This window comes from Podarcis muralis, chromosome 5 (assembly GCF_964188315.1).
Source record: "Podarcis muralis chromosome 5, rPodMur119.hap1.1, whole genome shotgun sequence".
NCBI lineage: Eukaryota > Metazoa > Chordata > Lepidosauria > Squamata > Lacertidae > Podarcis > Podarcis muralis.
Window position 1 is genome coordinate 35,635,277 of NC_135659.1, and position 142,123 is coordinate 35,777,399.

General features: G+C 41.7%; 1 protein-coding gene across 2 annotated transcripts; it reads left to right on the forward strand.

Moving 5' to 3' along the window:
• Positions 1–11,072: 11,072 nt before the first annotated feature.
• On the forward strand, positions 11,073–99,072 carry ADGRL4 (adhesion G protein-coupled receptor L4). 2 transcript variants are annotated; one of them, XM_077928551.1, is made up of 17 exons: positions 11,073–11,265; positions 11,587–11,778; positions 13,385–13,549; positions 55,056–55,208; positions 61,010–61,165; positions 62,808–62,881; positions 63,704–63,883; positions 63,992–64,175; positions 66,069–66,185; positions 67,327–67,520; positions 71,444–71,620; positions 74,146–74,349; positions 75,056–75,276; positions 76,817–76,883; positions 94,966–95,057; positions 97,523–97,691; positions 98,518–99,072. In XM_077928551.1, the coding sequence occupies exons 2-17, from the start codon at positions 11,652–11,654 to the stop codon at positions 98,578–98,580; spliced, it is 2,343 nt and encodes a 780-aa protein (XP_077784677.1). In that variant the 5' UTR covers positions 11,073–11,265; positions 11,587–11,651; the 3' UTR covers positions 98,581–99,072. The 2 variants fall into 2 exon arrangements, with proteins under 2 accessions (XP_077784677.1, XP_028588834.2); XM_028733001.2 differs by having other exon boundaries at positions 11,073–11,778; positions 62,811–62,881.
• The last annotated feature ends 43,051 nt before the right edge of the window (positions 99,073–142,123 follow it).

Sequence of the window (142,123 nt, forward strand, 5' to 3'; positions counted from 1 at the left end):
CTGATAAGAATGGATTAGTTGTGTGCCATTTTTAGCTCTTATTACATTTTTGTCACTAGCCTAAGGCTGCAGATTGCGTATAAAGTATATTGGGCTTTAAATTCAATGATAAGTCATTCTTAGGAGAAAGAATTTTGTGATAACACAGGCACAAGATTAATCCACTCTGATGACAGCCTTACAAGTCTATCAGAAACAGAATAAGGTGTGAGATTTATCCATCCTATTGACAAGGACAGGGAAGGGAAGGGGAAATGGAACAAAATTAGTCTATTTGCATGACAACCTAAGACTATAATCATATGGTTCCACTCAAATCCTACAGTAATGGCCCACAAGGAAGCAGCATAAACAAGGCACATCACTTAAATCTGCAACGTACCCATCAACCTTTCCAGTCTTTCTACAGAAAGTTATCACCAGTGAATAAAAATTAATTGCAACTTTCCCAAATACATGATAAACACAGATGAATGTGTCCTACAGCAACATTCTGTCTAGACTTCTTTTTACAAGTTTCAGAAAGGGAAGATCCTTGCAATGTCAGGAGGGGAAAGATGGCACCCTCTTTTCAACAGGCACAAATCAGCTCAACTTAGGAGAGCTTTATCACTCTAACCAGCTTTTGGGCATAGCCCTAAATCTCCAGTAAGAGAAGCTTGAGCTACATGGAAATAAAACAAAGAACTGAGTTTATGAGGATTATGAGAGAATCTTTCAAATATGAACTAAACAGATCACAGAAATGCAAACAATTTGAGAAAGTGAGTCTGACAATATGCTCTCCAAATCCCACCAAGCTATCAAGAAGGCTCTTAAATAAGGATAGAAGGGAAATTTGATTTTGTTGTTGTTTAGTCATTTAGTCGTGTCCGACTCTTCGTGACCCCATGGACTAGAGCACGCCAGGCCCTCCTGTCTTCCACTGCCTCCTGCAGGTTGGTCAGACTCATATTTGTAGCTTCGAGAACACTGTCCAACCATCTTGTCCTCTGTCGTCCCCTTCTTCTTGTGCCCTCAATCTTTCCCAACATCAGGGTCTTTTCCAGGGAGTCTTCTCTTCTCATGAGGTGGCCAAAGTATTGGAGCCTCAGCTTCACGATCTGTCCTTCCAGTGAGCACTCAGGGCTAATTTCCTTAAGAATGGATACGTTTGATCTTCTTGCAGTCCATGGGACTCTCAAGAGTCTCCTCCAGCACCATAATTCAAAAGCATCAATTCTTCGGCGATCAGCCTTCTTTATGGTCCAGCTCTCACTTCCATGGAGCTCTCACCCCTTCATGGATCACTGCCTTGCCGTGGCGAAGGGGCTTGAATAACTCAGAGAAGCTATGAGCTATGCCGTGCAGGGCCACCCAAGATGGACAGGTCATAGTGGTTTTGACCAAACGTGATCCACCTGCAGCAGGAACCGGCAAGCCACTCCAGTATCCCTGCCAAGAAAACTCTATGGACAAAGACAACAGGCATATAATTTTTTTTTTATTTGGTTCATGTTTAAAGACAAACCTATCGAAGTCACACTTTCTGAAACAGATGAACCGAAGTACAGCAGGCCTTCGAAATCTGCACTTCTCCGAATTTTGCAATGTGGTTCTCCATCAAAGTAATGTTTACAGAAATGCATAAACAAGGGTAAAGTAGCAAACGTTCATGAAAATAACATAAGAAAATGCATTCCATTAGGGGGAAATTGCTTTACAAAAATGTTTATATTAGGAAAAATTGCATAAAGTCACTGATGAATTTTCATTAAGCTTTTTGCTTTTTGTAAAATAAATAAGTAAAATAAGTTACAAACTGACATGGAAGTGTGGAGATCTGAATTTAAGATTGGAAAAATGAGAAGCTGAGGGAAATGAAAACTGACAGATTGCTCATCCCAAATCTTAAACACTTGGATAGTCCAGCTAATAATAATATAATTACTACTAAAATATGATATAATTGCATTTATAATGCCTTCCTTGCAAGTTAGCATTTGTGATACTTTAAAGAATATGGGAACTTGACACTTGGTCCTCACTGGAGTTACTTGATATCACAAAGAGGCCTCTTAAATGGCTGAAACAGGAAGAGGCAGGAATAAATTAAAGCAGCATGAACAGTGCTCAGTACTAAATTCAGAAATGGAAAACTCAACTCTTATCAGCCAGGACAAATCTAGATGAACATAATTTTGGAGGCAGTGGTGCAGTTAGGTAATAACAGTCTCTGGACTTAATGGTCTCATGGGGGTGGAGATGTTCTCAGATAATTACTTGCATTACTTCACGTACTTCAAAATGTGGAAATCCAGCCCAGCTGCATTTGACAGCCCTCCTGCTAATTCTCGTGTGCGGTGCTCCATACCTCTGCCCTGAAAGTCCTGCCACAATGCACACCTGCATGTTTGGGCAGCAGTTTTCCATCCTTGGCTACGGTTGGACTGGGACCATCTTGTTTTCCCTTAAAGCAAAGGGAAGGAAATTGGAGTATCTGGAGAAAGCGCATTCCACATAAAATTGTTTGCCACACCATTTTAAAGTGTGATGGCTGATGAAGAATTTTGTACGCTATACAAATAAGAGTCGTTGTCACTGTTAATAAATACCAATGGCAACAACATATTCAGATGTAATATCACAGTGCAAATAGCTATCAGGGCAAGACTTCAGGAACTGTAAAATCAAAATATGTATTCATCAGGATCTTTATAAACAGCAGTGCAAGATTGAATCCAGTCAATAACACACTATCCCTTGAGTGACTATAGGCTTTAAGTTACAATCCTATGCAGTGCTACTTGGGAGTAAGCTTTTGCTGCATATTCTTCAGGTCTGTCTCTCGAGAGGATACATTATTTAATAAGTAAAATTTAATAGCACCTAACACTATTTCTACATGGTTCTGTACGTCTGTTTGACATTTCCTGTGTTCTTTTGTTGGGAGCTATAGCAACAGGCATGAAAAAGAAATTATTAAAATCACAACTTTTTTTCATAAATAGATGCTTATTTAATTTAAAACAGATCTTCTAGCTGAATGTCTACAAGATTTTACAACTTGAATTATAACCTTCTGAAACCTGGAGTTTCTTCTGGAAATGATGGCAGGCGCAACAATGCCAAAATTGTGGGTAATTGTTGTGCGGTTTGAGAGGTCAGAATGGCACAGTTAATAGGGGTAAAGGTAAATATTCCTGACACCTATTCACCTAATCAGTGAGGGGAAAATAGTGAGGTAAATGATGCTTTAAATATAAAAGTAGTATGTTTGTTGAGAGGCTCTTTATGTGGGCAAGGAACAATAAAACACAAAAGGGACTTTTAAGAAGCGCAAAAAAATACTGAGGCCTCTTGGATAGTTCACAGAAAACATCAGCTCAATAAGCTGTAGAAGTCGATATGGCAAATGGAATATGACAAACTATTAGAAAAGAAAAGAAATACAAAAGGTATAGCATCACTGTACAAATTTGCAGCTGTGCAAACTGCAAATCCAGTACCAAGTTTGATTGTGGTTGTCTAAATTTAAAGGTATGTGACCCAAGCAAGCTGACTTGCATGTCAGTGGCGTAGCGTGGGTTGTCAGCACCCGGGGCAAGGCAAGTAATTTGCGCCCCCTAACCCGTGGATTTGCGCCCCCTAACCCGTGGATTTGCGCCCCCTAACCTGTGGATTTGCCCTAACCCCAGATGTTGCGCCCGGTGCGGCCGGCCCCCCCTGCACCCCCCCACGCTACGCCACTGTTGCATGTGTATAGTCTCAACACGACTGGATATACTGGGGGGGGGGGCTCTTGTCAAAAATCAGTCCCCTGCCAACATCTTGTACACAAAAAAGCTAATACATCAAATAGTAGAAACTTATTGCTAATAACTAAGTACCACCACTTTTATGCTACATCCTTATGTACACTTGCTTCAAGACTAAGCCCATCAAAACAACTTATATTTACTTCTGAGCAAACATATGTAGGATTATGCTACTAAAGTACTATGAAAGATACAAGAGTCATCTTTCTCTGGTAAAAATGCCAAATAGGATATGTTTGTAGATGTAAACGAGTTATAATTATGGATCACAGAAATCCATTATGAGTGGTGTCCAATTGGCTTCGCCCTGTCAATAGAAGGCAACAGTCAATGGGAAAGTATGGCAGGCAATTTTCAACAATTCCCCTTCACCCCTGCAACCCTCTATTTAAAAATGATTTCATCAAAGGTTCTTCTCAGAGGCAAGTGACATTAAATCCAGTACAGTCTTTAAACTAAGATCTCTTATACTGCTTTGTCCAAAATAAACACAGACACTGCACATATAATTTCCTGGTTGTTCTTCTATAGATGTATATCCATGAAAAATGTTATCTAGCCTACAGTTTCAATTTCTATAATTTAGCAGTACTAACTGTGCCTTATCCAATAAATACTTATTTCTCTTATTTTTGGTATGAGTCCCTTTGCTCAGTAACGTGTTGTTGAAATTTGGTTCATTTCATATGCAGTTTCCTACATTGCAAAGCTAACGACAACAGCTACCAATGTTCATTCCTGTGTGAACAAAATTATGGATGTACAAATGTCATTGCAAATTCATGTTTAATTGGTATTTAACAGTACCTGCTGTAAAAGTGATGTGTAATTCCCCCTTTAATAAAATCAATCAGTAGGGACTAACTTTATTCAAATGTCCAGGCACTCATTAAGAATTTGCTGTACAGTTTTCAGTAGTAAGCCTCTTTGTGATTAATAGGGCTTGCTCCCAGATAAGTAGGTACAGGATAGAAGCTTATTCTTCTTTTTAGGATTGGTATTAGGGAAAACAAGGCTTTTGTGCCTTTAAAAGCTATATTTCCAAAATCAGGACCACCAGGACATAGCTAACCTACCATGGTAAATATAAAGTTGTTTGGGGGCAGCGGGTGACAAATTGGCAATAACTATATCTGAAACTTTAAGTTATGTCATTATCCCTGGCAGCCATTTTGTTATGCCATGCTGGGGTTGCCATATGTCAGGGAAATCCTGGACATGGCCTGTTTTGGGAGGGCAACTTGGCTACTCAAGGGATTTTTTTCATTTTTAACCAAAAGGGGTTTGTTTTTAAAAAAATGTGTGCAGGCAGCTTGGGCTTGACAACAGTGGCTGGGCTTTGGTGCAATTGGCTCTGTTTTTTTGGTTTTTTACTTTTTTGGGCACCGGCGTCTCGGGTTTAGGCTTGGGCTCTATATTGGGTTCTGGTGGCTCCAGTTGGTGGGGGGGGGCATTGTGGGAGGGCAACCTGGGTTCAGGCTCTGGCTCCATATTGTGGTCTGACGTGGGCGGGTGATCACGCAAAAAAAATTCAACAAGTTAGGGGCTCAACAACTGTCTGGATTTTTGCATGTTCAGACCCAGAGACCTGCCCCCTAAATAAATTGACACTTGACTCAAATTCTAGTTTGGTTTTTGGCAGAATTTAGGCCACAACTTTATTGATTACAGAAAGTGAGTGGTTGCATAGGCTCTGGTTCGACTAGCTCCCTGCACCCTTGCAGGTAGCGCAGAGCCAAAGCTCTATCATAGGTCAGCCAAGGGTGAACACCCGGATAGGCAGAAAGCCGGGAACAGACTATGTCCGCCACCCCCATGTCCCCCTGGACTCAGGCACAGGCACAACCTCCTCTCAGGGGTTGACCAAACCATTTGAGTCCTGGATTCCTTTAATGGAATACCCTTCACATAGGGATGGCGAGACCATTCTCCCATCCTGTCACCTGAAACAGAGCCTATCCACAACCTTACAAGTTGTGACGATTTGCTACGTGGCAGGCGAAACCCAAATGGCAACAGCCAATTAGCCAAGTGGGGAAAATTCCTGCCGTGCCCCTGTCCCAATGACAGACGACACACGGCGGCATAGCAAGGTCAAGCGCAAAAGCCCTAAAAGTAGGGAGAGGTTGGTGGGTGTTCCGAATGCACGCACTGAAAGAGGAAGCTCTGGGTCACATGCATGGGTTTATATAGATCCCTCGATCCGTTTGGACTGTGCCCCAATTGGCCAGATTGAACCCAACATCGAGGGACCTACCAATCGGGTGTTGTGGCTGACCAATCTTACCCACCCACAACACAGGAGGTCAGTCTCCAGGTCTTACCGCAATACATGCCCTCTTTGAGGGAGGACACGATTTACTTCTTGAAATATGGCAACCCTATCATGCCTCCATGACAGCCTTTTTGTGACTGACTCCCTTTCTCACAATGTACCCCCAAGTCCAAAAAGGTTGGCAAGCCCTGAAATAAACATATAAATCAATAGAAAGCATAATTGAATGCACTACAAGCAATAACATTAACAACAACAGTAACTGATGACAATCCAAAACAGATTGCTATGCTACATAGAGGGATGGACAGCTCTTTTTCTCGTCTATATTTTTACTCATGATTCCATTATTTGCTACTTCCAGATTAATCTGCATTAAAAACCCTCAAAGTACTTTGAAACCCAAATGAATTGTGAAGTGTGAATTCTTTCCAAATCTATATTCAAATGTGTGTTTTCTCTCAAAATAAAGTTTTAGATTCATCTTTTGATACATTTAGACTGCTGACAACTGTTTTTCAACATTAGCTCAATTAGCTAAGTGCCAATTGACACATTATTCTGAGATGTGTAAATCAGGTAATTTCATATCGGAATTTGCAAAGGCCAGATTCTGCATGTGTTGTGAGCTAAGTGAGTATCTCTCATTGTTTGATAAATGGGATATAAACTCTCCCTTGAGATTGTGAAATTTAGTTTAGTGAAGCCTGGGCTTATTGGACAATCACCATCAAACATTTTCTCTGAGCTGGCCTTACTTTCTGAAGAATCTATACAGAGTCTCAAACTAAAGATAGCAATGAAGTGGGCAAGAGACTAATGTGAATAGATGTTACTTTTGTTTTTCACAGAATTTCTACTGTCTCTGGCAATACAGTTGTCCCTTGCATTTCCTAATATATAATTAACCTTGAGACCATTTTTGCAAAAAATTACACAACTCTTGGAAATAACTCTCTTTCTTTCTCTATATACCCATCTCTAAAGTTTTGCAGATTCTGACTGCATCAGGGATCCCCCCCCCCCATCAGCGACTACTGAGATTTCACAGCAATAAGAAAGTCTTGGCAACATTGCAGATTTCGAAGGCATTTTCTCACATGGTCTACTGTTCCTTCTCATGTGTCACTCCACTCTTTATCCCTATATACTGGTAGATATTATCACTAAATCCAGGTGGTTTTATCTCCCAAATGTCTCTAAAATCTTCCATTTCCTCTTCATTCTCACCACAAAAAATATAAAACTTGTCAAGTCCATCATCCTCTTCATCCTTGATTACTGCGACCTCATTTTCTTCAGGCTCCAGCTGATACCCTCAACATTCAGTTTTACCACTAATCTGTTGTGAAAATAATCCTCCATTAAGATAGTGCTCTGACATTCCCAAAATTGTCATCTCTGCTGGCTCCCCGTTGCCTGCTAACATCTGATGTAAGCTTCTCATATTATCCTTAATGGTTTTATGAGCTGACCCCTTTCCTGCTCCTCTCTGCTTTTCACCTTTCATTCCTACCTTCTCAGCTCATCTAAGCTCCTCATCAAGATCTTCTCTTTTTTTTTTCTCCTTTTCACCTATGAGCTTCTTATGTGCTTTCCTCCTCTTTGTCTGTCCTCAAAAAATACTGTTGAAATACTACTGAAAATACACAGGGAACAGTTCTTGTGCATGTGTATATCTAACCAATATGGTAAGTTTCCCATTGCAAAAGAGATTAGAAATATGTCTGTCATGGAGCACAAGAATACAACGTGATTCCTTGGGGAAATCTTTTTGTGGAGAGACACAAGCCAGTTCTTAAACCCAATTCTTAGAAGGCTCGGAACAAGTAGGGTCAAAATTGATATAGTCTATTGAAATGGCACATCAGGCTAGTGATAGTGGAGCTGCATGTAGATTGGATATTAGGGCAACACCCACCCAGACAGGAAGCACCTATCAGAAAGTGCTTTTGTCATGGGCCAGCAGTCGGCTTCACCTGCTGAGCAGCAGCCTGAAGGAGCAGAAAGTGAAGTGCCTCCACTTGCTGCTAATCAGTCTTCTTGCTCTTGATGAGAACCAGCTGGCTCCAGCTTTCTTAAGCAGGGTTTCCAACCTCAGTCAGTTGCTGGAAACAACATTTGTCATTCCAGGCCAGACCTTGCTGCTTCTTGCTTCTCGTGATCTTGGCTCTTCAGCTTTTTTTGACCCCCGGATCGTCTGGCTACATGAACTGAGATATTCCTGACCTTAGGACTGGACTGAACCTTGTATCCCAGGTGTAGGAAAACTCGGCCCTCCAAATGTTTTGAAACTACAATTCCCATCTTCCCTGACCACGGGTCCTGTTAGCTAGGGATGATGGGAGTTGTAGTCCCAAAACATCTGGAGGTCTGAGTTTGCCTATGCCTGTTGTATATAGACTCTGCCTCCAGGTGAATACCCCCTGAGACTCGACTGTTGGCTGGCTTCTCCCTCCATTGAGCTCTGCTGTGGCTGACTGCACAGGGCTACAACAGCTTTCATCCCAGAAATAGAACTTCTTACAAAGAACAACTTTATGTTCTCTAAACTTCCTAGTAATGTTGAGTCATTTCACTTCACATTTATTTGCTTCTGCAAGTTCCAGACAATCAAGCAAAGCTGAGATGGGAAAACTTGGTGCAGAATGATGTCATGTCACATGAGTCACTATAGTCCCATCCTAGATCCCTCACTTGATGAGGAAGAGTTGGGATGAGTATGCTAACTTCAGCCTCCCAGGCTGTCTTCATCACCCATTCTGAGGTGTGTTTGGGGGGGGGGGGTTATGTTCTGTAGTTGGGAGGCTGCTTACCTGTGTAGGTTCCCTTTTCAATTTAGGATCATGGAAGATTGTGGTTCTAAAATGTGGAGGGAGCTTACACAAGCAGAAAGGCTCCCAACTTTAGAGGTCCCCACCATGGTGAGAAATTTATAATGTCTCAAGGTTTATGTTATGAGAGGGGAAAGGGAAGGTGAGATGTGAAGTTGCTGTTTTCAGCATCCTCCATAACCACACCCACGTACAGTTGGGATATTATGGTTGGGAAGATATTTTACACAATACTTTACACTATTGCCACAATAACTCCCAACAACAACCTTTCTGGTTCTTGGGAAAATTAGAACAGTTCCCTGTTGCATGATGTGAGAACACATTAGTGCCTTGAGGGGGGTAGTGGAAGAGAATTAAGTGCATGACAGCATGCCCAACACCTGCTCAGTTGTGTGCTGTGGTGCAGGGGGACAGCAGTGTGCCACCAGCAGAAGCTGTCCCATCATCTGGCTAAATAATTCAACCCTGGGTAATATGGCAGGTGTTGCAACCTCAGCAAATGGAAGTAGAAATGGCTTCTCTCCATTCTATGCCTGCAGACTACACTGTAGTCTGATGCAGGCAATGAGAGTTTCGCCTTCATAGAAAGAAAGCGGAATTTAAAAATGGAGGGAAATGTGCTTGCGGCCTCCAGCCTACCAAGTAGGTGTGGAAAGAGGAAACACTGTTTTCATATTACTTTTTAATTTTCTCTTGCAAAGAGAGATTTCCTGTCACTGTGGCTCTTGCCTGCTGTTACAGAGTTGGCAAACTTCCATGTGTAGTGACAGAATGGCTGCAGTTGTGAGATGTGTTTTGTCTCGCATAGCCTTTCAGAACATCTTTTTTCAGAAAAACAGTAGTGCCCACCCAAATGGGCTCCTGTCTTCCATAAACGTAGGAGAGAAGGTCATGTAGATGGATCTGAGAGGCCTGAATTCTGTGGTGACCAGTTGGATATGGCTCTCAGATATCCAGAAGGAATAACTCTTTCACCTCAGCAGGGAAAACTAACTAGGGATAAGTCAGGTTTAGGGGCATAAGCTATGGATGTTCCAGGAGAAAGTGACCCAGCCGATGGAGCCAAGCTTACCAAGACAAGCTGTTAGGTGAAGAGAGCACAGGTGTGGTATTTCAGGGTCTGCCTACCACACCTCACATTCTGCTGCTTGAGGTGCAGATAGCACTGGCAAGCTGTTAGAAGACAGAACTGTATGTACCATGTAACCCTAGATGCCCCATAAGCTAGCCTCCTGCCTTCAGGTGCAATGGAAGATGAGGTCCGGTAAACAGTGCTGAAGGCCTCCAAAGTCTAAAGCCTGGCCTGCCATCAGGATGGGAGCTTCCAGCAGTTCTTTTGGAGTTATAACTAAGTGTGGTTTTCACAATGCAAAGTCACCCATGACTGTGAAGCTGGTCCACACCTAGCACCACACCCAGTTGCTGCCTATCCTCAAAAGAAAAAGTTGTGTTGTTCTATTCTTGGGAACTGTGCACTCCCTGATAATATCATTTATTGACTTCATACACTATTTTTACTTTGTTTTTTTTAAAAAAATCCAACACAGTACAGAAAAATTCTGCATGTAGGAAAAAATAGTGTGTGTGTGTGTGTGTGTGTGTGTGTGTGTGTGTGTGTGTATATATTTCAATAGATTGAGACACTCAAGTAATCCTAAAAGTTCTAAGCATTTCTTTTCCGCACATCATCTTACCTTGAACAGCTGAGTTTTTGCAGCTGAGTTCCAGTAAAATCAAAGGTCCAGAGATAATACTATAAGATAGCAGCAGCAGCAGCAAGGTCCTTTTCCCACCATAAACAAGTGGGATAGAAATATATTTTCAATTATAGTAATAACAGAATACAAAATTTGAAAGAGGTGTATAGCAGGAAGCAAAATATATCCAAGTGAAAGAGACTGGACATGTTATTGCCTGCATTATGTTGCCATACCCCCCCCCCCCCCTTCTCTGTTAGGTGTAGCAAAATTCATCTTCTCCCCACCCCCAATATTCTTTGCCACTTATCCTCTAATTATGATTACATCACCCCTTTAGGGCCTTAACATGTACCTCCCTGCTTTGAGCCTCCCTGCTGGTCCTGAAATTCCTTGCTGCACATTTGGCTTCCTGCCTCCTTCCTCCCATGGCTTTATATCTTTGTTTTCCACACAAAAGAAATCTCAGTGGATTTCCTGTGCCTCCTTCTCATGCTGCTGCTCTTAAAGTGACCGAATTTCAGACTGCGATTGGGACATCTCTGGATAGCCAAGGAAAGCAGTCGACACGGAAGCAAACTACAGATTTCACCAACTCTTTTGGGGTGCTAGAATTCTGATTTGCTCAACCTACTTCAGGCAAGGCTGGTGGGATCCTGGTAACTACCTCACCATTTCTTAATGCTCATTTTTCATTCCTGGTCTACTCCCCACAGCTTTCCAAGTCCATTGTGATCTCCATCCACTGTGCTATCCTCAGTCTTTGGTTCTATCCCTGTATCTTTCTTAAATCTTCTTGTTGGTCCCTAACGCTCCATCTCCTCAAACTCTGTACTCATGCCTGCCTCCTGCGCCTATCCTCACTCATATTCATTCATCTGTTTGATCAAACTTTCTACACAGTTCCTTTCCTTCGCTCTCCAGCTGATTTGCTGTTCAGCATTTTAGCTCACTTCATCCTTCCCTCTAAATATTTGAAGAAGCATACGGACAGGCAAATGGCAGAATAAAGAGCTTTGGCGTTTCGCCGCGATCCCCTCTTCTAATGGGCATGTGCAACCCTTTTGCACACGATCAAACATTTTCCAGCCAGACCAGATATTTTGTTACAAAGGGATTCAAGACTGAGCACTTCTTAGAAGCACCACCCATGAAACTTCTACTGGTCCTAGGTAGGTAATTTTATTTCATGAATGGTTAAGCTGGATGTAAGAGACAAAACTGGTGGGCAGGGTGTGGAAATAGGGAAGAGAAAGTTTGGGAGATGTGGGGCACCCAAAGCACAGTAATAGAGCATCCCCGGCACCTTCTAGTAGGACTGGGATGGACCAATGGTCTGTATCTCAAGTAGTTTCTCAGGTCCAGCTTTGGAAGTTGCTAGATTTGTCAGACCCACCTTGGCAAAGAAACTCCAATGACTGCAGAAGACTGGCATGCATAGAAGTTGACGGCAAAAATCCCGTGAGCTCAAATGAATTCTGACCTTGAGAAGACAGAAATGCTATTGCATTGGTGGCGGCAGTGGTGAATGTGAATATTATCCAGTTTGTTAAACCAAGGCCACATCTCACAGATGGCCAGATTCGGAAATAATAATAAGAGGTTTTCTGTAGGGAAGAAGCACATAAATAATGCATAATGTAATAGAGGAAGGGAACAGAATTATATATTTACAAAGTTGTATAATCATGACCTTTAAAATGTTTTTGGACATTATTATTCATAGAAAGCTACTTCTTGTTTTTCCTCCAGTAATTAATCTTGGACATAAAGCACTAAGATGGTGATTCAAATATTAGAAAGTAATATTAGGGTTAGGAGAATATTGTCCAACAACTGCTTACTTTATGAAGTTTAGGCTGCAATCCTAAGCACCCTTAAAAGATAGTAAGCTCCCCTGAAGTTACAGGGATTTCGTCTGAGTAAATGGCTTGGTCTGTGTTGTTTGCATTCTGTTTCCTTTTCCTTTGTGTTAATGCATTTATTTATTTATTCAGAAAATAGATTTGCCACTCTTCAGGGAGAGAAAGGGAAGCTCAGAGTGGCTTATGTGAAATAGTAATAAAGGTTGCCATTACGGGGAAATGAATTTATACTTAATGTTTTCAAAAGCAAACTTTCATAATGCTGAAACTCGTTGCAATCACCAGACGTAAGGAGAATTTGAAAATCGGCCTGGGCTCCATTATCACACTCAAGATGAAGCAAATAGCTCAGATAGTCATACTGTAGCCTTGAAAAATGGGGAAAGTGTTCCGAAATGATACTGCTATTGTGTGTAAATGTAATCTTCCATGAAGTTACATTGTTGGACTAGTGCTATTAAAAAGTAATGTTAAAATGCTTGTTGTGGGGAGGGGAGGTGTCCTGCAGATGCACAATGTTTTTTGTCTCCTCTGTTGTGTTCTTTGGACTAAGAACTATTTGCCACTTTTGCCCTGTGCAGGGAAACATGGTAGAATTTAACACTTATAATTTATTTAAAAATACTGTGGAGCTTTGTTTGATGTGCAGTATTTTTGTGTTTACTGAACGCACTTGAAGGCTGATGCTTTTGAAGACAAATCCACATACTTGAAGGCCTAGATATTTGAGCTTAAATCATTCATTCAGCAGTAATAATTTTGTTTCCAAGCCTTGTTCAACAGGACTCTTTAGCAATAAGATTTTTCAACTTAATGCCAATTTTATTTTGTCCCAAATGTGTTTGCCTAAAACTGATTTCAGAACTCAACAACTACAAAGGCCAAACTCACATTTCTTTTAAATTCCATTTAGTGTTCATGTCCACACTGCTGGACAGTAGCTACTCCTCCCAGAACTGTACCATCCCATGTGATGAGCGTGCAAAATGTGAAGTTCGTAATGGACGCCAAGGCTGTTTTTGTAGCCCAGGATTCAGTGGGCCCGGCATAGAGAAACCAGACAGAAATGGATGTTATGGTAAGCAAGCTAATATTCATGGTGTTTCTTACAAATCATTATTTATTTTATTTTATTGGGTTATCTTTAGCAATCTCTTCTTCTGACAACCTTGTCATTCCAGCATGATTTGTAGATGTAGACACAGGAAGGTCACATGATTATTTTAGACTTTGTTCCTGGAATTCCTGCATTTTTGAATGACTTGTGGGAAACTAAATTTGTCACCAAAGTATCTCCCTTTGCTAGTGAGCTCAGGTAGTGAGCGCTGACAGGATTGGGACCCAGGTGGGACCTGTGAAAGAAAAAAGCCAAGGTGGAATGTGCATGCTCTGGGAAACTCTAGGGTTTGCAGAGTATGAGAAATATTTTAAAATATAATTAAGACATTAATGTTCACACACATATAAAGGTAAAGGGTAAAGGGACCCCTGACCATTAGGTCCAGTCATGACCGACTCTGGAGTTGCGGTGCTCCTCTCTCTTTACTGGCCAAGGGAGCCGGCGTACAGCATGACTAAGCTGCTTCTGGTGAACCAGAACAGCACACGGAAACGGTGTTTACCTTCCCGCTGGAGCGGTACCTATTTATCTACTTGCACTTTGACGTGCTTTCGAACTGCTAGGTGGGCAGGAGCAGGGACCGAGCAACGGGAGCTCACCCCGTCACGGGGATTCGAACCGCCATCCTTCTGATCGGCAAGTCCTAGGCTCTGTGGTTTAACCCACAGACACCCAAACAAATCAATGAGGAATTAGCATGCTCAGTGGCCATGGGGGCGGGGAGAGTCACTTGGAAAGGAAAAGCAGAAAAGATGGAGTGGGAATGGAATAGAGTATTCTGGTGTGGGCTCTGGCTAGCTGGCTGGATCCCTGAGGCTAAATGGCTAGGTAGCAACAAAAGTCATGAGACGAAGAAAGTGGGGGGGGGGGAGGGTTGCACAGCCTCAAAACTGTTCTTTGAAAAACTTTAACAAATGAAGCCTGGGATAGCTCAGTTGGTAGAGCTTAAGACTTTTCATCTCTGAGTCATGGGTTCAAGCCCCACACTGGGTAAAATATTTCTGCATTGCAGCGGGTGGCCCTTGTGGTCTCTTCCAACTCTGATTCTATATACAGTCATACCTTGGAAGTCTAACAGAATCAGTTCCGGAAGTCCAAAACATTCAGAAACCAACACGCAGCTTCTGATTGGCTGCAGGAAGCTCCTGCAGCCAATCGGAAGCCAGGGTAGCCCCGTTGGTCGTTTGGGTTCCAAAAAAAGTTCACAAAATGGAACACTCACTTCCGGGTTTGCGGCGTTTGGGAACCAAAACGTCTGAGTGCCAAAGTGTTCGGGATCCAAGGTATGACTGTAGTTTGTACAAAATACTGAAAGGCTTGATTTATTTCAGTTGAAGATTGCTTCGGATATCCTACCGAGCCAACATCTCTCAAAAGAAATGTGGGGCTTTTTCAGTCTTCTATAACGACTCTCTTATTTGATGAAGTTTGATTGTTAGCATCATTTTGATGCATCTCCTCTTTCTTTGCTTCTTTCGAATAGAGCCCCGGATAGGAGGACTCAGGTTAGGAAGTCAGGATGGTCTCCAACTGTTGGTGTTGATCCCTCTCTCTTTCCCCTCACTTAAAGCATTAATTTTTGAGAGTTTGCCTTCATGTAGAATACCTGAGGGGATTTCACAGGAAGATCAAATGCAATGGATGAAAGTAGCTCACGTTCTTAGAGGGGTCCCACCAGGTTCTCACTGGATTTCACCTAAATAAAAATGGAAAGTGAAAAATGATGAGAGAAAGTCCTCCGTGGGGAGTTCCATTCATACTTGCTCCACTGTTGTTTCCCTGCCAGAGCAAGCCTGTGCTTTCTTACTCAGACAAAAGTCATACCTTGTTCAATGAGGCCTGCTCCCAGGAAAGTGCCCAGAGGATTGCAAGCTTTTCTGTTCATGACCCCCCAAACCATATTGACCCATTTGTTTTTAAATGTCCGATGTTTTAGTTCTTCAGTATCTGTGAATAATAAATATATGGGGAGCTACAGGGATCCATTCCAGACATTCAAATTAATGTGCATTGGTTGGGATACAGCATGTTGCCCCTACACCCATTCCTTATCCATAAATACTGAAATAATTTCCATTTTCCGTGAATACTAATACTCAACTATGCATTCCTAAACAGACTTTTGCGTGGACAAAAGAAAAGAGCCCAAGGTGGACGAAATGGCCCTCCCAAAACACATTGAATCATAGAATTGTAGAGTTAGAAGGGACCCTGAGGATCATCTATTCCAACCCCCTGCAATGCAGGAATATGCAGCTGTCCTGTACGGGGATCAAACCTGCAGTCAGGACTATATTCTAACCAACTGAGCTATCCAGACATGACAGGATCAAGGACAGAACAGTAAATCATCTAACTGTATTAATCCATCTCCTTGGGCCAAGTTTAGTCAACAGGCATACACACAAACACATGAAATAAAAATTATGGAAAGATAAATGAGTTTTAGGTTGCCTGTGTATTCATAGCTTCTAGAAATCTGATAGTGACAAAGGTATGGGGGGGGGAATATTACACAAAATGACGCTGTTTCTAGAAGGTGAAATACTGTCATAGTCAGTCTAATCTCTGTTTATAACGGAAAAGGAGAGGACAATTACTATATTCGTGTGGTAGCCTACATGGCTGACTGGAATGGATTTTATTGGAATGGAGTTACCCTGAAAGCAATTTTTCATATCATGTTCCTGTCATTGAGAAACGCGTTTATCAAGTGATGAGTCTTTAATTTTCATGTGATCACATGAATTTGTTACTACTCCAAATCCCTTATATTCACCACTGTGTGAAAGGGAAGAGGGGGTGGGGTCTTCTGTCACACAGCAAAAGAACTAATGCAAGCCAAATACATGCTTAATTATTCCATGAAACCAGGAATGACTGAGCTGTGCCCCTCCCGTCAGCATGGCCAATGGTCAGAGATTATGGGAGTTGTAGAGCATTGAAATCTGAAGCTCCTGGATTGTGGGAAGTTTTAAACTAACATTAACAAATGTGATACATTACACAGAGAGAGAGTGTGTGTGTTTTTTCTTAAAAAAATATTTAGGGGTACCGTCATTTTGATTCAAGAAAATCAACAAATCAAATTCAAATCGGGGTAAATAAATACAGTAAATGAACAAAAGTACAAAGATTCACAAAATGCGTACCCCCCCAGAAAAAAGCACTGCACGCACGCGCGCACACGCACACACACTGCTAGTTTAAAATTTAAGCATACAAAATCTGGCCTTTGAAATTTGCTGCCTCTGGGCAAATGGACACCTCTGGTCATTTCAAACCATCTGCCCTGCCCAAGCATGGCATGACGGAGATTGGGATTGCTCTGATAGTAGGTAGTGACTGAAGACAAAGCCCTTTCAGTGGTGGCTGTGGGTACTTTCCCAAGGTTACTTGTTTTTAGGTGCTAGTTAGAGATTATTTCATTCTTCTCACACTACTTTAAAGGATGAATTATGTGCACTTAACTGGGAGTAAATCCCATTGAACTGTTTCTGTTTGCCTAGCCTTTGTCTCTTTTATTTTGGATATACTGTGTTTTTTTGTTGTTTGGTCACTGTTTTATTGTGGTTTATGGTCAAGAACATCTTCACTGGCTTTGGCAAGGTGAATTGTCTCCTGCATTAGAGAACTCCAGGACACCATTTTAAATTTCCCCACAGTACCCCATAGTGAGTTATATAGGTTGGTGGCTCCCAGGGCCCACATCAATGGTGGTCCCTGGCAGAGTTCATGAGCCCCAGCAGTTGCCCAAGCTTTCTGGGTGAAGGTGGGTAAGATAGTAGGAAATTTCGGTAAATGGTTTTTACTGAAAAAATTTCAGGAATAACAAAGCTACATATAGCATATCTGTTTTCAATTCATAGTCTTTTCTACAGGTTGGTTACATTTGGTGTGAGACACTGTTATCGTGGGCATTGTGATTTTGTGGAGGGAGAAGCGGAGGAAAGAATGGGGTAATGTTATTTCCACTTTTTGCATAGTGGAAATCATTCGTTCATTCGTTGGTTTTCATTGGTGGTGCAGGAAATATTATTGGGAAGCAAAAAAAGGGCATTTTTTTAAGGCAGTGGATCGCACAACTCAGCTAATCTTCTTTGTAGTCTTCTAAGAACATATTTACCATCTGCTTTTAATTGGATAAGATCTTAAAAGGATTAAAAGATAGTCAGGTTAGTTATTAGCTTGAAGCTAACATAAGTGGAGCAATGCTGTGACTTAATGATATGTTAGATCTTGGAGTGTGAGTGTTTCTCCTCTACTTTTTTCCTAGGAAGGGCTTCTGGAGATAAATGCCTGTTACTCTTCAATTTATAACGTTTGCTTGCTAGTACAACAGTCCTTCTGTTATCATCAATGCAGATTCTCTTTCATGTACGCATATAAGCCGCAGCTCGCCAAATGACACACACAGTGCAAGCATGTTAGTTAGAGAGGTGGCAACGCTCACTGTTGCTGTCATTAGCAGCAATTTAACAATTTTGCACCTGTTCAGTAATAGCTGGCTTTTAATGATATCCTTAATGATGTTATTTAAATACCTCCCTTCTCCACTCTTAACTCTGGAGCTTTGTGTTGATATAATCAAGGAAGCTGTAGTAGCTATTGGTTTCAGAAGTAACATTCAACCTTTTTTAAACAAAGGATCTGTATGGTTTTTCTGAAAGCAAAAAGAGGTTGAACTGACAGTTGTCAGTTTAATTCATTTAATGTGTATACTGCTATGAAACTGGTTTTTACTCTTTAAAGAGACAGTGATTCAATAACGCAATCTGTCTTCTCCAGATTGTCCATGAAAGGAACTTTGTCGAGTAGGATAATTCAAGTAGGGAATGGGATCTAAAGATCAATGTGCTGTGTTCCATGTTAACATCATTCAGAGCAGACTCAGTGAAATGAAAGGGCATGACTAACATAGGCCCATTCATTGCAATGAGTCTCCTCTGAGTAGAGATGGAAGGATCTGTCTTTTTTGTTTCTCCGAGATTCTCATTTTTTCGATCTTAAGAACAGATCTCAACATTTTTGCAGCTAATAGCAAATTTTATTTTAAAAATTATTGTGCAAGTTCTGCAGCACCATGCTGCAAATTTTTAAAAAGCATTTTTAAAAAGGCAGTTATCAAAAATATAAAAAGAGCAGATGAAGCCAAAGACACCAGCAAAGGTCACATTTAAACAAATGTTGTAAGATGAGCCATGAATAAATATATCCTAATCTTATCGTTATTCTTTTAATGTGGTGATTGCTAAAGTTGCCAAATGCACCAGGGAGGTATGGTTCAGTTTTCAGGATGGAAAGACTCCTGTTCAATGCTCTAGAAAGCCAACACTGCTCACAATATTGGGAACCAGGGCAGACGGCCTTCTTGGTAGTGGCGCCTTCCCTGTGGAACACCCTCCCACCAGATGTCAAAGAGAACAACAACTACCAGGCTTTTAGAAGACATCTGAAGGCAGCCCTGTTTCGGGAAGCTTTTAATGTTTGATGTATTATAGTATTTTAATATTCTTTTGGAAGCCGCCCAGAGTGGCTGGGGAAGCCCAGCCAGAAGGGTGGGGTATAAATAATAAATTATTATTATTATTATTATTATTATTATTATTATTATTATTAAACAGGGGTGGAAAACCTTTGTCCTTCCAGACGTTGTTGGACTACAACTCTCATCATCCCTTGCCACTGGTTGTGCTGACTGGGGTTTATGGGATTCGGAGTCCAACATAATCTGGAGGGCCAGAGGTTCCCCATCCCTGTCATACATAATAGGGAAAACAAGGCCACCCAAATCTCATAGGTGCAGATTTTTAGGAGGATTGCTGTGGATAATGTGTGTGTTCGTGCGTTTGCTAAAATCATGAAGAAAGCTGATGGTGATGTTGGATGTGAAAGAGGATGGTAAGGAGTCAGATGACAAATTCAGATTAGAGGACTGAGCTGCTTCTTTAAATTGCAATTACAGCTTTAGGCAGTGGCGTAGCGTGGGTTGTCAGCACCCGGGGCAAGGCAAGTAATTTGCGCCCCCTAACCCATGGATTTGCGCCCCCTAACCCGTGGATTTGCGCCCCCTAACCTGTGGATTTGCCCTAACCCCAGATGTTGCGCCCGGTGCGGCCGCCCCCCCCCTGCACCCCCCACGCTACGCCACTGGCTTTAGGTATGAATATAAACCACATCTAAATTACAGAGAAATGGAACTTCCGTGCAGCAGATAACCCAGATCCAGAAAAATAATTCAGACTCGACTGAATAACAGTAGGTGACAAAGAAATGCAATGTTTGGGAATTTCCCCTCCTATATTAGGGATAAAAAAGGCTGACATACTTGCAGCTTTCCGGTACTGTTGTATAGTTTTACTGCTGGCTGCCTGATGACTGCTGACTGCCAATTTGCTGTTTTGCTGGCACAATATTGAAGTAAACAGCGTGATCACAGTGTTTACTTTAACTTTCTAAAATATGGCAGGACAATGAAGCTGAGCTGTTTGTTCTGCACAGGCCGGCAGGCAGGAAGGGGAAGAGACAATAGCCACAAGAATCCCTTGTAAACGTCAGTCGCAATTTACACTCTGAGAGATGAATCAATCTCCACACTAGCAGCTCATCCAGCTATAGTGCCATATAAAGTTGGGGCTCTGAAAGGCCATCATGTCTCTCCTTTCCAACTGCACAGCAATTATATTTGCCAGAGTTTTTGAAGTAATTGTACAGCCTGTGTATATGTAACCACAGCTGTCCTGCTACAATGATTTCCCAGACACAGCAAAGATATTTTGAAAAGCACAGGCTGCACATAATACATGAAAACTCAGAACTCCCCCCCCCCGCCCTTCCAAATACCAATCAAGTCAGTTTATCTAACTTTAAGATCTCTCAAAACTCAGTGTTGGGTTTAGGGCAGTGTAGGCAGTTCCCACGTACAGGGTGCCTAGCCATGGAAGCACAAAAGTAGTAGGAATAATAATAATATTTATACAGGTACCTACTGAAAAGATCCATTAAAAAGCAACTGCACCCAAAGGAATTATTGTGAACATAAGAAATATTTAAGAGGGGAGCCACAAAATTTTGTCTTCACTCACATGCCATATTACCAAAGACCGCCCCTGCAAAACTTAAAGTGTTAACTGATTCCACTGGAATACAATGTGTTTTCAGCAAGTATTAAGATAGTGCTTTTCAAATTCCTGAAGGACTGTTGCCTTGTAAAAAGGCAAGGACTTGTTCTCTCCTAATCCAGAAGGTAGGGCTATATATAATGGACCCTAAGTTACACCAGGGTCGATTTCAATTGAGCATTAGGATAAATTTATTGACAGTTTACAGTGCAACCAATTAGTTGTAGGGGTGATGACTTTGCTGTAGCTGGAACTTCAAAAAGCTGGATCTCTTTGCCCTAGCTTAGATCTTCAAACAGAGATGGATAGCCAACTGTTGGGGGCGCTCTGCATTGAGGAAGATGGCCTACAAGACCCCACCCAACACTATGATCACATAGACACCATATATTTTAAGCACCCAGCTTCCCCCAAACAATCCTGGGAACTGTAGTCTGTTAAGTGTGCTGAGAGTTGTGGGGCAAACTATAGTTTACAGAATTCTTTGGGGGCATGCCATGTATTGCATGCATGTGATCTAGGTCAAAGTTATACATTTAATGTACATAAAATGTATGTTTGAATTCATTGTATTTGGAATACTCTAAAGAGGTTACCTTTAAAAAGTTTCACTCTGGCAGAAGCTGATCTGAATTAAGCTAGCTGGTGACTCGTCACTGGAAACAGGAGCAGCAGAGCTCTCACAGAAGGAAGCTGAAACTTGAGAGAAGTCAGTGTGTGCTTGTTGGTGATGGCTAGTGTAGCTTTGCAGACAAGCTCTGCAATGCTGAACAAACTTAGACTGCAACAAAATGGAGAATGGAAGAAGCTGAGAGGAAAAAACAACAACGCATACACAGGAAAGAGACCCAATAAATTCAAGCAGATACTTTGCTTTTGTCCCTGGCATAACTATTTTGAGTATTAGGACGCAACTGAATCAATAAAAAATAAGTACAGTGGTACCTCGGGTTAAGTACTTAATTTGTTCTGGAGGGCCATTCTTAACCTGAAACTGTTCTTAACCTGAAGCACTACTTTAGCTAATGGGGCCTCCTGCTGCCGCCGCACTACCGGAACACGATTTCTGTTCTCATCCTGAAGCAAAGTTCTTAACCCGAGGTACTATTTCTGGGTTAGCGGAGTCTGTAACCTGAAGCGTATGTAACCTGAGGTACCACTGTATTTCAATAAGTTGACTAGTTATGATAGAAAATAGTAGGATTTGAATATTTTTGTTCTTTAATTTGTATGTGTAACCAGAACTCGGTGATATACACACAAAGTATATTTTCTTGGAGCACATAAAGAATATGTTCTAAGATCTTGAAGGATCTAAAGATTGTAAGCTGGGAAAGCATTCTCTCTCTGCATGACTTCCCTGGGAGAGCCTCTACCACTCAGTGTAGATGATGCTAAGGTAGAAGGACCACACTGGTGTGACTCAGTATCAAGCAGCTCTTAATATCTTCTTTCTATGATATGTCTGGTCTTTCTCTTATGAGAAACATGTGGGCTGAATGTCTAACCTAGCTCACATCACCTTAGCCTGAGGTTACAAGCTGGTTCTTGCCAAGTCTGGCCCGAGGCATAGCTCCACAGCATGGAACTGTAAAAGCATTCCGAAAGCTAGTGATTATGGAGGCTCTTCACACTAATTCTCTTCTCAACCTGAGTTCAGACAGACTCTTGTAAGGGTTCCCTGCATGCTTGGAATTTTATCAGCATCTACAAAAAGAGTTGCAGTTGAGAAGGCGGCCCTCAATAGGTCAATTAGAACATTCCTTACTTGGAAGACAAAAAGGGGACAGTTTGATTTTATAGCAGTCTTCTGATTTTAACTCAATAGCTGCTTACCAGTTAAGCAACACACAGCAAAGTGGTTTATTAAATATGAGGCAATAAGTCCTTCAAGATAACCAAGTGATACAAAGACCAAAGACTGACTCTCCCCTTTCTTTCTTTCTTTCTTTCTTTCTTTCTTTCTTTCTTTCTTTTCTCTCTCTCTCTCTCTCTCTGTGTGTGTGTGTGTGTTTATTTTACTTTTTTAAAACCACATCTTCAGGAAGTTTAGTAGAAATGGTTCTTTTAGATAACATTGAAATAAAAACAGAGTCCTGAACTACGTAAAGGCCTCTTATGATTTTTATCATAATAAAACACAGGACTTCCAAATTGCCAAAGTGCAGTAGTCGGTCCCACTCTCTTTCACTTAATTAAACAGCCTGGCTAAGCCACAGCTCTGAGTTTCAGAAAAGTAAATTCTTACAGTTTGGAGCTAGTTACTTTGTCTCAGGAAATGTTTTCAAGACGAGGCCTAGGGATGGGGAAGAAATTCAATTCAGTTTGCATAAACACATATACTAGAGTAAAGATTGCATTAAAATGCCTGTGTGTGTGTGTGTGGTAAGAACATACAATGCGTTTTTGTATCAGGGAAAAATTGCTTAGTGAAAATATACATTAAGCAAAATTGCATACAAAATTTTGTATATTTGGAGAGATTTGCACTAAAATGCTGGTTGATTTTCATGGCAACTTTTTAAAACAAATGGCACAAACTGATGTGGAAATGTAGTGAACAGAGAGGAATCATAATTGACAGGGCCACTTATCCCTAAGAAGGGCACAGGAGGACCCCTTCAGGTTTAAGAATTTGGGTGATGTTTACTTTGGCAGAATAGGTGAACCAATCCAGTTTCCCTCATAGGAAACTAGATAGGCTGAAAAAGTCAAGTTTATTTTTTGCGCTCACATTATTTATGAAGGGAAGCTTGCAGGAAATTAGAAGCAAATGATAACTGCACAGTGAAAGTTGGTTCATTAGCCTTGCAACACAAAGGAAAAACAAGGTGTTTGAGTAAGGAACCTCAGGCCTGGGAGCTGAATGTAGCCCCCCAAGCCTCTCCATCTGACCTGGGGTATTTGCCTCAGACCACACTCCCTTCCCAATCACTTCTTCTACTGGCCTGGCCTCACACCCTCTTTGAATGTTTCTGCTTGGCTGGAATGTGTCCTTGAAATCGGCTCCACTTTTTTGTGGGGACGGGTTGCAGTCAGGCCTCCTGGCCACCCCACTCAGCGGGCGGATGGGACGGCATCCCGCGTCATTCTAGGGGAGACCGCGGCCACACCATGTAGCCAGGCGACCAATCAAGTCGCTTCAGGGGCGTGGTTAGGGCCAATTTAAGCTGCGGTGCAACTCTGAGGCTTCCCTTTCAGCCTCGTGCATTAACAATAACTTAAAATTCTGTGTCCTTGTGTCTTTATTCTCCTGGGGGGGTGGCTCGGGGGCCTTGACACACAACTCTAATAATGCCTCTTGCTTGCAGATAGAAGACAGTCCATGTAGAAACTAGTCTACTGAATAAAAGGTATCATGTGGATTTATGATTCTGCCCACTTTTGTCTCTGCCCCACCCACTTCTGGCATGTGGCCTGTGAAAGGTTTTCCATATGAGAATGTGGCCTTCAGGCTGAAAAAAGCTTTCCATACTCCTTATCCAATACTGCAGCTTATTCTTGAAGATATGTTGCTTCTATTGAACTAAGAAGGAACAATGCTAAAAATGGTTGGATCTGCCTATTTTTGGCTATGGCTCCACCTACTGTTGGCCTTCCTCTCTCCTACCCTACCAGTCCCAATGGACACGAACTACCACTGCCTAAATGATAAGCAATGTCTGAGTACAGGTTGCAATTTAGACTCCGTAGCCACCATTAAATAAAATAGTTTTAGATTTGACTTTTAAAAAATGAATGACTTGCAATTTAGGGAATCCAGGGGAAATAGATAATTTTCACTACATCCTCACTTTAGAAATTAAATGTTGTTTTTGAATGTTAATTTTCAGATGTCTTCGTTCTTCACACCTACCCCTTGCCAATTACTACAAACATTTCTGCTTTCTTCAATTTAACTTAATGTAGTTACATTGCCACAACATGAGGGATTGCACATTTGCAATGCCATATGAATCCTGTTAGGGACATGGGTAGCGCTGTGGGTTAAACCACAGAGCCTAGGACTTGCCGATCAGGAGGTCGGCGGTTCAAATCCCCACGACGGGGTGAGCTCCCATTGCTCGGTCCCAGCTCCTGCCAACCTAGCAGTTCAAAAGCACATCAAAGTGCAAGTAGATAAATAGGTACCGCTCTGGCAGGAAGGTAAACGACATTTCCGTGCGCTGCTCTGGTTCGCCAGAAGCGGCTTAGTCATGCTGGCCACATGACCTGGAAGCTGTATGCCGGCTCCCTCAGCCAATAAAGCGAGATGAGCACTGCGACCCCAGAGTCGTCTGCGACTAGACCTAATGGTCAGGGGTCCCTTTACCTTTACCTATGAATCCTGTTAGTCTTGTAGGATTGGCACAGTTCATCCACCTACAGGAGAAGCTAGAGTTGGTAAAGCATTCTTCAGCTACAACTGCTTTTTCAGTTTGAGAATAGAGGGAAGTTGAATAAGAGTCTTCCCTAAATTTGCCCTTTTAAGCTGCAGTCCTAAATACATTAACTAGGACAGGGATAGCTACTATGCTGCCCCCTTCAGATGTTTTTGGACTCCAGTTCCCATCAACACCAGTCAACATGTTCAATGACCAGGCTTGCTGAGAGCCACAGAACAACAACTGGATTCTGAAAGGCATCAGTGCTGACTTCCCCTGAACTAAGAAGTGAGTCATATTGAACACGGTAGGACTTCAAAACACAGGGATGCTCTGCTCATTATTCTGCTGCCATAGGAGCATTCTAAATTGTATAACAAGACATGATACAGAAAAGCCAGCTCCTGTTTCTTTGAAAAGAACCCACAATTTTCTATAATCGTTCTGCTATTCGTATAGATTCAGGCACATCTCTGTAATTCAACATCTTTAACCTTTTGCCAATTGTTGTTCCATTTCCGAAGGGAAGTGTCTGTTTTCTACTTCTTGAGTCAATCAGATTAAGTTTAAAGAGGATGTTCTAGGATTTGCTTAAGAAATCATAAATGTATTAACCGAACATCAGGTTTATCTTGTACCTACCTGAGAAACATATTGTTCCATTGACAAATAGCAGTGTAAAGAAGAGCCATTTCAATGTCCGTATGCAGCAAGTAGTACTATTTCCATAGTTTCCAGATCTGAAATGAAGTCAACGAGTGTGTAAGCAGAAGGTGTTATGCATGCTCATTTGATTGTATGTGCACGAATACAGTTTTCAAAATATCTATGAGCAATGAACTCATTCTCCAAATGCCTGTCCTGCTGCAGCCAAAATGGCAAAATTCACCCAGATGCCATTTTTACACCTGAAAATCAGGGCATGTCAGGGATTTTCCTAACATATGGCAAGCCTAATCATCCACATACAAAGAGAAGGCATCAGCATGCTCAGGGGAACCCTGATGCAAATGCGAAATAAAATAAAAATTGAGGAGGGGAAAAATATGGGGGGGGGCGTTTAAAAAACCCCAAAATCCTAATGATGACTAAGAACGCTGAGTGGGTACAGATTGCTAACTGTTTGTCAGGGAGAGAAAGGGGAAAATTGAGGGGTAGAAGGGATGGAATAGAGTATTCTCAGAAAAGTGTGTGCTTGTCTGGAACCCTGAACAGGAGCACTGTTCCACTCTGAAACATATTCTTGAAGGTGCCACTTTTTTCATAAAGCAACTTTTGATCTTGAAATATGACTGCCAGTTTCAAAAGGAGAATATAAATTTCTTAGCTAGCTGTACTCCACACTATACCACCTGAAGGCATTTTTAAAACTTGGATGCACTAGGTTCTTATGCTTTAAACAATTATCTAACGCAGTGTTATTGGGCTACTGTACAGAGTACCACCACCTCTTTCTTTGATGCTCATGGCAGTCATTTTGTGCTGGCTCCCACATTACATTTATCAAGGTATGTGTACCAGCACACCATCCCCCCCCCCCAAAAAAAAGCACAGCCTATAAATGAGGTAATTGGAGTTTGCCAAAATCTTTTCCTAACTAATCCACTTAATGGCACTCCTTTTTCTTGTTTTAAGATGGGGCTTGATTTGGGGTTATGCATAGACTCTTCTTCTAAAAGCTCATTTCCAAACCCCTTTCTCTTTGCCTCTAGCCATCTCCCACTACAGCTTGAACATGCCACTTTGGAGAATTACAGCCTACGGTTTGAAAAGACAGTACACAACTTGTGGAGTAGACAGTTTCTAATACAAACTGATTCTGTGGCAATGGTAGCTGCAATAATGGGTTCTATGTATATTGGAAGGTCAAAGGAAACAATAGATGTTTGGAACAAATTTGTTCTTTCACCTTGAACTCTTCCCATAGTGTGGGAAGGAAACTGCTGGTTTTGTTTTGCTTGGAGGATGAGGAAACTTAATAATCTGCCTCCGTTGTTGAAAAGTGGGATCTTATGGGAATTACTTCAGTTGCATGATAGCCTATGTAAGAGTTTGGAGTATTCGTGTCATCACTGACTATAAACATAGAAGAACAGAAACTCAGGGCTGTACTTATTTTCAATAGATTCAGTACAGATTTCTTTATATTGATATTAACGAAAATACACAACCCTCTACTGCATCCAGAATGCTTTATAGTTCTTAATGGATTGAGTCATGCAACCATTGAGTTAAAAGGATCTAAAAACTACCTCAACTTTTCATTGTGAAAGGGCAGCAGGTCTATCACCTGTCTTCCATATCATCTGTCCTCATCCATCCTGGCTTAGCTGTGTCCTTAAATTTGGTTTATTCTGGCTATAGTTTCCTCCTTGGGAAGACTAACTGTCATGGATAAGGTTTATTGTGGCCATGCTGCTTTCAGTTTGGTCACATTTACCCCCACCCACCGCTGTATGGCAATAGCAGGAGAATAATTGGCTGTAACTTGTTTGATCCTCTCATTTTTTGGAGTACTTTAGTGACTCTTTTTGATAGCTACTGTAGATCCCTGCAGACTTCTGGAAAGAGATGCAAACAGTGGCTTGTTCTATTTACGCAAGGTTTTAATTAATTATATGGTTTTAAAAACACCTTTGCCTCCTCCATGTGTGTCGTTTCACCACTGCGGAGATGATTAATGGGTTCTTTTCCTTTTATGCTTGGAGTGGGTGTAATGTTGTCTGCATTTGGTGTAGGGCATAGATCACATGAAGACAGCATACACACAGCTTGCACACACACAAAAATTTGTACACAAATAGTTCATGGAGGTCAAGGATGGAGCACGCTATCCCAAGCCCCATCCGCTCATTGATTGCATCAGGATTTTAGCCCTCTCTGCAGGACTATATCCATTGTAAGATACGTATGGTCAGTCTTCGAACAGCCTGTTAAAAACAATGAAACTCAAGCTTAAATCCACATGTACAGAACAGTTTTGTACAAGCCAAAGTGAGAACTCAATTCTTTTTGTTATGATTTAATGTTGCACATTTGTTACCTAGACACAAAGATCTTGTTTTTGCAAGAAGGAAAATGAAACTTGCCCCCAAAACACACACCACAATAAATGGCTATTTTCTCCCAAACAGTTGAATCCAATCTTTGCTTACTTTAAAGGCAGCCATGTAATGGGTGCTGCAATTTGAAAGAATAGCCCGAGTGGATATGCAGCGGTTTTGATGCTTTATTCATAATGAAGGCTGTTCACATGGCCAGCCATCTAAACAAGTTATTTTGAGAGTGGACATAAGCTTCAGCAGTGACTAGCATATATCTTTATTTAATATATGTTTCTTGCAAAGAGCCTAGATTTCTTTGGAAAGAAAATGTGTCTCATACCAGCTTTGCTCAGAGAAGGGAAGAGAAATGACTCAGACAGCAAGGTCACATTGTTGCTCGCTCAAAAAAGTAGCAAGGGGAAGATTATTTCTGAAATCACATCCTGGACACTTAAGTGGAAGAACAGATGCTTTGCTATTCCACTGGCCCTGGCACATAACACTCATACAAAAACGACAATTGTGCTGACATTGATCTATTCAAAAAGGAGTTCACCAAAACAGAATAATATAGCCTAGGTAATGTAACCTCTGATTACCTATAGCTCCTTCAATTCACTTCTATTACTAATGGTATTCATAGTACTTTTTAATGTGCAGTGTTTTGCAGCTTTGGTGGAAGAGCTGCGTCTCAGTGGCAGAACATCTGCTATGAACACAGGTTCCAGTATCAACCCCCCAAAATATCCAGATAGAGCTGAGAGAAAACCCTGCCTGAAATCTGGAGTGCTACTACAAGTCAGTATAGACAATATTGAGATAGATGGACGAATGGCCTGACTCAGCATTAGACAGCTTCCTATGTTATGTCAAAGGTCCCAGTTTCTTTACTGCTAAGCATTGGGTAAAGGTAAAGGGACCCGTGACCATTAGGTCCAGTCGTGACCGACTCTGGGGTTGCGGCACTCATCTCGCTTTATTGGCCGAGGGAGCCGGCGTACAGCTTCCGGGTCATGTGGTCAGCATGACTAAGCCGCTTCTGGTGAACCAGAGCAGCGCACGGAAACGCCATTTACCTTCCCGCCGGAGCGGTACCTATTTATCTACTTGCACTTGATGTGCTTTCGAACTGCTAGGTTGGCAGGAGCAGGGACCGAGCAACGGGAGCTCACCCCGTCGCGGGGATTCGAACCGCCGACCTTCTGGTCAGCAAGTCCTAGGCTCTGTGGTTTAACCCACAGCACCACCCGCGTCCCAGCTAAGCATTGGACACTTTGGCTATGGCAACATCTGGACCATGACTGGAGATTCAGTGCACATTTAAAGCCGAACCTATCCAATTCATACTTTCTGGAACAACATGTGAACCAAAACACAGCCATCCTTCAAAACACTCTTCTGTTTTGACTAGCTTGGCCAGCTTGGCTTGCCAGTTTTGTGTTCTTCTGCTTAGAGTTTTGTCTGCATTTTTAGGGCTGTTTATTTGTTTGGTGAGTGATATTGCTGGTGTATCTTTTTTAAAAAATTGATTATTGTGTGTGTGGTTTTTTTTAATTTTGTCATACTGATTATTTTTCTTTTTATTGCCAGCAGCCTTGAGCAATATTCCACTGGAAAGATAGGATACAAATATTCTTAACAAAAAACTTAATAGTGATGTTATTTCCTTTGCTGTCAATGTTCATTCAGATGCAGTCTTTGGTGTTTGTAGGATGACATACTGAAGTGATCCTTTAGGTATCTATATAAAGAAAAGCTAGAGGGGCAATGCATATAATGTCACCATAGACAACTAAGGGTCTTATTATTCTAGGACAATCCTCACACATCTCACGCAAGAGGTCTTGAATTGAAATTGGTGCCCATCTCTCCATTATTCTGATGGGAATAACTGAGTGATCAACACTGGCTTTATATTTAGCTTTATATTTATCATGCCAAATGTACTTTCCAGGGACATTTTTATTTATTACTGAACTTGGGATACAGAAAGCTACAGTCTAGGTATGAGCAGATATACCCTTCCCTCCTTCAATTCCATTATTTTTCCATAGATTCATCCTAGATTGATTTCATTTATTATTATTTACTACATTTGTCTCCTGCCCTTCATCTGAAGTTCACAACATGAAAATACAAAATGCGGAAACAAAATACATAGTAAAACAAAACCAAAAACATCTTATAACCCACTTTCCACAAATATTAGATGCCCTGCATTCAGCTTTTCCTCTTTCTGGTATATCTTGGACAAATTCTTAAAATAAATTTCAGTGCTTGCACATGAACAGCCTCTCATAGTTTTCAGTTCGCATCCTTTTCCTGTTACTTATTATACCAATGTGCACAACTACCAATGCACCCTGATTGCAAACCAGTGCACAAAAGAAATCTTCAATGTGATGGAATGATTACATCAGTATTCCTCTTTCTGCAGTGTGTTAACTGTGGCCCAGATGTGCTTCTGCACATCAACCACAAGCAAGGGAGAAAAAGACATAACCAAAAACTGCCGCAAAGCTTGCATGCGCAAAAGACCTGAACAAAACCTGCTAATGCATGGGAAACAACTTCAAAAAATAATTTCAGATCATTCAGAATCCTAACAACTGGGGAGACATTCAGATGAGGAGAATTTCAGTGTGATCCATCTTACTGTGCAGATGTTCATTACATGTTTGCTAGAGTCATGCTCAGTATAAAATCAAGGGAGGGAGGGTTGTTCCTAGTGCATCACAAACCTAATATTTTAATGATTGAAATTTAGATATTTATCCTTATTGCAGTGGCAAGAGCAATGTGGTATAAATGTTTAATATAAAATTTAGTCAAATACGTGATATCGGTTCTGCAGTCTTATTGCATAAGCAGTTCATAGTGCATGCAGAAAGAATCTTATTTCCATAACAACCACAGTGAAAATAGGAAAACAAATAGCTTCAAATGTGTATTGACTTGAAAGTCTATTCACAGGAACACTTTTCAAAGTTAATATGACTTTCCATCTAGAGTAGTCGGAGGCAGGAACGCAGGCAGTAGCTGTTAAGTGAAAAGGAAGCTCAGATCTATTTCTTTCTAAAGTGGACATCAAGTCGAGCTTGGAGAGATTTTGGGCAGTAATTGTGAAATAGTTTTAATTGACCTGATTTCTTATTATGATAAGTTTGCCGGTAGTAAGAACTGGCCTCCCACAGTGAACTCCACCCCAGCTTTTTCAAAGCAGAGCCAAACAATTGTGCAATATTGTCACCAAGAGTTCAGTCTTCATAACATGATAGATGTTTAGCATAGGACTACAAAAGGGTTACAAAAGCCATATCCTGACTGGGGGGTCTCTGTGTGCCCAGTCTAGGAAATAGATATGAAGGGGGTGGAACATGTAAACTGACACTATTTATACAGCTGCATAGCGTAAAGGAAAGTCTCATTAGCTGAACATCGAGTACATCCTATTGTATAAACAGGTAGTTGGCTCATGCAAGCATGCCTTGTGCTTACATTGCCCTGGCAGATTCATATTGTCATTCCAAGTGTGCGTGCAGAAGAGATTATGTCCTCTTTTGGCATGTATTCTGACCTGCCTTTGGGAATAAAGTGGCAGAAATGTAAATAAATCTATAAATCAGACCAAGGCAAACAAAGCTTAACAGTCATGTAGATTGGTCCATGAAGTGCATGACAGCTCCGCTACCCACAGGTTTAGCAGCCCTGCCCTCCACAAACCAGAGACTCTACCGAGATATTTTACATGCCTGGAGAACTATCTTGGGCTTGGTGTATCTGCCAAAGCTCACATTCCATCAATGGACCACTAATGACCTCCCCCCAAGAGCCTTCTGGGTCTGCTTCTGCGCTGTTTCTTTCTCTACATCTCCCCACCTTTAGGTGAGCCAAACTAGAAGAAGCTGATCTGGTGGAGTGGAACCACAACCATAGCTTCCTGGCAGTGGTTTTCCATGAGGGGTGGAGCAGCATGGAGGGAGGTGTGCTGCTGGTGGATTGGCTCCACCAGTGCCCCCACATATAACCTTCCCCGGTATTTTGCTGTCCCCAAATATGGGCCTCAGCGCTGCCAGACAAAGGTGCCCCATGTTTTTTGGCATGGTGCGAGGCGTATACTGCTTGATTGTAGGGGGAAATCTCAAATGAGAAGCAGCAGGCAGGAGCCACCCACTTGCCTTACCTTCTACTTCTTGGCAATGGTGTGGACTTGACTCAGAGGGAGACCACATGAAAGTGCAGTGTCCAGTAGAAAGGAGATGGCTATACTCAGGGGAGGGGTCCAGTAAGGGTGTCTTGTGATCCAAGGACTGCACAAAATCTCGAACTAATACTAGACCACAAATTGTGTAGTTCTGGTGCTAAATAAATATCACATAACACCTGCCCCTTATCAATCCCAACTTTCTGCCAGTATTTGCCATTGCTTTTCTATTGCCAATTGGGTCTTACAGCTATTATTAAGCAAAAGCACTTTAATGAGAAAAGGAAAATAATTCAGTAGACTTAGATCTGCTACTAGTAAAGCTTCCTCTGTCACAGGAGATTCAATAATTAAATAAGTTGGTAATATCCTCCTTATTGAGGAGATTTAGGAAATCGTAAGGACATTATCTTATTGCAGTGTTTAACATCAGTGAAGGGAGAAGAAAAGCATTATGGCTGGTTTTATTGGTTGCAATACCCATGGAGCTTTTTCTTATTTTGAGCAGCACAGTGCTTAAACAGTTTCTATGTCTGCCTTTGCTGCAGAGGTTCATTTCTTTGGTGGTTAAAATATACATGAAACTTGCTATTAAAATGGAAGCAGTAAAGAGAATCCAAAACATTGTTCTAAATATCATCATTCCAGTATTATTCATCTATACTGTTTTGGTGGTGTTGCTTTTTTTTTTTTTTTTTTTAGTACTTATTTTAAAATAGTCTCCCTGTTGTTCAGTTACATTCCGTATCTGGTAAATAGCCTCTACCTTAATGCAATTTGATTATTAAGAGAAAAGGATACCAGTATATATTATCCATAGTAGCTAAAGAATAAACTTTATTAAATTCATTGTTCCATTCAGCTAAATTGCAAAAATACGAGAAACTGTGCACTTTGAGGGGGATTTATTGCTTCATACCCAAGACCACTTGCTTTTATTCTAGCCTTAAGAAACTATCCTCTGATTCCTAGGCCAATCATAGGCACACATTTGAAAAAGTTGGACATATCCCTCTCTTTAGAATGATACTGGGATCTTAAATTTTAAAGGGGTGATCAATGCGTGTTCAGGAAAGTACTCCTTTATATGTGTGTGTCATTATGGGCCTTTTCAGTATCCTCGAGTGAATTATTCATTGCACAACTGCTGTGTAAAGTAGGTGTCTAGGGCCATGTGTGCCAACTCTAGGGGGCCAAGGTGTCTTTGGCCCATCCATATTTGTTGGAAAGGGGCCAGTCCCCTCAATGTTGAGGGGGTGAAGGAGGCCAAGAGCTGAGTTGTGGCACAGCTTTGGTGGCCACCTCCTCCGGACAATGTGACACACACACACACAACATGTGCCGGGCCCCCTCAATCATGGGGACAACTTGTCTGGGGCTGGCATATAGTGGCTGTGATAGTCGTCCTGAATTTCTTGCGTATACTCATCTTCAGAATAGGGCTATATTCACAGCAACTCCCTTTGGGGCCTTTGGCTCCTCAGAGATATTTCAGCAGCCTTTCTGAATTTTTAGCTGTCTTTCTTAAGAAGTAAATTTCCACCCCCACAGAGCTGCAATTCCCAGAGTGGTTTAACAACCAATTCCTCTTCCTAGGGAGCTCTGGGAATTGTAGCTCTCTGAGGGCAATAAGGATCTTATAACAACTCCCAGCGCACCCAACAAACTACAGTTCCCCTATTCTTTTTTTAGGGGGGGGCCATGACTGTTTACAGTGGCATGATATGGCTTTAAATGTCTAGTGCAGATGGGGCCTTAGATTACTTGCAGTCATTTTAAGAAGACAACAGGATTTTATTTGATTTTACTAAGCATGCTTCTAAACATTCATTTTGATTTGTTTGCAAATATTTTGCTGACATTGCATCAAAGCAAGCATTATTCCACACCTTCTGGTGCATTTTATTGACACTTTCCTTATATAGTCCAATCTTTGGGGGAAATAATAATAATAATAATAATAATAATAATAATAATAATAATAATAATAATAATTTATTATTTATACCCCGCCCATCCGGCTGGGCCTCCCCAGCCACTCTGGGCGGCTTCCATAGAAACCAAAAATACACTAAAATATCACACATTAAAAACTTCCCTGAATGTCTTCTGAATGTCAGGTAGTTGTTTATCGCTTTGACATCTGCTGGAAGGGCGTTCCACAGGGCGGGCGCCACTACCGAGAAGGCCCTCTGCCTGGTTCCCTGTAGCTTTGCTTCTCGCAATGAGGGAATCACCAGAAGGCCCTCGGCGCTGGACCTCAGCGTCCGGGCAGAACGATGGGGGTGGAGACGCTCCTTCAGGTATAGTGGACCAAGGCCGTTTAGGGCTTTAAAGGTCAGCACCAACACTTTGAATTGTGCTCGGAAACGTACTGGGAGCCAATGTAGGTCTTTCAAGACTGGTGTTATATGGTCTCGGCGGCCGCCCCCAGTCACCAGTCTAGCTGCCACATTCTGGATTAGTTGTAGTTTCCGAGTCACCTTCAAAGGTAGCCCCACGTAGAGTGCATTGCAGTAGTCCAAGCGGGAGATAACCAGAGCATGCATCACTCTGGCGAGACAGTCCGCAGGCAGATAGGGTCTCAGCCTACGTACCAGATGGAGCTGGTAAACAGCTGCCCTGGACACAGATTTGACCTGTGCCTCCATGGACAGCTGTGAGTCCAAAATGACTCCCAGGCTACGCACCTGGTCCTTCAGGGGCACAGTTACCCCATTCAGGACCAGGGAATCCTCCACACCTGCCCGCCTCCTGTCCCCCAAAAACAGTACTTCTGTCTTGTCAGGATTCAACCTCAATCTGTTAGCCGCCATCCATTCTCCAACTGCCTCCAGACACTCACACAGGACCTTCACTGCCTTCACTGGTTCTGATTTAAAAGAGAGGTAGAGCTGGGTATCATCTGCATACTGATGAACACCCAGCCCAAACCTCCTGATGATCTCTCCCAGCGGCTGCATGTAAATGTTGAATAGCATGGGGGAGAGGACAGAACCCTGAGGCACCCCACAAGTGAGAGCCCAGGGGTCTGAACACTCATCCCCCACCACCACTTTCTGAACACGACCCAGGAGGAAGGAGCGGAACCACTGTATGACAGTGCCCCCAGCTCCCAGCCCCTCAAGACGGTCCAGAAGGATGTTATGGTCGATGGTATCAAACACCACTGAGAGATCCAGAAGAACTAGGAAACAGCTCTCACCTTTGTCCCTAGCCCGCCGGAGATCATCAACCAGTGCGACCAAGGCAGTTTCAGTCCCATGATGAGGCCTGAATCCCGACTGGAAGGGATCCAAATGGTCCGCTTCTTCCAGGCGTGCCTGGAGTTGTTCAGCAACCGCTCGCTCAATCACCTTGCTCAAGAATGGGTTTGTTGCCAGATATCTCCCAATCAGCTATAATTGTGTAGCCTGGATTCGCTGGTATGTGATTCAGTACCACCAGAAAATCATGACAGCCTGGAAGGGCCCCAAATGACAACAACACAGGGGAGATTTGGATCTCTGCCACAGATGACTGCTATTTGCATTTCCTTAAGATTCAATAGCATTACCATGTATTCTAAAAATCTGAAAGTCAGGGCAGTGGGCAAAGGGCAATCTATTCACTGGAAGTGGATGCACTGAAAGAGCTTTATGAAGCAAAACGTATTTTCCTTGCAAACTCATCCTTCTGCATATTAGGCATGAAAGGCCTTGTGCAACCTGTTTCTCTGACAAAGAAATAGAAGAAAATAGAGTCAAGAGCTCAAAAGCCAACTTTTTCTGAAAACGCTGCAGCGCACACAACAAGCATTGAAATGGCCTCACATGCTGATCACCATGTGTACAACTACTTAGCATTTGGATTCCTGCAATCGTGTTTTGAGCCTCTAGTGGCTGTTGTTATCAGGGGCCTTGAAATAGCTGAGATCCCACATGGGATGCAGTTCAGCAGCACTCCAGGCTAACTGTAATGTTTGTTACGTGAGAATAAAGAAATTACTGCTTAGCATGAGAAAATGTTGCAGGAAACAGGGAGCTGAGAGAGGCAGGAAATATTTTAAGTATTTGCACTTCTTACATTGTGTTCCGAATGGACAAATTAGTCTGTTTCAGCCTTCTCCAACCTGGTGCCCTCCAGACGTTTTTGACTACAAATTCCATCAGCTGGCTGGGGCTAATAGGAATTGAAGTCCAAAACACCTGGAGGGCACCAGCTTGGAGAAAGCTGGTCTCTTCCCAGGTCATCAATGAGCGTATTTATTCCTGACTCTGTCTTTCATTGTGGAGGGATCTTGAAATTTATTGGTTGGCTTCTTCTCTGTTATGGAACTGTCTTGATTGAAGATTGACCTGAATAAAAGTAAAATCAACTTTAGGAAATGTTGTGAGATCTATCGTTGGAGAGGGCTTTTAAGATCCAGGCTGTCAGTGATGGGTGGAATCTCTGACACGATGTAGTTTGCTTGGTGCCATTTTTCTGGAGTTCTTTTGTTGCTCTAAGCCTTTGTGGGGGGGGAGCTTCAAGAAGAGAGAGATCGAGAGAGATTAAGAGCAATCTCAAGTTTACTTAATACAATGATATGATCAACTTTGTGTTGAATTGAGAACTAACAACTGGGTGACACATTCAATGACCCACTTCAGCACATTCTGAATCAACATTATGTGAATTAGGGAGTGGTTTACAGATACAATATTTGGAGGACTTTAAGCAGAAAATTGGGATGCGGGTGGCGCTGTGGGTAAAACCGCAGCACCTAGGACTTGCCGATCACATGGTCAGCGGTTCGAATCCCCACGGCGGGGTGCGCTCCCGTCGTTCGGTCCCAGCGCCTGCCAACCTAGCAGTTCGAAATCACCTCCGGGTGCAAGTAGATAAATAGGGACCGCTTACCAGCGGGAAGGTAAATGGCGTTCCGTGTGCTGCGCTGGCTCGCCAGATGCAGCTTGTCACACTGGCCACGTGATCCGGAAGTGTCTGCGGACAGCGCTGGCTCCCGGCCTATAGAGTGAGATGAGCGCACAACCCTAGAGTCTGGCAAGACTGGCCCGTACGGGCAGGGGTAACTTTACCTTTACCTTAAGCAGAAAATTGCAGTTGTGTAAAAAAAGGTCAGTCTTTGTAGATTGGTCATAAAACCCCATGAGAATGGGAAGCAATGGCAAGCTTAGCAAGTAATCATACTTTATTTGTGTCCACTTCTGACAACCGTTCATTTTTTTAAAAAAAATAAATTTTTATTAGTTTTTCATAAGTAAAAAAGAAACAAAGCAAAAACATAAACAAACACAAAATCGACTTCCCCGTACCACCCCTTTTCTGCATTCTTGTTTCAAGATTTTTCAGCAACCCTTTCGTAATAAACTTGTTTATATTTCATAAATTTAACTTCCATAAGTTATTAATACAACTGTAGTTCTTTATCTCTTATTACCCTGAGCCCCTAATTTTCCAAATTACAACAGTTTTTAAGATAAACTTTGAATTTGTTCCAATCTTCATCCACCGCCTCTTTCCCCCGGTCTCGAATTCTGCCAGTCATCTCTGCCAGTCCCATATAGTCGATCACCTTCGTCTGCCATTCTTCCAACGTGGGTAAATCTTGCGTCTTCCAATACTTTGCTAGAAGGATTCTTGCTGCTGTTGTGGCATACATAAAAAATGTCCTATCCTTCTTTGGCACCATTTGGCCCACCATGCCCAAGAGAAAGGCTTCTGGTTTTTTAATAAAGGTTCTCTTCAGAACTTTTTTAATTTCATTATAGATCATTTCCCAGAAAGCCTTAATCTTCGGGCAGGTCCACCAAAGGTGATAGAAGGTTCCCTCCGTTTCATTGCATTTCCAACACTTGTTGTTGGGCAGATGATAGATCTTTGCTAACTTAGCCGGAGTCATGTACCACCTGTAGATCATTTTCATAATGTTTTCTCTTAAGGCATTACATGCCGTGAATTTAACACCAGTGGTCCATAACTGCTCCCAGTCAGCAAGCTCAATGTCATGCCCCATATCCTGTGCCCATTTAATCATACTAGATTTCACCATTTCATCTTGGGTATTCCATTTCAACAGCAAGTTGTACATTCTTGACAAATTTTTAGTATTGGGTTCTAACAGTTCTGTTTCTAGTTTTGACTTCTCCACTTGGAAGCCTTTCTTTCTGTCCTGTTTAAATACTTCATTTATCTGTCGATAATGTAGCCAATCTCTCACCTTGAACTTCAGCTTCTCGAAACTCTGCAATTTTACTTTTTCACCATCTTGTTCTATGATTTCAGAATATTTAGGCCAATTAGAACCCATATTCAATTTTTTCACCTCTTTTGCCTCCATTGGTGACAGCCACCTAGGGGTTCTACTTTCAAGCAAATCTTTATACCTTATCCAAACATTATACAAAGCTTTCCTCACCATATGGTTCTTAAAACCTTTGTGCACTTTTACCTTGTCATACCATATATATGCATGCCAACCAAATCTGTTATCAAATCCTTCAAGATCCAAAATGTCTGTATTCTCGAGGAGCAGCCAGTCTTTCAACCAGCAAAACGCAGCTGATTCATAGTAAAGTCTTAAGTCCGGCAGGGCAAAACCCCCTCTATCTTTTGCATCTGTTAATGTCTTAAATTTTATTCTTGGCTTTTTGCCCTGCCAAACAAACTTCGATATGTCTTTCTGCCACCTCTTGAAACAGTCCATCTTGTCTATTATTTGTAATGTCTGAAACAAAAATAACATTCTAGGCAATACATTCATTTTGATAACAGCAATTCTGCCTAACAAGGAAAGTTTCAGCCTTGACCATATGTCTAAATCTTTCTTGACTTCTGTCCAACATTTATCATAATTGTCTTTAAATAAGTTCACATTTTTCGCTGTCAAATTCACCCCCAAGTACTTCACTTTTTTTGCTATCCCCAAACCTGTTTCATTCTGAAATGTCTCTTTTTCTTCATTTGTTAGATTTTTCTCCAACACTTTAGTTTTTTGTTTGTTCAATTTAAATCCTGTGACTTGACCAAATATCTCAATCAGTTCTAAAACTCTTTTTGTACTAGTGTTTGGCTGCTGCAGAGTCAAAACTAGGTCATCTGCAAATGCCCTTAGTTTATACTCTTTCACTCCGACCTGAATTCCTTTAACCAACTGGTCCTTCTGACAACCGTTCCCACTTCTGACAACCGTTCATACCACTACATTTGTCATTGTCTAATACTCCTTCCCCTTCTCCTGAATCAGGTCTACATTTTGTGAAGTTGCACACACACACACACACACACACACACCCATTTGAATGCAGCATAGATATCCAGAGATGGCCAAGTTGAATTTGTCACATTTCATGCAACTATGTAACTTTTAGGTACACAAGAACCTTTTCTGATAAACAATGGTAGCAACTCTTGCAATGTCCTAGAGGCTTATGAACATGTTTCTAGCAGGCCTCAAACTTTCTTGCGGGGGATAAATGTGTGTGTTTGGAGTGGTTTAACTACAGGAGATACCATGCAGAATTGGAACCCAAACATTGGCTTGCTCAGTACCAACTTTGGCATGTCAACCAATTTTTCTCCCCTATTTTTTTTTAAGGAAACATGTTGAAAATACACTATCTTAACGTTCCTCCCCCTTCCTCATCCTGAATGCTCTCTTTTCTTTAGTTTCTAGCTTTAGTTTCTGGATTACATGCATCATAAGAGAGGCAGCAGCAACAGGTTTTACTTGTGCCTGTGGAAACAGTGATGTTGAAAAATATGGTTGATGTGAAAGGGCAATTTGATCACGTTACATAAATCCTGTTCTAGGTCCTGGAACAAAACATGAGCTCACACAGGAGGACCCTGTTTCTTCTAGCGATAGATGCCTTACATTTTTAAAAAGAAAAAGAAGACAATGTTTCCTATGGGAAGCAGATAATCAAAAGTGTTGATGTTGTCACTTCCACCCACTGGAATTAAGCTGTTCAATTAATTAAGATCATCTGTTTATATTATCAGCAAGAGATTTCTCAGTAATTGTACAATTAGTAACTGTAAACATCTCCTACATAGACTTTTGTGTTCACTATGTTTGTGTTGTTCAGATTTATCTTTTCTTAGTGACAGACTCCTGATTTCCCCATTGTTTGAGGCCATATTCCTTGGGGAAATATGACATAACACGTCAAGATCCTCTGCATTGTTTTAGTGAGTTATACTATGTCCCAAAGTACCACATAATCCCCGCTCATAGAGGGACGTCATGTTCTTTTCTCCACCTAGCCCTCAAACTTCAAAATGGGAGCATGGAAAACTAGTGCAATTGTGCTCTTGGGAATGCAATCATGCAGTCAGTTCAGTTCATCTGGATTTCAGAATGCAGATAAAAATATGCGTTGCTCACTTCCTGCATCTGACAAGCTAGTATGTCAGGGTAAAAAACTATGTGAAAACAGTTCTTCCTGATATGCTAGCTTTCCACAGGCAGGAATGGATTGAGTTGCTTTTTTTCCATGTGGTAGCTTTCAAACATTTTATTCCTCATCCACACCGCAGGCGATAGTGGTACAGGAGGGTTTAACCATATATGCTGCAATGTCTCGTCATCTTGACTTTAACCAGAATTACCTGAAAGAAAACAAAAGCTTTTCACTTCATGAATCATTCCAATAGATTAGTCTCTTCCTGCCAGAAGTGTGTATCTATCCCTAACAACCAACAGCAATAGTGTGGAGAAAAGATCACACACATTTGGGCCCATGATGAGTGTCATCCACACCACAGTGAGCTCCACTTGTGATCTTAATGTGGTATCGATAACATTTAAATTGGTCTTTAACACTGCTTGTGGACAGATCCATATTCTTTCCTATGAGTAAGAAGAATACTATGTACACAAAGAGAGATCAGCCCATAGGAAAATGGTGTAGCTCAGCAGTAGAACACATTGCTGGAGCCTTGGTTAGTTCCCTTGGAATCTCATGTACCAGATGAAGGAAAGGCCTTTGACTGATACCTTGCAAAGTCACTGTAATCTGGACTAGATAATTTAGGGGGGAAATAATGTGGTAAACCTGCATCTGCACAACGGATGCCTTCTTCTGCCCCAGCTGCAACAAAATACGCCTCTCCCATATTGGTGTCTACAGCCACAGCAGGCACTGTAACTCTCCTACAGTTTGACTTAACCCCTGAAGGCTCACTCTTCCATCATCTCCTGAGACAGACAAATACCAACCAATTTAGTATAAGGCAGCTGCTCCTAATCATTGCACGTGTAGAAAATTAGCCTATTTGTGCAAAAGAGGAAGAAATTCCCTGCTATGGATCTTTAGAACTTATTGTGACCTCTGCATAGGTGCTGTTGGCCTGGCTTTCAGAGATTCCTTATCCGTTGCACAAAGCAAACAAATCCCTATTAATATTAGTTCAGGGTGAGTGACATGGATGCTTTGACATCACCTGAATTCTTGTCAGTCCATTCCACACTCCACCGAAAGAATCGTAACCCATTTCTAAATGTGATTCCTCCATGATACTGACATGGAAGCTTGTATGACAATTCATCCCCAGCCAGTGTTTGCAAGCATGAGATTAAACAAAAAAAGTGCTGAGCTTATCAATTTATTTCCAAGGTGATACTGTAGTAAGATACAGATAGAACAGTAATAAATTGACTGTTTTGGAATTCAGGAGGTATCCACCATGTCAGAACAGAATTTCAATGGAAAATTAAATGGGCTTTCATACTATTATTATTACACTAGTTGTTTCATACCGCAGAAATGGTTTTCTTTATTAGCTTTCAGTTTTTATACGATCTAGCCAGGCATGTGGAAATAAGATACATACTTGTGAAAGGTGAATAATTCATTGTGAAGAACAATGAATGTAGAAGCTACTTGTTGCCTATCTCTGCAACTGCATTTTTATATATATATAAAAACTGGATTGGTTTTTAGAATTGGGTTTTTAAAAAGTGACTTGCGTTTCTCAATTAAATGTTTTCTCTGAAGGAACTCTCTCCCTCCTTCTCTCTCCCTCTCTTTATCTACTTCCTCCACCCCACCCCACCCTTGGGAAAGGAACACAGACAAACAAAATGACTCTACAATTATGTCTTGACAGGAAGAAACTGCAACATAAACCATGTGCCATTTTTCTCAAATAAAAGTATGATTATTACACTGGTTGTCATTGCCTGCAAACCACATAAACTGTTCCTGCATCCATTCCCAATTACGTTGTTGATAGTTCTGGTCCAGTAACGGAAAAGCCCAGAGCTGTAAAAGCAAAGTGGGGGGGGGGACACACAATATAATTTTATCTGATGAGGACAACAACACATCCGCTAATAAAATGCTTGTCATGGCCAGCCACTGTCTAGGCAAAGAAGCTGGGAACTTGAGGATGCCCTTGGTGGGTCTGCAATTATCTTGCAACTAGCACTTCTCTGTTGTGATTGATGGACAAAAGGATTTGAAAGAATCTTTTTGGCTGGAAAATATACTGCAACACTCTGATTAGGAACCGAGAACAGTACTTTTCAGGGAACAAGGAAGGAAAAGGTATTCGATTTGTTTATGCTGCCTTGGGTGTCCTTGCTCTGTAGCTCCTGTGTGTCGCATGTGGAAGCGTAAACAACTTAATTCTAGGGTTCATGCGTTGACCTTTTCCTTGCTTTGATCTAAGTAGTGTCTGAAATACAGATGAGAAACCTGGAATACTGTCAGTACCCTTTCACAGAGGAAGAGATTTAAATGTGAAAGTGCACAATGACGAAGGCTCCAGTCGCAGTAGGCTTTGAACGGCGTGTAGGAGAAATGTACAGAAGAAGAATGATTATCTTGTGGGTTATGAATAAGGCCTACAACTAAGTATAGCTTTGGCCTTTGGATTGTCCTGCTTTCCTGAAGGTAGAAAGTAAGTTTTACCATATCACAGCAGAGCATGGAGCTTTTTGATCTGCTCTTCTGGGTCAAGAGATTAATTCATGAGAACCCACTCTACATTTCACATAATAACTAGAAATCTTTTACCGCTGCTCTATATCAAATGATGAGGTGATAAAGGGAAAAGAAATGTAGGTGACACTGTATTTAAAAATATGTGTCAAATAACATCTTTAAAATGTGTTAATCTAAAATATATGTCGCCTGTTTAAATCTGACCAATAGATACTAGTCAAAATGGTTATACATTTGCTTTAGTGATGACGTTCTGAGATTTTAAGTCCAAAGACAACTTGACCCATCTACAAGAATTGACACTGCCGTGTCTAGGAAATGATCTCTTCTGAATGAGTCTTAGCAAGCAAGCCAATAGCCAACCAAAGACCAGCTGAAGGGTTGTTAGAAGCAGCGCAAGAGTTGCTTCACAGATGCAGAAGGAATCCATGCATCCATGGCTGGCCTATATCAAGAGGATTGTTATTCTGTTTCTGATGTTTTGCAGAACTGCACAAAAAATGGAGGGCTTGTGAGCAAAGTGCAACAAGTACATTTCCTATATTTACTGACAGAATTTCAGTTCAGACAAATATCTGTATTTTTCCTATTAAATCTGGAAAAATATGTCCTATGAAACAATTAAATTGTGCTTTCTTTGTAGCCTTTTATGTGCCTTTCTTTGCTGCGTTCTCTGGGGCTCTCCGAGTCCTTTTTATTGGTAACTGCAGAGCAGGAACAGCTGTGTGCAATATGTAGCAGTGTAAATGGGATTTCTATGGGGATCATATAGAAAAGTCTCCCTGAAACAGTTTTCTGGAGAATTAACCAAGTAACATAACCATGCCTCTTATGCACAGGCAGGCAAATGATTAAGAGAATTTACTGTATTCTCTAGATGTGTGAAAATTTCACATGTAGTTATTGTGATAGTACAGTACCAGGTTCTAATATCACGTTGGGAGCCTGCATGAATAGAGGGGGCTTCTCACTTCAGACCTTCACCCTTAGACTTGTGGAGGCCTCTAAAATGTGTACGGTTTACGTGCTGCAGGGAGGCAGGGATTGGCAATGTGCCCGTGATTCTCATACAGTTAGAGGGTTCAGTGTGTGGAGGGGATGCAAGCCCTTTCCTGCTGGCCCCACCTCCAATTACACATACGGTGTCACATGTGATATGCACATGTTGAGCAAAGACCTCTATCTGCAGAGAGAGAGGCTTCCTTACTTATAGTAAGCTGAATGGACATAAGCCCTCCATATAAGGCTCCCCAATAATGGAAGGGTCTCAGCTGGGTGTCTAAACCCATTTTGCTAAACACAAGCCCCCTTAAGTTCTCCCCCACCCCTCAAAAAAAATATTACTTAAGAAAAATGAATGAAAGATAAAGAGTATAAAGAAATGTCCCCCTTAAGTTATTATATTTTCTAATTATATATTCATTGTATTAAATACCACTGGATAAGCTTATCAGCTATTTTAAATGCCAGCCGCATTAACGTTTGTATTCCTCCAATGATTTGTTTCTTTGTTTCTGTGACTGGTTAGGTCTCAGAACAATGTTGATTTCATGATTATTGTGGCTTCCTGAGTTGGGAACATTTGGTAGGGGAACATCTCAAATGTGACATCCCATTGTGAGGTCTTGCTCAACATGTTTTTTTCTGGGGGAGAGCAGTCACTTCTTGTAGCATACAGAAAATGCTTCTGCTTTATCCTGAATCCATGAAATGGATTCTGTAATCAACACATACTTCAAATTACTCTTAGACGTATGACTGAAATGAATGATGAGTTGTTAGCAAAGGCACTCTGCACTCTGTGAGACTTAGGCAAACTTTGGAGCTTGATCCTTGATTCGTCAACAGTTGGTCACGGGAAGATGAACTTGTGAACTGACTCCACAGGAAAAGAATTGGGCTTGCTATGTGAAACTGTTATCATTGATGTTCGAGATCTTGACTAGCTCATTCACACTTGCATGTCATTACCTGTGCATATCACACACCCCTTGGCCACTGCAGAGGCTCAAGGGTTCCCGCCAAACTCGCCGATTCAAATGCGCTAATTCGCAATGGCCTCTGGGGGTGTGGCTTGGTGAGTGGACCTGAGGGAGGCAGGTTTCATTCAGGTCCACTTGCCAACAATAAAGCCTACCCTGCCCTCCTCATCCAGTCAGCCGGGAGCATCACCCACCCTTTCCCCAACCTTCATTTAAGTTGTTTGCTGCTTTAACCATGCCCAATTCCTATGCCAAGGCTTCCTACATCTGAAATCAATAAAGTTTTGGCCATTTTAAACCCCAGTCAGTTGCCTTGTCCAGTTATTTCACCCCCTTTAGCGGTTGGGCGTGCTGGGTGGTGGACTCTGTGGCTGGGCACGCAATTTCAGTTTTCACACCCCAACCAGTAACCCATACCCCAAAACCCCATTTCTAAATTTTAAGATCAGGCTTCACAAAAGAAATAGCATGATTGGGATGAGTATTTCTAAGGAGGGAAACAATTTGGTTAGCCACAAAGAACAATTCAGCCTTGCTTAGGAAGTATCATCAGAAGAAAATCTTTCATTTGTAATCTTTCATTTGTACAACATAAAAAGAGCAAAACACATTAAAGCTCAGCTCAGCTGCGAGTAAAGTATTCAGTCGGCCAGATATCAAGGAAAACTCAAAAATAAAGAAGATGAGGAGCTAGATTAATCAAGTTAGATAATGAGAAATTATGGGCATGAATCCATGAGACAGGAGGGAACTGGGCAAATTATGTATCAGCATGTATCTTCTTTCCAATCAAAATTGGAAATGTCTTTATAGGAGCAGCTGGCAGAGAGCATAGGTGCTGCTTCCTTGGACGGTGTGGGGAGAGGCAGTGGCAAGGTCAGTGCTGCACAAATGCATGGGCTGACGCAATATAAATGTGTATCCACCAGTACACCAGTACACCTCCACCTCATAGCCTCCATGCCCAGTTCCCACACCAAAAGTAAAACAGCAGTAATGTTGCCATCAAAAAGGGAGCTGTGGTTGATTTTAACTTTGGTTTGTTAAAACAAGTTCCTAAACCATGCTTTGAAATTGGATTGCTCAAGTAAAGCATAGTTCAGACTAACCGCAGTGATTTTGTGTATGGTTAAGCTCATAACAGTCTGATTTTTCCTCTCCAGGTATTTGATGTGTTAAAGGATCCTTTTCAAATATAAAAGGATTCTGTGAGCAATAAGGAATTTATTCCCAAGTGAATTTTCAATACAATGTTCCCATGCTTCACGATTTGAGTAAACATGTCCATATTCATGTGAATATTCATGTCCTGATACAAATGATTATTCTGGTCTTCTACTTTTTTTTTAAGAGTTAACCTCACTCTTATCCATATAGATTTAAAACTTTTATCCAAGGCACCACCTGAAAGAAAGGCAAGGTGAGGATTAATCCGGGCATTGCGGCCATGAACTTGTTTTGTCTTCTGTATAACTGGAGACTCAGCACAGCAGCACAAGGGGTAATATATGTCAGACTGCCCACTGTGCTGAGACCTCTACACAAGCTGAGCACAGCAGGGTGAATGTCGCTGGGATTTGTTTTACAGGAAGCCTTCATTTCCTTGCTTTGGAGGGGTTAAGTGAGCCACTTCAACCACTGCTTCCCTTTGGGGGTTACAGTACGTAAAGGCAGCTCCAGTTTTCCCCAGAGGCTATGCCAGCAGAGAGCCGCTGTCAGAGGAGAACAGCAGGATGCAATGAATCAATGTATTCCCCAGCTGCCTTGGCTCTGCTTACTTCCGAGGCAGGGCTGTCCAGTTTCATGCTGTGATGGCCCCTCAGTGGCCTCCAGCCTGAAGCTGTCAAATTCACCCCCGACAGGTTTTGGCCACAGGGGACCTGGTGTCCAGGTTTATTCTGGACGGAATCAGGCTGAATTTCATCCTTTTGCCTGAACCGTCTCTCTTGTGGTAGTGGAGGAAAACTGACTATAGAAACTTTGGACAGAGTCTATCAAGAACTACTCCAGTAGAAGCTCCAGTTAAGTGAATGTGGGCATTCAGTAAAATGAGTGTAATGTTTATTACCTGTTAGCTGATAACTTGGCTGTAAGGGGTGACAAATGAAAGATTGGGCCGTCTCAGCAGCAGCCTAACAGTAGATACAGGCTGTGTTGTGGGTGACTAGAAGCCGGCAGTCCATCCTCATCCCCATACCTCCTCAACAGCAGTTATGGACCATGTATCCCTATCCTTCCCAGGATGGCAGTGGCAACAACAGGCCAGTGCCGTGATGGCATGAGAGTAGGAATTGCAACAGAGGTGGGTCTGGAGACTGAGCAAGGAACATTGGTGAGAAAGAAGACTCAAGTCATCTCTTGTAGAGCTAAGAGTAACCAAGGCTATGTCCTTGATTGTATTGCTGACCACTCAGAATAATAGCCAAGACAGACTGTTTTAATGAAAAAATGACTTCCATGAAAATATTTCCTCTTATCTCAGCCAGGTTAGATCATGTTTTACTATACATCTTAAAACTTACTGTGTAAGTAAGTACATACAAAATACCTGCTCTGTGTAGAATACTGACCATGAGCGCATTCATTTTCAATTATCATTAAGGGTATAAAGCCAACAATTTGTTTTAAACAATTTCGGCTAGAATACAAGAAATAGGTTTACAACATTACGCAAATTAATCTATTTTTAGATTCATGTAGTTAGGATTTCTTAGCATATTTGTGTAGCTGTAAGTCCCACTATGTTAACTTGTACTCATTTTTAGTAAGTAGCCACAGAATCACAGTGTGTACTACTAACAACATAAACAACAACAACGCTGCCTTTATCAGCGGCAAGATTTGCCCCACCCATGTGGGGAGCTCACGGAATGGCACTCACATGTGGGGAAAAGCCAGTAGAGTCTGGCAGGGCAGCATTGCTTACCTGGCTTCCCAACACCAACAAAATCAAGGGGACTTACTCATTACTTAATATCCACTCAGAAGTGAGTGGATATTTATAGAATTGCACTGTAAATGTTATTCTCTTTCAAAAATGCTGGAGGCGGAGTTTGAGTTGAGGATTGCTCTGCAACATTTGGAACTGCAAAACCTAATGCATAACTATGGTTTGTAGCCAATGCTACACGAGTAGAGTTCTGCTTGCATAACATGACTTCCCCTTGTCCTCTTTATGCATGCCCCCAAACTCTGCTCTGGAAGGTTTCCCAAATCTATGAAGTAGGTGTTGAATATATGTAAGGGGCTGCAGGAGAGAGGAGAGGAAGGCAGAGTTCCACTGAGCAATGCTATATAGTTGCAATCAGCACGTTAGTCCAGAGTGCACAGATAACTTTGGACCATATTGGAATTCACAAATATTGACTTTTTCAAACATCTCTAGGGTATGCATAACTCATCTTATGATCATTTAACCCTTTGGATCAAACCATCAGATTATTGCACCGTTTAAACACTTGCCCTTGACATTTTGGCTTTTGTTTAACCACTCATGGCCACTCAATCAATTTTGTTGGCTTCCACACACATTTAGAAGAATAATTCTTATAAATCTATACATATGTCGCCCTTAAGGGCAACCTGTGCACTAACCATGATGAAACCAATGGACTTGACTGCCTTGGCACAGATTTAGGCTTTTAGTCTACTTTTTCATCATTTGAAGAACTCCCTATTAAATAATGTGTTTGTCATCATATGGCATACCGCTGAATATCTATTTTTCATTCACTTAACCTGTATATTAAGTGAATGAAAAATAGATATTCAGTGATATGCCATATGATGGCAAACACATTATTTAATAGGGAGTTCTTCAAATGATGAAAAAGCTCTATCCATGATAGGTAGCAAGTGCCCAAGTCATTCCTTGATAACTTCTGACATCATGTAGAAAACTGTATTTGTATTAATCCATATGGATGATTCATGATTTCCTGGCATTGAGACATTTAATGGGAACAAGGAGGATGCAAACAATACACCATTGCCATCAAATAAAAATATGATGTTAATAATTTGCTGTACGCTGTTAAAATTGTATCTGAATTCCATTAGTCCCATTGACGCCTTAAGCCCAATGGCATTTGACTGTAATGACTTTACCATCCCTTTGAATGGAGGGAGCCAATCAATGTGTTCATGCCTTTTCATGTGTCTCAGGCAAAGCATCTGAGCAGCACAGAACTCCTGAAAGAACAAAAATGTAGAACTGATTTGAACATAGCTTTTTTCACTAGCAAGTCAATATTTACCGATCATTGCTTGTCCAGTAAAGTTTTCTTTTTCCCCCTATTTAAAATAATAGTAATAACAACAGCATTTCAGTTATATCTGGACCTTTCACAAATTTCCAGTGCATTCCCCAAACGTTGTTTTGCAATGCTTGCGAGGTATTTTTGCCGGTGGTTATTTGGTTGTGCATAATTAACCCAGGTAGTAATGCAACCACAGAATGAATGCCTGATTGCTTTCAAGAATATCTACTCTGGCCAAGATGAGAAAAACAAACTTGTTTACAAAGGTTCCAAAATTCCCGATCTATAAACCCTGCAGTTTGCTGCTTCCCTCAAACCATGCAGCATTCAATAGCATTGTAAATTATGATAAAAAAATTGAAGAATAAATTTAAGCCCTTGGGTCCCAGAATTGATTTGTGTTATGCGTTTCAAGACTTTGATTTATTAAGAAGCATGTTGTTGATTAATATGTTTTGAATATATTGTAAGAAGTGAAGAGGACTATTTTAGGATAGATATTCACTGTCCTTATATAATTTTTTCATCCTTTTAAAAAAAATAAATTTGGCTTAGAAAGGTCAGATTTCCTTATGCCAATAACAACAATGGTTATAAGGGTAATGTTAAAAAAATATATGCTCGCACATCCCATTCACGGAATGACTTCTGCTTGCACAATGGAACATTTCCTCTCTGTCCTCTCATGCACCCCACATTTTCTCTAGATTGGAGGAAAAGCCAGAGTATATTTAGAGAGGAAAGTAGAGGAACAGGCAGTTTCATTGCACAAGCAGAAGTCCTTGTTCAAATGGGATTACTTCAGTGGCTACAACCCACTCCTCCTGACTTCAGTACAACCATTCACACATGGCTGGTGGATGCTAAACCTAGAGGCAGTGCCTAGGAAGTCACATGAGTGGTACTCACATGGGCAGTGCATGAGAGCTTCCCATTCTCCTCCTTCAAAAAAGAAACAATGCACACTTAAACAGTATAGTTGTATAAGTACTTAGTACCTAAAGTGTTTTGCCTTACTTAAGAAGGCTTTCCTGCTGTCACAGCTATTTCTAGGCCAGGGAAACTTGCTTGTGGCCTCTACATCTTCTGTTTCTCACCCTATCCATCTTCTTGTTTGTAAAGAAACAAGAGACACTTAACAAGCACAAGAGTACAATTGTTTGCCATCTAACTACACTGAAAAGTGTCATACCTTGATTCCATAGAGGTTTAATCCTATGTACACATACCATATGTGACAATAAGTTTTTCTTTTGCATAATGTACAGCTGGCAGAAAAATAAATGATTTCATTAAAGAATAATTTTTAGGGTTAGGATTAGCATTTTGCCCCAGTCTTCAGCCTTAAATAATTCCCAGAGTTGCTTACAATAACCAGTAATATCCAAATAAGAGTAGGCAAAGCCTAGTCTATTCTCCTACCTGTGGGATGGCCCTTCAGATGAGAGGGAAAAGGTCTACCAGCTCCTTCTGAACATCACTAGCTACTAGTTGTTTCTATGTCAATTCAATCAATGCTTTAGACATGCAAATGTGACAGTCATTTTTTGGCAAGCAATTTGTCCTAATGTAATGCAACTGTGTATGATAATTTCACTAATTTATGCCCTTATTATTATTAATGCACACTTTTACCAATTTACTCATTTTTGTGTGCATTATTGGTTAGACAGCTGTCTCACAAAATTTGGATAAGTGTGGATTTCAAGGATACCTACATTTAGGGTTATATATTATTTCAGGAAGTGCAAATATATATCAAAATGTAAACCAAACTAAAAATTTCCACACACACCATTTTTATAGACCCACTTATTTCCTGTGAAAATAAATGGATATTTGGAGACTGGGGGGGAAGGTGGGTGAATTCTAATGTTTTGAGGAGGGGGCAGATAGCTTACTATGACTGACAAAGCAGCAGAGGACTACATTTTGCTCAATCTAAAATTGCTGCCATTTCAAGGGGTGGTAGAGTTGAAATAAATGGCAGCTTGACAATGTTTGTTATTAACACCAGAATAGTTTAGTAGAAATGATACTGCATTATAGTATATAGAAAATGGGCATAATAATACTAATCCACCTTACAGGTTCAATATATATGAAACACTTTGAGCACTATACAAATGTGAAGTATTATTGCTGCCTACATCCTTTGGTTTAGAATGTGAATGTAAATTAAACTAAAAGGAAGAGATCATGATAAAGCATAGTTTTAAGGGGGGAACTGCTTTAACTTTTTCCAGGCACTTGATTACAGAAATCCTTTTCTACCCTATTTATACAGGGCCTGAGGCTGACGCTGAAATAAATCAAGAGTAATATTGCTGGCGCAACTTCATTGGCTTCCTAGTATTAAATAAGAAGGCGCCTCTTAGAGCATGTCCATTTAAGTCCGTCATTCCTGCAGATGGTCATTGAGTGCAACTTAATTCCACAGGAATTTAGTCAGTCAGGCCCAGTGACTAAACACAAGCCAGCCTTGTAAGGAAACAATAAAAGGAGCTTGTTTCCTTTTAGAAAATGGAGGGAAATGGCAGCACTGGTCTAAAACGAATTTGTGAACAGGAGTGTGACCACTGTATATGAGTCTCCAGTAAAATCTTTACAAGCATCTAGTTGAGGGAGTAATGCCAACACCATGATAAAGTTAATTAGCCAAAACTGTAAAAGTTTTTAATAGTGAACACCATACGAGACAATTTATACCACTTGGGAGTTTTGCTTGCACCCCTTGAGGGTTGTAATAAAAGCATGTTTTCTACACTGTGCCACTTATATCTGAAGTTGAAGGTGGGGGGAAAGCATGTTGCAACTTTTATACTTGAATCTTAGCAGAGGAGAGGGTTTGGAGGAGGTGGATACAATAATAAGCAGAGGGTTGAAAGCAGCCATGTATTCTTGAAATGAAATAAAGGCTCACATTTGCAGTGTTCTTGCTCATTCACTTAAGAATTGAAGCCCATCGTTTTCTTAAACAAAATGTCAATTGTCCTTCACATAAAGAACGATTAAGATTCTATCTTCTACTGTTTGATAAACCTCTCACATTCAGTGAGTGACTGAATGCTTCTCCCTTCAGTCAGCACAGTGCCAGGAATGGTTCCTTGCTTGAATAGGCTGACAGAAACTGTCTGTAACATGACAGTAAATGGGGAAAACCCGGCATGCATGTTCTGTAGGCTCTTCAATGCTTCTGTATATGCAAGCAGCCTTGAATAAGCAAGCTGCTATGAATGTTGTTGATTAATTGTCCCTTGGGCAACACTTTAAGTTTCTGGACTAATATTCAAAGGTGTGCTTCCCCCCTGCCAAAAAAAAACTTATGGTGCCCCAAAACTCTCACCATGTTCTTTGATTGCAATCTGAGGTGCACAAATGAAGGCAAACAAGGCCAATGAGAATATCAGCAGATTGCTGAAATATACAAACTATTTAGTGAGGGGACTAAGGGGGTATAACTCATCTGGAGCAGCTCGTTGGGAAATGCATACACTAAATAGCTAAACATGCACCAATAAGGTCCAGCCACCAATTGCTAGAAACATATATATGTTCCTACAAAAAAGCTATATACTTTCATTCATTGTCCTCTTGCTATCTCACCATGTTGTTGTTTAGTCATCTTAGTCATGTTCAACTCTCCGTGACCCCATGAACCAGAGCATGCCTTGGAAAACTGTCACTTTCTTCTCAAAGCTTCTCCTTTTTTATGTCCATGGAGTTTTCTCAGCAAAATACTGGAGTGGTTTGCCAGTTCCTTCTCCAGGTGAATCACATTTAGCCTAAACCCTCGGCTATGACCTGTCCGTCTCGGGTGGCCCTGCACGGCATAACTCATAGCTTCTTGGAGTTATTTAAGCCCCTTCGCCACGACAAGGCAGTGATCCATGAAGGGGTATCTCACCATACTCAACTAGCAAATACCTGCTTTCTGTACCTTGCATAGTCCTGCTCTCTGAACACGTTTATCATCTCTATTAGTTTCCAGATTTTGAATTTATAATTTTCCTGATAATTCAATTATTCCATCAAAAGAAATGTGAACTACATTATTTTCTTAAAACCTGTTATAAAAACCAATGAATCATTTACCAAAATCCCCCACAAAAAACCCAATGAGTAATGGCAAGCAAATGAAGGTTGCAGTCCCATACGCGTGTCAGTGAGACTAAGTTCCACTGAACACAACAGGGCTTACTTCTTTGGAGACGTGTAGGATTGCAATGCAAAGATCTGAATATGGAAAAGGGAGGGAAATTATATATATTGACATAATGTGGGTTCAAATTATATAGCTTAGTATTTAGAGACCTCTGCAAATGTGAACGTTTCAATTCTATTTTATTTTTAAAAGAAGGTGGGGGACTTGTTCCTTGGAGGTTTTTAAGCAGAGGTTGGATAGCCATGTATGAGCTAGTTGTGATTCCTGCATTGCGTTGGGTTGCAGGAGGTTGGACTAGATGACCCTCAGGATCCCTTCCAACTATACAATTCTATGATTCTTTCTTAAAAAGCCACTGTGTGGGTTCTCCATTCTCACTGATGGCTATAGAGCAGCTGTAATAAAAAATTACAAGTGTCAGGGGCTCAGGAGCAGAGGCACAGGAAAGGGAGGAAATAGAGAGCGAGGGGAAGGAATCCGAAGGAAATGTTAGCGATGACAGCGGTCCGAGGTCTCTGAGTCTTTCCAGCAAATCGGAAGATTCACAGAAAGGGGCTCCCATGGTCAGAGCAAGGGGGTGCCTAGGGGGACACCCCAGGAAGAAGGGGCCAGAGGGGACTCAGAGAGCAGCAGTTGGAAATCAGGACCAGCTTCCCCACCAGAGCGCAGTAGGGGGGAGGAGTCCCAGGTATCGGGATCAGGAGGCTCACCGCCAGCGGGAGGAGTCAGGATTGGCCACGCCTCCATCGGAGAGCGAGGAAACGGTCAAGAGGAAGGTTGGAGGCTGGGCGCGCGCGCCAAGTTCAAATGTACAGGAGGGCGGCGCAGTTGGCAGCCCGGATAGGGAGCCAGGTCCCAAAGCCTGCCGAAAGGAGGGGGAGGAGTCAGGGGGGTCAGCGTCAGAAGAGTCCAGAAAGGAGGAGACCCCGGGGGGCAGAAGGACCCAGAGGAGAAAGGAGAGACGGAAGAGGTGGAGTAAGGTTAGAGTCTTAAGCTGGTGTACAGGGGGTGGAGACTCAGATGGAGCTTCGCCGGTCTAGCCTCTAAGACGTAGAGCTGGGCGCTGTGGCTGGAAAATGGAAACTGTACTTCAATAAAGACTTTTGTACATTACTACCGGCTAGCGTTGGTCCTCTGTGAGCTGGGACCTGGAGCCAGCTCTGACAACAAGTAATAAATATTTGTCATAAACTCACAAGCAAATCAATGTTTATTGAAGGATTCTAGTCTGGATAAATATTGAATCTGTTGTTTGGAAATGGATTCATCCTTTCTTCAAGCATTTCCATTAGTAGAAGACAGAAGACAGATATAATTTCCTGGAATTCTGCAGAAGAGGAGAGAGATTTGAATAGAGAGCTTGGGAATGATTTGCTTTTGTTTCTTTGCAGATGACAATGAATGTACAAATGTCACACAACTTTGTGGAGAAAATGCCAACTGCACAAATACAGTAGGAAGTTACTACTGCATGTGCGTACCTGGATTCCGGTCAAGTAATCGTAATACCACCTTTGTGACCAATGATGGGACTTCTTGTGTAGGTAAGATACCAGGAGATATGCTTCTTTTGCTGCGTGTTTTCTCTGGTTCAATATAAACTACCAAAAATTGTATGGAACTGTAGAGCTTGAGTCTCTTGTTGCCAGTCATGAAACTTCTACTTAAATATTCCACTCTATTTTCATTCAGCTTCTGAATCATAAACTTGTACATTCTGATATCCTCCCATAAACATGATTCAGTTAGCCTCAGCTAACCTTTTCCAGTCATCCCACAAAGAACACAGGACATTTCAAGCATAATAGTTCCACAAATAGTTTTTTCTGCCTTATCCTTTTTTGTCTACCATCCACTTGACTGGATAAGTAATAAGAAGGATTTCAACCTCACATTTCCTACCATGAATTGGGGAAAGGGGAGGCCGACCCCATAGCTGATGTTCTGAGGAAGTTAAATGGAGGTTTCATAGTCACCCATCATTGACATACCCTGTCCTGCTGGAATTGGAGCTCTAGCAAAGAGAAGGAAAAAGGAGGGTTCGGGTATCTGATAAGGTTGCAGGGTAATATCGCTTACATTGCCCCATACCCGGGATTCAGACATAGCAGCGGGTGTAGCAGCAAGGCCCATTCCTGAGAGATGAGCCTTTGGAAATGGTCCTCCCAGTCCAAGCTTCCCAGAAGAACTATGTTCACCAAGTTAACTTCATACGTCTTCATATTCATCTTCTCACTAGCTGAAGGATCCAGGAGCCCAGGAGAAGTGCATTGAAACAGGAATATGGGGAGCTGCCTTATACCAAGTCAAACAATTGGTCCATGCATATCAGGATTGTCTACACTGACTGGGTGTGGCTCTCCAGGGTTTGGGGTGAGGTTCTCTCCAAGCCTTACCTTGGGAGGCTGAGGACTGAACCTGGAACCCACAGTAGTGCATGCAAGGCAGGTGCTTAACACTGAGCTATGGCTATGGTGTTTCAAAGAACTCCCCACTCACTACTGTATCAGGAACAGCTCTGTGCTCTTATTCATTACAGCCATGGATATCTGCTACCTTAAATTATAGTAAATGGAAAAGCTTGCCATGAACCCCATTTGTCTATTCAATATCCTATCAAGCTCAAACCACAGTTAACAAGTAAAATAATATACTGTAGTCTACCCTTCTACAATATGTTACGTACTCTTTGGAATTTACATATCTGAAACAGAATATATTTAGGATATATACTGAATAAAAATCTACTAGAAAAATGTATACTTTAACCTTTTTATAGACCCAATGGATTCCTCTTTTCTGGAAGAACTATATATATTGTGTTGTTTTTCTTCTTCTGGCATTTTTTCTCATGATGCTGGGCTGCCCCCTCTGGGACTAGGGAAAACATCAATAAATCCACATTCTCTTGGCAAGTATATTATGCCTGTGTTGATTGCAGCTTGTTTGCGATACATCTCTCACACTTTCTCGCACTGGTTAATTAATTCTTCTCATTGTACACCCAATATAAGATAAATGCCTATGGAGGTGACTGTTAAACTTTTTTTTTTTTTAAGATTGCTTCATACTTCTGTGAAACTCTTTTTTATTAATACTGTTGACCCCAATGCCATAAGTATTTTGTTCTTGATTTTGAGAATGTGAGACCCTGTTGTCCATAAATGGGATTCATGGCTTGATAGGAGATCACACAGAGAAAGTGGTCATTATTATTGTTGTTGTTATTAGTTGTTGTTGTTGTTGTTGCGTGGACAAGTGGAGACCCCCCAACCCCAGGCGACACCCGGATGAAATAATGACTCATGTGCTATGGGATTGAAATTGGCCACAACTTTATTAAAAGATTCAGATGTAAGGAGATCTTGGCTTAGGCATTGGGTGTTTATCCCTCCCAGTGCCCGGTCGGGGATCTGGGGAACATCAGGGTTATCCTAAAGTGTAGGGATTGGGCTGGCTCTGGAAAACGTATGTTTAAGCAGAGTGTCTGCCCCCCATTTCGCTGCAACACAGGGGAGAGAACTGACAACCTATTGGTGTATGGCCCATGACTCCCCTCAAAACAACCCCTTTAACGGGGAACCCTGGGATCGCCACTGTAGAGGGGACATGGGTCACCGCTTCACTTTCCCCCCCCCCCCCATTTAGGGAAGATAGACTAAAGGATTCCGCCCAAGGCCTGAAACCGCCAAAGTTGTGAACTTTTGCTACAGGGAAGGCTACAGGGAAATTCCTTCCCAGTCCTTTAACAGCAACCAATGATGTAGCAGCGCTCGCACACCTGTGAAGAAGAGGTTAACCTGCAAAAGAAAGCATAACTGAGGGAGGTCAGGGTGGGAGAAGCTCTGGAGTTGATTGAGGACTCCCAGGTAAATTCCACACTCTATTGTGTGGGTAGGGCAGACCAGCTCCCCTGACAACGCCTCCCCAGCTGGGATTGGTTAACTGTCTGAGGTTAGATGGGAACCTCCAGGTATCCAGCTTGGGGGGGGTGCGAAGCCAGACAGTATTTCCAGGGGTCATGTAGGATCAGGAGGGGCTGTGTGCAACCACGCAAAAAGAGCCCCCCCCCCTATTTGATGTGAGGAGAGGTTGTTGTTGTTGTTGTCGGCCAAAATTCCCAGGGCAGTTCAAAACATGAAATGTACAAAATGAGAATACAAAATACATAATAAAACAAACAAAAACAACCCAATAATTCCCCTTCCCACAAACACATTTAACAAGAATATATCTCTGGACTCAACAAAAAAACCAGCAGTTTTGAGAAGTAAAGGTAAAAGGTAAAGGACCCCTGGACGGTTAAGTCCAATCAAAGGCGACTATGGGGTTGTGGTGCCCATCTCGCTTTTGAGAAGTAGCAGAATATCAGTGGCATACAAAATGGACACTGGCAGCACAGTCCTATGTATCGTTAATCCCATTGTGTTCAATGGGGATTACTCTGTTTAAGGTTGCCGTTTCAGATCCTACATTGATCTTGTAATCTTTGACCGTCAGCCATGGCAACACTTAATTGGTTAAGGGTGTGGAAATGTGAGCATGCTTGCTTAAAACCCATCTTCTCCACTTCCACCCTGCAAAAGATGATCAGAGCTGTCAGTGGTAGCCACCGGGTTGAGAGATAAGAGATTATTGTGCAACCTGGCAACTTTCTATTTCACCTTAAACAGTACTGGGCTAACTGCAATATTCCTGGCCTGCCACAGTAGCTTTATCTCATCACCGCCCCAGTTATCAGCTGCTGCTGCTCCTCATCCTCTGGCTATCGCTTTCTGGTTGCTTGTCAGAGAGAGCAAGCAGGGCATGGGATCTACTGCCCTTCCTTTTCTCCCCTATATCGTATGGGCTAGAGTGAGGAGCAGATAAACAAACAGGATCCAATGGTGAAGACAAAGGGTAGATCCAGGAGGTTCATGACAGTGTTCCCCCTGCTGGGTGATGGGCATTTTGGCAGATGGCCAGCATGCTTGGGCATCCTTGAAGCTCGCCTTAGATTTCCAAAGACAATCCGATGTATTTTCTCATTGGCCTCAACTGGCCAGTCCTTGTGTAAGCAGTTCTTGAACTACACCTTGACTTTATTAAAATTACGAATTATATGTTGGGGTGGGGAAGGAACTTATAATAAATGATTTATGGTGGTGATTAACTTCTTCCTTTTGTGGTTATAATTTTGAACTACGCTGAATTATGTATAACTATCTTTGCACAGTGTTTATCGCATTTGGGGAGAAAGTGCTGTTAGTATTAATTTATGCATTAATTTTTAATACTCTATTTATAAGTGCACTTCTAAACCTGATCGATATGCAGTATATTATTTTGTCACTCAGCTTAAAAGGCATTGCGGCTGTTCCAAGTTTGTCTGTCCCTTGGTAGAAAGCCATTTATTTGTATTTAGGAATACAGCTCCCTTTTTTTTTGCAGCTGACATGAAGAGAAAAACCCTTGTAATAATAAACTGATCTCCGACTGATCTATTCAACCATTATGAAAAGGGATGTTTTGCCACGGTTTCCTTGTACTTGACACTTGCATTTTTTGACAAGTGAATCTATGTTGTAGCAGTGTGTTCTGCATTATCCTGCTTATCAAACTAGTCTTGTTTACAGTTTCCTACTATGCAGAGGTTACGTGGAGCCTATTCTTTTATCATGTCGAGAGAGGAAAGGGTGATGCTGCCTGTGGGAAATTTTAGCAATGATATTCCATGCAGCATGATAAATGGAAAGACATTGAGCTTTATATTGTGCCCCCTATCCTGGGATAGGTAAAGAGTGCTGGCTGGAGATCAGGATTTCAAGTGAGGGCAAGGCTGGGATTGAAGAGCTTTGAATCCTTCTCACGCCGCCCTGCCAGCCCTGAGCCACTTTGCGAGGCTGGGATCATTCAGTGTTCCCTGTGCACCAGCATACCACGCTACACCACTGCAATAAATAAAACATACAAAAGTACACACACACCCCCGAACATCAGCATAGTGCATTTCTGTCACACAGGGAAACCACAGCTAGTCCTCGCACAATCGAGATTAGGGGCCAAGATTTTCTGTCAGGTACAGGTAGGTCCAGGGCCAGATTTAGGTTTGATGAGGCCCTAAGCTCCTGAAGGTAATGGTGCCCTTTATGCGTCCAGCTGTCCTTTGTCAACAACAAATTGTTGCTGTTTTTTGTGTTGAATATATGCTATATGGTAATTTATGGACCTAATAGGTATCTAAAGCAATTTGCACATAACAAAGTATGTATTTTATCAAAGTAATTGTTGGACTGAAATACAATTAAGAAGAAGTATATTAATACTGAGATAATTATTAAGCTCTAACTTAAAATGAATTTTTATTCATAACAAACTTAATACAGTCATACCTCATGTTACGTTTGCTTCAGGTTGAGCATTTTCAGGTTGTGTCCCGCGGTGACCCAGAAGTACCGGAAAGGGTTACTTCCAGGTTTCACCGCTCACGCATGAGCACAAAATGATGTCACTCGCATGTGCAGAAGCGGCAAATCGCAACCCAAATGTGCACAGACGCGGGTTGCGTTCTTTTCAGGTTGCGAACGGGCCTCTGGAACGGATGCCGTTCGCAACCAGAGATACCACTGTAATGCAAACACATTGGCATTTGGCAACAACAAAAGTTCCCTTAGAAACACAGTTTACAAAGACTCATAATCTAGTCTCTGGAAATTTGCTATAACATGAAATAATAATAGGTGTAATTATATGATGCAAACTACTAATAATTATAAATAGCAGAATGTAGGCATGAGCAAACCAGTGATATCTTAGGGAGCAGGCTAGCAGGCGGGGCCCATTTCTTACATCATAGGGGCCTACACAACACAAAACACTGTTGCTGTATATAGGTTTTATTTTGTTTTTTTATCTTATATTTTGGAATTTTACATCCAGTTTTTTTGTCCTTTAATTTTTGGGGGGGCCCCAAGAGAGTGGGGCCCTAAGCTATAGCTTGTTTAGCTTATATGTATACATTATGTATGTATATGTATAGCTTATATGTATACATTATATATGTAGGTCTACTTTTCAGTCTCACTTGAGCCACACTACTATCTCCATTTTTTGAGATTTAGCCCTGCTCTCATTCCCTTGACTTTTATCCTACAAGGCACTATAATTGCCTAATTGCCACACGTGTTTCTGTTCCATTTGATCAATAGCTTAGCTTTCTGCTGCTGCTGCTTTTTTAAAAAAAAAGATGTAGATGTGAAATTTCAATATGTGATTGCTTGCAGCACATCAGGCTACTACCAACAAAGCGGCAAGGTGTTAGTATGTAAAACCTTTTTTAAAATTCAATTTCTCACAATATTTGCAGATATAGATGAGTGCGCTGAACCAGTAACTGCTGCCTGTGGAGATCATGCGAAATGTGAAAATGTGTATGGAGGATATAACTGCTCCTGTAAGGAAGGTTATCAACCATCCACAGGAAAATTACAGTTTAAGCCAAATGATGGCACTTCCTGCCAAGGTAAATGATATTATAGAGCTTTATGTGTTATTATAAAACTATATCTTCTGAGAGGCCCACCGGTAACTCTTTATCTTCAGTTAGATTAATCAGCTGGATATAAAAAAGTGGCAAGATGTGAATACCTGCATTATTATTGTGCTTTTTAAAAGAGGGAGAAAAGACTGATAGGTGTGTTTGCTGAAAAATAGAAGTAGCCTGTCGTATATTATAAAATACAGAACTGATTTTCGTCTATTACTTACCAACCAAAGTCCATTAACCGTTAAGGGGTCAAATACGCTATATGACTGTAGCTTTGCTATTATCAATAGAGCCTTAGAGATATTCCAGAGTTGTGCTACACTTGAGTAAAAATTGGGCAAAACATGTAAACAGGAATGCTAACTTGGTACAATGAAATCACCTTTGCTTAATGCTTTCATGCACGTGTCTTTTTGGTTCAGATTGAATTTTTCGTCCAAGTCGGTTTAAATACAAGTGGCTTTTAAAATAAAAAATTTAAAATGCATTGACAAGTATCAATGCATTACAGTGAGTATGTGGCCATCACACATTTAACTGCACCTGCCATAACATGCAGTATTGCTTACCTCATGCTGTGGCATCACCATGATATACCATGTTTTCCTCACCCTCACTCCACAAAACTGGCTGCCACTGATTGGGGCAGAGAAATGCAGAATGTTGTGGTGCCACAGCATGGATAGCATGGAGTTACAGTGCTGTTACCTCATAGGGTAGCCACACTTGTCGGTTTTGACCAGTCAACATCTATCCCTAAAAGGTTCAATACAATCAAATTTACAAAACCACAAAAGAGAAAGAACAAAGCCAGGCATGTCACTGATTTTTTAAAGAAGCTTCATAATTAATCAGATGAGCTCCCATCTATTATTAAAGGTAAAGGGACCCATGACCATTAGGTCCAGTCGTGACCAACTCTGGGTTGTGGCGCTCATCTCGCTTTATTGGCTGAGGGAGCCGGCGTACAGCATGACTAAGCTGCTTCTGGCGAACCAGAGCAGCACACGGAAACGCCGTTTACCTTCCCGCCGGAGCAGTACCTATTTATCTACTTGCACTTTTGATGTGCTTTCGAACTGCTAGGTTGGCAGGAGCCCATCTATTATTATAGCTACATAAATCTTAACTTTCATAAAACATTCCTGAATATATAAGAGCATTTTTAAAAATAAAAACAAAAAGTTCGTAAAAGTCACAGCAGTAGCAGCAGCTTAGAAAGGGCATTCTGCCCTGTGTGTGAAAGGAGGAGAAATGCAACTTCTGAGAAGGTAGCTGCTATCCATGGCTTTGTAAATGCATTTAAAATAGGAGTGGGTGATATTCGTCTATTTTGTGTCCAGTTCAATTTTGTATACATGCTGAGCATATGTGGTTTGGTACATATCTCTCCCCAAAGAGATTACCCTGTGTTCAATCCTGCACCTCACAGTTAGCTATGAATGAATATTTGTCGAGCCATTCACAATGCCGCATGCAAATCCAACCAAATTTTACAAAACAAAAAAAAGTATCTCTGGCTTTTAAAACATACCGAATGTGGAAGTCTGGAGCTTTAGTTATCAGCCAGACTGAAATGACTGTATGCCAAGACCTTAATATTCCCTTTTGATTTCAGCAGCAATCCCAGCGCCAAAGTGTGAACTGAACTATGACTGCATAGCTGAAAATATTAACAGAACCTTAGCCAAAGTAAGTAAGACTCGCATATTTATCTATTGCCAAATCTTATTTTTACTTTCCCTCTGTCCTGAAATGATACTGATAATATTTCTGGTACTACAATCTTAAGAAGATGGCAGCTGCAATGGCATACGTTACTCGGGCTGCAGGGCTGCCTGACAGTTGCGGTGCCATTATGGCTGCTTATTGCAGCATATCAGACCAGCAGCCGCCCCACCTATGGTGCCACAACTGCCTCGGGCGGCAGGATCCACAGGGCAGTAGACGTGGCATTGCCCGCTGCTGCTGCCACCATTGTTCCTGATGTAGATCTTCACTTACCCCTTCTTTTCTGGTGGAGAGAGGCACCATTTTGTCATTCGTCTCAGGTGCCAAAATGTCTTGGACCAGCCCTGTATCTGGGACAGCCTATATTAGACACACCTGCTTGTACACTGGGTTTTCCAGATTTATTTTTACAGCTACCCTATATGGTACAGTCAATATGGAAAGATGGGTACCTACACAAGGCTACCCAGTGAGCCAGGTCTGGGGAACCTGTGTGCTTCCAGATATTTTTCAACTACAGCTCTCATCATTCCTTGGCCATGCTGATTGGGTCTGCTAGGAGCTGGAATCCAATTACAACAGGAGGGTCACAGATTTCCTACCCCCTGCAGTAAGCCATGAATAGACTGAGACTTGAGCCTTCCAGGTCGACATCCAATATTCTATTCAGTCTCTCATGTCGGCTCATCTTGTTAACTAATGTTGATAAATGAATATGAATGTATATGAATTTGACTGTAAATGTTAGGAATGTCATGCCTAATGATTTCAACTTTCTTTCAGATTAGAAAAATAAAAGAACCCCTGGCTGTATTACAAGAAATCAATCAAAACACTGTAGGGCAAATTTCACCTGTGGATGTGATTTCCTACATAGAAGCATTATCTGTATCTTCTCCCTTGCTAACCATCGTGAATAACACGATTTCTGACAATGAAATGCTCTATAATCTAACTCTTAATGTAAGTGAATCGAGCCGTGCAGCAGATTTGATCTATTTTTGCAGGGTGGGGAGCACTTATAAGATATAGTACATAACCTAAAGTACTTTTTTACCATTAATCTAACAGGAATTCATTAATACTGTGAACAATTTCGTTCAGAAGGATAAAACTGCAGCGTGGGAAGCTATCCCGGAAGTTAACAGAAGAAGAAGCCTCACTAAACTGCTGCATGCTGCAGAAGAAACCACGGCACTCATGTCACAGAGCTTTCAAAAGACAACAGAAGTGGAGGTTAATGCCAGTGATTTAGGTATGCAAAAGGGAGCAAATGATTTGAAAACTGTTCCCATTTTCCTTCCAGGACAGACTGTTGATATTGAAAGCAATGTTGTGTGAATGCCTTGTAGAGGCTGTTGTTGTAGAGTGTGTTGTCTTCACACTACTCTTCTGCCCAGCTCTCTCTGTGTTTGGAAATCTAAAGGGTCTCTTCACTGTGCCTTCTGCATGTGTCTTCCAGGAGCTGCATCCATGGCATCACAGGAACTCATATGAGATAGGTCAGCATCAGACACAAAACTGAGACAGAGAGTTTGCAGTTGCTCATGGCTAGTTAGTGAGTAGTAACCACAGCTGTGCCATGCCATTGCAGAACTCAGTCTATTAGCATACAGATTAAGGTTAAGGACCCCTGGACGGTTAAGCCCAGTCGAATTTGACTATGAGGTGTGGCGCTCATCTCCACTTTCAGGCTGAGGGAGCCAGTGTTTGTCCACAGACAGCTTCTCCAGGTCATGTGGCCAGCATGACTAAACCACTTCTGGTGCAATGGGACACCATGAAGCCTATTTATCTACCCATGCTTGTATGCTTTTGAACTGTTAGGTTGATGGGAGCTGGAATAGAGCAACGGGAGCTCACCCCGTTGTGTGGATTCGAACTGCCGAACATGTGATCGGCAAGCCCAAGGCGCTCAGTGGTTTAGACTACAGCGCCACCTTCGTCCCATTAGCATACATCACCCAGCTCTTCATCTCAAAACTTCATCATAAAACTGCAACACTTCAACATAGAAGTGCATAAGCTGCAGGCAATCCCAAAAGGAATTACTTTTTAGGCTCTGAAATAGCTGCACACCTTTTCCCAGGTGGGTGAGGGTTTTGAAACCTTCCCCCCCCCCCGTCCTAGCTGCCATCCCTGGGTGGTCAGAGTTCATGTTGCCAGCTGGCTACCTGGGAATTTCTCTGGTTGGCCGGTCTGCTGGGCGTGATTGCCCACCCAAACCTGAAGTTTACATGGGCCAGTCCAGTCAAAGACTCTTATGGTTGGCCAGGCATTGTCTGCTTTCATGCCTGGCCAGCCAGAGATGCATGTAAGTCAGCTGTGCGGGACACCCTTGGCAAGAGGACATTTGCTGATATTTGGTTTGCTGGAAACTTCAGATCACAAGTGTGTGTGCTTTCTGTGCTATAAGTAACAGGCAGTCCAGCTAAGTAATTCCACCCCATTAGTCAAATGCTTGTTTTGCTTTGCTTTTAACTGTCTGATTGACCTTTCTGCTGCCTTATGGGTGACTGAAGCACTACATTGATCAGAGCAAAGCAACAAAAAGGACTCTATGCCCTCTAATGTCATTTTCTTTGTCCAGGGTGGTTCATATTAGGTTGCTTTCTTTGGTTTCAGCAACAGACATCATTAAAGCGCAGTGCAGCTGTACTCTGTGTAGCTGTATCTTTGTGTAGTAATAATAAAATATTCATTTCTACCTCCAAATATTATAAAATAAAAACTGTTCAATGGTGCTGTGCTTTTAAAGATGGCAATTGATATTCCATTTCAGAAATGCATTCTTAATAAAAAGGTTGTTCCTTTGAAAGTAGTTTCCATTATTCTTTAGGAAATGCATTGAACGCAAAGCAAATTAGGGGCTGCATTTTTCCAAGGAAAGGTACAAAAATGGAAATAAAAGATTTGTGCCTACTAGAACTAACGAACTCCCGAACAAATATGAACCACACAATGGTGCGTGTATGCGTGTGTGTGCATGCGTCTTCGCTCTTAAATTACCTGGCTGGACTTTGTGCTGACATCTGTAATAAATGTTCAGCTGAGTGTAAACCTAATTGCAGAAGTGTGAGGTTTAGTAGGCTGGGATGTAATTGTGATTTCCAAAGGAGTTTTCCCCCTTTCTTCTTTTCTTTTGCAGCTTTCAAAGTTCTTGCCTTTGATATACAGCGCATGGAGCACATTCACCAGCATGTGCAGTTGGGAGGAGAGATTATAAAGGTCTCTGCAAAGAAAAAGGAAGCAACTACTTCTAAAGGTTAGGGAGAGAAATGTGACTCGAGGAATAACGCTATAGAAGTGAAGTTCAATGGGGTTTTCCAGAAGCCTCCTCCTTTGCAAAATTCAGGAAAGTAAATCCTTCAGGAGGGTTTGGGATAGCCAATCCCAATGATGCAATTTCAGTGATTTCTCAAAGGTATTTCACTAGAGATGCACGCTTGGCAAGGATCAAATGCCTGCTCTTGGAAATATTCAAACATAATTGTAAAGCAACAACAAAACAAACCTCTGGAATAGATCCAGTTAATTTCCATGAATGGACCTGTACACAGAAGGAGCCAAGGCCCAGTAGATGTTCTCTGCTGGGAAAAGTGGGGAGGTGATTTTCACTCATTTCCTCCTTCTCCCACCATTCCCCAAGCCACTTTTTTTCCCTAGACTGCAGACTTCTCCCAAACTCTTCAGAACAGATTTTCACTAGCACAGGGTTGAATCCAGAGTTCGCATGAGCAGATTTCTTCTCAAAGGCAGAAACAGGGTAGCTCAGTCAGTAGAGCACGAGACTCTCAGTCTCATGGTTGTGGGTTCAAGCCTTACATTGGACAAAAAGATTCCTGCATTGAAGAAGGTTGGAATAGATGTTCCTCATGGTCACTTCCAACTCAACGATTCTATGACATCAGAGGAAAGGAGGGGCAGGTTTTGCTAGTTTCTTCCTCCCTGCAGCTTCCTGTTCCTCCTGAATATCTGCTCTGGAAGTTTGGGGGGGAGAACAGTGTGGGAGGTGGCACTGGGAGCTGCAGGAGCAATGGAGGAAATTGCCAACAGCAACAACAAAATATTCCTCCTCATTTCAGCAGGAGCCTCTGCTGGACTTCAATGCCTTCTCTGAATCAAAGGAGCCCTTCCAGTCACAATAGGGAATGTTTGGACCCATCTGCTTAATTTTGCATCACAAACACTCATTTTTAATACTGGTGGGTTATATTGTCTTGAGAGGCAGACATTCTTCACTGTCTCTTAACCTTTTCAATAACTGTGTTGCAAAAAAAAAATCCTGTTATGCATATTTCATGCAAAATAAATACAGATATCTATTATTTGTCATTTCCTTATTATCTTCAGGGTTGTTAGGAAACAAGCTACAACCCACTAAGCACAGTTTGTTTGATTGATAGGCACCGTTGCAGTTGTGTTTCTGCGGTACAGCAATATTGGCTCTCTCTTCTCATCATCGCAGAACTTCTCACTGGAGGAAAATTCAGAGCATGGAGAGACAGTAGGGTCATCAGTTATAGCTGTCGCAATTCACTCCACGCCACCTATGCTGTACCCAGTAGAGAAAATAACATTGACTTTAAAACATGCACAGGTAGGTTTTCTTTCTAATGATCACCTGATTAAAAGTAAGCCTACAATTATGTTGTAACAAGGAGCTACTCTGTTTTCATTTGGTTGTTCACTCACACCTATGTCATTTGCTGATATGTGTGTATAATATGATTAGAGGGGAAATTACAATTCTGATTTCCGCTCAGCAAGTGCCAGGGAGGGAGTGTGTTAGCGCTGCAAAGTGTTGATAGGAATTGACAAGACTAATAACTGCATGTTGGTTCTACTACACAATTGTCAATAATTGGTTAGCGTAATCCGAATCTCCTCCTCACCTCTCAACATTCTCCATTTACAAGCTGTGTATCTGTTGCATTTGCCACGTTTGCCTAGAGAGGCAAAAGCAGATGAGCAAAATTTAGCAGGGCACTGAAGTTAATGGCGCTGGTGCTGCATCGCACAAACAGGTGACGTGGTGGGCAATCAGCAGTAGATTGCTGTAATCTGCTGTACGTGGGCTGCCATTAAAGGCTATTTGGAAACTTCAGCTGGTACAGCATGTGGCAGTATGAATGCCTGAGGGGGATAAAGAATCAGATCACATCCCACCTACTGTATTGTGTACCAGTCACACTGGCTGCCTATTGTTTGCGGGTCCTATTTAAAGTGTTATTTATGACCCTAGATGGTTTGTAATCAGGTTTTCCAAAGGGCTACCTACATCAATATGAGAATGGGATATTGGGATAACTTGGATGGTGGAGCATGAGACTCTTAATCTTAGGGTTGTGGGTTTGAGTCCCAAGTTGGGCAAGAGATTCCTTTACTGCAGGGGTGAACGAAATGGCCCTCACGGTCTCTTCCAACTCTACAATTCTATGCTTGACCTTCAAGATCAGCTTCTGGGGCTCTGCTCTCTAGCCTGATAATCAAAGGTTGCTATATTCAAAAGATGTGGCCTTTCAGAAGCAGCCTCACATCTGTGGAATATCCTCCCCCAGGAGGTATTTATAGTCCCACCACCGGAAATTTCTAAAAAAACCAATCTTAAAATCTTTAATTTCAGTCTGCTTTTCATTAGCTGCTGTGCTAAGCCTGGATAGAGCCTGGTACTGATAATGCCAAGAGTGCAACTTCAATACCTGTATGGCAGATTGTCCTTCCAAATCTGTAATTCTATTATTATTATTATTATTATTATTATTATTAAATAATTTTATTATTTCTACCCCGCCCATCCGGCTGGGTTTCCCCAGCCACTCTATGATGAAGTTACTTATCATTTTCAGGAGCATAATTTGCTGTTTCTTGTACTATATTGCTATTTTTATTGTGCTTGTAATTCATTAACTATCTTGTATCTCTTCTTGGGAGGGCACTGGACCTGAAAGGTGACTCAAAAGTCTTTTAATCGGGGGGGGGGGGGCAGAAAAAGAACAGTTTCACTGAAAATTTAGAGAAATTCATATAATTACTTTCTTTCCTCCTGTGCTAAAAGACATGATGTTACATAGTGTATGATAGACAGAAGTTGATAGGAAGTAGAATGGCATTAAATCCTGTGATTAAATCCTGACTCAGCCATAAATCCCACTCAGTATTCTTGGCAAAGTAACGATGTATTGACCTTGTCTACCTCCCAGGGCTTTTGTGAAGAAGTCATCATGATTTTGGGGGGGAAGGCAGTCAAGATCCAAATATAATAAATAAATAAAAAGTAGAATATTAAATGGGTATGATTCAGTATGCACCTTTAGCAGGTAAGCCGAGGAAAGGTTTTTGGTTTTGATGTTGTTTTGCAGGAGGATAAGGGCAATAATATGGACAATGAAAGTCCAGACTTTCATACTAGGCAAGCAGTATCATAGCACTTTAAACAGTCATGACTTTCCCTGAAGAATCCTAGAATAATAGAACGGTAGAATAGGAAAAGGGACTCTGAGAATCACTTAGTCCAAATCCCTGGAATACAGGAATACGCAGCTGTCGCATACAGGAATCAAACCTGCAACCTTGGCGCTTTCAGCACCATGCTCTAACCAACTGAGCTATCCAGGCTGACCTTATAATAGTTGGTTAAAGATGCTGAGAGTTCTAAGGCCTCTCAAAGAGCTACAATTCCCAAAGTGGTTTAACAATCAATCCCTCTTCCCAGCAACTCTGGGAATTGTTGTTCTGCGAGGTAATTAACGGCCTCCTGCCAACTCTCCACTCCCTTAATGAACTACAGCTATGATTGTTAAAGTGGCATGATGCTGATTTTAATGTATGGTGCAGATGGGGCCTAAAACAAGAAAGATGGGGCATTATTATTATTATTATTATTATTATTAGTTATAGACCGCCCTTCATCGCAAGATCTCAGGGCAGTTTACAGGATAAAAATATTAAGTAAAAACACAAGTAAACCGCTTCCACTTCTGAGTGGGGGCGGGTTGCAGTCTCGCCGCCAGGCCCACCCCCACCTCAGCGTTGGGGCGGGACTGTGTCTCACGTTAAGCTGAGAGGGCCTGGCCATGCCAGGCAGTGAGCGGCCGATTGGGCAGGTCAGGGGGCATGGCTGGGGCAATTTAAACCCCGGCACATCGCTGAATCACCCCTGGGAAGAATTTTTGCTGATGGTGAAGGCCAGGGCGGCCGCCCTCAGCGCTGGTGGTGCAGCTGGGCGAGAACGACTTGCCCTCCAGGAAGGGCTTCAACTTGAGACTAAGCATTAAAAAGGACTTTGAGGACTTGTCAATAACCTTCCCCCAAATGGCTATTTTATGGTCACAACTCATAGAGAGACACATTTGGCACGACAGTCGCTGCCCAGCTTCCACTAGCAAGGCCAGGAAACTCTTGGATCGTGCTGTAACATGGAAGTTGTTGGCACTGGGTTGCCATGTGATTTGCCACCCAGGAATTGTCTATAACAACGAGGCCCTCTATTGGGCAGATGGCATTCATCTTTCCAGTGGCGGAAATGACGCCTGGTTGGCTGATATTATCAAAGGAATAGGAGTTTGGTTGCAGGTGTGAGGGTATTGGCAGCGAGCTTTGGGCTCATGTGGCAGTTAGGCATTGGAATAGCTATATGGGGGGGGGGGAGGTACGGCCATCACCTGCCCCTCCATGCTCAAGGGTATTCCATTAAAGGAATCCAGGTGTCTGGATCTCATCCAAAGTCTGCGGAGGGGCTAGGGCCATGCCACGGCCCCATCGGGAACCCAGGGGATGCTTGAGTCGATTCACATCGGCGGGCTCCCCCTACTGGTGGTTTACCCCTACAGACTTCCTGCAAGGCGGGCAGGAAATCAGATATAGTCTGTTGGTGCCAATGCCTATACCAATATGGCTCACATTCTGTAACCAATAAAGTTGTGGCCTAAATTTTGCCCATTAACATTAACCTAAAATTCCGTGTCCTAGTGTCTTTATTCTCCTGGGGGGGGGGGGCTTTGATATGCAAGTAGTTAAAGAAAAACAACAAAACAATGACCTCTCCTCCCACAAACCCATTTCAAAGACTGGAAGGTCAGGTGGTGCAAAAAGTCCAAGGCCTGTGGTACAGTCATATACACTCTCTGGAAAGAGAAGAATTAGCAAGCCCAGGTCAAAATAAGGCCACTAGAAACGGATGGGAGCAAACATATAAATTGTACAGACATTTTAAAATCAATTATTTGGACTGTTGATTTCTAAAACTCAGGGACAATGTTTGAAAAGAAGGAGAAAGCAGGTGTAGTTTTCCTTCCTCTCTTTAGTCTACCTTCTTTTACCTATCTTGTTTCATCTTTCTGTTCTGATTTTCTTTGTTTTTATTCCTGTGTTTCTCCTGAACCTGAATTATGAACAGTTCAGATTCTGGGTTTTGTGGAATAAAGGCACTGTGATGAATTGCCTCTGCTAATGTAGCAGATACTTCTTATTGAGTGGCTTTGTGCCTCTTGCCATCCATTAAAATTTTTCCTTCTGTTCCAGACTGTAGACAAAAAAGATGTTAAGTGTGCATTTTGGAATTATTCAGAAGACACAATGGAAGGAAACTGGTCTACAGAAGGATGTGAACGAGCACATTTCAATAGCACCCATACCACATGCAGATGCAATCATCTTACCCATTTTGCTGTTTTGATGTCCTCAAACAACTCTGAAGTTGTAAGTGCTCTTTTTAAATACAGTGTTTATTAATTTCTTTAAATAGTTTGTGTGTAGAACCAATTGGTCTCTGCCGTTAAATTGTTACTTACTTCCTCTCTTGGTCTATCACTTTATTCTCACCGAGCAAATACACAATGGGATAATTCTTTAGCAGCAGTAGATATTTTCATGGTTAGGATGTCCCTGAACTTTACACTGTGAATATTCCATTATAACAATGTAAAGGTAAAGGGACCCCTGATCATTAGGTCCAGTCGCGGACGACTCTGGGGTTGCGGTGCTCATCTCGCTTTACTGGCTGAGGGAGTCAGCATACAGCTTCCGGGTCATGTGGCCAGCATGACTAAGCCGCTTCTGGCGAACCAGAGAGGCACACGGAAACGCCGTTTACCTTCCTGCCGGAGCAGTACCTATTTATCTACTTGCACTTTGTGCTTTCGAACTGCTAGGTTGGCAGAAGCAGGTGCCGAGTAACAGGAGCTCACTCCATTGCGGGGATTTGAACCACCAGCCTTCTGATCAGCAAGCCCTAGGCTCTGTGGTTTAACCCACAGCGCCACCCACATCCCTATAACAATGTAATGCACATGCTATCTTTTATATGGGTGCTAACTACTCTACTCTCCCCCCGTTTATTATTTGTTTTTAACTGCCATTGAGCATTTTTCAACACCCATAATATTTATTATCTGTATATTATTCATGCTTATCAATCACCCCGAGACTTAAGTCACTACTATCTTCATTTTACAAACCGAAAACGGGGCAGAGAGACCATTCAAGGTCACTGAGCAGCTGTAAAAGTACTATTTATGCCACTAACAGTCACAGTTTCCCCCATGATTCCCAGGCACTGTCGCTTGTTAAAGGTGTTGAGAGTTTTTAGGCAACCTCTATTCCCCTCATAGAGGTACCATTCGCAGAACACTTTAATAATCAATCTTCCCAGGAAACCCTGGGAATTGTGAGGGGAATAGGGGCCTCCTAATAATTCTCAGCACCTTTAACAATCTACAGTTCCAAGGATTGTTTTGGGGAAGCTAGGTTGGTTAAAGTGGCATAAACTATGTAAGATGCGGATATGACCACAGAATATGCAATAGGCCAATTTTTCTCAGAAGTAAACCTGACTAAAAAGAAATGTATGAACAAACAGAACTTCAGACTTTTCAAAACCATAGTGCTTTTTATTTAAAGAAAAAGCAAATGTAGAATGATACAAAAAAGTGGAAATACTTTATTGTGATGGCTGTGTGTACCCATTTCCAATATGCAGCACTCAGCATTCAACAAAAACAACTGCTGTGTATAATAACATTAATATTAGACAAGCATAAATGGAATTGTAGTCATTTGCATATATAGTGATATAACATACCTTCTCCCCCTCTCTTTTAATTTTTTTATTCACTTTTTTATTTCTATTTTATTTTGTTCAGTTGAAATATTCTCAGTAACAAGTTAAAAAAAAGAAGTACATAGCTGAGTATCAGATTAAAGGAAGATCGCCATAAAATGGACATGGATTCTAAATACAGGCCAAGTGATCACAGAGAAAGAGAGAGAGAGAGTCAAAACACTTCCCCAAAAAAACCCTCACATTTGAACTGAAATTGTAAGTTGCTTTTAGCAACTAAGAAGCAGAATCTGTCAGCATGAAGAGCCCAGCATGTGTCAATGCAATGTGTTTGTGCTAATACTCTCAAGTCGGCTAAATCCTCTGTCCAAAAATAAAAAGCTCCCTCCCTCGAGTTATACTTAGACTCCTTCGCAGCTCATGAGGAGTCCTCAAATACAAGAGTGTGTTTTGCATCTGCGGGGTGTTTACTTAATTTGGGTTTAAAATATTAATCTGAAAGCAAGTGAGGCGCAAGTTACAAGTCAAGAGTGAATTGTTTTCGTTTTCTAAAAATAAAATTAAAAAAAACCCCAAGTTTATGCTCCATCTCTTCGAGTGGGATAATTTTCAAAGCACTTCAAATGATATCCATTACATTATTCTGTCATAAGGTATTAATGGACAGTTAAATTAATGACAGCTACTTGGAAAAGAAATATGCTGGGCTCTATGGCTATTGGTGACAGATAATTGCCAGTTCAATCTGACGATCTCTACAGTCCCTGAAGAAATCAATATCTATATTTATCCAGGCATACCAATGCAAAACCAGATAACAGATAGCCTGCACCCCCACTGCACTCCCCCAAAACCTGTTCTGGGGTTTCCCCCAATCCTCCATAGCAAATTTAGAAGGCATAGGCAGAGGAGGAGATAAATCCTATCGTCCAAGTTCTATTATTTTCCCCTGCACACTTCACTTCCTTGTACCAACTAGTACCTTAATAAAATCTATTAAAAATGTGTAAAGCATTTCAACCAATAACTTGGATGGGTATTTTAACAAAGAGTATGGAGGAGGGAAATGAAATAGAATCAGAACTCCATTATCAAATGAGGTTTTAAAGAAGCTATTCTTTAGCCATTCTCTCCAATATGTTATATTATTATTTCCCCCTCCCAGGATGACAAGAATTATTATATTCTCACAAGAATTACTCAGCTTGGAATAATTATCTCCTTGATCTGCCTCTCCATGTGCATTTTCACTTTCTGGTTCTTCAGCGAAATTCAAAGTACAAGGACAACAATTCACAAAAATCTCTGTTGCAGCCTTTTTCTGGCTGAGCTAATTTTTCTTGTTGGAATTAACATGAACAATAATAAGGTACGTGGCCTTTCCTCATGCCATTTCAAGTTGGTTAGGAAAGCAAATGTGTGCTCTAAAGTGCCTTTTTCAGAGGTGCAAGTAGCATTTCCCAGTTTCCCCGTGAATGTAGCTGTGGATATAAAACTCTCATTTAAGGATTCCAGGAAATCCCATTCAGAAAGTGTAAGCCTCATTGAAGAGAAGGAAGGGTCTTCTGCCAGAGGTCCACTCTGAGAATGGAAGCCTTAACTAAGACAAAATGGAAGCAGATTTTTAACTGAGTTTAAATTGACCATGTTCCAATAATATCAGAAGGTGTTAATGCCAATTTACTTCGGCAAGGTTGTCCTGGTCTTGTTTCAGTGTAAAAAGGGGCTGCTTGTATACATGCCCATGTGGAGCAGGGGGTATATATAAGGTTGAACACATTTGGCAGAAAATATATATCATCTGCTTCATCAGTTTGTGTATTTCATGCGATTGTAGACACACAGGCAAAAAGAAATGAGCATGAGGTCTGAGTTTTAAAATGAAATGGGTTTGGTGGTTTCCTGTGTACTTACAGAAAAGTAATGACAGGGCCTGGGCCATTTTCCTATCGAGACAAATTTCCAGTGGAAGAGGTTTTGCTGGTACTGTACTATGACAACATTTTTAACCTGCATTGCAAGATATGGAGTCTTTTATGTTATCCACTTACGCTTTTTTCTGTTTTCCCTTCTAGCTATTCTGTTCAATCACTGCTGGATTACTCCATTACTTCCTCTTAGCTGCCTTCGCGTGGATGTGTATCGAAGGCATTCACCTGTACCTTATAGTTGTTGGAGTAATCTACAATAAAGGATTCTTACACAAGAATTTCTATATCTTTGGCTACGTGAGCCCAGCAGTGGTGGTTGGCATTTCTGCCGCACTGGGATCGAAATACTACGAAAGAACTGATGTGTAATTCATTGTTTACATATTGACTTTAGTTATAGATAGTTCTGACATGACTTCTTCCTGCGTCAGCCCACTGAGATGTGATTGCCTAAGCATGTTTCTGACAGGAAACTATGTTCACATAACAGTGAGTTGCCTGCACACTCCTGTGTACATTATATTGGACTGTGACTACCCATCGAAGAAACGGTTGGCCCAGCCAGCTTTGACGACTATGGTGGTTATTTTTCAGAAAGAGATGCGTGGCCTCTCTGCAACTATGAAAGGTGTATGCAATCTCCTCTTCCCTCAAACAGATTATTGAAGCTAATGCTCACCACCCCTGCCATTTTGTCAGTGCTGTGCACACTGCTATCAATCCAGTCTCTGGATATTCTGAGGCAGTTCTGAGTACTAGATGAAGGAATCTAGCCCAGACAGATGCACGTTTGGGCATGAAAGCCACACCCACCAGGGTATGAATGCATAGACACTTGATTGCACACATCTGCTTCTTGGGTTGCAGGGAATACATACCGTGATACTTATGGAAATTTTCACTGTTAAGTTCTAGACGCAAAGGCATATGCCCTGATCCAGATGGGTTTTTATGCTTGTGGTAGCTCAGATGTGCAACCCAAGCTGCCATATCTATAAGGAGGTGGGCATATCATGCCTGTACAGAACTGCCCCCTTCCGTGAAATGAATGGTCCTTTTTTCCTTCTGTTGAAACCACAACAAAATGGTTTCCCAGCATTGATAAAAGAATCTCGCAACACTCAGAGGTTGGGGTGGTGTACAACATTATTTTATGATGACTACTATTTCGGGTTTAACATGATATGTTGGGTGAAAAAACATATCATGCAGGGTCACTAGTCTGGTAATTCAGACAATCAGGCTTGTGGCTTCCCTCAGCAATAGGCTTCCCACAATGAGGAATACCACATATCTAGTGGCCATAACGTAAGAACACAAAATGAGCCAGGTAGACTCAAAGCCTATCTAAGCCAGCATTTAGTTCCCTGAGAGAGCAACCCGATACTTATGGGAAGCCCACAAACAGTGCCGGATTTACATATAAGCTAAACAAGCTATAGCTTAGGGCCCCACTCTCTTGGGGGCCCCTAAAAAACTTAAAGGGGACAAAATGCATATACATTTCCAAAATATAAGATAAAAAACAAATAAAATAAAACCTACATACCTATTAGGTCCATAAATTACCATATAGCATATATTCAACACACACAAAAACAGCGACAATTTGTTGTTGACAAAGGACAGCTGGACATATAAAGGGCCCCATTACCTTCAGTAGCTTAGGGCCTCATCAAACCTAAATCCGGCCCTGCCACAAGCAGGCCATGAACTCAATGACACACTTCCATTCATGTTCTCCAGCAACTGGTACCCAGAAGCATACTGATTCTGATACTGGAGGTAATATATAGTCATCACAACTAGCAGTCATTTCCAGTCTTCAGAAACACCTGATTCCAAAGACAGGCGTGATTCATCTGTAAGCAAATTTGCAAACATTATGCACTGTTTACTTTTCAGATGTTGGCTCAGCACAAAGAACAACTTTATATGGAGTTTTATAGGACCAGCATGTCTAATCATTCTTGTAAGTATGGCTTTTTTATTATTGGGGTACATAAAATTGATAATAAAAGGTGTATAATAATCACTAACCCATCACTGTCCCACCTGTGAGTGCTAATTATATGGTAAAATGAACTATTTTAGCTGTTTTTAAATAGCCACGCTAAAATATGCTTATCTTTTACGCGCCCAAGTACTTTGCCTGTCTCACAGACATATGTTTGATTAACTAATATTTCATTTGAGGGCCTGTTTCTTTCAACCTGATGGCCTAAGGGAACGGCATTCTCTGTAGCAATTCTGGTATGTAAGATGTAGCATCTTTACATGTCAGTGATATCCCTGCAGAACTCAGCAGGAGGGATACACAGACACTATGCCAGGAGACAGATAATCTGGTATTTCAAATGCTGAGTTACTTAATCTTTTATCTGTGATCGGTCATCTTTGAAGATTAGGCTGTCATCTTTATGATTTTATCATTCGCGTGTACCCTGCCATCATCAAGGCTATTTTAAACAAAATTGCGACATCAGAGACAAAAACCCACTATTTCACATGGGCAGGCAAGTCAAGAATTGATAGCCTCTATTTCTTCTGGGAAAAAGGAGCCTTTTTAATTCCTACTGGAAATGTTTTCAGGTTTGATCTTTCTGAAACTTTTGGTGTCCCATTATAAAAAACAGCAGCAAAAGTATGGTGTGTGTTTTTAAAACGACAACACGCTTGAGTGCATGAAGATATTTTCAAAGTGCCGCTAAGTTACACATGTAAAAATGGATTGAGATCAAGTAAGAAATGTTAGAAGGCAAAGAGATAGAGCAGATGCTGTGAGTAGGCAATTAAGCTGTAGCTTCTGGTCCTTATTTATTTGTTAATAAAATGTGATTAAAGTAGCACACAATACTGCAACTATCAATCTATAAAGCAGTTAGATAGATAGATGATAGATAGATAGATAGATAGATAGATAGATGATAGATAGATAGATAGATGATAGATAGATAGATAGATGATAGATAGATGATAGATAGATGATAGATAGATACAGTGGCGTAGCGTGGGGGGTGCAGGGGGGGCCAGCCGCACCGGGCGCAACATCTGGGGTTAGGGCAAATCCACAGGTTAGGGGGCACAAATCCACGGGTTAGGGGGCGCAAATCCACGGGTTAGGGGGCGCAAATTACTTGCCTTGCCCCGGGTGCTGACAACCCACGCTACGCCACTGGATAGATAGATAGATAGATAGATAGATAGATAGATAGATAGATGATAGATAGATAGATGATAGATAGATAGATAGATAGATAGATAGATAGATAGATAGATAGATGATAGATAGATAGATAGATGATAGATGATAGATGATAGATATAGATAGATAGATAGATAGATAGATAGATATAGATACAGATAGATGATAGATAAATAGATGATAGATAGATAGATAGATGATAGATAGATAGATAGATAGATAGATAGATAGATAGATAGATAGATGATAGATAGATAGATAGATGATAGATAGAGATAGATGATAGATGATAGATAGATAGATAGATGATAGATAGATAGATAGATAGATAGATAGATAGATAGATAGATGATAGATCGATCGATAGATAGAGATAGATAGATAGATAGATAGATAGATAGATAGATGATAGATAGATGATAGATAGATATAGATAGATAGATGATAGATAGATAGATAGATGATAGAGATAGATGATAGATAGATAGATAGATAGATAGATAGATAGATAGATGATAGATAGATAGATGATAGATAGATAGATAGATAGATAGATAGATAGATGATAGATAGATGATAGATGGATAGATGATAGATATAGATAGAGGGCTGTTTCTAATAGGGATCTGCCAGTTTCAGTTTCTCTCACTTTCTCATTTTTCCAATTTTAAAAACTTCTCCTTTTAACCTTGGTTTTTGGGCCTTAATTTGAAGAATTTCAGGTATTTGTAGCCTGCTTTGTGAGGTGGGGTCTGTAAGACCTGTCTTTTATCAGTACAGTTGCATTGTGAGGTTTTCATGGTTGGTTGCTATACTTGCTTCTTACTGTAATATTGTTTTAGTAAGATGCTTTGAGCCACTTTTGTGAGGAAAGCAACTAATAAATAATCATAAGCATGATTGAATTTACCCACAATTTTCACTTTTAAAATAAATAAAAATCCCTCATTAAAAATCCGTCAACAATTCAGTGTGAATTTCTCCTAATAAACACAATGTTGTGTAGTTTTTGACTATCACTGATATCTCCCCCCAGCAATTCCCCCTAAAATAATGCATATAATATAATCTGTCATTTTCACAAATATATGCATGTTGAAGCACATATTTTCTCCAGTATATGCATTTTTGTACATATGGTTGGATAACTGCACTGCAAAGTTTAGAAAAGTGTGAATTTTCAAAGATATATGTGTTTCAGTTTGTGTATTGGTTCAAGAAGTGTGAATTAAGTAGTTTCTCATGAAAAGGCAAGCAAAATAACGTGCACACCCATCTCTTGTATCCAATGGCATCCCTTACACAGACAGAAGGCTGTCTTTGATCCGACAAAGGCTTCCATTAGTGGAAAGGGAAGGGTTTTTTTAACTGATCTCCTCTCCATACTTCAGCTACTCTGTTCCTATGTGTTCCTTCAACCTTTCAGAGTGGATTGTGGTGGGGTCTTCATCAGGAAAGAAGAATCAAATCCTTATTCCACTAACAGAAACTTTGGTGAACCAATGTGCTGAACACCATTAGGACCAACGTACATACAAGTTCTTTCAGATTATAGGAATTTGTGGCCAAAGGATAAACTGATTTTTCCTGATCCAGGGACCCATAAGTCCCCACACATGCCCAGATGCCTGGAGTTCATGCACACATTCCTTAACACATCAGCAATGATGTTAACCTGACAATCAAAACATCTTGAAATATTCACAAGTAAATATGGCTTAGTACCCAATTGCAAACAAGAATTTCAGGTTGAGGAAGTGAAACACAATCCAAAATATAATGGCAGCTGTCATTCATTGAGAGGCATTGAGTTATGGGTAACCCCTGCATATAGATTCCGTATGGCAACATTACAAATTTTGTTAACATAAATATTTGCAGTGTTCTGTTTCAGTAAGCTGCATTCCATTTTTATTTTTATTTTTTGCCTGGATGGAGTGAAGAAGCTATTTTGAACAAGATGGCAGGAGTTTTCAGAAATAGGGCACTGTGTTGTTTTATGGAGCAGGAATTAGAAGAATAACTGAAACCGCCAGAATGAAGCTGTACATGATTGTGGCTTTCAAGCACTAATGGGTTGATAGACTGGAAAGAGAAGTTGCTGAATTGCAACTTATTACCAAACTTAAAACCATGGAGAGACCTGGTCTGAATAGAGACATTGGATTCTTATCTCATTATACATGATAAAGCTATTTTAGCCATCTCACCCCTTGCTTTTCCCTGTAAGACCAATTGCAGTCGTTAACAGTCGTCAACAGGTTTACCACACCTATCAGCCAATCACCTGTTCCCACCACCCTTCTGAGTAATACCCCTCCCCACCCAGTGTGGTGTAGTGGTTAAGAGCGGTAGACTCGTAATCTGGTGAACTGGGTTTTCATCTCTACTACTCCACATGCAGCTGCTGGGTGACCTTGGGCTAGTCACACTTCTTTGGAGTCTCTCAGCCCCACTCACCTCACAGAGTGTTTGTTGTGGGGGAGGAAAGGAAAGGAGAATGTTAGCCGCTTTGAGACTCCTTCAGGTAGCGATAAAGTGGGATATCAAATCCAAACTCTTCTTCTTCTTCTTCTCTCACTATATATAAGGGTCTGGTGACTTCTCTTTCAGTGTATCTGAAGAAGTATGCATGCACACGAAAGCTTATACCCAGAACAAACTTAGTTGGTCTCTAAAGTGCTACTGGAAGGATTTTTTTTATTTATTTTGTTTCGGGTAGTTGGCAACAATTTCATAGCCTTTTCAAAGCAGGCTTTTCTGGACTTCAGCTCTCACACACAAATATGCCACAGCTTTACTGCTTTCTTAGAAACATGATACCTTTAGTGAGCAGGAAAACAGCCAAGATCCAAAGAACTCCTTGGGGTGCACCAAAGGGCTTGGACAATAGACATGGACCTAGTGGGACTTTTTGTCTTACTTTATTTAGAGGCTGAGCCACAGAGCCTAGGGCTTGCTGATCAGAAGGTCGGCAGTTTGAATCCCCACGACGGGCTGAGCTCCCTTTGCTCGGTCCCTGCTCCTGCCAACCTAGCAGTTCGAAAGCACGTCAAAGTGCAAGTAGATAATTAGGTACCACTCCGGCAGGAAAGTAAACAACGTTTCCGTGCGCTGCTCTGGTTCGCCAGAAGTGGCTTAGTCATGCTGGCCACATGACCTGGAAGCTGTACGCCGGCTCCCTCGGCCAGTAAAGTGAGATGAGGGCCGCAACCCCAGAGTCGTTTGCGACTGGACCTAATGGTCCCTTTACCTTTTTACCATGCCAAAACCCAACTGTTTTTGAACTATCTTTTCATTGCAAAAGAGAAGTGTTGAAGAAACACAAGTCCAAAGTTCTCTTGGGCAGACAGAACTAGTCACACAGTCCTGTGGATAGAAGGTGTATATTTTAAACACATATTTTTGCTATTGCAAAGGACTGTGTTAGGGGAGTTTAGTGAGCTAGACTATGCTGTGATATTATTTGAAGGCTGCATATAACTTAATGAGTGCATGACTGTAGATTGCATTGGGTACTTCAGATACTTCTTTTGAGGCAAATCTGACATGTCTTCATAGAAAAGCCTAGTTCACCTAGGCATTTCTCTAAAAGCACTTGTTCTTCTCTGAGCATATCAACAACACCTTTTCCCCTCTAACGTACATACTCATTAATACCAATCTGCCATTAGAATTCTGAAGTGCATGCCATTAGCCTCATTGATCATATCAAGCATTTTTTATTGTTATTCTCTGGGTAAGTATACATGAAAAGGACTGGGTCAGACATTTGATAGATTGAACTACAGGGGGAAAGGAGTATTTTAAACCTGCATAAAACAAGCTGCAAGCTAAAGATAATTTCCCCAACTTGTTTCTCTTAACAGTCTTTCCAGCACCGCAAGCAAGGCTGTGTTTCAGATTAGATCAATGCACACAAGTCATGTAGGATGGGGGGGGGAGGGTTTGCAATTATCTAATTTTAAAACAGAGTAACGAAGGTGCTCCAGGAGATTGGGAAATAAAGAAAAGCTGCCAGCATAAGTAGGCAAGAATAATTATGATCCATGGACAAGATGTGCTATAAAATGATAGGGTGAAATAATTATTATATTTATTTAGGGGTTAACCCAAACCTTTTCCAGCAACAACAGGGCTTGAGAGACATCACCATTTTGCCGCCAGTGCAGAAAGTGGGGGCAGGGACAAATACACTTGAAGTTGAACAGACTTCAAGGCTGGTATGGTGAAGAAGCCTGGATCAGGCCCATAGACATCATGCAACAGCGGCAAAGGGTGCTGATCCAGTTCTGCCCCCAAAAATGCCCCATTTGTGGGTTTCTTAAATAACTTCCACTGTGGGAGGACTGGATTTCATCAGGACCATACATAGCGGAAAGGGTTAAACATAAAACTTTCCCCTGCACACAGTGTTGATGCTGAATGCCAACTATTTAAACTTGCAATCATGCAATTAATGTCATGTCTGTTTTGACCCCTGAAGCGCATGCATGTCTTACTCAAAAGCAAGTCCCATTGAGTTCAGTGGGATTTATTACTGGTATCTGTGTCCAGTTTTTCTACAATAATTTAAAAAATAAATAAATTAGGCATACCCTTCCCAGAACCTTTAATCTCTTCTCCCCTCTTTTCTTTCCCCCTCCCAGTATTTCTTCTTGTTGTTGTTCTTAAATATTTTCCAGTGCTGTGTCAAACTAGAGGAAATAACTACAGCATTTGGGCAGGTGTATTCATCAGGGAGATGATAATGAGAGAAATCAGACAGCAAGACATACCTTTCATTGTTTGACTGCCAGCTTGTGTGCAATTTCAGGCAATTAATATGGCATACATTTTCGTTTTCCGGCTTAAGCTGTTGCATTGTTATCAGCTTAACTCCCTGCCATCCTGACTGAACAGCACCGAAGCAGCATTTTCACCCATCCGTTAGCCAGAAGACAGAAATCTGTCCTCATTCATGCCAGATTGCACATCAGAATTCAAGCTTGTTAATTCTAACATTGATAATAAGGGTCATTGGGGAGAATGATGCCTATGCAGCTGCTCCTGAACATCAGACGTTTTTGAAGGAGCCATATCTAATATGATATTTTTTTAAAGCAAGTATATAACTAAAAGAGCAGCAGGAGACATCTCTCTCCCCACCACCACCATCCCCGTTTTTCTAAGATTTGACATCAGCATATAGATGGTTTCATCAATTATTGAGAGAGAGAGCCTGAGAAAGTAGAAAAGATATGATTTGGGAGCTTCATTTTTGAAGTTTTGAATGTGAAGCACTCAACAGACTCAGAAGTAGTGTGTCAAAATCTTGAGAATTAGCTTTCCCTTTCCTGGGTTGTCTCTTCTTTTGTAGAAACAGAGAGCCGCAGAAGGTCTAATCCATGAGAAGCTTTGATACCAGACAGTTTTCAGTAGTCTTCTATCAGAAGGCGGGGGGGGCGGTACAAAAGGGGATCGTCTCCCTTTGAATTTGCTTATATTCAGAATAGTTGCTTTTTGAATTGTTCAGCTACAGTACAGTTTGTAAAGGATTGTTTTGATTGCACTTGCCCCCAAGCAGTTTAACCTTAATTATTTTTATAATGCCCCCCCCCTTTCTGCACTGTTCAGCTTCATATTCTTTCATGCAGGTACAAAAGTGTGTTGTTGTGCATTACGGAAAAGTAAGAATGGAGCCGAGTAAAATTGGAATGCTTTTGCCAATGAAGATCTGTATAAATTGTAATAATAATAACAGTCGCAAAACGTATAGGGCATAAAGATGCAAAAAAAATTATAGCTTGCCTCAGTGGCAGGAACAATTAAGACTTGGCCTAACAATGGACGTCGAAGTAATTCCTTTGGCCTCGATGGGATATTTACATTCATACATAATCCACTAACATCCTATGCCTATCAGAAGTCCTACTGGGTTCAATGGGGCTTACTTCCAGGTAAATGAATATAAAATCACAGGTTAATTCAAGCAAATGTTGGGCAACATCTAATTGCATACTGGGGCAGGGGGTGGCTTCACCAGCTTCTGCAGGCCCCCAAACCAGTCATTTGAGATTGCTGCCTACATCTCCAGTTGCAAACATGCCACCCACAGTAGCCTTTCTGAAATCGTTGGGACTGCACAAGGAAAAACAGCAGGAACAATAGCACCTTGTAAGAGCAAGCACTCTTCTTACTATGTGAAGAAGAAGAATGGGGGGGGGGGACACACCCCAAACTATGATTAATTGTTTGGATGGGTTCCACTGTGACTATGACTCCAAGTCAACACAGAACTGTTGCATATGCATTAACAGAGTTTTGTGTATTTTAAAACCCTTAGCACTCAATTAAAAATTATGGTTGGTTATGCTAACTCTAGAATTATTTTACATAATATCAAGTACTAATATATGTACGTACTCATAAGACAACATCAGGGCATTCTCCTGCTCTATGAAAACATTGTGAAGACCTATCATCTCACTGACTAGCATTTTAACTGTACGAACAAGTGAAGGCTTTCTTCTGGGTTAACGGTGCATTATGTGCAAATGCACATATTAGAACCATGATATAATTCCCCCCCTTTCTTTTTCTTTCTTTTTAAAAAGCAGCTTCAGAGCAGGCAATTGAAAATGGAGAAGTTGTGCATTGTGTGAAGATAATTTCTTTTCCCACAAACTACCCTTCTGCTCCAAGTCCTGCCTTGCATCCTCCAAGCTATGTTTTCCCCTTGCGAGATTTAAAAATGTACCGGTATATTGTAAAGGTGCATTTGAAAGTGTGCAGGGAGAAAAGCCATTTTGTGAGGCGATTTAGGAGGAGGCAAATGAGACTTACCCATTTTGAGAAGAGGCAGCAGGAGATTCTCCAGTTTCTTTCCCATGACCAAACAAAGTGTTTGCCACCAGTTGAAGTACTGTCAGAGTTTCAGCCAGCAGCTTCATGGCACTGAAATGACCCACAGAATGGCCCAATGCAATTTACACACATTGTTCCAAGTGACTTTGCTGGTGAACTTCTGGTATAGATAGGATGGTGTTCTTAGTGAGTCATGTCTGAATTTAAATATCTCATTGTTTTCCCCAACAATGGCCAAGGGAACAATGTTACATCACGACATAGCATCATTCCCATTGGGTCTCTTTTAGGACATTACAGCACTACTGATTGCAGTTTCACTGCTGCTTGAAGTGATGGTTAATGGAGAGAAACTGGAACCCTTTTGTCATTGCTAAAGTAAATAAACTATAAAGCAATGTCATGCACCTGCCTTTCATTGAATGAGCTTCTGTTGGGTTGTTAGTAACTTAAAGCAGAACATGTCATGTTTCCCATCCTCTTCCCAGTCATATCTTTAGAAAGCTGCCATTCATTTGTTTCAGTGTAATTATATGCCATCTTAAAGACTATGGGCAGGTAAAAATAACAACTATTTTCTATCACAAACATTCACAATTATTACGCAGGCTGAATGAGAAAACAAAGGAAGGGGATCAAAAACATTAGTAAGTATATGCTTCTGCTATCCCTGCCTTAAGTTGATGAATGCCAGAAACTGCAGAAGATTAACAGTAACTCTTTTATTGTCTAAAAGTTACTGCACAAGAACCGTAACAAACCCACTAAGGCAGAACATTGTAGTGCTTCAGTCTTAGTTCATATGTAATTTTCCATGCCATATATAGGGCATTGCCTATCTGCTAAAGACCACATTTCACCTAGTGCAATGCCTACCAGATTGGGACAGGGGAGAAATATGATCTTCATTTATAGATGAAGCTGTTTTTGAAACAACATGTGAACCAAAACCCAGTCATCTTTTCAAATTCACACTTCTCTGAATTTTTCAATACAGTTGTCTGGCAAAATAATGTGTACAAAAAATGCATATATAAAGATAAAACCTGCACGGAAAGGCATATGTTTGTGAAAATAGCATTCAGAACTGCATTATATAGAGCAATATTGCTTTGCAAAGGTATGTGTATTAAAAGATGTCTATCAGGAGAAATTCACAGTAAAAATGCTGCCGAATTTTCATGAGAACTTGTTCAAAATATTTGAAACTGATGTGGAAATGTGGAATGCTCAACTGAGAATATGAGAATATGAGAGAAAGCAGAATTGACTGATTCAGCCATCCTTAACTACCAGTCAGCCAAGACAGTGTATTATGCCTATTCTAAGACTATCCTTTCTTCTCCCTCATTCTTCAAACTGAGGTTCCATCATCTAAATTTGTCTTCCTCTGCTAAATGCCACCCATTACCACAAAATTACAGCTGGTGGATTTAATTACTCTCCTCACAGCAATTTAACATGCTTCACCCTCCTCCTGCCAACACCATCAGATTTCCCATAACTTACTATGAATAGGCAGGAGAAATTATTCTCCTTTGAAGCTGAGGTGACAAAATCTAAGTGAAGCAATCATATATATGTACACCAAAAATTGCTCTAGAAAACTATTAGATGCTTGTGGCCTTTCTTTGGATAATTCTGAACAAAGTCTATGGCTAGGCAAATCAAAATTCAGCTCTTCTTCCTGTATGCCAGCATAAGGCAAGAAACACATTCAAAGCCAGCTGTTTAAGCAAACTGCCAACAGAAGATGAAATAACTTGTATTCCTCAGATGTGTGCTCAATATGGAGCTGTCTGGATGTCTTACAACTCAGTCATGGATCCTAATGCAAAATCTAACACGCTAGGATATCATATGGTCTTGTAATTCTCTCTGAAGGAACTTAGAATTACAATGATTCATACTTGCTGTTTTTTTCCATCTGTAAACAGGCACAATAGTGTTAGTACATTGGCGGGTTTCTTTGTATACTGTAGTGTTCAATAGCTTTTCATTTAAAAGATGTTTTACTTTTTTGTTGTTTACACAGAAAGCTGTGGAATCAGATATTGCTAAGAATATAAATAAGCTACAGTATGGGCAGCTATGCCTTGTCAGATACCTTTGGGATCAAGCAGTTTGAAATGGTTTCAGGAACAAATACAAATCGCTACCCCACAACAGGCTTGGCTGTAGCTGGGGACCACAAGAATGATCCAATATCCTTTGTACCTGAAAATAATCCAGATTCACATTCTCATAACTTGAGAATCTCGATTCAGTCCATTCACTGTTCCTGTAATGCTACCAGTCCATCTCTCTCTACGACAGCTAGTAGAAAGAAAAAATGTTGCGTGCTGAGACCCCGAGACCACCCCCTTGTTGGTGAATAAGACACAAGAACATGGATATTAGGTTAATGTTATTGGGTAAATTTAGGCCACAGTTTCATTGGTTACAGAATGTGAGTGGGATTGGCATAGACATTGGAATTGACCCGATTATATCTGACTCCTGTCCATCACGTAGGGAGTCCAGTAAGGTTCAACCACCAGTAGGGGGAGCCCTGTCGATGCAAACCATCTCAGGCTCCCCCTGGTTTCCCAACGAGGTCATGGCATGGCCGTAGCCCTACCCCGGGCTTCAGACAAGATCCACACCCCCGGATTCCTTTAATGGAATACCCTTAAGCTTGGAGGGGCAGGTGATGACCACACCTCCCCTCTCCCATCATAAGATCAACCAGTGCCTAACGATCGAGGAAACAAGCCAAGAGGAAGCTCTCTGGTTCGCACCTCAGTTTAAATGGGGCCCATCCCCGCTGCCCCCCTTCCCCCGCCAGCAGATTGGCTGCCTGGTGAATGTTGTGGCCGGGAATCTCTGGATGATGTGGGACTTCGTCCCCTGCTCCTGGAGGGGAGTGGATGGCCACGTGGTCCACCGTAACTCCTAACCACTGGGAAGTGGAGCGGATTTGTAGGCTACTGTATTATGTCTGCATTCCCTCAAAAGCCCAGAAGCCTTTTCTTTCTGAATCTCTTTCCAGGAAGCATTCTCACAGTTGGACACTGAAAATGGGTTTCCCTGCTGTTTGAGAGTAGCCCTACTTTAATAAGTGACCTTGGCTCTCATGGAGATCTGTGCAAGACAAGCTTCTCAGCTTGTTAACCCAAAAGGATCACACAGCATTGCCCGTTGAGCTACTAAACAATAGTCAGCCATACCCCCTCCCCTTAATTCTTTGGCTATGCACACACTCCCATTTAATCTGCATCCAGTGTGCTCCCACCAGTGGTTTGGGAAGCAGTGTACACATGACATTAGCCACAGTCCACATCTATTTTGTCATTTCTTATGAAGCACTGCATTTTGATGTGTTTGCCCCCAAACCAACTTCAATGGGGACAGAGAAAAAGAACAAACTTGTTGCACTTTAAGCTGGTCATGTGTTCACAGCCTTTATCATGACATAACCCTTCTCTCTTCTTACCTCTCTCCTTGCTGTTGTTGTGTTTTTTTTAAATCATATGGTGGATTCATATGACCTCAGTTGGTAGAGCATGAGACTCTACTAACCTCAGGGTCATGGGTTTGATCCCTGTGTTGTGCAAAAAGATTCTTGCACTGCAGGCAGTTGGACTAGAAGACTCTTCTGGTCCCTTCCAGCTCTATGATTCTCTGATTCTGTGACCTTTTTTCCAATATAGTTTTGTTTTGAGTTTTTCCCATTTTGGAAAATGCAGTGGAGAGTTTTGCACTTGATTTTGAGACCCACACATATCTGACCCATCTAACCATTTATTTATATGTGATAGATTCATTGAATCCTTTCTCTCAACTCAAAGAGGAGTGGCTTTGGAGGGGAAGTGCATTTGGGGGGATGTAGTGGAGAGTTGTGCTACCTTAACAGAAAAAATAAGGCTAATTTCATTGTTGCCCATTTAGATTTTGCATTCACATTACTGTTGAGGAAAAAGCATAAGCCTTTTCATGTTGATGTAAGAATGCGAAAATTGCAGATTTCAGTCTCCTGCATAGCCTATCTTTTTACAGCAGCTCACTTTAGACATTTGTTACCACAGATAATGATGTAAAGAGGTAATGAGAGCTATGATACAGGACATCAAAATGACAGAAGGGCACATTTGACCATGCTCTTGCACATCTTCCACCTGTCATTTAATGTGTTCTTGAGGAATACGCATTAGTTTCAATGGGACTTGTGCAGGAGATCTATCCAGTGGATTGTGCCTCATGGGTCGCATCTCTGAACTTCCTGCTATTAACATCATCCCATTATTAACAGCATTATTTGGACCCGACATGTCATCTCACCCAATGAAAAAGGAAACAATAAATACTAGTAGCCATTAATGTTAAACAGTCCTAATCATGAACAGCACATAATGAAAGTGAATGATTATGCTAGTAGATCTCTCACAAGCAGAAAATTACACCATTAGGGCCAGAGTCATGTGGGTGGTTCTGGGTTGAAAGCTACATTCTTTTGTATATGAGAAGCCATGTATTTGTTTATTTAATTGTACAGGAAAGTCCAAGGTTTTTCCTTTGTCAAGCAATAGGAATTATAGTTGGCTCTTCTCCAGAATCATCTTGCTTTTATGAGTGTTCTTGGTGTATTTAAAACTCAGACGATAGTTTCCAACTTTAATTCTCCCTCTAGTACACTTCAACTTCTCACCCACTTACAGCAGATGGTGTAAGACCACAAAATAAAAACAGGTGGGAAGGGGACCCACCTTTCTAAGAATATATTCAAAACTGTTACTTAAACACTTAAGAACTTTCAAAGGACATCTGTAAATTCCATACGAGCTTAGAAACTTTGATAAATAGTGTATCTCAAGCACCAGGACTTTGGTGTGGCACAAAATATGGGGGGGGGGGGGGTGAGCATTACAATAATGTCTCCAAATCTACGGAGAGATAGCATCCATTGTTACAGGAACATATCTTGAGAAAGCACTTAAAATGATATAATCACATTTTCAAAACAGAGGGAAACAAAGAAAGATGCATGGCAGAAGACAGAAAGAGAGGGATAGGGCATGGAAATTAAGGGAGATGACGATAGGTATGTTTAGCCAAATGGAGAAAAGAAGAATTAAACATTCAACAGGAGGCACATTGGGTTAGATCCAATGGCGCCCTTCCATCTGTGGAAGCTCCTACCCATGAGTCGGGAAGCAATTTTCTGGATTCCCATTTCCTCTGGTAACCTCTCACACTACTTTTCACACTATGCTGGAGGGATCCTTACACTAAAAAGTAGATGGGAGGATGCATGGTGATGGGTAAATAGGGAATCAGTGGAATTCACCTCTTCTCTTCCATGAGTGGGAACCTGGAATGACCATTCCATGAGCAGAACTACACTCCAAAACCAACCCATAATTAGGACAGAGACGCATGAAGTTGAAATTAAATTCCTAGTTTGCCTCTTAGATGCCACCTAGATGTCAAAGAACATGAGAGCATTGTCTAGACTAGATGATTAGGCTGGTGCCATTTACATTAGCTATCTAATGTAACTTCTTGCATCCTCCAAGTATTACCCTTTTGTGTTCCGACTACATTTTGCCCCACTTTTAATAAGAGCATTCCAAACTCACATTATTCCAGCTAGAGATAAAGTGAATTATTTCCTCTGTTATTCACCAGAATATGTATATTATATAAAAGCCTGCGTATAATTATTATAAAGGTCAAATTAATTGTATAATTAACTTCAAGAACTGCTGGTTTCCGAAGTATTGTGTATATCAGAATTTTAAATATTGGTGCTAATAGCAGATTCCCTCCAAACAGCATATTCGGGGTTTGGTGTTAGGAATGCAGTATGCATGGGAAAGGCCTTAGCCCCACTTTTCTATCTGCTGCATTCATATTGACCTCCACATCTATTGTACATTAGCAAACATGTATTTAACAAAGTTAATATTTTAAATGTGTTAAATGCATAACATAAACTTCCTGGCCTGGACTTCTCTTCTTCCATCTCCCTGCCCCCCATCCCCAATACTTTCTTCAGGTCTTTTAAGTAGCCACTGAAAAGATGGACTATCTCAGGTAGTTAATTGTTTCCTCACTAACTACCTAGCAGTTATTACTAAGAACAAGGGGTTGTTAACTGTTAAATGTGATAATGCATCACAGAGGTGCTTTGCTTTGCTCTTTGGGCATTATGCCTGAATTGGAAACATCAGTCCATGTTGGAGGTCACTGTTCCGAACATCCTTACGCCTGCCCACTTAGTCCCAGACCTTTTGATGTTGAACATAGAAGCTCTGAAGGGGATTCTATCCACATCCATTTGAAGGTGAGTAGAAATCACCATACAAGCATGACCTCTGCTAAACTAGCCTCCCTACACTGTGGATACAACCCCAAAATGCAGGTAGATGCTCCCATCAGATCTTCCTTGCTCAACACAGGAAGGTATGGAATAGAGAGTTTGTACAGTCTGCACACAGAGAGATGTTGGAGGCAGGGCTGGCACACATAGCCCTGGGTCACCTACATGCAGGATTTTCTGTTCAGAAAGAAAGCATATGTATTTCTAAAATAATGCCTTTGCAGGGGTGCATGTGATCAAACCCAGACTGTGGTTAAGACAAATTCTTAATTGTCCACCCCACCAAAGTCTCCCATCTAGGCTTCCCATCATGGATCCTACACTGGGCTTCCAATTGCTGTTTTAAATATGAGTGGGTTTTTTCCCCTCCTCTTGAAGCATATAGATGAGGAAACAAGTGGATGTTTCATTAATATTACTCAGTCAGCAGATGCAAATCCATAAGAACCAACTGGCACAATTGCAATCAAGAATTCACAGACAGAATGCAAAAAGCTAGCCAGCTGAAATGTGGCTCATTCAGTATATTTTTAGAATTTCACAAATCCAAGGGGAAAGATGAGGGGAAGGGGTAGGACACCAGCAATGGCCCACAACAGCAGGAGTCCTCAGGCATTGCTCCACAGCAGGCTCTCTCTGTGTGTCCACCTACCTGCACTCTTGGTCTGGTACAAACCCACTTAGGGTCACTGTGTAAACTGAGGTCTGTGGTTTTGGGTGAATGAAAAAGCAGGTAGGACTAAACTCAAAGGATGTTTTTCATCGGAAAAGAGAACCAGGGTGGGGTAGGAAGTCAGGAAACAGCTAGGTAAGGCTTGGAGATGCATGTGCCTGCAACACTTCCTGTTTTATGTTAATTATTGTGGTTCAAACACAATTTTTTCTCGGGGTTACTTCATGGAAAGATATTTATTCCACTTTCCCACTATAAAAGCATTCAATGTAGTGTACAACACCAACAAATGAAAACAACACATTTAAAACTAATTGAATAGTTTTATCGATAAAAAGGTGTCCCAACCAGTTAATATTAATAGATATTATTCGCCACCATTTTCACCAGCAGCACCTCCAGTTAAAGCTGACAGTTCTCAAGTAAAAGCTTTTGGCTTGCCCTTCAGTTATGCCAGATGGAATTCTTTATCTGAGGAACCAATTCCATGCATGCTGGGCAAATAAGGTGTGAACAAGTTTGTGGGCACGTACAAACTCTACTTGTGTGGGCTTTGCCTGTACAGTTGTGGGCCACTGAATAAGTAAACAAATCAAGCAAACAAAGTCTATTTGCATACCATTTAGATTGTGCAGGCCATAGTTTCCCCAACTTCCCCTCCCCGACCATTTGCTTAGGGTCTTGGTGGACCACTTGCCTCTTTCTGCACATAGTAGCATGTTTAGTTTAGGACACGTTTAGTCGTGTCCGACTCTTCGTGACCCCATGGGCCAGAGCACGCCAGGCACTCCTGTCTTCCACTGCCTCCCACAGTTTGGTCAAACTCATGTTGGTAGCTTCGAGAACACTGTCCAACCATCTCGTCCTCTGTCGTCCCCTTCTCCTTGTGCCCTCCATCTTTCCCAACATCAGGGTCTTTTCCAGGGAGTCTTCTCTTCTCATGAGGTGGCCAAAGTATTGGAGCCTCAGCTTCAGGATCTGTCCTTCCAGTGAGCACTAGGGGCTGATTTCCTTAAGAATGGAGAGGTTTGATCTTCTTGCAGTCCATGGGACTCTCAAGAGTCTCCTCCAGCACCATAATTCAAAAGCATCAATTCTTCGGCGATCAGCCTTCTTTATGGTCCAGCTCTCACTTCCATACATCACTACTGGGAAAACCATGGCTTTAACTATACGGACCTTTGTTGACAAGGTGATGTCTCTGCTTTTTAAGCATACAAAGGACCATAGCATACAAAGGACCATAGAAATACCGGATGGGGGATACTCAGGCACTGATTCTTCAACTAGAGAGAATTATACATATCCAAGTGTCCCTATTTTACTTTTTGGAGTATTGTACAGCTTTTATAAAGCACCAAAGACTACTTCAGAAGCTTTCTTCAGGCAAACTTTGTCCAAGGAATGTGCTGTTGTTATTGATAGAGGTGTAGGTGGACTCCGCAATATAATTCTTTTAATACTGATATGCTGTTACACATGGATATTTTTGGTGAATAACTGCTGCTTGTGAATAGCTGATCAGATGCTTCCACTTACTTCAAACACTAGCATAACTTTATTGAACAAACCTCACAGGTACCTAACCTAGCGCTTCCCTGCTACTTTCTAAGGAGCAATTCCTATGTGGGAGAGCTGCTTTCTTTCAAAGTGAAAAGCACCTTATCTCTAAGATATATTGGTATAAGATATTATATCGGATACTATATTACATTATGCTGGGTATTGCATACATTTGGACCTTTTCTTTTCTTATTCCACGTGATATATGCACTCAACAAACATCAGTGAGGTTCACAGGTACATTTTTCGTGGCTCACAGCATTCACGTCAAAGAAGATGTGAGCATTGCAGGCCCTGAATTCTTCTGGCTTAATTAAAAATCCAAGCCATGGAGGAATTCCTGGTTTACCCCCCCTTCCCACCTGTTCCACAACACCCTTTGTCTCCCTTTGGTTTAGACTCTACCTACAAGTCTGAGTTGCCAGCAATGGCATCAGCAACAATAATGACATTCCAGTCACAGGAAGAGAGAAGAAGGTATGGTCTCTCCCTACCTTCTCCAGAGCCTGGAGAAGGAGAAAAGGTCCTGGAGGCTTTGGGGAAATGTACTGCACCTGAGGGCCATCAACACCATTTTTCCTGGTGTGCCCTCTATATATTGCACCGGACAAGGGAAGGTGTAAGTTGTGGGCTTACTATATGCTGCTACTGTTGCCACCAGCAGAAAATGGGACAGGAGGACTGGGGAATCAAAGGGCTGGGTGGCTAGGGGAAAGAGGGCTTTGACCCAGAGATAAAGCACGCTATTGCTCATTTTTGTGGTGGTAGCTCAGATTATTTCCAAGACAAAGCCATCACTGCTCAGTAGTATTGTTTGTGGTTGTCTCGTATGTGGTTGGTTCTCTGATTTATGGTATACTGTTATTTGTTCCATGCCTCGTTTCCACATTTTTCTGGCTTTTTCTTAGTCAAACAAATGCAAAGCTTAATACCAAGTCCCTAGTATGTTATCCTTTTTACCAAAAGTATCTTTGAAATTCAAAACTTTTCACTTGTATCTTTTACACCCAAAGATTTCAACGCACCCGTGATGTTGCTAATGTTACTTAGTAGGAAACAATGGGTTTGTATTTTCAAATGAAATATCTGTATAATGCCTAACCAAGAATACATATTCCATACATCTACTTTGGGGGAGAATTCTGATCCAGAACCTAAAGAGATTTGCCAATAAATTCAATAAACATTTGCAGACTGCTGTTAATTATACACTTGAAAGGATATAGAGTTACATTCGTCTTTGACCTAGGTTACTGTAGTACTCTTTGTTCTATTAAAAGGATCAGAATGGCTCTTTCCTTTCAACAGAAAGAAGGGGTTTGATTTGTTTGCTTTAAATATGAAATATAGATATAATTCCAACGTTCATCTTGTTAAACTGAATACATATATGTATATATTTCCAGGTTAATTTGATTGCTTTTGGTGTCATTATCTATAAAGTATTTCGACAAACAGCCATGCTAAAGCCAGAAGTTAGCTGCTATGAAAATATAAGGTAAATTTCAACTTTGACTCTTTTTAAAAAAACTAAAACCAGTTGATTTGAAAACAGCTACCCACTGATGTAATTCTATATTAACATCACTCCTGAAGGAAAGTGTACTTTACACTGCATTAAGGCTTTTTTTCTTGCTGACAAAAGCCTATGACTGTACTTGTGTGTCCATTTACCTGTGAGTAAGCCCCACAGAACTCAACAGGATATGTAGCGGAACTTCCCCACCTTCTCCTCTACCCCCACAACACCTAAATCTGTTCTGGGAATTCACAGGGCGTGCACAGTGTGTACAGGGAAAGGAGAGGGTGGGGAATATCTGCTGCTTAAAGTCCTTGCACCAGCTAAACTATTTAGTTGGATGACACCCTATTAAAATAGTTGGCAGTAAGGATGGATTGGTAAGGTAAATTCTGCAGTTTTAAGAATCTGGGTCTTAAAACTGTGCTTCAAATGGAATTAGAAATCTTGTTAATGAATTAGGATTGCCATATGGTGTGGTGAGCATGGCCATTGCTGCCTCCGCAGGGTGGTTTGGCAGGGGTGATCAATGTCTCCCGGGCACAGGATGATGGGCCCAAGAGGACCCGGCTACTCAGCCACCCTGCACCACAACTCACCATTCCATACAATGTGAACCGTTGCCCCACCACCACTGCTCTCGGCACTTCTTTGGTTCCTGGAGAAGACACCTCCTCACATATGCATGGCAGGGAAGCAGGCAGAACTTCCCCCTCAGGGCTGCCAGCAACCGCCCACCGCAGCCGCGGCTGATTCCCACACACAACCTGTCACCCCAAAGTGGCCAAAACCCTGACCATCACTGCCACAACCCTGACCAACGGATGCCCCTTTGTGGGGGGGGGCAAAGTTGTTGAGCTTTTTTTGAGGGGCAAAGGGCAAAGTTATCCCCAAAAATTAAGTTTTTAGGCTTTATACTTGTTGCCATATGTCCTTTTCCCCCAATACATTTTGCTGGGGGGAAACTCCTAAGCCAAACTCGAAGCATAGTCCCAACTTACAGTGCAATCCTATGCATGCCAACACAGAAATAAGTTCTACTGAGTTCACAGAGACTTACTCCCCAGTAAGTGAGTATAGGATTGTAGTCAGGGTGCCCATTTTTTCCACTAAGGGAGATCTCAGAATTTGTTTCACTCTCCCATTCAAATCAATGGGGTTGAAAAAAACACTTCTCTTCCATCTCCTTGCTTTCTGGGTGATGCACTCTGTTGGTGGAAGAGAGGGAAATAGGGGGAGGGTTCAACAAACCTGCCTTTTCATTTGTTTGTCTCTCGGGATTGTTTAATTATTATTTTGTGTGCTGCTATGATTTCCTGATCAACTCATTTTCTTTAAAACTGATTTATAGAGACCTTGAAAACCGTTTGTGCTGGCAAGGCTGGAGTGTGTGTGTGTGTGTGTGTGTGTGTGTGTGTGTGTGTGCTACAGGGACCACTGAAAACAACTTACTGTTTTTGTTGCTTAGAAACACTCCTGCAGTTTCAACTCGCTGCGTTAGATTTATAGTTAGGATTTAGCAATTGTTTGATTGATCACTTTTCTCCTGTTCCTCGCCCTATCAGCTTCACACAGTGCACTGCTTCTAATGAAGTCAAAAAATTATTCATTTTTCTGGAAGCAGCACCAAAAAAGAAAAAGGAAAAAAAAAGAGGAGGGGGGAGAGAAAAGGCTTTCTTGTGGAAAGGAAGTCCAGCAACTGCTGGACTGAAAATGAAAAAGAAAAACTAATCAAGGAGCTCATTTGTGAGACAACATTGTGTAATTTGTCAGAGTCCATGAGCAGGGCTGGGTGTACTTAGACTACAGTGTGTTAACAAAATAAGAGGGTGGGGGAATCAGAGGCAATTGATTTGTATGCTATTTGGACATCAGTATTCTGACCCTGCCACAATTTAAAGTTCCCTTGCATTGTAAAAGCGAAATCCTTTTAATATAAAGAGAAAGTCTGGTTTTACAGCCAGCACTATCTCCGAGGCTGAAACTGAGAAACAGCCAAAAGATCCCTTTGATGTCATGCACATGTGCTGACCTAAGAGCATACTATACATTTTTTCCAAGGTTTCTTAGGGGGTATACTTCATAACAGACATATGTTTTACCTTGGGGAATTACACTAACAGTAGATTTAAAATCAAATCATATGGCTCTGCAATACACCAGAGAAAACAGATTTGAAGATTAAGACAGGCAGTGTTTTTAAAAAACCGTCCACTTTTTACTCTTTCTTCTGCGATTTTTGTTGCTGTTGGTTTTCCCCCCCCTTTCGTTATGAGAGCAAGAGAATATCATTTCGGCAACAGCACCGCAGCACACCCTAAAGGAGGAACCATGTAACTGCCATGCAGCGTTCAGGGATTTTTCAACTGCAAAAATCATTTCCTGCATATGGTTGGGAAGGGAAGGAGGGAGGAAGAGAATTCTAACTCTCTTGCTCTACCTAGATCTTGTGCACGGGGGGCTCTTTCCCTCCTCTTCCTCCTTGGGGCGACGTGGATCTTTGGCGTGCTTCATGTCATCCAGGGATCAGTGGTCACTGCCTACCTTTTCACAATCTTCAATGCATTTCAAGGACTGTTCATCTTCATATTTCTTTGTGTTTTGTCACGAAAAGTGAGTACTTCTTCTACCTAGAAATGCTTCATGTGGCACACCTGTGCCAAAGCCTCCCTTGAAATTTGTAAACCGAAAAGTCCCCTCCTTTTTAAACATCCCTCTCAGAAGTTTTCTGCCCACCCCCCCCGCCGCCCTTTAACCTCAGAGATTGCTCTCGCACAGGCGTCATCCCAAAAGGTACATGCATGGGAAAGCTCACCAGGTAGGGTATTTAAAGGGAAGTTGATTCAGCTGACCCCTTTTTTTACCCCAGCTCGGGGATTGTGCTGCCCCTTAGCAGAAGGCAGCATGGTGTGCTCTGTGTCTGATAAGCATCAACAGAGAGAAAAGGGTAAAAGATTGTCAGAGCAGAGAAGCAGAGAAGATTTACATTACTGTCCTATCCATATCAGCTGGGCAGTCCCATTTATTTAAATGGGCCACACTTAACAAGTAAGTGTATTAAGGACTGCAGCCGTAGATGAATAAAATAATTCGTGCACATACATAATTCACAATCATGTCCTAAGACTCTGAAATCTGATTTATGTCTCACAGATCTACAATTTAAGAAGCAATGCATTTCAGATTGTACAGCAATAATCCTATGAAATAATTAAAGAGGTTTACTAACTATAGTCATCCGATTCTGGATTGAAGCCTTTTTGTAAGATCCTGCAGTCTGCATTCTGAAAACCCCTTCGGCATCGTCCCTAATCCTCTCTGAGGCCAAATTATGTAAAAACCTTTATAACAGAATAAGCCACACTCTCTGGAAGATGCTTAAAATACATATATTTACCTGTTAATAAGCCACTGTGTTCATTCCATCTTTTCATTTCAGATCCAGGATGAATACTCTAGGTTGTTCAGAAACGTCCCTTGCTGTTTTGGATGCTTAAGGTAAATTGATGGAAAGCTAAGATGAGCAGCACCGTGGAAGAAAAGAGAAAACGAGAGGCTTTAGAAAAATTGCTATATTGTGAAAGTATGAAATGAGCTACTGAGCTGTCATCTCTCTTAAATCAATTACTTTCTCTCCAGTATAGATATTGTACTTAAATGTGCATTCAGGCACACTATATTGTGTACAAACAGCATATCTATACAAGACAGACTGGTTTATTGTGTAACAAATAAGGCTTCTAAAGGAGCTCAGGACTCTTCAGGGCTAATGGTTGTAGCTCAGAAGGGAGCAAACCCAGTGTGCAAAGCTGTTTCTGAGAGTGGCTTTGCTATTAATGTCATACCTGCTGACTTGGAAATGAAAATAATTTAGCTTATTGCTGTTTAAAGAGAGTAAATTCCATTAGAGTGTTAATAAAAAGATTTTACTTTTATCAAAACGCAGTGTCCACTGTTGAAAACAGCTAGATTAAAAATAAGGTTTCTCTCTCTTTCTGTAGATGTAATTGTGTGGTTCTGTGTGTGCATCAATGCCTCATTTACATGGAAACAATTAAGAGGCTTGCATCACAAAGGCGGTGCACACATTCCCATTTATTCCAGTTCCAGTGCGCTCCCACCACTGCTGTTTGAAGCTGCGTACACAAGATGTTAGCCACAATCCATACGTACCCCGTAGTATGCCACATTAACATTGTACTTAAGCTGAGGTGTGGGGCAGATGGTCTCATCAACCTGTGAACATAGCCCATCTAAGATAAGGAAAACTCTTATCCTTAACCTCCACTGCCTTGCAGAACATCTTAAGTAGAAGAAAAGGCCAAGGAGTCCCTAAGATGGTTGGATGGGATCTTGTAACCTCCTTCCGGCAACTCCTGCAGCCAAGCTGGTGCCAAATGTATTGCTCTGCTTTCCTTTGGACTACATCAGCGAGGCTGAGAAGGGGTCTTGATGTCTGGGCAGCCTGGCCTGCCAGGTTTACGTCCTGCTAACACAGCTGCTTGCCTTCAGTCCCGGAATCACATTCCATCAACTCTCGAGACAGATGGGCTTCTTCTCTGCAACGCTGGAGCATAACTGCTAGTTTGTGTAGACAATACTGAAGTTGATGGACCAATGGTCTGACTCAGTGTAACACAATTTCCTGTGTCTGAGCAAAGTATCTTGCATAAAACAATCAAATTTGATTCCAATAAGAGCTCTCCATGTCCAATTTAATCACTGACAGACTGATTTCAAGGAGTCAAAACTTATTTGAGATCTATAGATAGAGAGTCCTTCAGAAGCGCACAGTTCCTCCAAGAGGGTTTGGTAAAAAAAAACTAAATTTACAGGACCATTCAAATGGCAGGTGAACATAAATGCTTAGATTTAAGTATTAAACTCTCCGCCTATTCAGTGAAATGAATCCCTTCTATTAAATCTGTCAATAAGAGTGCTGCAATACCAGAGCGGCTGCTAATAGTGTTGTTGATGATAATGATAACAGATCAGTGTTCAGAAAAGAAAACTTAGCTCTACTAAAAGTAATTTGCCCCCTCCCCGTCCACCATTCCATCCTGTATTTGGAACTGACTTTCAAAGACTCTGCAGTTATGTAGGGGACTAGGATTTAATTATGTTTACCGTAAACAAAACACTGGAAATTTCAAGCAGCAAGTGTAGTGTCGCAGAACAGACGCCCTGTTACCACTGTCTGATATGAAGAACATACCCCCAACATTTCTCTGATGAAAATAGGGACATCCTGTTCCATATTAATAATAATACTATTTATACCACACCCATTTGACTGGGTGGTCCCAGCCACTCTGGGCAGCTTCCAACATGTATAAAACATTTTTTTTAAAAAACCTTCCCTATACAGGGCTGCTTTCAGATGACTCGGGGTCCCACCCAACATTTCTTCGATGAAAATAAGGACATCCTAAGGAAAGCAGGACATTCCGGGATCAAATCAGAAACCGGGACAGCTTCTGAAAATTGCATAATTGAATGCTCCTCAATATAAAAACAAACAAACAAAACCACACATAGAAAAGGAGCATATTGATGAGGAAATTAGTCTGGAACTCTTTTCTCCAAAACCTACAGTTGCAGTATTTTTATGATTATTATTAATGAGCAACATACAGTCCCCACCTGCAGTGTGAAGTTGTGTAGTCTAATCACAGGTTTTCTATCACAATGAGAACCACACCTTAAACACTGAATGCTGTTTTTTCTTGACTATTCCATTTTCTGCTGAACAACCGCTTCCCATTGTGGCCATTCTAGCATTCAAACCACTTGGCAACCAGACAATTATATTTATATTGTAATACTAATGTCAAATGTTTTTGTTTTGTTTTTGTTTTTTGCTTTAAAAAAACCCCAAACACCTCTGGACACACTAATTATTTACTCACCTTGTAGTAATCACTTGTACTTTCCAATTCCAAGAACCATATCTTCTTTTAAACACATGTATTGTTTTTTCTTCACTGCACCTCACACAATGGTCCTTCCCACACCCCCAAACTACACCACCATCCCTGGCAAAGCATGGGGAGCTCTTCAGGTGTCCAGAGGCCTTCCTTGACAGAGCCCTCCTTCTATGTAAAGGCATGTTATTTTTATGTAACATGCTAATTTGCTAACTTGATGAAGGGTTGAAATCCCTTCTAGATTTCATGGTTTAAAAGCTGCAGAAAGAAATAATCAAGGGCCTAGGATTCTGTTACACAGTTAAGCAGGAAACCAAAACAACCCAGAAGGAGTGGCTGGGAGTCAACCACTGTACAGTGGTACCTTGGGTTAAGAACTTAATTCATTCTGGAGGTCTGTTCTTAACCTGAAACTGTTCTTAACCTGAAGCACCACTTTAGCTAATGGGGCCTCCCGCTGCTGCTGCGCCGCTGGGGCACGATTTCTGTTCTCATCCTGAAGCAAAGTTCTTAACCCGAGGTAATATTTCTGGGTTAGTGGAGTCTGTAACCTGAAGCGTATGTAACCTGACGCGTATGTAACCCGAGGTACCCCTCTACGTCTGCCCAACCTGCTACACAAAGTCTGCAGTGCTGTATATGCTTTCAGCTTGTATGCACGTAGGTTCTTTGTAAAGACTTGGATCAACATACTGAGGACAATGGAGGGTCTGGCAGATAGGATAACAACCACTTCTCACATGTTCATTTCCCAAAGATTAGAGGTTCAGTTCTGAGCCAATAACACCAGCTGAGTTGGGGTTATTTAACCATTTTGGGGACAAAGGGAAATCCCTTGTGAAAATTGAGGAGAGATGGGATATTTGGCTTGTCTTTTGTTGTTGCTGTTGGTTTGGGCACTTAGCTTAGTCTTCAATGAGTTGTATCCAATGCTAGTGCTATCCTCTTTGCTGTCATTCCCTGACAGCATTGACAGTAATGAGAAGGAGGAACTGCTTCCACTTGCCTCATCTACTGTTTGGACTTGCCTGAGGAAGCAGGATGAAAGAAAGAAAATGCACAGGGGTCACAAGGTGTTGGCACGCTTCAGGAAGGCTCACCACTGTAGACATCTTGCCCCAAATCCCAAAGAACTTTGAGAAGGCACGACCTGTTCTGTACAGAAAGTTCCTGTGTGGTTAATTAATTCTCAGCTCTCCTAATTAATATATATATATGGCCTATGCGAACTTGTCCCACCTAATGTAAGCATTGCACAAGGTCCCGAATATACCGTATAAGAAATACAAAGAGCTGCAAATGCACACATCTGGGGGAGATAAAATGTTAACCAACCTGTCAACTGCTAGACTTTTAGATTAGATCTACGTTAAGTCAAGACATAGCCACAGCCTGGGCCTGTCTGGAAACGCTATTTATAAACAAAATGAATAGAAGGGGAAGCATAACATGTTCAGTACATTGACACTCCATTTAGCCTTGGCTAAAGTGTCAGATGCCAGCATAATAAAGTTGTTCGCAACATTCGGCTTTCTTCATGTTTCTCTGCCAAAAGGATATAAGCCACGCTGGTCTTATTTAGTCACTTACTGTAGCAGACTTCACCTAATCCACCTTGTACAAAACAATTTAGCCGTGGTAAAGTTACACGCTCAATTTTCTAGTGAAATACAATGCTATCTCTTTCGAGAAGAGTATGCTCCATTCTGCTTCTAATCCAGTGATAATTCTTAGGAGCAGGAAATGTTTCGCGTAGCTTTCGAGTAATAAGAAATATGCACAAGGGGGCATCAGGTGCACCTCCAAGCCGGCAAGAGCTCTTGAAATCAATTAGGGATGTCGCCAACACTGATTTTTCCCGGCTTGAAAATATGGTCACTTTCAATGCACGCCTAAAGTGCAAGCCAGGCCCAATGGCCACAAAATTCTTTTTCATCTTTAATTTGGAGAAGAATGCAACTCCTTTGGTCTTCCCTTCCTTCCATCCACACATGATCCTTCCAGATCCTCCCCTTCCAGAAGGGAGGTCTTTTCACTTTTCTTATGCACTGGGCCTAAGGTAAGGTTGCTAGATTTTTTTCAATAAATCCAGAGACACTTTTCGACTTCAATGGATTTCGTATGGGACTGATCTGTAAATCCAGGGACTGTCCCCGGGAAAAGGGGACGTCTGGTAACCTTAGCCTAAGGTAGACCTATAAAATGAATTTTTTTGCAAGGGTTCCTGATATAAGCCAAATCAGGTTTTGCCTTGCATGCTTTTGGGCACAGTACAATATCCAAAGCTTTTTTTTCCCCAGCCAGAATTCACCAAAACTCAGTTGCGGCACCTCTCAGGCAGGTGCCATTGCCATTATAAGAGAACAAGGAGGTGTTCGTGGTGGGTTCCAGCACCTCTTTTTCTAGAAAAATAGTACTGTGGTGGTATTCAACTAAGCTTTACTCAGAAATGACCTGCTGAAATTAACGGCCCTATTGAGGTCATATGCATTAATTTTGAATGGGTCTAATGTGAATGAGTAAAGCTTGTTACCATCCTTGGGAAGAGATTGAAAATTTAAATTATTAGTAATGATTCAATAGCCAGTATTTTTTTAAAAAAATGAAAATGCATGAAACATACCTAATACTAAAAACCCTAAATGTCTACACTTCATGAGACAAATATACTTCATTCATTCATTCATTCATTCATTCATTCATTTATATCCTACCTTTCATAATACAGTGGTACCTCTGGATGCGAACGGGATCCATTCTGGAGCCCCGTTCGCATCCTGAAGCGAACACAACCTGCGTCTGCATGTGCGCAGGTTAGGATTCGCAGCTTCCACTCATGCACGTGACGTCATTTTGAGCGTCTGCGCATGTGCGAGCGACGAAACCTGGAAGTAACGCGTTCCATTACTTCCGGGTCGCCGCGGAGCATAACCTGAAAACGCTCAACCCGAAGCTACTTCAACCCGAGGTATGACTGTACAGTGGTACCTCGGGTTACATACGCTTCAGGTTACATAAGCTTCAAGTTACAGACTCCACTAACCCAGAAATAGTACCTCGGGTTAAGAACTTTGCTTCAGGATGAGGACGGAAATTGTGCTCCGGCAGCGCAGCAGCAGCAGGAGGCCCCATTAGCTAAAGTGGTGCTTCAAGTTAAGGACAGTTTCAGGTTAAGAACAGACCTCCGGAACGAATTAAGTACTTAACCCAAGGTACCACTGTATTCCTTTGATGTTTTGTGAAGCCTATTTACTTTTAAAGAAGTGAGTGCAGAAATATTTTTTAAGGTAAAAGGAAGAGCTACCCTTAAAAACCAAAATCAATGGGAGCTCTGCTCTCAGGTGCTCGATAGTCCCCAACCCCCTTTCTTCCAACACTTCAATTAAATACCAGGGTAAAATGTCTGATGAGGCAATAAATGAGGCATTTTTGAAATCAAGAGGTCCAAGCAGCTGGTGAGGCTGCAGAGTTTTGGATCAATGTAAGAAAAGCACTCATCCAATCCACAGCCACTTGGTAATGATACCTTAAATTCAGTCTAAAGAAATTCTAAAGCATCATTCAAAAGAGGTTGAAAATAGAAGCCTCTTTCATGGGTAAATACAACTTTTTAGGAAATTGGATGAAAGATTTTGGCTAAGCACAAGTTTATTTGCAATCACATCACAAAATTTAAAGTGAGGATGCCAACACAGATTCTGGTAGCTATCCCTCACGGAATCCTGATAATCTGAATTAAATTTTTTTTTTTTTTCAAAGACCAGCTTCTAGCTTCCACATGGGCAGGCTGTGCAAAATGCTTTTAAACTAGAAAATATCCCTTAGCCAGAGTGTAGGACCTTTGCTCTGCATGGATCCTCGTTCCTTCCCCTGCCTTCTGTTCTCTATTCCCGCTGTCCCTAAACACTGTTGTTAACATTCACAGAGGCTTAAATGCATGCTAATTCCATGATGCAAAGTTTAATAGTGCAATGTAACTTGAATTTTCCAAGTCACAAAAAGAAGCTAACCTAACAGGAATTGCTGGGTCGTATCGTGCTTTGAAAACGTAATGTTGACCTTTCCCTCCACAGATGCTGTGCGATGCCCCCTTTGTCCCACTTCCCAAGAAGAAAGGCATGGCACATTGTTGGCCACAGGAAAAGTCATGGTTAGACTCTAAGTCAGGGGTAGTCAACCTTTTTATACCTACCGTCCACTAATACATCTTTCTTGATGGTAAAATTTCCTTACCGCCCACCAGTGCTCGATGGACGGAAGATTCAGCTTGTGCCCTAGAACCTCCTACCGGCCACCTAAAATCCTGAAATGCCCACTAGTGGGCAGTAGGGACCAGGTTGACAACCCCTGTTCTAGGTGCTTCTCCATGGGTATAGCTCCTTTCCTGAACATTACAGTGCAGGTAGGGGAGCGTAGGTTAGGGATACTGCTGAGTCCCAAATTCTGCTATCCTAACCCTGCTTGGGACGCAGGCGGTTACCTCTCAGTCTCACTGAATTCAATAGGAATTACTTGTGAGTAGATATGCTTAAGACTGTGCTGTAAAGTATTGTGGAAAAGAGAACATTACACAAATCGGTGCAAGGAAAAGAGGGATGGCTACTTCGCTTAAGCAATGGCTGCCTAGCTGATCTCAAAGACTGCATAAGCATAGGCTCTCTCTGTGCAATCAAAGTCCATGCATTGCAGATGAGCTTTCCAGCCATGGAAACAAGGTCAGGAGCAAAGCCAGAGGATACAGTCCCACTTCTCCATACAACATATTAACACTATGTCTCCCTCAATCAAGGGCTCATTTAGTCACATTCTAACTAGCTTTAATTCCTACACACACACACACACACACACACACCCTAGTGTCTTGGTGAGGGGGCTGGGATCTGGAATTATATCCAAAATCAAAGACTGCAGAATTATCTCATTTAGAAACACATGGTCTTTATTTGCACATGACAACACAAAAAGAAAAGCACTGGTGGTAGTGGAGGAAAGCAGATTTATGAATTATTGGGGAAATGAGAGATGCATTACATGATTGCAGTTTGAAGGGATATCTCCCCTGAAGCTAAGCAAAATTGAAAAGGCATAGGACTGGAGCTTAAAAGAAACTCCAGTGATATCACATATTCTACCTTTTTAATAGATGATTTGTATGCAACACTTCCAAGAGAGATGAGGGTATTAGAAGCTACTGAATCGGACACAATTGCCTTGTAGACACAGCATGAAAATGTTTTGCAATAATGGGGAAAGTCTATGAGCCTAGATTCCAGCAAGCTGTCTTCAAAGCCACCATCTTTGCAAAGCTTTGGACTAATTAGATCTTCAACACATCTTCTAGTTGAGACCTTTGACCCCATTCCCTTTGCCACTGCTTTGTGAATATTGTCAACAATATGTTGGTCTGAGATGCCATCCTTTGAGACATAAATATCAGATGGATTAACTACTGTATGGCTAGTGACTTTGTAGTGGAGAAACTAGCATGATTTTTAAGACTTGATCCTATTATCTGCCATGCCAGTTGTTAGGGTATTGGAGTTGGCATAACAAAAATGATCTGTGGTTTTCGGATGTTATTGTTGCAAGCCGACACAAGACACCACCACCACCAAGGGATTCGGGTGGATTAGGACAGTGCCAGATTTACATATGGGCTGAGCAAACTGCAGTCCATGGCCTCATAATCTTGGGGGAGGGGTTTTTTGGCCTCTTGCAATTTGTTTTTTTTAACAGGCAGGTTATACTATCTAGGCCCAGTTGGTCAGTAACAGTAAAGAAGAGAACAAGGTTTTGTTTCTCATGATCAGATGTATTAAGTTTGGGCTTCCCAAATTCTCCTAGCTCAGGCCCTCCTAGCTTTAATCTGGGCCTCGGTTGCGCCATAAAGCTAAGGGAAAGCTGTAGAGGTGCAGCTCCTGATAACCACCCACTCATATAATGTATTTAGTACTATTTCAATCTGCACCAGTTCAAATTTAAATGCAAAACACAGAGCGACAAACTTTATGTTGTCATTTTTTCGAGGGGAAATAGCGACCAAACTGATAACCACCTTGCTATTTCTTCACAATTCTATATGCAAAATGAAACTCCATAAAGAACAATATAGTCATGGTGTTTTTGCTTTCCAGTTTTTAAAAATCATATCATAATAATATTTTTCCCTCATTTGCCAAATCTGTTTTGTGGCATTGCCTCGATCGTCAATTTTGTTGCAAAATTCTTATAAACAGTTTGAAGTAGGTTTAAAAGCAGAGGAAAGGGTAATTTGGTTTCCTTCATTCTGTTGAGGTTCCTTGTTTCAGTATTAAAAGAAAGACTTTGTAATTCTTTACCGCTGTCTCATGATAACTAGCAATTTAGTTTACTGGGATTTCACCATGACTAACGTTATTGGACCTAAAAGCCAAATTACAGCTCCCACATCTGTCATTTATCACGGCAGCAAATCTTCGGAGAATTCTGAAGGCCATCTGGAACCACGGTAACCATAGTCTCTGGAGACAAGTGTCCTATTAGAGCTGATGATAAAGCTAACTAGAAGGGAGCCTTTGCATCAGAACCTCTGTAATTGAAGGATTTTATTTCAAGTAATGTATCTTTTCCTTCACCAAGTTTCTGCTTTTAAAATCATGACTTACTAAAATATTATAAGCATAATGATTGAATCATAGAATCATTGAGTGGGATAGGATCTTTCATATACCTTCTGGCTTCAGTGGACCAGGACACTAAGCCAACAAAAAGGAAATATTGATGCAGCAATACCTTTGCACTGACAGGAGACTACCACAGGCATGGCTGAGGAAAAGTAGATGCTCTACAGAAAGTTTACTCAGAAGTCAGCCTCACCCCTAACAGCAGCATAATGGTAAACAGGTGGGTGTATGCAGTGGCATAGCATGGGTTGCCAGCATCCGGGGCAGCTCTGAGGGAGGGAAACAGATGGAATACGCATGCACATTCAACTGCCTTAGGTGTCTGCATCACCCAGGGCATTACAGCTGCAGAGATAAGAAACCAAAATTCATTCCACTGTCTGGCGTGGTTCACGTGGAGAAGCTGTTTTCAATGGAGCCTGGTGACTGAAGCGTGCAGCTGTATTGAGAACACACCAGGTGTTGAAATTTTGTGCCCCTAACATATTTTGTGCCTGGGGCAACCGCCCTGTTGCCCTGCCATGCCACTGGGTGTATGTTAAAATATTTCCAAATAAATCAATGGAGACCCCCTGGTTGAACCTCTCCCAAATCTTTCCTCTCTGCCACACAGGCACAACAGAGGATAAGATTGTGATTTACTGTGCACTCAATCGTGGCACTCCAGTAAGGGTATACATAAGAACCATCCAACAGATACAGTCACACAGTTGTAGCTGGGGGGGGGGGGGCAGTGCTGCTTACCTGGCTTCCCAACATGGAGGTCCCTGCTAGTAACCAAGAGGGTAGGAACAAGGTTACAAGGAAGTTGGTGTGGTGTCATCACAGTGGTAGGAGCATTGGGTTGCTTCTGCCGCTGCAGCTACACCATGCCAACCTCCCCACTGTCTTGCCTTGCTCCCTCTTGCCTTGCCATGACCTCTGCATTGGGAAGCCAAGTGAACAAGCCCACTCCACCCCATTCTGCCACACTGATCACTACTGCAGTCACTACAACCTGCATATGGATGACACAATCCTACACCACGCAGGGTCCAAGTCTAGACTAGGAGTGCATAAGGGAGCACAAGGATGATAGGTGACTGAGTACTTTGCTAGAAGGGAATGCTTTCCACAAGTGTCAAAACACCAAAAAGTGACAAAGACAAAAGAAACCGAAAGGTAGATGAATAATGATTGAGTTTTCAGAACACTATTATGAAATCAAGTGAATTCTGATTAATTTTGACAAGGGTAGCCTGCATCAGCTGAATGAGGTTTCATTCCAGTAATAAATGGCGGAGGAGAGGCAGCTCTGCCATTACCTCAAGGCAGATCTCGTCTCAAGCAATAACCCCTGGCAGGTCTATTGTTCTCCACAACTTGCTCCCTAATGTCCTGTGCTCCTCTGGAAAAATCACCTTCTAAATTGAGAAATCATGCCTTAAGGCTCCTTCCTGCCTAGAAATTCCCCAGGAGTGTTGCTTCAGCTGAATGTTAATTTTTACCCTCCGTTGCTATCTCAGGAATAGGTAGGATTACTGGACATTTCAGGTAACTTACTCTCATTTATCAGGATCCTGATGGCTAAAAAGATAAGGTTTTTACTTTGTCTTTAAATTTTAAATCCAATTTGAGCGTAAAAGAGGTGATTGTCACATTACCAACTAGGATCCCAAAGAGACACCATTTCACTCCAGTGGAACTCTCTGGTGGTCTTCCTCCTCCTCCATCACTTTCTGTTGGCTAAAGAGGTGCCACACCAAACCCCAGCCTCATAGAAATGGCAAGTACAAAACAGTTTTAAAGACTCTCTCAAGGCAAATCTTTAAAAATGTAGTATAAACCCTGACAACAGGGAAACACTGGCCTTCGAGCGCTCCAATTGGAGAACAGCCTTTACCAAAGGTGTCATGGACTTTGCAGACACTCTAACTCAGGATGAAAGGGAGAAACGTGCTAAGAGGAAGGCACACTTGGCAAACTCTCATCGTGATCAACTCCCATCGGGAGTCCCCACTGTGGAAGGACGTGTGGATCCAGAATTGGCCTCCACAGTCACTTACAGACTCACTGTTAAAACCACATTTATGGAAGACAATCTTACTTGGCTGCAAGTGATCTCCAAAGAAGAAGAAAGAAGAAGAGTATAGGAACATGACTGTTATGTTGAATTAGCCTGGTGTAGCAATAACCCAGCATACAGACACAATGGGATCCTCCTCTCTGAGTGCACCACTGGAGCAATAAAAGAAAACTGGATGTAGGTCTTTATCCACAGTAGTTGAAAGGACACTGCCTGTCTATTGTTTTGGGAAAGGCAGGGGCGTTGTGCTTCAAAGATCAATTCTCACAGCAGACGAGTGCTGAATGCCTCTGTTTAGTTATTAGCTTTTAGATGTTTTGTCTTGGCACTAGCAAAATCTATTCTTGTAAGAAAGATATGTCTCTATTACATATTTGTTTAAATGAGTTCAAAAGTTCTTTGCTTCCTGATGTTTCCCCCCCTCTTTTGTCTTATGTCAATCGGTGGCAATTTTCTAGCATCAGCCTCACTATCTTATCGTCAGATTTACACTGCCTGGTTCCCCAGTGCCTTTATCATCAGATCACAGTCAACTGAAACATGAAATGGAAGTGGTGGATGTTGGGTCATATAAGATACAATGGAGGGTTAGACAGGAACAATTTGAGAGCAGGCAGGCAGTTCAGAGCTCTATCAGGTAGTCACATAATAAAACAAAGAGAAGCAAATCTATTATCTAGGCTACCTAACTATTCTTCTTTGACACTAGTTCAACATGCTTCCCATATATACTTGGATCCAGGGCTTTTTTTCAGCCAGAACTCATCAGAACACAGTTCTGGCACCTCTCAGGTGGGCACCATTGCCATTGTAAAAGAACAAGGGAGGTGTTCATGGGGAGTTCCAGCCCCTCTTTTTTTCTAGAAAAAGAGCACTGCTTGGATCCATCCCAAATGGGTGGTGGTACCACTTCTGAACCTGATTTATGTTCAGATGCACCCCACTATTCTAACATTAGCTCTGGTTTTGTAAGCACCCTGGTTAAATAAATTTGGGAGCTCCTGTTGTAGCTTGTGCAGGACATATGGATGAACAGATCAGTTCTGGTCCATGCCACTTTCACATGTGTCCATTCATTAGCCTGTTTCATCCATCTCAGGTTTTTGAAAAACAAAGCCTTAAAAAAAATACATTTTTATATGCATAATAACCTGCATTTCTGGTAATTGCATACCAACAGCTGCAACCATTTGATCACTACTCAAAGTGATATGCAATTGACAGGGCAGTGAGCAGACTGCTGTACTGGAGGAAGATAGCCTAGTCAAAGGTTTGAATCCAGGTAACTGGCTTATTTTTTGAGTAAGCATGAATAGAATAGGAAATGGAATGGGTCCCCCCCTCCTTTGCAGATACGTTGGTTTTGTTTTGTTTATTGCTTTAGGATTTTCTTCCAATCTGTGCCTGGACTTACTTTAAATGAAAAGCAGAATACACATTTTAAAATAAATAAATTGCAATGCAATTAACTACCAAGGCAAATCTGCAAGTCAAATTAACAAGGTATTCTTGTTGTTGCCAACAAGAATATAATAGAATGGCCTTCCAATCTGAAGATGATTTTCTAATAATAAAATTGTTGCATTTGTGTTGTTGAATCCAGCTTTCAGCTTCTGCCAACCACTGTCAACAAACTCCTTGTTCCCCTTGGCAAAACAAATTATTGCAGCAATGCTGCTGCAGCTTTTCACTGTGTTTTAAAGAAGAAGAGAAATGTATTCTGTTTCAAAGTTTCATCTGGACTTCAGAAAAGGGGGAAATATCCTATGTATGTATAGTCAATCGTAGATCTCATTGAATTCAAAGGCACTTACTTCCAGGTAAGTGTGTTTAGGATTCAGGACTCAGTTCCTGCTTCAAGAAGAATAGTGGGGGGGTTGTTTGGGGGGAACAGCCAAAGCAATGCAGTACTTGAGGAATTGCTTATGATGTGAAGCCACAAGATGCAGATCAGTAACAAAGAGGCATAAAGAAGTCTAATAAGAAGAACAAAACTAACTTGGTTACTACTTCATTTCCATCTGTTAGCAACCAATGGGTACCTGCAACTGTCCGGGCTGGCGCCTTGAGTTGGAATGAGTCAATCATCTCAACCATCACTCACTGCAGCTAGCCACCCACTTACCAGAATGCCCCTTTGCACATGCAGCTGTTGTGGCTCTGACATGGCCATGGTGGGGGCTGGACTTTGGCATGGTGGGAAAAGGCACTTCCACCTCCTCTTGCTGTGCCAATTGCAGAAGTCACACCAGCATGGCCCTTTGGCCAATCGTGGGCATGTGATATGGCAGGGCTTGGGAGCAGACCTCAGAGGTAACCTTTTCTCTCTGCCCTGCTCCCTGGCCATATAAAGACGGCCATGCCAGGGCCCAGTCATCAGTCTACACTGGATGCTCCACCCTCAATTTCAGGATTATGGGCCACCTGATACTTAGGAGGAATGGCCAGGGAGGAATTTTCCTGTCTGAGAGTTTTGCTTGCCTCTTAGCAATCGTCACAACTTTTTGGCAGAAAAGGCATTGAGGTGGGCCAGTGTGGTGTAGTGGTTAAGAGTGGTAGACTCATAATCTGGTGAACCGGGTTTGCTTCCCTGCTCCTCCACATGCAGCTGCTGGGTGACCTTGGGCTAGTCACACTTCTTTGAAGTCTCTGAGCCCCACCCACCTCATAGAGTTTTTGTTGTGGGGGAGGAAGGGAAAGGAGAATGTTAGCCGCTTTGAGACTCCTTCAGGTAGTGATAAAGCAGAATATCAAATCCAAACTCTTTTCTTCTTCAGCCACACAGGCAGGGTGTGTGGCCACCCTGCTCTGCTGTCATGGCGTATCCCAATAAGGAAGCCTGGATGGATGCTTCATGTCCAAATATCCAGCTGAGGGATGCATGGGCCTTAGGAAATACCCCCTCAGTGATCTTGGTGAGTCAGCCAGATGTGACGCGTAGGCTGACTCTTAACCTTGGTCAAGCCTGTTTAACGCTCAACCAGGAGCGGCTGATATTGTGATACACACCCGATGCCTGTGTCAAACCACCTGACATCTGTAATCAACAAAGTTGTGGCCATATAGCCAGCCAACTGACCCACCTGCCTGCCACTTATCTGCTGCTTGTCTGCAACTCGTCTGTTCCCTCCCTCCTACCCACCCACTGCTGCTACTCTTCCCTTCTTGCCTGCCCACCCATGCACCCTCACTGCTGTGATGCGGGCATTCCTAGCATTGCCGAGAAAGGCATTGTGAGGTTGCCCAGTCAGTATCTGCTGCACTGCATCTGTAAACCACAACTTTATAGCACAATCTCCTTAAAACTTTGAAATTGCAATGAATGTTCAAAGTGTTTTTTTAGCTGTAGTTTGAGGTGGAGCAAAGTGCTGGAGGGGGTCACCAGTGCTCTCAGGGTGACCTCACCCATAGTGCCTTGCTCTGAGCAAAGACCCTTTTTCCGAGCAAAGCTAGCAATGTGCAAAGTGCAGAGAGTATTGGGGAGGGGGAGATTGAGTAAATGGGGGGGGGGAGTTAAGGAGATAGTGGATGAGGTGGTAGTGGAAGGAAGAGGGTCGGAAGTAGAAATGGTAGCCGCTTGGCCTGTCTAAGCAACCTAATGTCTTGCACTGACTCTGACTTAAGCAATTAACAATCACAGGCCTGCAAATAAGGGTTGTCCAGGGATTAAATCTACAACATCTGACCAAGAATCAACCAGAATATTTAAGAAGAGGAAGGATATCACTTTTCATGGAAGAATTCCCTCCGGTTTCTCATCAGAGAAGTGAATTCATGGAGAGGGGGAGACCAGAGGGAGATTTTGGGTCACATGACTGGTATTTTTATTTCCCTTCAAAAGAGGCTTGTCAGCTACGCAGATGTTTGTATAGCTCAGTCTATTTTCATCTTTCTACTTTTCTGTAAAACTTTCCTGCCTCAGGCAGTTAGCAAAGCAGATTCTCCTCTCCCCTTCATAAAGTATCAAGAAAATCAGCTACAGATGTAATCCTTAGAAGGCCTGCCTCACTCACATAGCCCTTCATGTGGCAATCTTTTCATGAAAAGAATGGATCTCTTCGTCTGATTAGTTTAAGTGAGTTTGCGCTGGGAAGAATTTGTTGTCTTGCCTCTGTGGCAGGAGTTATCTCATGAGATTCAGGGATTTGCACATATAATTTGCATTAACACTAATAGGCCATGGAGTATGTGTATAATTCCTTCCTCCCCTTGTTTCAGGAAGAGAGATTCTCTTGCCCTGAGGATATTAATAAATATACTATTTTATTTCTGGTTCCATGCAGATTTTCTTTTATATCACATTCACCCAGACATAACAAAGGACTCTTTTCAGAAAGCATACATTTCCTCTCACCTCAACACATCCCTATGACACACCTTCTCTCTTCTTTCTCCATCTCTGTTGCATTTCTTTTCTTTCAAATAGGAAGGCCAGCTCAAGATAGTTACTGAAAGATCTTTAAAATACATATAGTGAAGGAGCCTTTGTTTGCAAGTACACCTTTCCCCCATCTTTGCAGCCTTGTGACATTTGAGATGTCATGCCATATCATTTTACTGCCATCTGCTGGATAATCCTTGTGAAGCAACCTAAACAGCAGAAGAAACAGAAGAAGTAGGTGGAGAGTTCTAAACCAAACATGGACCAAATATTGTCCCCCAGTTTTCAGGGAGGTGGTCTTGCCTTTAAATAAGAGAAGACCAATGGTCTTTTATAGTTGCTTTCATAACACAATAACAAAAATTTGAAATGACCCTGAGAAGACGAATTGCTGTTTTTCCTAAATCTATAGAATGGGATTTTGTCTAATATATACTGTACGCTTTTGTAAGCAATTTCCCCCTAGCAGAAAGCTTACACACACACACACACACACACACACACACACACACTTTTCACTAATATATGTGCCTTTATGTCCACTTTATTTTAGTAAATGCATTTTTGTACACAACTCTTGGCTGGAGAACTGCATTGCAAAATTCAGAAAAGTCTAAGTTTTGAACAGTGGCTGCATTTCAGTTCCTGTACTTACTGTTTTGGGAAGCATGAATTCTGCATGTCTGTCTTTAAATGCAAATTGATATAAATTTCTCCCTCATTTCTATTCTTATCCCATCCAGCACCCAACAATTCTGCTCTGTAAATGCTTCCTCAATGCTGCTTTTCCTCATTGCTGTATTTCTTGCAGGCTCAGACCCGGCTGGAGAGAGGGCAGCAAAAAATGTTGGAAAAGAATCTGTGAATATAAGAGGGGCAAGTGACCCTTGCTGACTTTCTCCAGAAAAGGTAATCCAATTGTCGCAATGTTCTACAAGGTGCCTTTGGGGAGCCTGCATGTTGAAGAAGAAGAAGAAGAGGAGGAGGAGGAGGAGGAGGGGGGGAGGAGGAGGAGGAGGAGGAGGAGGAGGAGGAGGAGGAGGAGGAGTTTGGATTTGATATCCCGCTTTATCACTACCCGAAGGAGTCTCAAAACGGCTCACATTCTCCTTTCCCTTCCTCCCCCACAACAAACACTCTGTGAGGTGAATGAGGCTGAGAGACTTCAGAGAAGTGTGACTAGCCCAAGGTCACCCAGCAGCTGCATGTGGAGGAGCGGAGACGCGAAACCGGTTCCCCAGATTACGAGACTACCGCTCTTAACCACTACACCACACTGGGTTGGGCATGGGTTCAAAAGCACTCTGCCCACAACTGGTATTCAGAGGCATAATGCATCTGACAATGGAGGCAGAACACAGCCATCATGACTAGTAGCCATTGATAGCCTTGTCCCCCATGAATGTGTCAAATAAATAAATAAATAAATAAAATTAAATTAATGTCTGTTAGAGCTATCCAAACTGGTGGCCTTCACTGCCTACTGCAGGAGCAAGCTCCACAATTTAACTATGTACTGAGTGAAGAAGTATACACCCAAATTAGAATTATGAGACAAACACGAGACGGAGAATCCAGTATATGCTTCAGAATGTGTTAGGAACTACCCTATACCTATGTACTTGGAAGTAAGCCCCGTTGAACTCAATGGGGCCTACTTCTGAGCAGTCATGTATAAGATGATACTGTTTGGGGGCTGCGGTGTTTGGGGACTGCGGTGTTTCGATAAAGGTGCTTTGTCATAAACACTTACATACCAGCCTTAGGAGCCATTGAGCTGACATAGCTTTAAAGGAAAAGATGGCCCAGAAAGGGAATGCAGCTGTTTCAGTAGAAAATAAACACTCTTGAGTTCTAGAAAAGACTCTCATATAAAGCGTCCCCTGAGGTCAATAAAAGAAGAAGCTTAGAATCTGAGCTAAGCACCTTCCATCAAATAATATCTCAAGAAAAGCATTATTTTAAGTGGTGCCTCTTGGGGAAAAGAACTCCATCAGTGTGGAGAAATAAAAAGCCAGCTTTCAGTAAATTCAGACACAACATTCCTGATCTTTGAAACCACAGCATGGAGGATCAGGAATGGACTTGTAGTTTGCCAGCTTCCAACCGTGGTTTTCCACCCTGTGTGGAGTGCATGTTCAGACCACAATTTGCTGGTTCAGTTGTAATATAAAAATATATCCCTACACAGGCATTGGTTAATTGTATCTGTGGAGGGGCTGCCTCTCCACCTTTGACCTTTTTGTATTGCTTGAGAAGATCTGAAGGGCAACTGTACATTCAGTTGAACATTTCTGCAGTCTCTCCATGATGGAGAACCCCACACAATTGTAGGAATGTTCAAGATGGAGGTGATGGGTCCTGTGCCATAGTCCCTTCATGGATACAGTTAACAACGGCTGATTTGGATTTGCCTGAATTGGGAGAATACAAGCGTAGGACGGGGAGGACACATGAGCACAATTTTTCTTCTTGATATTCATTTAGAATACTGGTAACATAATGTGTGAGAGAATGACAAAGAGAAATCAGTGTTTATTATGGTAACACGCATACACACAAAGAGCTTTGTCATGGAAAAAGGAAACACTAAATTCAAACCTTAGGGAAGAATAGTTCACTGTTTTCTGTTTAGCTATACGCATGCACGTACAGAGGTGTTCCTCCACCTCTCCCCCTTCTGATATCAGGCATGAAAGAAACAACAGAATAACAAAAGAATTGGTTGGGGGAAACAGTTGGGCTTTTTTTGGATTCCCAAAAAATCCCCTGTAATCCCTTTCTGGGGCACAGAGGCAAATTCTGGGGGTGGAAAAGATTCTGAGCCTTATGCTGTGGAATGCTCTCTCCAAAGAATTTGGTGTGACTACTTCATTGCTGATTTCTGTTCATGTGGTTTTTTAATGAAATGATTTGGGACTGGTTTGGGCAGCCCAATGAGTTAATATTTGGCTGCTCTTGACTGCTCTTTAGTCCTTTTTTTTGAAAATTGTGTTTTTAATGGTTATATGGTTTTATGTTATATGGCTGTTGCGAATTGTTCTGAGCACTTTATGGAAAGGTGGGATATAAATATTGCCATAACAAAAGGAATAAAGGGGAGTTCCAGGGAATTACAATGACACTTCAAGGGAATTTAGATGACATTTTAAGGCACAGCCATAAATGCCATGCGCTGCAGAAGTAAACAGAATTCTGTCCACCTGCTCTAAAATGCAAGGAAAGTACTTCTTTCAGCAAAGTGACACCTGTACTGGAGAAACCAGGAATTATGTCTGCGAATGAAGTCAGTGATTGCTTTAGCTTTGTACCTGTAAATGCTGTTGGGTCACCCTGAATTTCTTTAAAATAAAATAAAATGGTATGTTGGCAAACTCTGCTTTTAAGCAAACTTTCATCAGACCACTTTGACCTGTTCTCTGTCTCCCTGTCAGAATTATTTGTTCTTTCATGGTGCCCAGAACAATTGCAGGGTAAAGGTTTGTTTACTCTTTTGCATCCTATTCAAATCATTTACTTTTATCTCCGTGCAAAGCTGTTCAAGGGGAATATGAGGTGAAGATATAACTACAGACCAGGAATAACAGCTGCACATTTAAAATAACCAGAAACAGAATTTTAACCATTTTGGTTGCACTGAAATCGAAAAATATGTCATCATATCTACTATACTTGCATTTTGGTCATGAAATTAGTTCAATTTAGTAATAGAATGGTTGCTGGCAGGGATAGGATATTGCATTGTCCTCTTAATTTTTAAGTGCATTATTATAACAACAGAAGGGTTCTTATTCAGCTTATGTTTTGGATCTCTTGTATACAACTGCCCAGCTATTAAGAACCTGTTATATTGCATTTTCTATTTACTGTTCCCCAAAATACAAGGTTGTTGTTGTTTATTCGTCTTAGTCATGTTCGACTCTCCGTGACCCCATGAACCAGAGCATGCCTTGGAAACTGTCACTTTCTTCTCAAAGCTTCTCCTTTTATATGTCCATGGAGTTTTCTTGGCAGAATACTTGGAGTGGTTTGCCAGTTCCTTCTCCAGGTGGATCACATTTAGTCTAAATGTGCTATGACCTGTCGGTCTTGGGTGGTCCTGCATGGCATAGCTCATAGCTTCTTGGAGATATTCAAGCCCTTCGCCATGACAATGCAGTGATCCATGAAGAGGGAAATACAAGGTATGTGGTGTCAAATGTTCATCCCAAATAGCACATAGCCTGAGGAATGGCTGATGTTGGTGTTCCAGCACTAAATCCACTTGAAGTAGGAAGAGAGAAGGAGGAGGGTTTTGCCACGTGGTCTAAAACAGTTTGCTCTAAGATCAGCCCAAAGTGCTTATAAAGGAGACCTGAGGAAGCACCATGGCCTCTTGCTGCAGTTCATCCATCTCCCTTTCAAGACTCTTGCACTGTGTGTCTTTTGGGAAGCTGCAGGCAAAAGAGGCCATCTCTTTTGCTGAGGTGCAGTCATACCTCATGTTACGTTTGCTTCATGATACGTTTTTTCAGGTTGCGTCCCACAGTGACCTAGAAGTACCGGAAAGGGTTACTTCCAGGTTTTGCAGCTCACACATGCGCAAAATGATGCCATGCACATGCGCAGAAGTGGCAAATCATGACCCGTGCATGTGCAGATACGCCGCTGCAGGTTGCGTTCTATTCATGTTGTGAACAGGCTTCTAGAACGGATCCCGTTCGCAACCAGAGGTACCATTGTACTGTATATATCAGCTCTGGCAGGCTACTTAGATCCAGGCTACTTAGATCCAGTGGAAGCTTTCCCAAATAGGAGAGAGGAAGGCAGTTCCCCTTATTTCCCCCCCTCATTCCTATGTAGCCCCTTGCACTCCCCCCCAAAACGCCCCCCCCCTTTGCTCCAGAGGGATGGAGGATCCCTTGGAACAGTTTGGGAGGTGAAGAGAGGGGGTTGGAATTTGCACAAACCTCTCTTTCCTCCCCCTGATTACAGAAGCCTCCTCTAGAGCAAAGAGCCTTCCATGAATGAAGAAAGCAACTGGGTTGAAGCCAAAGTATATAGCTTCTTCACCTCTTTTTATTATCTGTCAATCTATCCAGTAACCAGTCTCCTGGCTGGTCTTCAGTATGACAAGCATGACACATACACATTGTTCTCTCAATTTGGGACAGCTCATGGGACAAAGATCTTCTTAAAGAAGTGATGGCATCTCACTGTGTGTACCGCTCTCTGTCAGGCTGGTTTCTTTTTATAGCAAAATTGTAGTTTGAAGATTTCATACAGCACAGCACAATGGGAAATGTTATGAGGTTTGTAATTTCCATAGGCTCTCCTGCCTGAAGTCAAAAGAGCAGCAGAGAGCATAAGACAAAATTGTATGTGCACTTGTTCCAGTCCAGGAAAATAATTGATGGATGGAGTATGAGCAGCCCTCCAGGAGGCAAATGGAGTTATTGGTGATCATGTCAGTGATCATGTTGATGCTAAGGATTCACCATTTATGCATTATTTAAAATGATGTTAATTCTCCATCAAGCAATCACCTGCTTAAAAATTGCTCTGACTGTGGGTAATAACAGCAAGAGCCGTTTCAGTCTCAGACATGTGTGCTTGGGACACACTTTACATTGGGAAAATAATCAAGTGTATTGCTCATAACTACTGCATAAAGCACTGGATTGTATCCTATGCTGAAGTCATTTAATGGTACACTTGCTCCAGTGGTGAACTGTTTTGAGCCAGTGTGACATTGTTGTGCAAGAGAATGCATAAGCAGGTTTCGGACAATTTTACTGCAACAAGTTTCCACCAGTGCAACTGCTGCACTGGATTCTTCTGTTGTATAACATTAAAATTCACCCTTCTGCTAATGCAAAAGACCTTGCAAAAAAACTTCAAAACTACTGTGTAATAGGAACTGTTTGCTTCCTTTGGCAGAATCCTTTCAACAAAAATTGCAAGGAGATAGCAGCAGAGAGCTACAGTCCATCATCCTAGAACATCTATGGGAGTGAATGCCAGGATGCTTCGTGATCCAGCGGAATTACAACCTTTCTCACATCACATCAAGCTCCCAACTGGTCAGATTTCATTCAGTAACAGGGCAGAGCCCAGAGAGTCTGTAAAAGCTTTCCATTCAAATGCAAATCTATATAGGCAAAATGCATCGTCTTGGCTGTTTTATCCTTTTTCCAGCCACCTTCTGCCATCCCATTGCTCTGCTGTCTCTCATCGAACCACAGTCCTTTCAACGCAACTTCATTCAGCTCATTTTTACCATACATACAGAGTCCTTCTTGTATCTTCTCTGGAGTTGTTTTTCATCAGCATGGGGTTCCTCCTAAACTGGTTTTTACCAGCTTTGTGGTCAGGTTGTTTTCTTGCATACGTGGTACTAGCCTCGCTGATAATGGGTTTTACAGAATTCCTACATCATCAGCCCATCCCTCTGTTTCTTTCCATGTACTCACTGGTGAGGCTGACCTCCATACACAAAGATGAGCAGGGAAAAGTGGTACATTAAAAAAAAAGGTAGAACAGTCAATTTAACTATAGCATTTTTTAATCAACTGGCAGCCTTAACTGTTTTTACGATTATTGGCAAGCAGATGTTTTGGAACATTTGGTTTTGTATTTAGTGCACTTAAACAGATACAGAAAGGTGTTAACTAGGTATAGGGAAAGCTTGAAATGTGAATGCTAAAATGAAATCAGGATGCATCCCTGACTATCAGATGTATTCTCAATGACACCATTCTTTCCAAACCGTATCATTCCAGCAGTTACAACAGAAACAAGCACTACTTTCCCTCAGCAGTGCACTTTGCCCAGTGCTATGTGAAATTTAGCACTTAACACGGCTCACTTTCTCCTCCACCTTTCCCTCTTGCCTTATTTCTTGTCATTTTCCAACAGTTTTACTTGCCTTAGATCAAGGGTTCATGCAGAACATTGGAGACTGTCATGTGGACTGGCAAAAGGGACATTGCTATGTATTAAGCAGGGCGGCATAAACCAGGTCAGCAAAAATGTCCAGAAGTTAGTTCACCTGAATTACCTGCAGAAATTGACACAGTGCAGGTTTTGAATGTTATGGCAAGAACCTGTAACCACAGGACACTTTGTGAGAAATAGAAATAAATTTTCTCAGTCTCTCAATAACATGCCAGCCTTTCTAGGTTTCAGCATGAATACCATGCTTTTCTAGCATAGAGTTTCTGTGTTACTTTATAAAGGAAACTGCCAAGCCATTGGTTCTCTCCCAGCCAGAGCCATAGCTGGGTGATCTTGTGCCCCTGGCAGAAAAGGCCAGATTGCGCCCCCTACCCATGGACAAATTAGTTCTTCTTTCTGCCTCTCCTCCAACCCCCTGCCCTCCACCCATTCAATTCACCCTCTATTTAAAACATTTTCTTATGAGGCAATAATCAATATTTTTATTTACAGAGATATTTATGGACATATTTTAAAGCTGATTTTGTGGCCCTCCCCCTCATCTGCATCCCTGGCAGGGGCTCACCTCACCACCTGCTAGCTATAGCCCTGCTCCCAGCCCAACCCAGAGATTGCTGGAGATTGAATCTGGGACCTTCTGAATGCAAGGCGAATGATCTCCCAATATGCCATGGACTTTTCCCATGGGCTCCAGAAATAGCTAGAAAGATGTTGGTTGGTTGGTTGGTTGGTTGGTTGGTTGGTTGGTTGGTTTGATAGACTGATTTCTAGACGGCCCTTCAACTAAGAATAACAGGGCAGTTTACATTATTACAAATGTGAATACTTTTATACCGAGCTTCTTCAACAAGCAAGATCAGGGTAGGGTGCAATAAAAACACAATAAAACCCAACAATATGCAAGGCCGTATAAGAAACAGCAAAACCAAAGCAGCAGTTGTTCAACAACAAAGCAACAAGAGACTCTGACCAAACGCCGAGCAAATTTCTCACTGAAAGCCCACATGCCTTCCACTGCAACTCTGCATTAAACTAAATGCTTTAGCAGGGCACATTCCCATTTTGCTTCAAGCTACAAAACGATATGTGCTGCAGAAGGGTGGAGTTAAGTTTCAGGTTTGTCTCTTCCCTGGAATAGACATGTGACATCTGTACAACTGAAGCTACCAAGTCTCTGTGCTGTATTCTCAGCCCAGACCTGCCTCTGACGTCTCATGCATAAGGCCTTCTCTACAGTCATCCATATGCAGTGCAAAGATGTCATTGGCTGTGAAAGCCCAAGCATGCAATATCAGTAAGAGAGCCAGCAGGATGGCTCTAATTTTACTTCAATTTGTCCGTGCCTTACACTGTGACATTCTTCTCTATCCACAGCCTCATATGTGCTACCCACCCTTTCGCAGACTATTTCTATGCCCCATTACAAAGGCCGTAACGCACAAATGTCCATGCATCTAACAGACTGGAGGTGATATCTAACCAAGCTAAGACTTCCTAGTTTAGGTGTGGAAAACTTTTTCATCCCAAAGGCCACATTCCCTTCTGGGAAACTTTCTGAGGGCCACATTCCAGTGACATACCCTCCAACATTCTTCAGATGAAAATAGGGACATTCTATTCTACATCAGTACCCGCTTGCACCCCCTATATACACACACTGTTGATTGAATATGGGGGAAAGGGTGGGGCTGGCTGAGCTGCCCCAATGGCTGTTACCAAGAGGAGCATGTAACAATACTCTGCCACCAAATGGCTTGGTTATATATGGGAGCCTTGGATAATAAATGGCAAAATCATGAAGCGTCCATCAGCCAGCCTTCGGCAGCAGAGGAAACACCCACACCAGATGTTTACAAGGCTGCAATTCCACACCAGCAATGTAGTCTCTATGGTCAGTGAAGGGCCTTTGTATGCCTGCGTGAGTGAGGAGCTGGTGCCCTAACCTCTTCTCCACCTTACAGGTCCCATTGCACCACTGTGAGAGGCCAGGCCACCGCCATCTCTGCCTTCCCCTGCACTTCTGAATGACATAAGTGGCATAAGTGTTTTTGTGATGGGCCCGCCATTTGGGGGCAGTTGGAGACTCTGCAATGGTGAGGCAGAGGTGGCGAAACTGGCAAAAGTGGGCAAAGCAGTGAATGCAAATGTTACCCTTGCACAGCTTCTTCGCAAGCTCACACATTCTTCTCTGCATCCAGACAGGCAAGAAGCATGATCAGAATTCCAGAGCACATTCCAGGCAGACCAAAGCGCTTGGGTGCAAATCGGGGCTTGCAAGGCCTGTAGCCTGGGGAAAGAACCACACAGCAGATAGAGAATCTTGCATGGGCAACTTTGGTCCCTGCATCTGAGGTTCTCCATCCATGTTCTAATTCAAGGAAGAGGCATTTGACATACGGTACATTAACCCTCTGTTAATTTTCTGCTTTGCTACAAGACTCCAAAATATTGCTATGATTTATTTTAGCATTATTGCATTTGTGATTTTAGTGTGTTTGGTTATCAAAGTTAAGCCTATTTTGCCTTTAGTTTGTAGTGAAGCTGTGTTAAGTGTCTACTCACTAGCAGCTCCAGGTGTCGCTTATTTTAAAGCACACTTCTTGTTTTACCGACACCGTCGCTTTCACTCCTTGCATTAAGTACCCCTGTTTCCTAGCATTGTACTAACTCAGCCTGCTCTATTGAATTGCAATCACACACCCTTGTCCATTGTGTTAGGTTAGCACCTCCTTGGCTATAATAAGTCTGAAAGAGGGAAAAATCCTAGGCTCACCTCATCAAATGGAACTTTTCGGCGACTTATTAAAAGAACCCCTGTGGTATTACAAAATGCAGGTTTGCTGTCATCTAGCTAAAAGATCCTTTTTAAAAACCCTTCATTTTTATATGTGTAAAGGCAATTTCTCTGCTTAAACTCTTTGAATTCAGACTAAATGAAATCAAGTGTTTCGAAACTTTTTTTTTTAAGGTGCCCCAAAGGCTCACTCGTGTACTGTTGAATGTAAAGAACTATGAAGCTCTCACATAGCTCCCCTTCAATGAGCTCATAGAAAATGATTCCTTCATTACTCACCGCCAGATTTTTGTGAAATTGAATAAAATCAGGTTTAGATGGAAAGTAAGAGCTCCATCCTTCTTGATCATGAACACAGCCCTCTAGAGAAACCTCTCTTCATGATTACCTGTTCCGTAATGAGGTTAATACCTACTGTAGCGGGAGAGTTCCCAATTAATGTGGAAAGGACAGGGGAGGGAGCAGAGCTATAAAATTATTCCCGGTGTTAATCGGTTTCCTAACATGGGCCTGCTGTTGTTGTTTGTTGCTGTTACCAAGCAAAATGTTAGAAAGCTGCACATCGGGGCTTGCATTAAATCCTGAAACCTAGTAGCCCCTGCTTGCCCATTCTGGGACTTGCCAGGCTCCTTTAATGCTTTATTCACCTTCTCTGATTCCTGCAACTGTTGACATCCGATGAGCACTGTGTAGCATGATAGACAACATCTTCTTCTCTGCTCTCATTACTGAACCCTGTGCCAATTCTCCTACCTTAATCACATATAACATGCCTTGCTACCACTGAATTACAGACCCATCTAACCTGACTTTGACTGTCTCCTGACCTCTCACTGCATGCTGTAATCACAATCTTGGGAAGCCCATTTTACTTCAAAAGTGCCCTACATGTGATTAAGATGTGAATGGGGCTATTGCTTTGCATACTTCACCCAATAATGATTCCAGCGTATGTGATAGTTCCTGCGTGCCTGTTGAAATATTATCAAAACAGGAATATTTACTTAAAAGATGGCCTGAAAATCCATTACAATCCTAAGGGACTGTTACCTTGCTTCCTGGCCGCAGTTCCCTACCCTGAATACCTTTTTAGATTTTAAATGCTGGTCTATGACCGTAATAAAGATTTGTTGTTGTGAATAAAATAATAATAATTACTCTTAAAAATAATGTGCAACTTGAAATTGGTAAATATTCTTTGGTTCTCTTGAACTGGCCCAAAAGTGAATTGGTTTGTGTCTTAAAAAAAATCAGAAACAAATCAGATTATTTTCCATGTTCCAGCCTCCTAGGAAGACTTACTACAAAGAAATGTGCATAGGATTACACTGAGTGTCTATAACCATCTGAATGCTTATTTCTGAGTCAGTCTGGTTGAACACAGCTGGGCTTACTTCCATGTAAAAGTGCACAGCATGCTGTTTCTTGATACTCTGCAATGATTCTGTCCTATTGCTTGTGACCTGCAGTCACTGTCCACGACCATTATTTGTACTGGCAAATACATGTGTGCTGCTGTCTTAATATTTTATGGCGATTCTCTTATCAGTTGAGTCACTGTGACCTGGCACCGTAAAATCCAAAGTATCATATTTACCATTTTACCCATCCATCCATAAGCAAATCAAAATTGAACACATAACCAGCTATTACATAATTACTTTTGCTTTCCGAAAGAGGGGAGCTGCTAAGTGCACAGGGCTAAACTGGTTCTATACCCAAACACTGATTTATTGTATCCATTACCAATAAATGTTTCATCCGTGTTCAGAGAGCAAAACCTATTGAGCCACAATCTGCACCCTACCTAGGTTTTTAATAAAGGCTGGCGTAGATTATGCTGCTTGTGCATTAAGAACAACACGGGGGAGGGGAGCTTGTTGCAGTGCGGGAGGAGGGGGACATCATCTCTGCCTCTTGACCCCCCTCCCATGTGCTTGCTTCAACTTCTGCTTCTAAACTTCTCTCTGCCTCTATAAGATGCACTTTTTTCCTCCTAAAAAGTAAGGGGAAATGTCTGTGCATCTTATGGAGCAAATGTGTGGTTGATCGCTGGCTCCCTTTCTGGCCCCGGCCCCTTGCCCAGGCCTCCATTGTTGAATGTTCTGCAGAAGGAGGCTTTTTGTTTCCCCAGCGACATGTGACTGGCAGATTAGATTATCTGTCTGGAAACTGTAGAAACGGCTCCCTTTCCTTTCCTAAAGAAGCTGCAGAACTGTGAGTTGAACCCCATAAAAACGAGGCTTTTCCCCTTTGCAAAAGAAGCTGCACGACTTTGAGCTGATCCTCAAAAAAATGGGGGTTTTCCCCTTTGCAAGAATCTGCACAACTGTGAGTTGACCCCCCAAAAAATGGGGCTTTCCCCCTTTCCTCCTCTAAAAACTAGGTGCGTCTGGACTTCCGGAGGCGGCGCGAAACGGCAATGGCGGTCCTCTTCAGTTGCTGAAGAGGGGCTCCGCGGAAAAGGGTCGTGCGCTACGGCACAGCGACGACCCACTCAGAAAATCCACGGGTAGAGTGAGCCCGTGGCCGTGGGATTCGGCGGGCACCAGGAGCGACCTCGGAAACGCAGAAGGGACCCCGTAAGGGGCTCCGGAACGTGGAGGGGGTAGCGGTGCTGTGAATCCATCGCTCTTTCCGCGGAAGTGAAGCCGCGCGGCTGCTGCTGATGAGCGCTGACCTTTCTTCTTTGAACATTTGATTGGAAACAACATACTCGTGAGTAAGAGATTTGAGACTTTATTTGAACAGTAAAATTGTGAATTTCGGCTGAAAGCGGGAGACGCTAAAAAGGAAGTCAGTCTTCCGTCCCTGTTTAAAGGGCTGAGCAAAGTCTTTCTAAAACGGAAGCATGGAAAGGAGTTAAAAAGAACCTGGAATTTACCCTGCAAATTCGGAATCGACTGCCAAAAAGTTAAAGGCAAATTAAGACTGTACTATAAGTGGACAGAGACTGGGTTATCCCTCTTTCCCCTTTGTGGATTATAAATGTTAAGAGACCCAGCTCTCGGGCTGGCTGGATACAAAGTAACATCAGACTGTGGTGACTGTGTATAGGGATACAAAGTCTCAGTGGGCTATTTTGCAAGTTACAAGAAAGGAACTGTTGCAAGCACCTTTGCAAGGATCTTTTATACTCTGCAGTTTAAAGGGAATTTAGAGGGCTCTCCCCCCCCCCTGTTTTGGATTTACCTTACTTGGGAACTTAAAGAAAAATTTTCATCTTTTCTCTCTAACCTCTGGGGTGCTCCCCCTGCTGGATTGTAGAACTATAAGTCTCTGAGAACTGCTGGTTGTTTTGGAATTTTTCTTTTTTTTTGTGTCTGGATGTTTACTTTTTGGATTGCCTTTCCCATGGGATTTACAATTTGACCTTGAAACATAGACAGCTGTGGAATGAGTGGTGCAGGAAAAACAAGGGCCGGCAAAAAAGCAAAACAAGCTGAACTTTTGCAATTAACTTTGCCTGTGCAGCATCGTAGGTCATCGGTCCCAATTGTGACGGGTCTGCAAGAAGGACAATCTAAACAGCCAGTTTTGGAAGATATGGCTGCAGGAGGGCTAGACCCTATCTCTAAAGAAATATTGGACCAACTGGCAGCTTTAAACAAAAAAGCTGATGAACAAGCGGCTAAATTTGATCAGGTGACAGCTACAATTAATAAATTGACAGACCAAGTCGCTCAAAACACACAGGCGATAGGAAATATTGAAAAGACTTCAACAGAGAGTCGAAAACTAGCCGAGGAAGCAAGTGCAAAAGCAGACCAAAATACAAAAAGGATAGAGGAACTAAGAGGAGAAGTAAGACCACTGAGTAGACAAGTTACTGAACAGCAGGCCTACCTGTCTATGGCGGAGCTGAAAAGCAAAGAAAGCAATCTTAGGCTTAGAAATATCCCAGAATTAGAAAAGGAAGATCTGATCAGCTTTTTGACTGCAGAAATATCCAAGTTCTGGGGTTTGGCAGAAGAGAAGGACTTTAAAATTGTCACCGCTTTTAGACTGGGAAGAGTGGCCAAAAAGGATAAACCAAGAGATTGCTTGGTCATATTGAGATCTAAGCAAGAAAAAGATAATATACTCGGCCTACATTTTAAAAATTCATTGGTGATACAGGGAAAGACAGCAGAAATCTTCAGAGACATACCAAAACAGCTGCTGGACTTAAGAACTATATATAAAGATCTGGCAAGATTACTCAGAAACAACACAATTCCTTACAGGTGGGAATTCCCCCAAGGCCTATCTTTTAACTGGAAAGAGAAGAAGGTAAGAATCAGAACAGCGGAGGAGCAAGAAAAGTTCCTGAACGATCACGGGGAGGACCTTCGGAAAGGAACAGCAGGTACCTGGCCACCCCCCTTGCCTGGTCAAAAAGATCCACCTCCAGGAATAGACGACAAGGGAGACAACCCTATTGGCTGACAAACTGATCCAGGATGTCTCTGCAGATCTTCAGTTGGAACATTCATGGTGCAAATTCCCCTGAAAAAAGGAAAAGGATTTTTCATATATTGAGGAAAGAACAACTAGACGTCATTTGTCTTCAAGAAACTCATGTGACCAGGCTCCACAGAAGAGTATTAATTAACAAGAGACTAGGCCAAGAATTTATTTCTTCAGACAAAGTCAAGAAAAGAGGAGTAGTGATATATGCTAAGGAGAGCCTAGCACCAAAATTTGTGTTCAAAGATGAACAAGGAAGAATTCTGGCGATTGAAATACAAACACAAGGAGAAAAATTTCTGATAGTAGGAATTTACGCACCGAACGAGGGGAAATCAGAATTTTACAAGAAGCTGCATGAGACAATGCTGGACCATGTTGACTATAATAACATCATTTTGATGGGAGATATGAATGGGGTTGTCTCCACACACATGGACAAGTCACAAAACCAAAATTTGACTAAAGATGGCAGACTACCAAAGACTTTTTTTGAACTTACAGACAATATGGACTTGATTGACATTTGGAGGGTAAAGAATCCTCTAGGTAAAGAGGGAACATTCTTTTCTGAGGCCCACCTATCTTGGACACGAATCGACCAAATCTGGATATCTAGAGGACTGGCTCCTAAGACCAAAAAAATTGAAATCTGCCCCAAAACTTGCTCCGACCATAACGCCTTGAAAATGGATTTGAGACTCACACCAGCTGGATCCTTCAGATGGAGAATGAATGACTCTTTGTTTAGAGATCAGGAGATTGTAAAGAAGGCCCAAAAAACGATGAAAGACTATTTCGAAATAAATTTGAACACTTCGGTGGAAAAGAAAACAATCTGGGACGCAAGTAAAGCTGTTATGAGAGGGTTTCTGATACAACAGAACACTATTAGGAAAAAACTCTGGAATGGTAAAAAGGACAAGATTTTGGAAAAGATAAAGGACGGAGAGAGAAGGTTGAGACTTAACCCAAAATCAAAAGAAGTTTTAAGAGAAATAAAATTCCATCAAGCACAATATGCGAAACTGATAAATCAAGAAGTTGAATGGAAAATTAAACAGATGAGACAAAGATCATTTGAATCGGCAAATAAATGTGGGAAGCTGCTTTCATGGCAGCTGAAAAGGAGACAAAGATTGAACTTTGTTACCAATCTAGAGGTTGAAGGAGAATGTATTCAGAAACCAGAGGAAATTAGAAAGTGTTTCCAGAAATATTTCAAAAAATTGTTTACCCAAGGACCCCAAGTGGAGACTGAGATAAATAAATTTTTAAAAAGCTACGGCCTGGAAAAACTAACACAAGATAAACAAACAGCCCTGAACTATAAAATAACACAACAGGAAATTGAAAGTTCCATTCAGAACATGCAATTAGGCAAATCCCCGGGCCCAGATGGACTTACCTCCAAGTATTATAAGACATTGAAGGAATACTTGACTCAACCATTGATGGAGGTATGCAACCAAATTATGGAGGGGAAGGGGGCACCAGAATCGTGGAAAGAGGCATTCATTACTTTGATACCAAAATTGGAATCCGAAAAGACTCAACTTAAGAACTATCGTCCTATCTCACTCCTAAACGTGGATTACAAGATTTTTGCTGATATTTTGGCAAATAGATTGAAAAAAGTTTTAAACGAAGTAATTCATAAAGACCAAGCAGGCTTCCTCCCCGGCAGACATTTGTCTGACAACACTAGGAACATTGTGGATGTCCTGGAATTACTACAGACAAACTTGAATACGAAAGCAGTTTTGATATTTATAGATGCGGAGAAGGCCTTTGACAACATATCTTGGAAATTTATGAAGAAAAATCTGGAAGGGATGGGAGTGGGAAGGGCGTTCCAAAATGGTATTGAAGCAATTTATACAGAACAAAAAGCTAAATTGATAGTAAATAATGTGGTGACAGAGGAGTTTAAAATTGAAAAAGGAACACGACAGGGGTGCCCCCTATCACCCTTGCTATTTATTTCTGTCCTGGAGGTGTTGCTGAACTTGATTAGGAAGGACCAGCGGGTGGAAGGAATACAGGTCGGAGGAAAACAATATAAACTGAAGGCCTTTGCAGATGATTTGGTTTTGACATTACAGGAGCCAGAACCTAGTGCAAAAAGAGCTTTAGAACTAATCTCTGAGTTTGGTCGGGTGGCGGGATTCAAGCTAAATAAACAAAAAACTAAGGTTTTGGTGAAAAACTTGACACCTTTAGAAATAGAGGGGTTTCAGAAGGAAACGGAGCTAAATGTGGTTAAAAAAGTGAAATACCTGGGGGTTAATTTGACTGGAAAAAATTTGAACTTGTTTAAAGATAATTATGAAAAATGTTGGTCTGAAATCAAAAAGGACTTAGAAATCTGGTCAAGACTGAAACTTTCCTTGTTGGGAAGAATTGCAGCAGTTAAGATGAATGTATTGCCAAGAATGTTGTTTCTGTTTCAGGCCCTGCAGATCGTGGACAGGGTGGAGTGTTTTGGAAAGTGGCAGAGGGACATTATGAAGTTTGTCTGGCAGGGCAAAAAGCCCCGAATAAAATTTAAAATATTAACAGATGCAAAGGAAAGAGGGGGATTTGCCCTGCCGGACTTAAGGTTGTACTATGAAGCTGCATCCCTCTGCTGGATGAAAGATTGGTTTTTGCTAGAAAACACTGATGTCCTAGATCTGGAAGGGTTTAACAATGCTTTTGGATGGCATGCATATTTGTGGTACGACAAGGTAAAGTCTCATAAGTTATTTAAAAACCATATTGTCAGGAAATCTTTGTTTATTGTCTGGACTAAATACAAGGACTTACTTGAAAACAAAACTCCGAGGTGGCTGTCACCAATGGAGGCTAAGGCCACAAAAATACTTAATATGGGGGGTGGCTGGGCAAAATACTGTGAAATAATAGAAAAAGTAGGGGACACTTGGAGGTTGCAGAGCTTTGAAAAATTGAAAGGAAAGGTGCGAGACTGGTTTCATTACGCCCAAATTTTAGAGATCTTTAAAAAGGACAAAAAAATTGGTTTCCAGGTGGAAAAATCAAAATTAGAGTCAGAACTACTTGAACCTAAGACGAAAGTGCTTTCAAGAATGTATAACTTGTTGCTTAAATGGAATACTCAAGATGAGACAGTTAAATCAGCCATGATAAAATGGGCTCAAGATATTGGATACAACATTATGTTTGAAGACTGGGAAAGGTTATGGACCACCGGTATGAAATTTACGGCATGTAGTGCCTTAAAAGAAAATATTATGAAAATGATGTACAGGTGGTACATGACCCCAGTCAAACTTGCAAAGATATATCACTTGTCTGATAATAAATGTTGGAAATGTAAGGAGGCTGAAGGAACATTCTTTCACCTCTGGTGGACATGCCCGAGGGTGAAGGCCTTTTGGGAAATGATTTATAACGAGTTGAAAAAGGTATTTAAGTATACCTTTCATAAGAAACCAGAAGCCTTCCTCCTGGGCATTGTGGGCCAGAGAGTGCTAAAGAAAGATAGAACTTTCTTTTTATATGCAACTACAGCAGCAAGAATCCTTATAGCCAAATACTGGAAGGCACAGGAGTTACCCACACTGGAAGAATGGCATACGCAACTGATGGACTACATGGAATTGGCTGAAATGACCGGCAGAATCCGAGACCAGGGAGAAGAAGCAGTGGAAGAGGACTGGAAAAAATTTAAGGACTATTTACAAAAACACTTTAAGTTATATGAATGTTGAGAATTTGCTAAGTTTTGAGAAAAACATGCTTCAGTATTGAGATTCGGAAATGATTGAAACTAAGTTATGTTTGAGAAAAGTTTAACTTTTAGAGTAAATAATTAGACGAAAATACAAATACACATGAAACAAGGTTTTAATTTGCTGTTGATTTTTATTGTAAAGAAAGCAGGGATGGAGGATGTGGGGAAGTCCAGTTGATGTTGAAAAAGGATCTGAAAAAGTGAATCTTTTTCTTTCTTGTTTCTTTACCTTGGAAAAAAAAAAAAGCTTTTGTTGTGTTATTGACGATGTATCAATGTTGTACTTTGACCCTGGAAAACAAAGCAATAAAAAATATTTAAAAAAAAAAAATAAATAAAAACTAGGTGCGTCTTACGGTCTGGTGCATCTTATGGAGCAAAAAATACGGTGATTGCTGTCCCACCGCCATTTCCTGGGCTCCAAGACTCCTTCCCTTGGTGGTTCCCCAGCTGCTTCCTTCCACCATTCCTCTGCATCCAACCAGACCATGACAACTGTGGACCAGACTACTGTGTGTTCTGCAAGGCTTTGCTGCTGGTCTCTCTCCACCCCTAGGGGCAGGACACACCAGCAGCAACTCTTTGCAGCTAAATTCTGTGCTTCCCTGCTGCCACCACAGCCTCCCTTAACTGAGTTGCTTCTCCACCAGCAATGAAAGTGGTGAGATGGGCTGGGAACCCACGGAGGCACCACCTCTTGCGCTTCCATCACCTGGTCAACTCTGATGGAAATGGTGAAAGTGACAGTCTGCGCTTGAGGTATTGGTCAAACAAACCATGCTCATAACAATGTTATTGGTCCTTAAAAGGCCAAACTAAGGTATAACACAATAAACATGCCTATATATAAAAGGCAAACTACAGTTTTTAAAAACTGTGTACGTAAAAGGAAAACTACAATGTTTTGTGCATGTCTAAATTGGACAACAAGCACAAAGGTCTGCTCCAGCCAGTAAACCAGAATAAAACTGGGCAATTATATGCCTTGGCCAAGAGAAATTGATGAGCTCACAGCCTGAGGCACACCTGGGGTTAGGAGGCACACTAAAATGCCAGTCAAAAGGATGCCTGGGCTTATGTACCCAAAGCAGGGCACTTTTGGTACTGGACCTACACTGCAAACCTGGTCAGTGGGATCCTAGGATTATAATAGACTGCCTGGATTTATAATTGATGCCCAGGGCAGGTTGCTAAAGAGCAGGCCACATAACTTGCTCCCTAGCAGGGGGCTGTGCATTGTAGCTCCTGTAACAAAGTTTGATCCAATGTGGGGGGAGGAGCCCAGAGATGGAGAAAAGGAAGCCGTGAAAGCTGCTTGCTATATACAGATGCCCAAGAAACAGGCTGTGAGTTGCTGTTTTCACATTGTGCATTTCTGCTGCTGCCATTCTGATCTATATCAGCAGACCAGCCCTTCTCCTGGCTGCTGTGCACTCAGCCCTCCCTCCTCTGTGCTGCTAACAGCTGTCCTTGGCTGCAAGACAGAATATCTCCCTACATTATCTCTCTCCAATGCAACCACTGAAAAGAGGAGAAAGGGTGGGAACAGCTTGTGCCCATGTGCCCTCAGCTGCTCCACTCCTCACGTTGCCACATACCGCATGCTGTGCTTGAGGGTGCCCATTCACCTACAAGCAAGGTAGAGGCTGGGGCTTCTTCACCAGACTGCAAGCACACCCTGTGGCCTGATACAGGATTGGGCATGAAGTGCAAATCAAAATGCATTGTGGAATACAATGCATTTTAATTTATTAATTGAATGCTTTTTTTAAAAGAGAGAGAATCAGCAGTAAACATGACATCATGCTATTGTATAAATGTAACACATTCCTTCTTTATCTGTTAAAATATATTATTGTGACTTATTTATACTTTCCCAAATCCCATGGATTGGCTCAGAATAGACTTCTGGTGATTCTGGGTTAACCTAACACGAGAGTTGGTCCATCTCTAACACACACACAATGTGAACTAGAGAGTGCAACAAGAATAGGGATCCTCAGAATACAACTCTCATGCGTATATTTAATGTGTGGAAAGGACATCAGCACCATGCCCACCGAACACAGAACACTGGCATCCTCCTAGATAATTCCCCACTCAATTTCTGGACATTGAAGGGTAAGGCTAGAAGATGCATGGAGGTTATGGACCAGACAAGCAAGCAAAGTCCTGCAGTCCTAGCAGATGTTGGCTATAAGCTTGTAAGGGGTTCATCTGAACACTAATAATAACAGCCATCATTTGAGCTCAGTCACATGGGAAGAGAAAAGTCTAGATATGGCTGCAGCAACTAACCAACTATTGATACTGTAATTGTAAAGAATGCAGAAGTGAGAAATTGTACTCTGCAGTGTAGTTCGTGCTTTCTATAGCTTTTGTATTATAGCTATAGAACGGCATTATCGTATTTGTATTATCTTATTATCATATTTGTATCTGTATATTATCTGTATAACACACTGCACATTTAAAAAACTGAACTCTATCCACACTGCTTTCTAGTTCTTCCATGGTTAGATTACAAAGGCGCCAGTCTTAACCTGGGAATAAACTTCAAACACAGTGGGACATACTTCTAACAAGGCATAACATTGTGATGTACATAGCATGGCTGGAGATAGTAAGACCTACTACAAAGGAAATGTGCATAGGATTACACTGGGAGTCTATAATCATCTGCATGCTTATTTTTGAGTGTGACTGGTGGAACACAGCAGGACTTACTTCCATGTAAAGGTGCACAGTGTGCTGTTTTTGATACCCTGCAATGATTCTGCTGTCTTACTTGCAATCACTGGGTCCATGCCAATTATTTGTACTGGTAAATAAGCATGTGCAGCTGTCTTAATATTTTACACTGATTCTCTTATCAGTTGAGTCACTCTGACCTGGAACAGTACTGAAAAATCCAAAGTCTCACATTTACCATCTTGCCTATCCATAAGCAAATTAAAATTGAGCACGCAACCTGCTATTACAAAATTATTTTGGCTTTCAAAGAGAAGAGGGGATGCTAAGTACACAAGTACACCTGCTGAGGGGTACACTGGGTCTGTGTGATCCACAACATCAAAGCCCGTGCAGAGCTCGTCTGAGGCCTGGGGCAAGATGCAATAAAGTTATAAACTCAAACAAAAAAATCAGCCAGTTCCTGGTGGGGTCCGCTGGTCAGCTTAGTCCTCTGAGGCCCAGGGCAATTGCACCTGGCTGCCCCCCTTCTGCATGGGCCTGACAACATCACACATGCTGCTATATTGGCCCAGTCAGAGAAACAGTTAGGCAGTGGGTTGTGTAAGTGCACTGACACAATATAGAATCCCTATTCTGTTCTGAGTCACCAACACCAGGTCCATTCAACCAAAATGAGTAGACTGCAGGGAAGGTAGAGAAATGGGATCAAGAATGAGGACAGCAAAAACTTCTCCTCAATACCCACTGTGACTGTGTCTGCTGGACTTCCTCCCTATTTTGGATTTTACCTAATCTGGGGGTGGCATTTCAGGTGAACCTCCAAATGGGGAAAGGGTTGCAGAAAAGGCGATCTGTACCACTTTGAGAGACAGGTTACCATGGTAGTGGGGTGACTTCTTACTTTTCCAGTGCCTTTATTTTAAGATTTGGAATCTACAAGTTATGTTGATAGATCTGGCATAGTGAGTAATAGGGCAGAGCTATGGGCACTGCTAGGGTCCTTCCTTCCTACAATGCCTCTGTGAAAGGCACGAGCGTGTCCATTCAATTCCATTTCTTTGTTCATTATACCATTTTATATCCTACCCTTTCAGTCAGGTTCCTAGGGTAAGTTACTACAAAATTCAAAATTAGAAGATAGTTTTTAATACTAAAAAAGAATATCTGCCAAAATTCCTCTATAGCAAACGGTTTCATTTCCAGGCACCTGGGGATGGAAGGATCTGTCTGTTCTTTCAATTTATCATTTTTCTTCCTTTTCTTTTTTCAGCATTAAGATATTTATTAAAAGTTTTTCATGATTCAATAAGATATAGAAAACTAATGTAAATTTAAAAAAAAACAGAAAAACAGCAAGAAAAAAACTTAAAAATAGAATGTGGAGTCCTCTCTTAAAGGTAGTTCTTAATCCTTACCACCCACAGAAGGTAGTAAGGCCCTTCCAGCTCTCGGCTGATATCTTTCATTTCTCCTCCCATTCTCTCACTCTAGGAGACCAATATTTCCCTGCCTTCTACCCAGACCCCTCCTTCAACAATCTACCACCCCCACACAATTTCCAATCTTAAATTCAGTTCCCCACATTCCTGCAGCAATTTGTGGATTTTTTCATGCTCATGAAAATTCATCAACTTTTTATGTGGATTTCTGCAAATAAACACATTTGTGTATGCAATTTTGACTAAGTTCCGCAAACAATGATATAATGCATTTTGTATGTTATTTTCTTGGATATATTCAGTGTCGTGCACATTTTATCCCAAAACATGAATTTTTGTAAACTTTGGTTTTGTTGGCGAATTGAATCACAAAATTCAGATAAGCGCAAATTTCAAAAGATGTCTGTGTTTTTGTTCTCACATTGTTTTGGAAAGTGCAGATTTGATAAATTTGGCTTTGATTGCAAACATAATCTAATTCCTCCCCCATCCATACTCTGCACTTTCTTTTCTAGTATGCTTTGTGTACTGTTTAATCCAACCTGAATGATGGCTGCCTTTTAGGATAATGTCAAATCAGAGATGTTTGTTGAACTCTTGTCCTAACTTGTCCACTCCCTTTCTTTAGCACAGGTCTGTGACTTCTTGGCAGTTTATATGTTGAAACACAATGTATTTTAATTTATTTATTGAAGGCTTTTTTTAAAAAGGAAAGAAACAAACATGAGTAAACATAGCATAAAACTGTTGCATAAATGTAACATATTCTTTCCTTATCTGTTAAAATATAGCATTGCAGCATATTCATGCTATCCATATTTTACAATATATATTTAAAACTAAACTCTGCCTTCAGTTCCTTTTGATTTTCATATGTTTAGATTACTGAGCCTGCAGTCCTAAGTGCACTAACTTGTAGTATGTCTGATTGGACCCAGAAAAGACCTTCACCCTCCAGGTAAATATGCACAGAATCACACTCTGGGTCACTGGATGCCCCTGTTGTTGCTGAAATCCTGGGAGATGGGTTTTCATTGCCTTTAGATTAATGTTAATACCTATTATTTGTACTGGCACAAAAATGAGTGTCGCTGTGCACATTTTATCAGTGGAGTCTCGGTGACCTGGTACTTTGTGATACAAAGTGACATATTTCTTTTTATTTAAAACGTGTGTATACTGCCTGATAATATTTTTAAATATTAAGCTTAATTCTATTGGCCCTCACTCATGCCTTACTACATTTAGGCACTGGCTGAGCATGTCTGCAGTGTCAACCAAGGACAATGTGACGCACATCTGGGTGTCATCAACACACTGGTGACACTTCACCTGAATCCCCAGATACCCTTTCTCAGAATCTTTATATATGAATGAGCATGTGGAATAAGATGGATCCTTGTGAGACCCCCTGCACAGGCAGAAGTCCCCCAGTGCAACTCTTTAAAGTGACCCTGTCAGTAGGAGCAGAACCAGTCTAGCATCGTGCTATGAACTCCTAACTTACAGAGCCAATCCCAAAGGATACAGTGGTCCCTGTTATCAAAAGCTGCTAAGAGGTCAAGGAGAATCAGAAGTGTCACACTCCCCCTGTCTCTCTCCTAGTAGAGGCCATCTATCAGCATGGTCAAAGTTGCTTTGGTACCAAAACCAGGTACCTACAAGAAGATTCAAATTGGTCTCAATTATCCATCTCATCCCACAGAGTCTGAAGGAAGATGGCCAGCATCCACTTGAGCACCTTCATAAAAAGGGGGATATTTGTGATTGGCAATGCTTGTTGCAATCACCTGGTTCAAAGGAGGCCTTTTTTCAGGAGCAAGAATGATGGGTGAGAATTTAATTGATACACTATCCTTTCCAGAGAGATTTAAAGGTAAAGGTACCCCTGCCTGTACGGGCCAGTCGTGTCCGACTCTAGGGTTGTGCGCTCATCTCACTTAAGAGGCCGGGAACCAGCGCTGTCTGAAGACACTTCCGGGTCACGTGGCAAGCGTGGCGAAGCTGCTCTGGCGAGCCAGCACCAGCGCAGCACACGGAAACGCCGTTTACCTTCCCGCTATAAAGCGGTACCTATTTATCTACTTGCACTTAGGGGTGCTTTCGAACTGCTAGGTGGGCAGGAGCTGGGACCGAAAGACGGGAGCTCACCCCGCCGCAAGGATTCGAACCGCCGACCATACGATCGGCAAGTCCTAGGCACTGAGGTTTTACCCACAGCGCCACCCGTGTCCCTTCCAGAGAGATTTAGATCCATCTAAATTTCACCAGAAAATGATCTAGGAATGGGGACATTCCTACCTCTACAACTACTAACAACTCCTTGTTCAGCACCAGGGCTATCATATGGCCTGCTTTGTGTGTCAGAATGATATGCTGGCATAGCCCCGTGGCTATCATGATGATTCCTCTTCAGTTTATTGGCCCCCATACAGTCCATCGCTGCCTCCAGACACCTGTCCAACACCTTCACAGCACCTCCTGATTCAGATGGAATGGAGACATGGGAATGCATGCTCTCAACATACTGATGACACTGTACTCCAAACCTCTGAATGAGAGCTCCCAGTGGTTTCATATAGATGTTAAACTGCATAGGAGACGGAATGGACCCTTTGCGGACCACACAGCCCAAAAGCCATGTAGCTGAGCAACAATCTCTTAATACTATTTTCCAGTAGCAATCCAGCAGGTAGGAACAGAACCACTGGAATGCAGTAGCTCCAACTCTACCTCCTTCAGTCCCTCCAGAAGAACCCCATGGTCAAAAGCACGGGAAGGTTGAGGAGAACCAACAGGGTAGGATTCCCCATCTGTCTCCTAATAAAGGAGAAAGAATCTTAGAGGGTTCAGGGAAGGCTATGTAGCACACAATGGTCTGCCCACTCCCCGTCTCTCAGTACCTGCTGCCTGAGGTGCTGCTTCACATTGCCTCATGACAGGGCCTATCCTAATCCACAAAAGCAATGAGATTAGAATTTTATAAGTCCTGGGAACAGTGAATGAAAAACAGACAATATTTTAACCCTTCTTTAGAAACAGGATAAATAAACTCTCAGTGCTTAACTATCTGCATCCATGCAAGCATTTTGTTTCTTTGTTTGAGAGTTATTTTCCTAATCCCTGCTTTGTTGTTTGGCATTATATGAACAGTATGAAAATGGTCTCACTGCACCATAATTTAACAATGTGAATATAAAACATGGAGACTTCGGGGCTCTTGGTGGCAATCCAGCAACAGATAATAAGACTCCTGTTACGAGAGAAGAATATGCTATGGAAGGACAACAATAGTAGAAGGGATCATTCTCATCAGGTTTATTCATGTTTCATTTATGGAGAAAGCACTTTCTAAATCCAAATCATCCACCTGTGTTGCACCACAACCCTCATAAGCATATACAGGCATCATGTATTATTTTACTCTCACCTTAATGTGTTGAAATTATGGGCAATTGTGTTCACATATTGGGTGCATTGCGGCTGAGCTGTTTTTTAAACAGTAGCACCGTGAAGTTCTACATTCTTTCTTTGATAAATTCACGAGCAACCATGCTTCATTTTTGTCCTCCAAGCGTTTTTTTTAAAAAATAAATTGTGAATTACTTATGTATTATCATTATAATAGTTCCTTGACTGAGCAGTTCTATACAGTGGTGCCTCGCAAGACGAAAAGAATCCGTTTCGCGAGTCTCTTCGTCTTGCGGTTTTTTCGTCTTGCGAAGCAAGCCCATTAGCGGATTAGCGGATTAGCTCTATTAGCGGCTTAGGGGGCTTAGCGGATCAGCTGATAAGCGGCTTAGCGGCTTGGGGAAAAGGGGGGGAGGAAAAAAACCCTGCAGGAACTCGCAAGACATTTTCGTCTTGCGAAGCAAGCCCATAGGGAAATTCGTCTTGCGAAGCACCTCCAAAATGGAAAACCCTTTCGTCTAGCGGGCTTTCCGTCTTGCGAGGCATTCGTCTTGCGGGGCACCACTGTACTTATTATAACATGATGGGATATATAGCCCTGCTGCAGGGTCGGAGAAGCCGCCATATCCAATGGAGAAGCCACGATATCTGAGAACATTCCAAAATGGTGGGGAAATGACAAGAAGCACAGTCCCTGGAAACTCTGCCAGTGCCCACCAATCAGGGACTGTGCTGACAGTGAAACCTCAGACAGAAGCAGCCAATGAGCTCGTTACAGTAAGCACACCTTCCCTTGCATCACCACACACATAACATGCAAGACAATGCTAAACCTCCATCAGTCCCAGTGGTACATCCAGGAACAACTTCTCTACTGCAAGTCCCCAGGCATACTGATAGACATGGGTTCAAATCCCCTCGTGCTACTCACAAGGATGGTTTTCGAGGCACATAAAAGAGCCCCCAACTCCATGTGCAAGGCGCACACAGCCCTCCAAGGACAAGGGTTCAAGTCCTACCCAGGGAGGAACTCTCCTCTGACAAGCAGCCAAAGGGTGCGGCAAGAACATGGGAAGAGAAGCACTGCATTAACAACGCCATAGGGCATGGAGTTGGTAGGCGCTCACATTTTGCATATCTTGGTGTGGGGAGAATCATGTCGGGAGCAAAATAGAGGGAGTGCCTGGAGCTCCAAGCCACACTGTGAACACCACACAGAGCAGTACTCAATCGCAGTAGCAGAGAGGAATGAGACACATCATGGGACATTTGTCTATCCCTGTCCCCATCCCCAGCTGAAGGGATGCTTGTCACCATAAATCTAAGAGGGGTATCACAGAGTTAGCTACTTTTAGATCAGGGGACAGCAAACTTTTTCAGCAGGGGGCCGGTCCACTGTCCCTCAGACCTTGTGGGGGGCTGGACTATATTGGGGGGGGGCGAGAGAGAGAATGAACGAATTCCTATGCCCCACAAATAACCCAGAGATGCATTTTAAATAAAAGCACACATTTTACTTATGTAGAAACACACTGATTCCCAGACCATCTGCGGGCTGGATTTAGAAGGTGATTGGGCTGGATCTGGCCCCCGGGCCTTAGTTTGCCTACGCATGTTTTCTTTTTCTTTTTCTTTTAAATCGTTTTTATTAATTTTCCAATAAAAAACATCCAATTAATATATCCAATCATAATCCAATTAAAATAAAAAACTAAAATAAAAAAGACCAAATTATAATCCAAATTATAATTATTGATTTTTAGATGCTTCCCAAAGTTTTACTCCATGTTTTCGCATCTTCCCCTCATGTTCTTTATACTTCCTTCCTTCACTGTCCACTCATTCACCTCCAGCAACGAGGCACTCTAGTAGCTCCATCTTTGAACAATCCGTGCAATTTTCATGCTTTCAAAGCATAGCTGTTGCGAAGCTGAATGGCACTCTTGATAATACACTGCAAATGTGCTTCCTTTTTATTTTGCATAGCTGACTGGTTCACACGCTCAGCAGAATTCAGGTGAACTTGCACGGCAATAACCGCCTTCATTATTCCTGTAGATAGGTGACACAACTCTGAGTAAATGTAATAATATCATTACAGAGGAGAGGCAGCTGCTGGATAGACCCTCCAATAAATAGAAGCTCAAGTTCAGACTCAAGGGCTTCAGAAACCCAGTGGGCTTCCATTCATATTCTAAATCAATCAGCAGCTGGAGAAACTTTCTTCTCTCTCTGCTTCTCAGCTCAATAAGCAGCTGTTACGGTATAAGGCATCTTCCTACGTAATGAATAATAACTCTCAGAATTATTTGAAGTTCTTAATTTCTGACATATACAAAAAGCATCCACACACACACACACCACACACACCCCAGTATTACACTGAACTTTAAACCTGGTGTGTGTAGATACAGGAATAATATTTTTAATCATAATCATAATCATAAATTTCTTATGCCCTAGCCATCTTACTAGGTTGCCTCAGCTACTCTGGGCATCTTCCAAGGAACATATTTGATGATATGCACTA

Bases quoted from the DNA above. Each gene is read 5' to 3' on its own strand.
- ADGRL4 (XM_077928551.1), top strand. From the start codon at position 11,652: ATGGGCATGTGCAACCCTTTTGCACACGATCAAACATTTTCCAGCCAG. The intron at 11,779-13,384 runs GTAGGTAATTTT...AATTCCATTTAG, and splicing joins GAAACTTCTACTGGTCCTAG to TGTTCATGTCCACACTGCTG. The intron at 71,621-74,145 runs GTAAGTGCTCTT...TCCCCCTCCCAG, and splicing joins CCTCAAACAACTCTGAAGTT to GATGACAAGAATTATTATAT.